This window comes from Indicator indicator, chromosome 6 (assembly GCF_027791375.1).
Source record: "Indicator indicator isolate 239-I01 chromosome 6, UM_Iind_1.1, whole genome shotgun sequence".
NCBI classification, from domain to species: Eukaryota; Metazoa; Chordata; class Aves; order Piciformes; family Indicatoridae; genus Indicator; species Indicator indicator.
The window spans coordinates 29,673,576-29,817,754 of NC_072015.1; the positions used below are offsets into that span (position 1 = coordinate 29,673,576).

General features: G+C 45.0%; 2 protein-coding genes across 2 annotated transcripts; both read right to left on the reverse strand.

Annotated features, from left to right (window-relative positions):
- Positions 1 to 15,021: 15,021 nt before the first annotated feature.
- Positions 15,022 to 115,632, reverse strand: MTCL1 (microtubule crosslinking factor 1). Its single transcript, XM_054381607.1, has 14 exons — positions 115,420 to 115,632; positions 113,119 to 113,277; positions 62,006 to 62,065; positions 53,982 to 55,304; positions 52,824 to 52,979; positions 44,129 to 44,251; positions 41,173 to 41,403; positions 39,157 to 39,345; positions 34,756 to 34,923; positions 33,880 to 34,134; positions 26,791 to 27,096; positions 22,833 to 22,864; positions 18,878 to 20,438; positions 15,022 to 15,060 (listed from the first exon to the last, which is right to left on the reverse strand). The coding sequence occupies exons 1-14, from the start codon at positions 115,615 to 115,617 to the stop codon at positions 15,022 to 15,024; spliced, it is 4,800 nt and encodes a 1,599-aa protein (XP_054237582.1). The 5' UTR covers positions 115,618 to 115,632.
- An 11,290-nt stretch (positions 115,633 to 126,922) lies between these two features.
- LOC128967468 (microtubule cross-linking factor 1-like) lies at positions 126,923 to 127,942 on the reverse strand. The gene has a single exon (XM_054381608.1). It carries the CDS (start codon positions 127,940 to 127,942, stop codon positions 126,923 to 126,925), a length of 1,020 nt encoding a protein of 339 aa, XP_054237583.1.
- Positions 127,943 to 144,179: the final 16,237 nt, after the last annotated feature.

Consider the following 144,179-nt stretch of genomic DNA (forward strand, 5'->3'; position numbering starts at 1 on the left):
ATATAGATAATAAATAGATGGATAGATAGATATATAAAAGGATCAATAGATAATGGATATATAAATGGATAAATAAACAGATACATAGATGTATGGATAGCTATCTATCTATCTAGATAAATAGAAAGATAGATTCATATATAAATAAACTGATAAATTTATAGATGGAAAGATGCATCTTATCTGTCTTTCTTTAGGATATTCTTTAGAACATGCACATCTAGTTGCATTCTCCTCTGTGACTCTAGCAGCTCTTTAGAAGTGGTTTAGAAATACATCCTTAGCTGACATGCTTCTAGGAAGATTTAATGCCCACTCTGCTGCCCAGTGGGTTTTATTTTTGCACAGCAACCCTGAAGGTGCAGCCTCTAGGCAGCTGGCAAGGAACTTCCTGCACATAATACATTCTTCTCTGGTCAGATGATTGTTTCTAGGCTGTAATTAGTGTGTCTGCACTGCAGCATGCACCAAGCTTCATCAGTTTTTCTGTCAGCGTTGTCTGCTGCCCTGACTAGAATCATTGCAGGCCTGACCTCATGGATGTTGAGGTTAAAAATGTCACTCTGCTTCTTCAGCTTGTCCATTCTCTGCTGGAAGAGGCTTCAGAAACTGCAGATTTTTCATCTGGATATTTATGGAGGGTCCTGGGTCTCATGATAAGAAGCATTTCCACATATCCAACACTTGCTGCTATGTAGGTCACAGTAAATTTACTTAACTTGCTAAGTAGCTCAAATGATGATTTAATTTTGGTGTAGGGTGGTGTGTTTTCTTTTCTATTCAGGTCAGGAGTAGCCTCAGGTAACAGTGGGCTAGTTCCTGACTCTGCTCCCTATCCTGGGTTCGTTTGAATTTTGGAGTTGCTTCTGCCTAACCTGAAGAACCAGCACTGGAGGGATTATCTGTATTGTCCTTGCAGTGATTTCAGGGTAGCTCACTCCACTAGGAGAAACCAGAAACCCTGGTAGGGGGACTGGCTGAATAAACCTGTTCTAGATCTGGGAGCTGCTGGTGGTTGAGCAGTGGGACAGAGTCTGCACCAGATGGAGGTCCTCTTGGTTCTTTGTTGAGGATCAATGTGAGTTTGCATGGGGAGGTTTAGATTGGATATTGGGAAAAATTTCTTTCCTGAAAGAGTGGTCAAGCATTGGAACAAGCTGTCCATGGAAAGGGAGGAGTCACCATCCCTGGAGGAATTCAAAGGATGTGTAGACATGGCACTTTGGCTCATGGTTTAATGGCCATGGTGATGTTAGCTTGATGGTTGGACTTGATCTTAGAGATGTTCCAAAAGAAACAATTCTATGATTCTATGAATCAGGAGGGCTGCTGGTCACATAAACCAGACCTGGTGACAAGTTTCTCAGGAAGATTCTTGTAAGCAGGAAAATGTTTCTACTGAATTATTTAGCTCTGTGCTAGGAAGAGGCAGTAACTATCTGCTGAGTAGAAGAAACCTGTCTACATGAGGAATTGTTATGCCAGAGTGCTGCAGTTTTAGAACAAACACTTTTGCCCCACTTCTCAATGTGAAAAAGATTACAAAAGATTCAGGGAGGAGTGTCCCACCATTTCTCCTCTGGTGGATATCACTGTGCTTTTCAGGATGCTTGGCAGGTCAGTCTATCCTGCTGAGGATTCAGGGGCTTGTTGGAAAAACACAACACAGAACAGCTCCATCTTCTCAGAGTTTCCTTGTCAGTCAAGCATGAATTGATTTTGAGAGACAATGTCAGTATTACAGACAGGCAAGGTCTGTAACTTTGTGTGATCTCCCATGCAGTAGCACTACTCAAAGTTTGCTACAGCTCTGAGGCTGCTCCCTGGGAAGTTAGAATCAGGCCTGTGATTTACCAAACACAATTCAGGATGCTGGTTTCCAGGGGGCAACTCTGCTTTTCCTGCCTTCTTATTGCTGTTTTCCTCCCACCTATTTCACTATGCTTTTACATCATTAAAAATTACATTTAATATTTTTTTTCCTTTTTAATATGACTGCACTAATTCCTAATTGTAAAACATTTATGATGTTCTTTTTAATATGACCACACCAATTCCTATTTGTAAAACATTTAGGATGTTCTTTTTAATATGACCACACCAATTCCTATTTGTAAAACATTTAGGATGTTCTTTTTAATATGACCACACCAATTCCTATTTGTAAATCACTTAGGATGTTCTTTTTAACATGACCACACCAATTCCTATTTGTAAAACATTTAGGATGCCTGCACAATATATTCAACTTGCATTTTGTGTGCTCACAGTGAAGCTGTGGTGGTGTCAGAAGTGTCACAGACTGGAGGCATCACGAATAATTTGGGAAGCCAGGCCCTTTTTTTTCTTGTCTAAGATGTGATTTCCATGACAAACCACAGTGACATTGTACTAAAGAAAAGACCTTCTCAAAAGTCTTTGGTTTTGTCATGGAAATAGCTGTGACAAAATCATGGCCTCTATTGTTCTTCCTCTCATTCATATATGCAAAATGGATCTTTTTTTTTTCTCCTGTCCTGCCAATGCAGCTTGCTGAAAAATCAAATGAGGAACAACACAACACACATCTCTTCTCAGACAACACCAGAAATTAAGGACATATTTTAAAGACAGACAGACCGAAGCTGTAGTCAGAGGCTTGTGATAGAAGTTCCCAAAGTGTCTTAGGTAAGCCTCTTCCTTGGGCAGAAAATCGATGAGATTCATGCTGTTAATTGCCAAGTGTTAGTAGCAAAAATATATGGACCACTCTTATGTAATGTGGAAGGTTTTTCAGCACCTTAAAATTGTGCCTTGTTGTCTGCTACTGCAGGGTTTAATATTTTGGAGCCAAGTTGTTTCCAGCCATCTTGGAATCATAGAATCAGAACTGTTTTAGTTGGAAAAGACCTCTAAGATCATTGAGTCCAGCTGTTGACCATTAAGCCATGTCCTGAAGAGCCATGTCTACATGCTTTTTGAACACCCCCAGGGATGGAGACTCCACCTTCTCCCTGGGCTGCCTGTTCCAGTGCCTGACTACTCTTTCAGTACAGAAATTTTTCCGAATGTCCAAACTAAACCTCCCTTGATACAGCTTGAGGCCATTTCTTCTCATCCCGTTGCTTCTCACATGGGAGAAGAGACCAACACCCACCTCGCTGCAACCTTCTTTCAGGTATTTGTAAAGAACAACAAGGTCTCCCCTCAGTAACCTCTGCTCCAGTGCTGACTAAAGAAACAACTCCACTTCTCTCAGTCACTCCTCACAAAACTTGCTGAGAAAGAGCTGCCTACTGAGCAATGGGGTGAGCCTGCCCACTTGCACTCCCTTCCTTCTTCTGCAGCCTAAGCCAGAGGGATTATGAGGAAAAAGTGAACATGAGGAAAAACCTCTTTACTGTGAAGGTAACAGAGCACTGGAGCAGGCTGCCCGAGAAGTTGCAGAGTCTCCTTCTCTGGAGACTGTCAAAACCTCCTTGGATGTTCTCTCATAAGGAGAAATTTCTTTCCTGAAGGATGCTGGACCTCTGGAGCAGGCTGCCCAGAGAGATTATGGAGTCTCCTTCTTTGGAGAGATTCCAAACCTGCTTGGACAGTGCAATCCTGGGCAACCTGCTGTGGGTGACCCCGCTTTAACAGGAGGGTTGGACTGGGTGATCTCCAGAGATCCCTTCCAATGCCTACCCTTCAGTGATTCTGTGATCAGGCGATTACAGTGGAGAGAAGCAGAAGGAGCATGAAGAGCATATCTCAGGCTGTGATGTTTTTCTGTATAAACCTATTCTGAAGTCTTACCTTAGTAGGGACTAAAAAAAAAATCCAAATAAGTTATATGTGTATATATATATATATATATATATATATATATATATATATATATTTATGGATTGAAAAGGACCAAAAAAACCCCAATTACTATTGTTGACATTTAATAAGATTCTTCTCACTCAGATACCCATCTACCTGCAGGTGCCAAGTATGCTGGCTTCTAATTTTTTTTCTGTGACCTTCTCTCCTCAGATCTCAGTCCATCACCCTGGGCAAGACTAACCCAGGCATGTGGGTGCTCTGTCCACAACAGAAGAGTGTTTCTGCCACCTACCTCCTGACCTCCTGCAGCTTAAACCTTGATGGTTGCCAAACCAGGCTTCTGTAGAGCTGCTTTGATTCTGTGCAGCCCCAACCCCACCTTTGCCTCCAAACTCTTACTCCATGGGGAGCATTGCCTTTCTTCAGGCCACCTCCAGGATAAGAGATTGCACCACCTTTGCTGAGCAGCCTGCTGAGCCCTCTCTCACCTGCAAAATCCTGCCCAGACCACCAAGTACTGTTAGGATGTCTCACTTTTTTCTTTTCAGAGAATGCTGAGACTGACCTCCTGAAGGTGTTTTTATGCCCAAACAAGAATGAATAATGAGAGAAGAAGTCCTAAATCTTCTCTGCAAGGAATAAACATGGTATTTATCAGCAACAGATGCTATTTTGTTTTATTCTAGGAGTACTTACAGCAGGGCACGAATCTCTCTCACCCAAACCTGAAGGCAGAATGTCTCATACTCCTGCAAAATGGATAAGATGATAAACAGGGAAGGGAAGCAGACTTTGCTTGAAGCCTTTAAGTCTCTGCAGAAAGCAGGCTGGGCTACGTGGAGAGTGAAGACACTAGCTGTTATTTCATATGAAAATTTTATGTACTCAGCAGCTTCACAATACTCCAGCAGGTTGCAGTGATTTACATAAAAAGAAGTCAAAACAAGGGAACAGAGAGAGAGCAAGAGATGTGGTACCTCCAAAGACAACATGGAGGAGCTTGATGGCTCCAGGGACTCAGGGAAGGAAAAGAAGGGGGAAGATGCTCACCTTGGGGGTACTCTGTGGGCACAGAGATTTCTTTTGCACAGAGTGGGACATGAAGGAAAGGGGGTGGTGGGGAAGGATGGTCCATAGAATCACAGAATGGTTTTGTTTGGAGGAGATCTTTAAGATCATCAAGTCCAACTGTTAATCCAGCGCTGCCAGGTCACCTCTAAACCATTTTCCTCAGCACCACATCTGCATGGCTTTTAAACCCCTCCATGGAGGGTGACTTCACCACTTCCCTGGGCAGCCTGTTCCAGGATTGAAAACCCTTTTTGGGTTCCTCGTGTCCAATCTAAACCTCCTCTGGTGCAACTTGAGGCCATTTCCATTTGTCCTGTTGCTTGTTCCTTGGGAGAAGAGACCAACTCCCATCTCACACCAACATCCTTTCAGGGACTTGTAGAGCATGAGAAGGCCTCCCCTCAGCCTCTTTTTCTGTAGCCTCAACAAGCCCAGTTCCCTTAGCTGCTCCTCACCAGACCTGTTCTCCAGACCCTTCACCAGCTTCGTTGCTTTTCTCTGGATGTGCTCTAGCACTTCAATGGCTTTATTGTAGTGAGGGTTCCAAAACTGAAGGCACTGTTCAAGGTGTGGCTTTACCAGTGCCAAGTACAGGGGGACAAGCCCTGCCCTAGTCCTGCTGGCCACACTGTTGGTAATAGAAGCCCTGCCTTTGTCCAGGCACTGAGGTGCAATAGTGATGTGGTATTGCCATGTTGTATTTTGAGCCTATCCTTGTGGCCCTGTGTAGGAGAGTTCAGAGGTTGCAGACCATCACCAGTGGCATGTATCCATGTCTGCCTGGTGTGGAGAAGAGTGGGCAGCACTGGGGTTGACTGTCTGCAGAGAGGCATGAGATACAGCAGGATAAAGGGTGCCCAGATGGACATTGCAGTGTTATGGCAAGAGGAATACCCCAACACCTTGTGGTGCTGCAACCCCCCCCACCCCAAAGCTGTCTGGACTGGTAGAGATGTCACAAATAGCAGACTTGGTTCTGATCCCAGCTGCACTGCAGAACAAGCTGATACCTCAAGCCCACAAACCCCTGGGTGAAATCCAATGATCTATCTCAACCTGGTTAGGCAAAGCTGTGAGAGAGGCATCCTTATCCCCTTTTACACTAATTTATGTGGCAATCTGCGAGGCTTCTCCTGCCCTGATTATTCATGAGGCAATAACTCAGATACCCCACAGACATTGAGTTGAGCTGCAGACCTTCTAAAAAGGCTTTTCATTTCCTCTTAGAAGCTTTTAAAATAACCTTAGATGGACTGCAGACCATTTATTTTATGATTTATTTAAGTAATTACAGCGCTTGCTGGAATAATGTGGGGGTGGGAGGGAATCCCCCAACTCCAACAGTGTCTATATTGGAAGATAAAAGCCCTGGTGATTCCAAAGAGCCAGCAGAAATGTGATATTTTGAGCTGTTGCTATATTTGCTAATCAGACTAGAAAGGAGCTGATGTTTAATTAATGTGATTCTTTTTAAGGTTGTCTGCAGAATTTCTACCTTGTCCTTCTTGCTATCACTCGCTGCCTCACTTTTGTTTCAGGGACTCCTGCTGTTCCATAAGCACTTTACCTGTCAAGCCACAGGCAGCTGCTTCTCCTCCCAGACCTTCATGTTTCAGGATGGCCAGGAGCTAATCCTGCAGGCTGGTCTAGCTTTGATTTGAAAGGCAAATGGTATTTGCTGGCATCAAAGCTACAAATCAGTCGCCTGAATTCTCTTCTGCATCATTACAGCTGTCACAAGGACCAGAACACCACTTTTTACTTGCTGGTAGACAACATTGCTCATTGAAGTGATATGACAAGATGAAATGGCCTCAAATTGCACCAGGGGAGGTTTAGGCTGGACATTAGGAACAACTTCTTCCCTGAAAGGCTTGTCAAACCCTGGAACAGGCTGCCCAGGGAAGTGGTGGAGTCACTATAAATTAGGCTTTGGATTTTAGAAATGAGGCTTTGGACCTTCAAAATCAGACTTCAGGCCTTGAAAATGGTGCTCTGGTCCCTTAAAAGGAGTCTTTGTATCTTTGAAGTGTAAACCTTGGAGCACAGAAATGAAGCTTTGAGCTCTAACACTAAAGGTTAGGATTCTAAAAATGAAACTGTGGGTCTTAAAAAAAGAACTACAGGTATTAAAACACAGGCTTGCATCTTTAAAATGAGGATTTTGGCCCTAAACCCAAGGAGTTTGGTCCTAAAAATGATGGGCCTTATGCTAAAAATGTAACCCTGAAAATGGGACTTTGCAAACTAAAACTGAGCCTTTGGACCCTAAAAATGAGGCTTTAGAAGTGAAAACTATGACTTTGGAATAAAAAAAGTAAGGCTTTGGACACTATAAATTAGACACCTAGGTATGGTGCTGAGGGACATGGTTTAGTGGTGACCTGGGTTGATGGTTGGGCTTGATCCAACCAAAAGGATTCTATGGTTCTATGATTTTATGATGCCTTTGCAACTTCAACTTACTTCATCTAGCAGAAAGAGCTTTTAAGAAGGCAACAACCCCTCTCCTTGTTTCTGAAAAGCTGCTCCTGGTAAGTGAGATTTTGAAACCAAATAGTAATCTTTCAGATGGGGCTTAAGTCTTCTTCAACAATAGCAACCCTTCTTTGACCCTCTAAACACTTCTTGCACGTGGTTCTCCTTTGCACTCCCAAAGTGAAATTCTGGCAACAGTTCAGCAGTCTCGCTTGCAACAAGAGGACATTCAAGCAAAATGTGTGGCCACCATGGGGACTTACAGAATCATGAAATCACAGAACATTAGAGGCTGGAAGGGACCTCCGGAGATCATCGAGTCCAACCCCCCTGCCAAAGCAGGATCACCTAGGGCAGGCCACACAGGAATGCATCCAGGTTGGCTTTGAGTGTGTCCAGAGAAGGAGACTCTGCAACCTCCCTGGGCAGCCTGTTCCAGTGCTCCGTCACCCTCACTGTAAAGAAGTTTCTCTTCATGCTGAGACGAAACCTTCTATGTTCAAGTTTGCATCCATTGTTCCTTATTACTGTGCACCACTGAAAAGATATTGCCTCCTTATAGACATTGATCAGATCCCCTCTCAGTCTTCTCTGCTCAAGAATAAACAGCCCCATGTCTCTCAGTCTCTCTTCATAGGGGAGATGCTCAAGTCCCCTAATCATCCTTGTGGCTCTCTGTTGGACTCTCTGAGCCCAAAACTGGATGAAGTATTCTAGATGTGGTCTCACCAGGGCAGAACAGAGGGGAAGAAGAACCTCCTTAGAACTGTGTTCAGTCTTGAGGAGGGTCAACTTCACACTCAAAAAAATGCTATTGGTGAGAATTTGAGACAGCTGGGAAGGAAATTGCCACTACTATTGCTGCTTGGGACTGTAGCACCTTGTTTTGGCTGGAGCACCAGACAGCCATTAGGCAATAGTAGTTTTCTGTCACTGCCTCTCTGGGTAAGTGAAGGTTTCCATAATGATGTCCAACAGGTGGACTTTGTGACACTGGGTTAATAGAATCATAGAATCATTGTGTTTGAAAGAGATCTTTAAGATCATGAAGTCCAACTGTTAGCCCAGTACTGCTGGGTCACTGCTAAACCATGTCCCTCAGGACCTCATCTACAGCCACAGTACTAACTGATATGGGAGAACTCAGACCTCAGCTGGCTGTTATTTGGGAGCTAGGGAGTGTGCTCTCATTCCACAGCTGGGTTAAGCTTCCTAGAAAGCCAGTGACGATGCAGCAGGATGGGATGTGAGGGACTTACCGCTTGAAAGAGATAACCAGGAAGGTTTCTAGGGATCCCAGATGGTGCTCTTTAACAAATGAGCCTCAGCAAAGGAAATTGAACAGGAATCAGCCAGTTCAACAATGGGATAACTAGTCAGAGCAGTTCTGGGCCTCCCAGAGAAAGCATGTGGCCAAACAGATGGTCTCAGTCAAAGTAGCTCCAGAGGCTTCCACCTCTTGGAAGCGTGTGAATTCTCAGCTGCATTTGCTCCTCAGTGTCAGCCACCAGTTTAACAACCCCCCTGGGTTTATTGGTGTCTGTGTGTAACGCAGATGAAACACAAGCTTGGATTAACACGGGGCAGGTCATATTTTTGATATCACACTTTGCCAACCGGTTTCCACTCCCATGAAGGACTGAAAGCAATAAGCCATACGGCCTCGGAGGAAACGAGAAGATGAGTCCCACCAACCATGTGAGCTTCACAGAGTTCTGTGAGGGAATTTAGAAACCTTCCCATGGCCTCATCCAGGGCTCACAGGAGTCAGCATAGTATTTGGTTTTGCCATGATTTTTGTCATATAAAGAAGCATTCTTAGAATTATAGATTAGTTTTGGTTGGAAAAGACCTTTAAGATCGGGGAGTCCAAACAGTCTGGTGCAAAACTACGTCCCTCAGCAGCACATCTCTGCCTCTTTTAAATATCTCTTCTTCCTTTATGAATAAAGGCAGAGTTTGGGGGCTTTCCTCTTCACTAGTTAAACAAACTAAAGATGAATGAATTAAAGATGGGAGCTGGTCTCTTCTCACATGTAACAAGTGACAGGACAAGAGGAAATGGCCTCATGTTGTGCCAAGGGAGGTTCAGGCTGGATATTTGGAAAAAATTCTTCACAGAAAGGGTTATCAAGCATTGGAACAGGCTGCTCAGAGAGGTGTCGGAGTCACCAGTGCTGGAAGGATTTAAAAGACACGTGGATGTGGTGCTTAGGGATGTGGTTTAGCAGTAGGAGCTTAGCAGTAGTGATTGTGAGCTCTAGGCTAGCAGTTGAACTACATGAGAGCAAACCCCCCAAAACCTGGAACTCAAAATCAGCAACCAGAACAGGAAGCCTCCCATGTCACACTCTGGACTTAAGCCCCAGGATACTTTGCAGCCAGCACTTTCATTTTGAAGCTGGCATGAGCCAGGATAGTTTTGAATAAACTCAACCTATGACATCTCAGAGGTCTCTTCCAACCTCAACAGTCCTCTGATTCTGTGATTCCATGAACCTAGGAAGCACCATCATAAACCAGCCACCACAAAGCACTCAAGCAGTTTGTAAATACTGAGGTGTTTTCTGCTTTTTTTTTTTTTAATTTCCATTTCACATGGTCTCCAACAGACTCTGCAACAAGACCAGTTACAATTTAGTACACCCACAGATCTCCAGGGGTTTCCCAATAGGAAGGAAGGTGTTGGTAAACACTGTACATAGCCAGTTGAATTGCTAATAATTTAAAAACTCTTTTTTTTTTTTCTAAATTTTTTTTTGTTTTGGTTGTTGTTTTTTTAATAGTCGATGCAAGAATACCAACAATAAAAGTACACTACAGGTAAATTCACAACAATATTACAGTGGAACAGGTTGACTCACATTGATGTGATGGTACAGTAGCAGTTATGTACATGCACTAAAGTGCGAGGACCCAGAGGCATGCAAGTCAAGTATCGTAGGTGTATTTTACAGCTAACTCCGTAAGACTTTCTGAGGCATTCTTTCATCTCTCTCCTTTTTTCCCCCATTTTCTTCATTTTTAATATATTTTTACACGTTTTCTTTTGTTTTACCTGTATTCCCCTCCATCTCAATCCATACCAGTCTAGTGAACTAGCTTAAATGGCTTTCTTCACTACTGAAAAGGTCTCGCTTCACACGGCTGAAGCATCTTGAAGAACCTTGCTTTTAAAAACTCATAACACTGACATTAAACCAGAGTAAAATTAACTTAAGACCCTAGTTTTACATGAAATAATAATAAAAAAGGATGCCCCCCCCCCAAAAAAAACCCCCAACAACAACAACAAAACAAATCCAACCCCCAAACTCAAAATGTAACAGTGCAAATATAACCAAAAGGCAGTCAGCATTTGGAGAGAGCACGAGCATGTACCCAAATTCCCTTAAAACTTCATTTACAGTTTTATTTTAAACCTTGTTTTAGATCATTTGTACCTTTTATTTTTTCCTTTTTTTTTCAGTTTTCTTTACCTTTTTTTTTTTCAATTTTTTTTTTTGTTAATATACTGTATGTAGAAAAGATGGAGACAAAAATAGTTTTCTCAGCTATGAAAAAAAAAATTAAGTTGTTACAGGCACATTAACTGTTTCATTCTAGAAACACCTCTTGTTTCCCAGGTCGGACATTCAGCAGCTGCATCTGAGAACATTCTTGGACCTCTCTGAGCGGACCTCTCTCCTGGGTGGCAGAGACAGCTGGCGGGCGACCTGGCTGAGGCGAGCCATAGCCCTGCTGCTCCTCTACAGATTTAGGCTGGCTCACCTCCCTGGCTGGGGGTCTCTGCCCATGGCTCCTTGTTTCCACTCTCCTCCAAGGACGTCAGGTCTCCGGTGGACTGCGACTGTGAGGCAGTAGGGGAATGTGAAGCCCATCGTGACGGTGGGCGACGGTTCGCTGGTCTCTCTGGCCGGGAGAAGCAGGGTTGGAGGGATGGGGCTAGTGCAGAACAAGGTAGTTCCTTGGCAGCCAAGAAAGCAAAACAGTGGTTAGTGACTTGCATTAGAAGCTGTTTGGGTGCACAAAGAGTTAAAAAGGAATAAATTCAAGCTAAAGCTAAGCCTGGAGAAGAGGAGGCTCTGGCGAGACATTATGGTGGCCTTCCAGTATTTAAAGGGGCATATAAGAAAAATGGAGACAATCTTTTGAGCAGGGCTTGTTGTGACAGGACAACAGCTGATGGGTTTAAACTAAAAGAGGGATCTTTAGGCTAGAAATTAGGAAGAAATTTTTGACACTGAAGGTGAAACACTGGTCCAGAGAGGTGGTGGATGCCCCATCCCTGGAACCATTCCAGGTCAGGTTGGATGGGGCTCTGAGCAACCTGATCTAGTTGAAGATGTCCCTGCTGACTGCAGTGTGGACAGACTAGATGACCTTTAAAGGTCCCTTCCAATCCAAACTATTCTATGATTCTATATGTCATGTCATGAGACAAAAGCAACAGACAAGGTAGCCCTGTGGAAGTGGTGGTGATGAATGAATACTGCTGAGGGGTATTTTTATACAGCCTAGTATAGTCCAATTTGATCCTCCAAGGTTCACAACCCTGAAATAAAAGCTTGATTGTATCTTAAATCAACTCCAAGTAGCACCAGACCTGCTGATGAGGACAGCATGATTGCTGGTGTTGTAAAGGCCAGTATCTAGACCAGGAGTAATGCTTAGATCAACCAAGTTTTGACAGCAAGAACAAGACAGCGAGAACACGAGTGTCTTTGTGCTCCAGGTATCTGCATGTATGTCCATGATTTATGGTACAGGTAATGAGGGAATGAAAGTAAAAGGTCTGGGATGTGCAGGAATCGCTGATAAACTTCCAGCTGATAATTCTCCTTGTGCTCAAAAAAGAAGAGCTATGAAGCACATTTGCATGACAGTTCAGGAAAATACACTATTCATCACAGTAAGTGAAAAAAAAAAAAGAAAAAAAGAAAGCCAGGTTTGGCATTTGCAAGTGGGGTGATAGTCAACCACTGACTCATTGTCTTCTTCAGAGCCCAAACTGACATGAAGGAAAAAAATCTCAGCAGCAGAATAATGACTACAGGACTAGTTGTGATCTCCAGCTGGATAGAAGATAGGCTTACCTACAGCTTTCATTCTCTGGACCATCTCTCCTCACTGCCAGCTGCTGAAGCCTGACTTACAGGATTCAGTGGTACTGTACATTAAAGATGACATTCAAAGAAATGGGAAAAATCCTGGAATTTTATTCCTCCACCAACTTCCTGCTGTTCAGTCTTGCTTAGCCTGCCCTTGTAATTAGAAACAACCTGCAGTTGTGATTTCTCACCCTGGCACCACATTGGTAATTGTTTCTAATATTGATGGACTTTGCCCATAGCCCAGCTGGGCTTTGCCATCTTGCTTCAAACACTCCTTACATTGAGATGAGTGATTTTAGGAGCAAGTTGGTCTTGTAGTACCAAAGCCAAACTTCTGAATTTCACTGCAGGCTCTGGAATTTAGAAAAGGAAACCAGGGGAGTTTGTCAACCTAGAGGAATGTGCAGGTGGGAGAGGAGAAGAGAATGCAATAGAAAGTGGTCTCAAAATCATAATGCAAACTGGTGATAAAATGAAGAGATAGACCAGAAGTGACACAACACAAAGGAAAAGCTCTGGCACAGACAAATTGAGGCAGCAGCAGGATGATACCATAGGAAGGAAAGGATTCAGCACACCATTTCACATGGAGAAGGAGGAATGCGACTAGGGATGGAGGAGATTGGAGTGGGTAACATGATGTGATTGGCAGTGAACAAAGAAGGTGATGTGCCACTTCTCCGTGGCAGTGGGAGGACCAACGGTGAATGTTACATGACAATTTGGATGACACAGAGCTGAGGTAGGGGCAATGGAGCTTGTGGAGGTGTGTGTTTTGGAAAGAGTTCATTGTCAGACTTGAAGAAGCCTCTGTGATGGGTGAATGTTGATGCCTTTGGGATCAACAAGCCATCACAGAAGCTGGAGTCTCCTCCTCTGGAGACTTTCAAAACTTGCCTGGATGTGTTACTGTGCACCTTGGAGCACCTGTGTTAGCAAGGGGGTTGGACTAGATGATCTCCAGAGGTCCCTTACAACCCCTGCCATTCTCTGATTCTCCTCTGATTCTGTGATTCTATGCTCAGGGAGGCTGTGGAGCCTGGGCCAGCCACCACTGCCTTTCTGCATCTTCAGCCCCAGCCCCATCTCTGCACCAGAAACTTCACAGCAACAACCCTCTTTAAAACACCAGTAAGGCTGAAATATAAAGTGGTGCTAACGAAGATTGACTCTGTGTCCTTACTTCACCTCCTGCCTGAGGCAACATATGGTCTGTGAAAGCTGCCACTCGACTCAAATTTGGTAATGGAAATCCATGTGACCAGCAGCGCTCACAGGCAGAGCAGCATGGTGAATTAGAGGCTCTGAGATGAGATTTGTGGGGCTTGTCTTAGCCTCTTTCCAAACAGCAGCTTAAAATGATATCTCCATAGCCCTGCTTGCTTCTGGCTGCTTTATCTGAGTTTCATAGCAGTAAATGAGAGGCAGCATGGTGATAACTAAATTTATTTCCACTGCTGCCTCCCAGTTCAAAAGCCTCTCTCCAGCATGCCTGCAGATGTTGGTCAGCTTCTACTGCACGACAGGGTTAAGCTCATCTTATCTGGGCTGTACACATGGCCAGCACAACACAAGGCTGTGCTGGTGGGGGATGATGCTCCCGGGCCAACAAGTGCCTGGTATAGTATCTTATAATGTGCTGGCTGCTTATGCCATGGACATGGTTTAGTGGACATGGTGAGTATTGGGTTGATGGTTAGATTTGATGATCTTAGAGGTCTTTTCCAACCTTAAGGATTCTATGATTCTGTGATCTGCAGTGTGGCTTACCACATGTAGCTGTTGCAGATAGAAATGTCTTTGAAAAAAAAAATCCGCTGGATAATTTAGTTTGGGGGTTGCTTGGAAGTGTGGGTGGAGAGGCAGCACTTCTTAGCCCAGACATTGAAAATGGGAAAAATTATTTCAGCTTCAATTTCAGGCTATTTCCTAAGCTAGGCTGTCAGCCATCATGGCTATGCCTATGTTAAAAAAAAAATCAATCAGTTTCTTGGCTCTGAGGTGGAGTGGATGATCACAACTCACATCTGCACTTCCCTCCATCCATGATCAAAACTGGGCTGGGAACAGCTTCATGAGCAAAAGTGGTCATCAGATATGGGCTGGTGATGGACCCCTTCCCAGCCCTCTCCATGGCCAGAGGGAATGTACCCTTTGGGCAGCTTGAAGCCCTGTGTAATGCCATGTATTTGTCAAAAAAAAAAAAAAAAAGTATTTATTATAAATCTGGATCCCTCCCCAGGATTTTTGCTTTTACTTTTATGCTGGGCTTACATTTTCTCAGTTTGGTAAAGTTTAACAAAATACCCCAACAGCATCAAGCTGGACCGAAGTGTGACCTCTCCATTGCCTGTGCTTGCTGCAGGAGATGGCAGATGGGCTCCTATCCTGAGGGCTTCCTGAATGTCACATAGAAAGAACCCCACAGGGATGCTGGGTGTGTATTGATACCTCTGGAGCTGTGGACATTTAGATCCCTTCGTTAACCCACAGGTGCAAACACGATTGCTTTCAGAAAGCTCTGGAAACAAGGTAGAAAGGACTTACAGCAGTGAGGCAGGCAGGGTTAGAGTCCCCAGGGGGTAGTTAATAAGACAGTTTGGTTCTGGACAGAACAGACAGAAAAGAAAAAGAAAGCAAGTAGGTTGGAAAAAAATGGTTTAATCATTTTTTTTTTTTAAGTGAAGATTTTCATGTCTCAGGAAGGAGTCTCCAGAGGTTATTACCCATTCAGATCATGTTACCACTAATAGTCAGGGAAACTAATAGTCACAAAGAAAAGATAAGCCACCAGCAGGAAAAGATATAGAAAGGAAGGAAGCAAACAAAACCAACCTTTTAGAACCCTAACACAGTCTCAGCAGTGGACATAGCATTAAACAAACCAAACATTTCTACTCAGGTGAGAAATCATCTCTCATCCTTTGCCTACCTTGAGTAGAGCTAGGGATAAACCTTGTTACTGTGAAAGAGGAATAAAGCTGCATTTCCTCCCCCCGCCCCCCCCTCTTTGATTTCAAGAGAGAATTTCTGCTTTGGAAATCATTAACAACTGGAAAGGTGACCAATATTTTGTGTTGCTTATGTTGCTCAGGTATGATGAAAGCCCTTTGCCCAACCCTTCTTCCATGTTCTCATTTAGCACTGATGCTGGATGGGAGATTCAGACTAAAGTCTGGAGAAGAGAAGGCTCCAGGGAGGCCTTATGGTGGGCTTTCAGTACTTAAAGTGGGAAAAGATGGGGACAGTCTTTTTAGCAGAGCCTGTTGTGACAGAACATGAGTTTGAGATTAGAGGGAGATTTAGACTAGATAGAAGGAAGAAGCTTTTTACAATGAGGGTGATAAAACACTTGAGCAGGTTGCCCAGAGAGGTATAGGATGCCTCATCCATGGAACCATTCCAGGCCAGGTTGGACTGGGCTCTGAGCAACTTGATCTAGTTGGAGATGTCCCTGCTCAGTGCAGAGGGTAGTGGACTAGGTGACCTTTAGAGATCCCTTCTATCCCAAATAATTCTATGATTTTATGATTCTATAAAAGACCTTTAATTCTGACAGCCCCATCCCTTCTTCTTAACATTCCCTCTCTGATGCTGAACTGTTCAGGACCATCTGCCCTCTCCTCCATGGATCATTTTGGGATAGTCCATACATACTGCTGTCTCCAGAAATGAGCCTGATCACTAGCCCAGGTCTGTCGTGCAACCTCTATGATTTACTCCCTTGCTAGTCATAGAAGAGAAACGTTCCTGCAGCTCTTATGTTAGCTAGATACTGCTAATCTGCATTTTTAATAGGAATAGTTATAAATCCCATGATAAGCAAGTAAGATAGTGGCTCAATGAATTAGCACTTAGTAGGCTACACTTGAATTTGCTTGTAAGCAGCTCTGGGCAAGTTAGAAATCATGAAGTTATTAGTACTCTGTATGCAAATACACTCCACCCCTCCATGCATATGTATGTAAATATGTGTGTGTGTGTATATATATGTATGAACTAGACTTAATATCTGCAGCAGGAACATGAAAGAAACTGTGTAACTAACCCACTCAAAACCTCCAGTGAAATGAAAGCCACCAAGAGGTGCTTCATGCGAGTCTACAAGTCATTAATCCACTGTGCCATGGGCGCAGAAGCAAGAAGGCTTTTGGTGGTAAGAAGGTCACTTGTCCTGGCCAGAAAGCAACAGGTGAAGAGGAAGCAGAACAGGGAACTGCAGAAGGGTGGCAGGGGCAGCCTCAAGCACAAGCTGTTTCCTCCAAGATCATCACCACTGAACTGCTGTGTCTGGCTTTGTACCAAGTGTGCTAAGTGTGTGGCCAGTGTAAGCCATAAACAACCCAGGGCACCTACAGAGTCTCAGCTTAGTGGTGGTTTTGTTTTCAGCAGCCAACCCACGCTCCATGAAGCACATCTTGTAGAGCATCACCTCACCTAGGAAAAGCTAAGCTCATTGTGTGAACAGCCACAACCTCCTTTTTCGATGCATATGATGGGACCACCCAAAGATCATAATGACCACAACAGTCATAACAACTGAGTAAAAGCTGCAAGGGAAAAACAAATCTTAACTCAACTTAACTTAAGCTCAGAACTCAAAAAACTAGGCAAAAAAAGTAGTGAGATTTTGCAAAGAGGAGCAATTTTCTGCCAGGATGGTGGTCAATGAGTTTTTGCTAAACAGCATTGACCCAAATCTCTCCATGCATCAAACTCAGGGCCCAACACTAGCTGATTTTGCCAACAGCAATTTGTGGTGATGTGGGATGCCACCCAGTGATGTGAGATGGCACCCCTTTGCTGCTACTTGAAATCTGCTGAGGCACTTAAAAGAAGCCACCACCTTCATATCATCATTTAAAAGATGCAGGGGGAAATCAAGAGTTTCCAGGGATGCCCTGAAGGCAAAGCTGAGTGGAAACGTGTGAGAGTACAACACACTTTCTAGTAAGGACTGATAGGACATCCCCAGCATTTCAACCTAAGGACAGAATACAAGGATAGCTACAAAAAGCCAAATAAATGAGGATGTTTCCCACTTTCATCCACTCTGAGTTTTGTGCACAAAGACCATTTTCATTCTCTGTTATTTAGAATGTCCAGGTAGTTTCTTTGTCACATGTACAAACTTCTCTACTTATATCTATTCAGACTGCACAGACCAAATACATCCTCAACTTTGCATCCTCTGAGGTAAAAAAAATCATGTCCTCTGAGCAGCACCTACAAAAGAGGAACTGATTGTCCACTGAGAACCACCCACTAGAGCAAGGCAAACTGCAGACCAAAAGTCTCAGCTCTTGGGTCCCCACAATTCCTTCAAGCCAAAAGTTGAGTTAGAAAATGGGGGTTGAACCATCTCTTGAGGATATCTGAGGCAGAAGTGGTAAAAGTCAGCCCAGTGAGACCAAGGTGGGATAGCTTGAGGCAAGGAGGAGCTGCTGCCCTGTGGCCTGGACCCACCAAAACATCAGGATGCTAAAGGGGCAGCATGGGGAGGAGAGGATGATGTGCTCCAACCCCTGCCATGGGGAGCAGCACTGACCAGCAACACTGGGCATAATTCAGCTCGGCATAATTCATAATAATATTGCTGGCCATAATTCAGCTTCTCCAGGCCTCCTTGGGGCAGCTCTCTCACGTGCACAAGGGTTCAGCAGAAACAGGAAGCTGAGGCCATGGTAACTGGAAGCTTCTGTCCATCATCACACCCTCTTGTTTGTTGAGTGCTCTAGCACATTACTGTACCAAATATTTGCTGAGACAGTTGATGATTGCTGACAGCAAAATATCAATAATGAGATCTTGAACCCCAGGAACTTACCCCAGCTGACTATGTTTCTTTCCTTATTCTTATTTTTGTGAGGCAGCAACACTCAGCACAAATTATTACTCCATGTAATCACATTCACAGACCTGAGCCAAACTTAACCAGATGCATCCAGAAAAGTCATCCTGGAGACCCTGAAATGTTGCTTCAGGGTATTGTAGAGACTACTTTTCACATAAACTTGTTCACACCCATGTCTACCTTTCCATCCGCCACAAAAGAGAGATTTACTCAACCGTGAAGTCCCTACAGCACGTGTAACATGTGGTGTGTTTTGTGACAGAAAGCCCTCATCCCAGTCATTCAGGGGACAACCATTTTTGTCCTGTAAAGGCATCTTTATCCTGTGAAGGATAAAGCTCTTCTGATGCTTTCAAGCCTGATAAGCCGTCAGGATAGAAACTCAATCCTTTAATGATTTCTTCAGTGACTAATCCAGTCCTTTCATGACTGGGACTCGCTGGTGGTGCCATGACAGGACTAGGATAGCCATTGGAAATACTCAGTAGGGCTGCTAGAGACCTCGAAATGCATTTGTTCAAAGAAGGGTGCATTTAGCTACGGGAGGAAGAACAAGCAAATTCGTTACCTCTATGGACCCTGGATCTACTTTGACAGTTTCTCCTGTGCTGTTGTCATTGCTAAGATTTGGTGGGCTGTGTGAAGGTAGCCTTCTCTCTTCCTTTAAGGCATGCTCCAAAAGTTTCTTATTCAAGATCCTGGCAGCATTTTCTGTGAGCGTGTACCCTGGAGGAGCAGATAAGTCCTGCCTGATACTTGTCACCTCAGTCCCGTCTTCCTTTTGTGCCTCTGTCCCCAGCCGGAGAGGACTGGGTGACCTGCCACGGGCATTTGGGCACGGCTCCTGCAACGAGCTCAGTTCTGCTCTGGGTTCTGCTGACCTGGACCGGCTGCTAGACCTGGGGCATTTTTGGAAGGTGTCGTGAAAGATGGGGCTATGGTCGATGATGTTGAACAAACTGGAGAGGCCATCGTTGATGGTGGTGTGGACAGGGCTCTCCCTTGTGGTGGTTGACCTAGCCCAAGCAGACTCACTGAATCCTTTCTGAGGTGTGCCAGGCAAGGTCCGGTTATTGGGCTGGTCTGGTTTGGGAAGGGCTTTTCTTTGCAGCTTTGGAGAGCCGTATTTGGGAGAGCAGCATGTGCGTTCAAACTTAGCCTGGACTTTTTCGATGACGGGAGTCACTTGCCTGCTTCTTATGCTTCTGGATGGTGACGAGACAGGCGTGGACCCCCCCTTTGGAGTCAGACACTTGTGTGGACTGCTGGTGATACTGCGCAGGGTTTCGGTCTGCAGGCCGACGCTGATGGTCTGGGTGGTCTGCGTCCCTGTCGTCCTCATCCCGTTGGTTTGACAGGCGGTGTCCTTGAACTGAGGTTCTGCTGAGCTCGAGTTGGAGCGGATGGCGTTACGGACAGAGAAAGCCACCTCCTTCATATCATCACTCATGTTTTTGGACATCTCCAAGCTGTGCAAGGGGGAGGCGAAACCTACAGTAGTGCAAAGAGGACGCTCGATGGGATGAAGACCCCCCTCCAGAAAATCCTTGTGATGTTTGGCCAGGTCACACGACCATCTCCCAAACACATCTGAGGAAGCACCTTTCGTCTCAGCGATGTTCCCCATGGCTTTGGTCACAGAGAAGAGGAAATCCGGCTCGGCCTGGTGCTTCCCTTCGCTGCCAGCTATCACTGAGTTATCAAACCTACGCACAACCGGGGGGCTGTGGAAGACCCGAACTCCCATTTTCTCAGTTACGCTGTGACTCCTTGTCGGCTGCTTCTGGCAGTGCTCCGGGCTGGTCATGGTGTTAGTTGTCATGGTGACACTGGTGGTGAGGTACCATGATGATGCCTGAAAGGGATCTGAAGGAGGATCATTCCCAGCTTTCCCCATTTCTGTCCTTTCTGCCCAGCCTTCTGCAGGCTTCTCAGTGGCCCCACCATGGTTCCTAGCATTACTGTAATCCCAGTTTTTGTTGAATTCCTCAATGTATTTCAGGTCATCAGGAGACAGGGGAGGGGTTATGTCATCTTTGCTGTTGGATAAAGGCAAGTTTTTTTCTGGTAGAAATGGAGAAATATCCATCAGGCGCTGAAATTCCGACATGGAAGAGACAGACATTGCCCTGGAGAGGGGAACACAAATTAGTTACTACATGGGCTCAGAAACTCTTATTTTCAGCAGCAAACTAACTCAGGAAACCCAACTTTCAGTACCTGCTTATATACAAAACCACTTCAGTCCTCCCTTTGGTTAAAGTTCCCTTTTGCTACAGAATCATACAATACCAGGTTTGAAGGGACCTCAAGGATCATCTGGTCCAACCCTTCTTGGGACTAACCTTTAAAGCAGCTGTGCAATGTCAGCATTCCTGATGTGTCATTAAAAGCACCAAGTGATTTATTGATGGCTGTTCATTTACTGCTCTCATATGGATTACTGCTTGGAAAATGCCTGAAATATGGAGTGGTAGGATGCCTTTCAGAAATACATCATTCACAGAAAATGAGTGCTTGTGACGAGCCAAGCAGGATTCTTGGCCTTCCTGTATTTTACTCGTTGGTGCAAATGATGGGCATCCACCTGAGTTGTTCTGCTGCTTCATTTTAAGTAGAAATCAAACAAAAAAAAGAAGCTTTCTGAATGAGACTACTCAAACATGCCTGTGTTTAGTCATCAGGGGAGACCTTCTCGCTCTACAACCACCTGAAAGGAGGCTGTAGAAAGGCGGGTGTTGGCCTCTCCTTCTAAGTGATAGTACAAGAGAAAATAGGCTCAAGTTGCACCAGAGGAGACTTAAGTTGGACATTAGGAACAATTTCATCCTTGAAAGGGTTCTCAAGGCCTGGAACAGGCTGCTCAGGGCAGTGGTAGAGTCCCCATCCTTGGAGGGATTTAAAAGCCATGTAGATGTGGTGCCGAGGGACATAGTTTAGTGGTGGACTCGGCAGTCCTGGATTAACAGTTGGACTCGATGACCTTAAAGGTCTTTTCCTTCCAAAAAAAATTGTATGATTATCAAGGTTGGTTCAATAAGGAAACTCAGGGTGGGCAAGGGTTCAGCAGGGAATGGGTTTTATATATCAGTGATCTGGAGGATACAGGAGAATCACAGAATCAATAAGGTTGGAAAAGACCTCAAGGATCATCAGGTCCAACCTGTCACCCAAGACCTCATGACTACTAAACCATGGCACCAAGTGCCACATCCAATCCCCTCTTGAACACCTCCAGGGATGGTGACTCCACCACCTCCCTGGGCAGCACATTCCAACGTCTAACACCTCTCTCTGTGAAGAACTTTCTCCTCACCTCCAGCCTAAACCTCCCCTGGTGCAGCTTGAGACTGTGTCCTCTTGTTCTGGTGCTGGTTGCCTGGGAGAAGAGACCAAGCCCCTTCTGGCTACAACCTCCCTTCAGGTAGTTGTAGGCAGCAATGAAGTCACCCCTGAGCATCCTCTTCTCCAGGCTAACCAATCCCAGCTGCTTCAGCCTCTCCTCGCAGGGTTTGTGTTCGAGGCCTCTCACCAGCCTCACTGCCCTTCTCTGGACATGTTCAAGAGTCTCAATGTCCTTCTTAAATTGAGGGGCCCAGAACTGGACACAGTACTCGAGGTCCAGCCATCACATGGTGAGTTTTCAATCAAGGCCACCAGCTGCAGTTAGGGTGCATCTGTATCAGGGAGTTCAAGTGACATTAGGAGTGTGGCTTTGAAGTGAGGCTCCTATTCAAATGCTCTGGTTTGCTTCAAGGAACAATCCTAAAGAGCATGGGCTGAATTCCTTTGGGACAGAAGCAAGCTGGAAGACACTCTCCAAAAGCAGAATTTATACACTTGAGGCTTAGGTGGATAGTCAACCCATGGGGTCATACCAGAACTAACCCAGAGCAAAATATTCTGGCATGCAGGGGCATGTTTAGATGTAATGTTTAGTGACATGGTTTACAGGATCACAGGATGTTAGGGTTTAGAAGGGAACCTCTGGAGATCTTAGAGTCAAACCCCACTGCCAGAGCAGGACCATAGAATCTAGTGCAGGTCACACAGCAACATATCCAGACAGGTCTTGAAAGTCTCCAGAGAAGGAGACTCCACAAATTCTCTGCGAAGCCTGTTTGGTGGTGGACTTGGCAGTGTGGGGTTAACAGCTGGACTCGATGATCTTAAAGTCTTTTCCAACCCAAATGATGAGTCTATGATTCTATGTCAGGTCTTCAGCACCAGGTGTTTTCCTCCACATATTGGTGTCTACAGGTCTGAAATACTTGGTAAAGTAGGTACAGCCTTCTGTATAAGCTGCAGCTTCATGCACTTGCATAAGGTTTCATCTTTGTGCACCACAGCTGAATGTGGCCCATGTCCATCAGAGCACAACAGAAGCATACTGAGACAAAATAATCGCTGGATAAATCCATTAATCTGGTTCATAGGCATTTTAGGAGGAACCAGGGCTATGCTGCGGGTCTGTGGCTTGGGCTCCAGAGATCTCTAGAACTTTCCCTGTAAGTTTTACTCACCTTTGAAGGTTTCCTTTGTGTGTCTCTTCCTCCTGAAGAAAAAGAGAAACAAACAGGGTAAGTTATCTCTAAGCATGTTGGTGGCATTAGCGGGGGGTCATATTGCCATTCACTTCTCGTTAGCTGCTCATTAGTGTGTTTATCTCTAAAAAGGGGCTGATTCTCCCTCTGAAGGAATCTGAATTCCTTTGTACACAGGCAGCAGAACAGACAATCCCACATGGACAACAACTGCACAGGGAAAGCCCCTGTGTGAAATCTACAACAGCTCCGAGCTTTCATAGTCCTGTGCAATCACAACTGGAAGCTGCAGATGGACTTTTTCCATATGTTTTCCTGTGTGTACAATATCTTGGTTTGGATCATATAGCTGTGAGTAAATCTGTTCTGTGGAGCTAATCTGCTTTATGCCAGAGACCTGGCTGTGCTGAAATAAGAAATAGAATCATAAAATCAAGGAATTGTTTTGGTTAGAAGAGACCTTCAGGGTGACTGAATTCAACCGTTAACCCAGCCTTGCCAAGAGCCCCACTAAACCATGTCCCTCAGCACCATATCTACACACCTAAATCCCTCCAGGGATGGGGACTCCACCAGTTCCCCGGACAGCCTGTTCCAGGCCTTGACAACCCTTCAGGAAAGTGTCTAATCTAATGTCTAATCCCAGTGTCTAATCTAAACCTCCCCTGGGACAACTTTGAGGCTATTTCCTCTTGACCCATCACTTTTTCCTTGGGAGAAGAGACCAGTCCCCACCTCATTACAACCTCCTTTCAAGCAGTTGTAGAGAGTGAGAAGGTCCTTTGACATAAGATTGAATTATGAGTTCTCTAGGAACCAGCAAATGCCCCAGCTGAAGCTCATTAACCTAGCTATATTATATCTGTGTGTAGATCACTACTTGTTTCATGAGGACAATACCTACAGCTTGCTAACAGCATTAAGATGTTGTTATAGTGATTATTTCCCTCTGACAATTCCCATAATGAGTTGTTTTCTTAATAGATACTTCTGAAGCAATTGCTCTACAGTTATTTTTTCAACTGTTTGCTTCTATTTCTAATAAATTTTAGGGAATGCAAAATCTAATCAGGAAAATAAAGAGTATTGGTAGCTATTAATTTTATTTGGCCTCAAGAACTCAAGGACATGACTAACACAGAAGTGGATTTCCAGTTGTGACTATTTAAAAGGAGTACCTCTTAACTCACAAATACCTTTCTGGTATTTATCCAGAGTCAGAGTTAAAATGTGGAGTAAATTGACCCTCCTTGCTTTCACTCTGTTGGCTTCAGTGGAGTTACTGCCAAGAAAATCTGATCTAACTGAATGGAGCATGAGGTTGAAGCTTGGATTCTAGATCCTTTGTTGCCCTTCATTGGAGGTGCTAGAGTGTCCAAAGAATTGCAATGAAGATGGTGAGTCATCTTCTGAGGAGCCACTGAGGGAACTGGAGCTGCTTAGTCTGGAGAATAGGAGACTGGGGGGAGGAGACCTTCTCTCTCTCTGCAACTACCTGAAAGGAAGTTGGAATCAGATGGGGGTTGGTCTCTTCTCCCTAGTAACAAGCAACAGGACAAGAGGAAACAGCTTCAGACTGCACCAGGGGAGGTTTAATTTGGACATTAGGAAAAATTTATTCCCCAAAAGGTTCATCAAGCCCTGGAAGAGGCTTCCCAGGGCAGTGGTGGATTCCCCATCCCTGGAGGGATTTAAAAGCTGTGTAGATGCGGTGCTGAGGGACATGGTTTAGCAGTGGACTTGGCAGTGCTGGGTTAATAGTCGGACTGGATGATCTCAGAGGTCTTTTCCAACAAAAAGAATTCCATAATTCTATGATTCCATGATTAACTTCTACTGCTGTTAGTACCACAAAGAAAATGCAGTGGAGAGGAACTGTCAGCAGGCTGCAGCTGTCTCTGTGCATCCTCAGATCAGTTATTCATTAAACTCCAATCAGTTCTGCTTCAGCAAACCCTCTGTGGGGAAATGGCTCTGCCAAGGTTTCACTAAATCATGCTTTGAAGGAAAGAAGCTATCAAATACCACCAAGGACCAAATTTTGCTGCCAACACACTTGTTGATGGTGGCAATATCTGAAAATCAGGAAAGGGAAGAGATACTTCCTTTCTGAAATATCAGGTTGAGCTTGAAGGGAAGACAACATGAATCAAAATTAAACACAAAACACAGAACCTGTCACTGGTACTAACATTCCTCATTGAGCACTTGGACCTGTATAGAATAAAAGTTAAGAAATAATAAAGATGGGATCCTGAGTGACAGCCATACAGTTGTGGAAAGAAAACTGGAACACAGGTATCTTAACATGTAAGGATGCTCACATTTCTTCCCCCTCTTAATCTTTTTTTCTCTTCTTCTCAAAGAACTTGATTTCCCAATCCTTTAGGTGAGTAACAATATTGTACAATCTCCAAGAGATGTTTGGGTCAAACTTTCACAAGCACTCATGCTCCAGTCAAGTCTTAACCTGGTCCTGTAAGAAGCTTGAGATCCAACATGTTGACAAACTTTTCTTCCTTAGGGGTCAGACTCTCAAGCCTGAGTACATATATACATTTTCTGGAGAAAAGAAGGATGAAGGGAGAACTTCTGACTCTACAACTACCTGAAAGGAGGTTGGAGTGAAGTGGGGGTGATGGAATCAGAGAATCATAGGATGGTAGGGGTTGGAAGGGACCTCTGAATATCAGAGTCCAATCCCCCTGCACCAAATGAGGATCACCTAGAGCAGGTCACACAGGAATGCATCCAGACAGGTCTTGAAAATCTCTAGAAAAAGAGACTCCACACCCTCTCTGGGCAGCCTGTTCCAGTGCTTCACCACCCTTACAGTAAAGAAGTTTCTTCTGATGTTGAGGTGACCCTTCCTGTGTTCCTGTTTGTATCCCTTGCCCCTTGTCCTATCACAGGATACCGTCTCTTCTCCATATAACAAGTTACAGGACGAGATGAAATGGCATCAAGTTGTACCAGGGAAGGTTTACATATTGGATATTAGATTTGGATATTAGAAGAAGCTTTTTCACTGAAAGGGTTCTTAAGCCCTGGAACAGACTCCTCAGGGAGGTGGTTGAAAAGATACAGAGATGTAGTGCTGAAGGACATGGTTTAGCACCAGACTTGGTAAAGGTAGATAGTGGTTGGACCTGATGATCTTAAAGTTTTTTTCCAACTGAAACGATTCCATGATTCTATGATCTTTTACTGGGAAGCTCCTGCTTCCCTATTTGCTATTATGTGTATACTCAGTCAATACCTACCTGCCCAGAGCACAAGCTGGATGTCTAACCCATGTGCAGAAGTCTGCAGTGGTGCAGATTTTAGCAGGACACAGCCTAGATTCACTGTGGCCCAACAGCATCTCTCAGTACTGCTTTTTACATCTTCAAGGTGTGATCTCAGGGGAGATACTTTGCTGATGAAGAGTAACTTGGGGTTTTTAACAACTCATCTCACTCATGCTTATCTATTTAAAAGGCAACAACAATGAAACAACCTTAAGTGCCTGCTCACTGCAGGAGGCTTGGACTAGGTGACCCTTCCAACACAAACCATTCCATGATTCTTTGAAGTGCCTCTCTACAGCACTTACAGTTTTATTAACAAAATGCAGCCCATCTTTCCTCACATACACATCTGGAAGAGATTGAAGACCTTCTAAACCAGTATGTTGTGCCAAACATAGCTGTCACCCATAACAAGAATGATACCACAAGCTGAGGTAATCTTTGGGACTTTTAGGCTGGCTCCCAGTTTCTCAGGTGATTGACACTGGTCTAAGCAGCTCATAACAAGGAAAGAAATCTGGTCCACACCAAATTCACTCAAAACAGTGCTTGTGACCCAATATCTCACTTCCTGCAGCGGGGATGTTGCACCAGATCTGACACAGGAGACAACACAACGGCTCGATAAAAGGCAGAAGAGCTCATACTTCCATTAATCCGGTCAGGAATTTCTCGCGCTCGGGCTGCCGGGACCGGTGCTCGTCAGACTCATCAGGGGAATCGAGAGACAGTGACTCCAGAAAGAGGTTCTCTGTGGCACTGCACCGGTCGCTCTCCTTCAGCTTGGACAGTGACCTGTCATCAAACTGAATGGTGTCTGAATCAGAGTAGGATCTCGAGCCCATCGGACGAGGCACGTGGAGGTTCCCCTGGGCTGTGAATGCACGATGGTTGTTCTCCTTCTGGTCACACAGAAAACCGCCTCCTCTCCGTGGGCTCACTTCTTTCTGGAGCTGGAGACAAGGAAAAATAAAAGGAACAGGAGTTATGGGTGTAGTGTGTAGCATTCTGCAAAACTCATCCTTCCCCAGGAGCCAGGCACCACGAGATCACCACCTGGCTCCAGGGATGTCAGCTTTGCTCTACTGGCCCTTCCTCAAAAGGGGGATGTCTTGAGAACTTTGATGCTATTACTTGTGGGGTTTTGAGTGATAGGACTCTGGAATAGGCTGCCCAGTGAGGTTGTGGATGCTTCCTCCCTGGAGGTTTTCAAGGCTGGGTTGGATGAGGCTTTGACCAGCAGAGTCTGGTTGAGAGGTGTCCTTGCCCATGGCAGGGGCATTGGAACTAGATGATCTCTAAGGTCCCTTTCAACCTAAGCCATTCTATAAATCTATATCTATAATTAAATATTTATACCTATACCTATAATCTAAAATTATAGAGGATACATCAGAGCTATTAACTTTACACAGTGCAAATGCTGGGTGAAAAGAAAGTGAACCTTTAGTGAAAGTATCCACCTTAAAATCAGATGATGTGATCAACTTCTCCTTTTAGTTGTAAATACAAAGGGATAGGTGAAGTATTTTGGGCCCCTCACTCCAAGTAGGATGTTGAGATGCTAGGGCATACGCAGAGAAGGGCAACAAAGCTGAGGAAGGGTCCAGAGCACAGGTCTTGTGAGGAGCATCTGAGGGAACTGGGATTGTTTAGCCTGGAGAAAAGGAGGCTCAGGGGAGACCTTCTGGCTCTCTACAACACCCTGAAATGAGGTCGTAGTGAGGTGGGTGCTGGTCTCTCCTCCCTAGTAACTAGGGATAAGATGAGTAGAAATGGCGTCAGGTTGCACCAGGGAAGGTTTAGGTTGGATATTAGGAAAAAATTCTTCACTGAAATAGTGGTCAGGCATTGGAAGAGGCTGCCCAGGGAGGTGGTGGAGTCACCATCCCTGCAAGTGTTCAAAAATCTTGTAGACTTGGCGGTTTAGGACACTTAGAGGACATGGTTGTGTTGGGTGTTGGGTCGATGTTTGGACTTGATAATCTTAGAGGTCTTTTCCAACCTTAATGAATCTATGACTCTAAGTAAGTTGATATTTTTGAAATGAATGACAGCAGGAATCTGAGGAACGACTCTGATGTGTTATTGGAGCAGGGTGCTATGATTAGTGACAGTCACCTGCAAATGCAAGACCCTGAACACTGAGAACCTACAGAATGTATTATTTTAAGCTTCCAGCACCTTGGGAAAATAAATAGATGGTTTATTACCTAATGGAGAACAAAGCTTTCTAGGTCCCAAGTGATGAAATTTGCAGAGGGAAATAAGGGAGAGTTTTGTTTGATTGAAGTCTGACAAGAAGGGACCAGATCTTGATGGTACACCAAAAATCAGAAAACTGCAGCAGAGAGGGTTCAGCAGTGTTCACAACTGGGAGCTGATAGGAGAAGATGAGGGAAAGATTGGTGCAAAGAGTAATGGAGAACAATTCTGGTGTTCCTAAGGAGTGACAAACTAAAGTCTTGCCTGTGGTTTGACTTGATCTTAAAGGTCTTTTCCAACCAAAATGATTCCATGATTCTGTGATTAAAAGGAGATAATTTCAGGTATCCCACAAAGGTAGGGACTGGAAGATATATTTCAAGAGATCCTAGAGTCCATTCTCCAATATAGGAAGGACATGGACCTGATGGAGAGGGTCCAGAGGAGGGCCACGAGAATGATCAGGGGGTTGCAGCTGCTACGAGGACAGACTGAGGGAGCTGGGGTTGTTCAGCCTGGAGAAGAGGAGGCTCTGGGGAGACCTAAAGGCAGCCTGCCAGTATCTGAAGGGGGCCTACAAGAAGGATGGAGAGAGACTGTTTACAAACGCCTGTGGGGATAGGACAAGTGGCAATGGCTCCAAACTAGAAAACAGTAGATTTAGATTGGATATCAGGGACAAGTTGTTTACTATGAGGGTGGTGGAATACTGGAACAGGTTGCCTGGGGAGGTGGTTGGGGCCCCATCCCTGGAGATATTTAAAGTGAGGCTTGACAGGGCTTTGGGCAACCTGATCTAGTTGAGGATGCCCCTGCTGACTGCAGAGGGGGTTGGACTAGATGACCTTTGGAGGTCCCTTCCAACCCAGACCATTCTATGAATCTATAATTCTATGATTCTATATGAGCAAGATCCAAAGCAAGGAAAAATGGTTATTACAATTTCTCTGTCTACATAGTTCCCATTGCAAGCCTTTCCATGATGATGATCTGGGAACCTTTATGAGAAATCAGTACAGATACTGCCTCACTCTCTGGCCCTCAGAGGTGACAGGAGAATTAAAATGGGGAAATACCAGCCTTGACTTTTCAAGAGCTACTAATGATTTGGAATCCTAAAGTGTTTACACCTGTAAAGACACAATTTTTCATACAGGTGATTTTTGTGGGTTTAAATATTTTGTTGTTGTTGTATTTGTGGGTTTAATTATTTGGAGGTGTGGGGTTAAATATTCAGGATTTTTTTTTTGGTGGATTTAAATATTTGGAGGGCTTTTTTTGGGTTTAAATATATAGGTTTTTTTTCATGGATTTAACTATTTGGAGGGGTAAGGTTGTGCGTTAAATAATTTGGGTTTTTTTTGTGGATTTATAGTTATTTGAGTTTGCTTTGTTTTTTTTTTTTTGGTGGGTTTAAATACTTGTTGTTTGTTTATTTATTTATTTGGTGGCTTTAATTATTTGTTTTAAATATTTGCCAGCACTCTTCATGCACAATTAGCTGTAGGAGCAGAGCAGAGGGAGATTCTCTAAGGGAAAACAAAGTGACAGTGTACTTAAAAGGGAAAAAATAAAAAAGCAACTTTGAGCTCTGAGAAAAGTAGGTCAACATTTTTTTTTCATGTGAGAGCAGTATTCCCATACCCAGAGAAAAAGTATTTTATATATTTTATACATTGTTGGGACCTTCCCCCTTCCCATATGTGTATTATTCAGGAGCTGTGTGAAAGCAGACAGGCGAAAAACATGAGCATGAAATTTGGCACACGTGCTCCTGCTATCTCTTAGACTCTGTGTTTCAAACATACACACTGGAGTAGTCTCCTCATCCTCTACATATTGCCATACATGGAATACACACAGAAAAGCCCTGGGGAGAAGGACTTTGGAGATAAACTAATTGCTTCCATATAAAGCAGAGCACGACTGCAGTCCAAGAGGATATTCAGCTAAAAGCCTGCAAATATTTGGAAGCTTCCCATCACCCAGGAAAATGTTTAATTGTAAGCAAAGATGCAGTTATGAAGCTTTGCCGGCAAGTAGCCACGATTTCAAATGCTACTTCTGGTCATCCTTGAAAAGGAGGCTGAGAGTAGACCTTCTCATTTTCTACAACTCCCTGAAAGGAGGTTGGAGTGAGGTTGGGGTTGGTCTCTTCTGTCAAGTAACAAGTGATAGGATGAGAGGAAATGGCCTCCAGTTGCACTAAGGGATATTTAAATTGGATGTTAAGGGGAAATTACTTCACTGAAAGCGTTCTCAAATACTGAAGCAGACTCCCCAGGGGACTGGTTGAATCCCAATCCCAGGAGGTGTTTAAAAGAGGCAGAGATGTGATGCTGAGGGATATGTCTTAGCGCCAGCCTTGGCAGAGTCAGTTAATGGTTGGACTCAATGATCTGAAAGGTCTTCTCCAATGAAAATGAATCTATGATTCTATGATCTAGTCCTCTGAAATGAGCTTGATATAATATTTTTTATTTCCCCCATCTCTTGCTAATTCTAAGTACAACTCTGTTGTACAGCAAATACTTAGTCGAAACATAGAGCTCTCAGAGTAGTAACAGAGGAAATCAGCTCTAGGACTAGTTAAGAGCTATTTTGTTGGCCCTCCCAAGATGACACTAAGAGATTATGTTAAGTTTAATGAGAATTGAAGGCTAGGTGACATTAACAGGAATTTCTCTGTTGCTTCCTTCAATGTGCCCCATTCCCAGGGAATAGAAAAATGCAGTTTTGAACCAGGTTAAGTCCCTGGAGCTATTCAGGATACACTGAGGAGATTGATATTAAAACATACAGTTCACAGGTCCAGCAGCATAAACATCCAAAGAGATATCAATGACCCCATGTGTCCACATCCTTTCTATACTGGGACATGTCCTGAAGGTTATTTAATTCCCATCATGCATCAAGAATCCACAGAATGCAGTTTGGCCACTGAAACTCAACAGGTTGAAACCAGCGCAGTCAAGCTATAGAGAACTCAGCAGCTTGTCCTACTGAACTCTGGAAACCAGGTAATTTGGGTGAAGCCTTCCTACCTCACAGGTGTTGGTGTTTTCCCTTAGTAGATGTGTGTGATGGTTTGAAACTGTCTTTTTTATTTTTCCTTGCAAAGTCAGAACAGAGAAAGTGAAAGACTGTAAATAAGTCACTATTGGGTGTAAGAAAGCAAAATAACGATTGTTCTAAACACTTCCATTGGATAGATAGAAATGTTTAAGAACTATTACCCAAAACAAAGTAGGCACTCTGCACATTCTGCGTTCGGCAGTGGGGGCAGTTGCTGGGCTGTCTGGTTGCTGTTTTCTTCTTCTCTTCTGGCTGAAGATAACACGTACTGACCTTGGCAGCTAAGTTAACAACTTTCTGCTCTAACTAACTCTGCTTTCTGTCCAAGGGGGCCTAGGGGGAAGCTCCTGGGAGAGGGAGGCCCCTTTGGGAAGGGTCCCCTTGGGGGGAAGCAAAGGGAGATTGGTTGTGCTTTTCTGTTGATTGTATATATTTGTAAATGTTGTGAATTTTGTATATTTGTACATACTCATTGCATTTCATCGTAGATTGTAGATTCTGCTTGTAAATACAGCTTTCATTTGCTTCCAGACTGGGCTAGCCTGGTTATTGTCGGTGGGGGGGGAATTTCAGCTCACACTGACACAATGTGCAATTGGACTGCAACAAGCTACATGAAGCAAACACAACCCCCCTCAGATAAATGGGAAATTAAAAAAAAATCAGACTAACCTTTTTTGATGTTTTTAAATTTAGGAGCTCAAAAATAACCTCTTGTGGTCTGGAAAACTTTCATATCAGTCACTGTCCACTCAGACCTCCACTATTAGCCGGGATTTTAGACCTATCTGTAGAGCACAGGATTTTCCCAAGTGCTTCTCTGTGGGTTTAACAGCCATGGCTCAAACTGAGGTTTAGTCTTGCACTCATCATATTTATAGCCTGGTGTCTTTCCTTTAGCTTGTTGTTGCACATGAGACACAAACAAAGAAACCTTTCCAGAAAGTAGTCATGAGGCTGGGAGATCTTACTATGGCCTTTCAATACTTTGAGGGTGCATAAAGATGGGGACAATCTTTTTGAGCGTGGCCTGTTGTGACAGGAGAAGGGGTGATGGCTTTAAAATGAAAGATTCAGATGAGAGAGAAGGAAGAAATTTTTTACACTGAAGGTGGTGAGACACTGGCCCAGGTTGCCCAGAGAGCTGGTAGAAACTGCAGTACTGGAAACATTCCAAACCAGGCTTGGCTGTAAGCAACCTGATGTAGTTGAAGCTGTCCCTGCTTACTGAAGAAGGGGCTGGACTAGATGACTTTTAAACGTCCATTCCAATCCAACCATGCCATAATTCTAAGTTTCACCAGGCTGTCATCAACTTAACCTGTGAAGCCACTTGTGCTTCATTCAAGTGCAGTGCTTCCTAGAAGAGCACACACAAATCTGGTGCCCTTCCATCTCTGATATCCTAAGGACAGAAAGTGTTCAGTTAACTGAAGAGCCACAATTTGTTATTCTCACTTTTCCAGGAACCCATGACTCAGAGATGAACAATAAAAATGGAATATTAACTCTCCCTCATTAAACTTTTTATTTTCTCTGTGGCTTCCAGCTGGATAATAAATTCATTAGGCATAATTTGTCTCCAAGACTAAGCAGATGAAAGTATGAATAGGCATGAAAAACAAGGCATGCAGTTACCAGATTTGCAAATGATAGCAGAGACATGGACAAAATGCAGGTGACAAAGGTCAGTAGTGTCTTCTGAATGTTTATTATTGATAGCTGCTTATTTGTTTACAGTCAGAGCTCTGCATGGTGAAGCATTGGAACAGGCTGTCCAGGGAAATGGTGGAGTCACTGTCCCTGGTGGTGTTCGAAAAATGTGTAGACATGGCACTTTGGGACATGGTTTAATGGCCATGGTGGTGTTGGGTTAATGGTTGGACTCCATGATCTTAGAGGTCTATTCCAACCAAAGTGATTCTATTTTCAATATTAACCCCCAGGTTCCTTTGCTAGAGAAAAAGAATCCAGTTGAGACTGAGCAGTCAGAGCAGCTGCATCTTTATGGCTGATTCACAGATGAAGAGACTTTTGGCAGGAAGCTGTATGTCAAACCTTGAATAACCCTGCGTGTGGGATTGAGTGCTTCAGCACAAAGAGGTGCACAAAAGCTTTCAAACAGAAGGAATCGATATGACTCTGTCTGCCCAGGGTAATTGAATCGAGGCAGGAAATGGCCTTTAACCTGGAGCTGATTTCTCATAAGTGGTCTTTTATAGGGCTTATGAGCATTTTCCTTTTACTCCCTTGTGCATGCAAATTGTTTTGGAGCATGAGAAACATTGATGCAGCCAAGGAAGCAAAATTGTTCCTGTGCTGCCTCTTAGTACAGTTTCTTGACTTTGGTCTGAGTGTACTAATTGTGTGATACCTCATATGTGCTGCCAGTCACTGCTTATCCCAAGGTGACTCCTTATCCCAAGGTGACTCCCTGTCCCAAGGTGACTCCTTACCTGCTCTATCCGCCTGAGCAGCTCCTTCTTCTGTCGCTCCCATTCTCGCCGGTCTCTGTCAAGCCTGTCCAGGAGCTCCACCTTCTCCCGGTTCCAGTTCTTCTCATTGTGCTGGATTTGCCAGCGAAGGTCCATCACTACACTATGACTCTCAGCCAGAAGTTTCTTGTGCTCCTCTCTCTCCCTTTTAAAGGCTCCCTTTGCATCAGAAGCGAGGCCTGTTTCTCCTGAGGTGTTCTCACTCTTTCCTTCTAGCTGGAATTGAAATAAAATATTACAAGGCCATTAAACATTCTATGATTCTAAGATCAAGATGTCATTAAATGGCTTGAGTTGGAAGGGACCTTAAAGATCATCTAGTTCCAATCCCCCTGCCATGGGCAGGGACAGCTCCTGTTAGGACCAGGTTGCTCAAAATGCCAATATATACAGACACCCACATGTCCCATTACTGCAGCTGATACCAAGCCAACTCTTTGGAGAAAATACAGCAAGAAGAGGTTCATTTCCTTTGTCCTCACCTATGTTATACAGTACCGATTCCATGAGCACTCATGCTGGAATCCAAGAGGCAACTCAAGGGGCAAAGCTTCAGTCAAACTTCACGGGGGGCTTTCAGGCATCAGGGTAAAATCATAGAATCATACGATTGTCAGGGTTGGAAGGGACCTCAAGGATCATCTAATTCCAGCCCCCCTGCCACAGGCAGGGACACCTCACACTAGATCAGGTTGCTCAGAGCCACATCCATCCTGACCTTAAAAACTTCCAGGGATGGGGCTTCTACCACCTCCCAAGCCTTAGGCTGTCTTTGGCTCCCTGTTTCACTAAGCACCTCAGCCATTCTTTACTGGTGTTGGTTGTGGAGGACATTACCTGCTGGAGGTGACACTTCAGCTCAGTCAGTTCCACCTCCCAGGCTGCCCTGTGCAGGGCGTACTGCTGCTGGAGGCCATGGCGCTCGCGCTCCTCCTCCCGCAGCTCCGAGCGGAACTCATCCAGCAAAGCCTTCAGAGCATTCAGCAGCTTCCGATTCTCACTTGCCTGTCACAACAAAGCAAAAGATGTTGACATTGGATGGCTTCAGCCTCCACTTTCATTTTTTAGGAGGCAAAATGTGCTGCAAGCCCACTGCATGCAACAGAAACTGTCTGGCCTAACTTTTGCATGAGAACGCTAAGAACAGCAATGCCTTCTCTGTCTGCTGCTGCCCAGGGAAGCGGTAAAGGCACCATCCTTGGAGGTATTCAGAGAAGAGTCCAAAGAAAGGGAATGAAGCTGGTGAGAGGTCTAGAGCACATGTCCTATAAGGAGTGGCTGAGAGACCTGGGGTTGTGTAGTTTGGAGAAAAAGGAGGTTGAGAGGAGAGCTGCTCACTGTCCACAGCTCCCTGAATGGAGGTTGTAGCAAGGTGGGGGTCAGTCTCTTCTCCCAGGTAACAAGCAACAGGATGAGAGGAAATGGCCTCAAATTGCACCAGGGGAGGTTTAGGTTGGACATTATGAACAATTTCTTTGCTGCAAGTGTTGTCAAGCCCTGGAAGAAGCTGTACACAACAATTTAAATAATTTTCACAGTATCCCAGCGTGGTGGGGGTCGGAAGGGAGCTCTGGTGATCACCCAGTCCAACCCCCCCCTTTTAAATCAGGGTCACCCACAGCAGGTTGCCCAGGAGCACGATATCCAAGTGGGTTAACAATCTTGTCAGAGAAGGAGACACCGCAACCTCTCTGGGCAGCCTGCTCCAGGGCTCCAGTACCCTCACAGGAGAGAATTTTTTCCTCATGTTCAGATGAAACTCCCTGTGATCTAGTACGTGCTCATTGCCCTTGTCCTGTCACTGGGCACGACTGACAAGGGTCTGGTCTCATGCTCTTGTTCCCTGCCCTTTAGCTATTGATCAGTACTGAGAAGATCCCCTCTCAGTCTTCTCCTACCTTAACACCTCCATGTTTCTCAGCCTTTCCTCATCAGAAAGATTCTCCAGTCCCATCATCATCTTTGCAGCCCCCCCTGCACTCTCTCCAATAGGTCCTTCTCTCTTGAACTGGGGATCCCAGAACTGGACACAGTACTCCAAATGTGACTTCACTAGAGCAGAACAGAGGGGGAGGAGAACCTCTCTCGACTTGTTGGCCACACACTATTCAATGCACTGCAAACCACCATTGGCCTTCCTGGCTGTGAGGGCACATTGCTGGGTCATGGTAAACTTGTTGCTCACCAGCACTCCCAGGTCCTTCTCTGCAGAGCTGCTTTCCTGCAGGTAAACACCACACCTGTACTGGTGCAGGGGGTTATTCCCACCCAGATGCAAGATCCTACGGTTGTCCTGTGCATACATTTGATAGCTTTAGAGTCCTGTAGAGTGATGGACTAGTACAGAGAGGAGCCAAAAGAGTTTCACCACAGGTTTGTAGCCTACTGGGATGAGGGCATGCCTAATTTCTAGAGGCTCTACATCAATGTCACTGTTATGAGTCAAGTACCCCAGGTGTCCCTTGGGCTTGATGGGATTTTAATTCTGTTGCCTACATAAATGCAATTTTGGTTACACACTTTTAATTTCCTGCTGGGCTCTAGAGACTTGCCAGTTCTTTGAATGATACTTTCTGTAGTGTGCCCCAGCAACCAGCTAAGGGACAACACCATGAAGAGAAAGAACAGGATGGCCAGGGAAGTGGTGGAGTCACCATCCCTGGAGGTGTTTGAAAAACTTGTAGACATGGAACTTTGGGACATGGTTTACTGGGCACAATAGTGTTGGGTTGATGGATGGACTTGATGATCAGAGGGCTGAAGCACCTCCCCTATGGGGATGGGCTGAGAAAGTTGAGGTTGTGCAGCCTGGAGAAGAGAAGGCTCCAGGGAGGTCTTCCTGTGGCCTTGCAGTACCTGAAGGGGGCCTACAAGACAGTTGGGGGAGGGATTTTTAACAAGAGATTGTAGCGATAGGATGAGGGAGAATGGCTTAAACTGGAAGAGGGGAAATTTAGACTGGATATTAGGAAGAAAGTCTTTGCAGTGAGGGTGGTGAGACACAGGAACAGATTGCCCAGACAAGTTTGGATGCCCATGGAATTGTTCAAAGCCAGGCTGGATGGTGCCTTGAGCAACCTGGTCTAGTGGAAAGTGTCCCTGCCCATGGCAACAGGGGTTGGACGTATATAATCCTCAAGGTCTCTTCCAACCCAAACCATTCAATGATTCATTCTATGCTCTTAGAGGTCTTTTCCAATCTTAATGATTCTATGACCCTTCTCAGAGTCTCCATCTATTCTGCCTCTCATCAATTAACATTCTTTCTCCCCTTTCCCCTCTGCTGTGCCTCCATCCCTCCACACACTGGCCACATGAAATTCCCAGACAAGTGAGATGTGTACTTTGCACCCAGCCAATGCCTCCAATCACAGCACAAAATTAAATGCAGCTTGTTGAAATGAAGGCCTCAGGGTTTATCTTTTTTTCTCAAAACAATTCCACTTTCCAGGCAGGGTGAGGAAGCCAGCAGCAGGCTGAAAATACAAGCCATTAAATATTAACATGAAATGTTAAAAATAAATGTGGGTTACTTCAAGTTACCGTAAGCCCTTTCTTTTTTTCTGACCTACTTATCTCAGCCACTCCTAGACTATCACAAAATTTCCTTCCTAATGTGAAACAAGTGCTAATGCATTTCATCTTGAGCTTGCCAGACAGAACCAGCAACTCAGGGCTCTCTGGGGCAGGTGTAAACCTTGGAGACTTCCAGATTCATCACTCATCCCAAATTCCCCAGAAAAGCACCTTTTTTCCCGCCCCCCCATCTGTGGCTTTAGGGAAGCTGCAGAAGGGACCTTAAAGATCATCTAGGTCCAACCTCCCTTGCCATGAGCAGGGACACCTTCCTCTAGACCAGGTTGCTCTTGTAAAAAGTTCCTCCCCATCCTTCTTGTAGGCCCTCTTCTGGTACTGGAAAGCCACCATAAGGTCTCCCTGGAGCCTTCTCCTGTGCAGTCTGAACAACCCCAACTCTTGCAGCCAGTCCCCACAGGGGAGGTGCTCCAGCCCTTTGATCATCTTTGTGGCCCCCCTCTGGACTTGCTTCAATAGTTTGATGTCCTTCTTGTGCTGGGGGCACCAGAACTGGACACAGTACTCCAGGTGAGGTCTCACAAGAGCAGAGTAGAGGGGAGAATCATGTGCCTCATCCTGCTGGTCACACTTCTTTTGATGCATTCCAGAACATGGTTGGCCTTCTGGGCTGCAAGAGCACATTGCCAGCTCTTGTTGAGTATTTTGTCAACTGACACCCCCAAGCCCTTCTCCTCAAGACTGCTCTCGAGCTGCTCCTCGCCCAGCCTGTATTTGTGCTTGGGGTTGATCTTGCACTTGGCCTTATTGAACTTCGTGAAGTTGTCATGGGCCCACGTTTCATTCCTGTCCAAGTGCCTCTGGATAGATTCGTTCCCTCTAGCGTGTCAACCACACCACACAGCTTGGTGTCATCTGCAGATTGCTGAGGGTGCCTCAATCCCACTGTCCATATCACTGCAAAAGATGTAAACCAACAATGGTCCCAGTACAGACCCATGAGGGACCCCACTTGGCACTGGTCTCCGTTTTGACATCGAGCTGTTGACTGCAACTCTGAGTGCAGCCATCCTGTCAGAAAGCCGAAGTCTGTCCCCTTTGAATGTTTGCTGTTATTATTATTAGGATTGCTGGCATTTAACTGCAGAAAGGAAAAACCTGGCATACGTGCCATTGCTCTGAGATACACAGGCAGGGCACAGGAGGTGTCACAGGGAAAAGTCAGCATGATTTGCTTTTAGGCATTAGAAAACAAGCCCAGTGACAGGAAGGAACTTTCCATTGTTTTCCCACCATCTCCAAGGAAAGATTAAATATATGTGCTAGTTTCTTAAATTATTGAAAGGAAATAAACCCACCTCTTCTTGCTAAAAGCTTGACAGGAGAAGACAATAGATGTGCTCAGGCAAGAGGAGCATGTTAATTCTGCAAACCATCACATACTGATAGATGTTTCTGGGCAAACAGCCACAGGAGGAAATGGGATTTTTCACTGATAGCATCTGCCAGCAGGAGAACAGCAATCACGTGGCTCCTGATTAAATATAAATCTAATGGATGAAGCCCACTGTAATTGCTGTGAGGCCAGAAGTGTTTTTACAAGTACGATTCTAGGTGATTTACCATGGCAGCAGCAGAAAATGAACTCCCTTGGAAACCCCCTGCCCTGGTTTCCACTCCCATGATGTACAACTGGTGTAGTACCTGCTTCTGCTGCTGCAGTAACTCTGCAGTCTGCAGCGGTGGTCCATGATCAGTGCTCTCCATGGTGGGACGCTGAGAGAAGTCTGCCAGTGGAAACACAACATCCTCTTCCTCCTCGTCTTGCTCTGCATCATCTGCCTTCTGCTCAGACTGAACACCAAAGTCTGGGAGGGCCTCGGGGTGCTCGGTCTGAAACGGAAGAGGTGGGACACATCAACACTCTGAGGAGACAGAAATCTACTGAAGGGCTAAGGAGAAGGGACTATTTATCTTCCCCTGAACCTCCATGGTGGGACACACTGACTTCTAATCTGTAGGCTGCAGGAAACAATCTTTGGGTGATGCATGACACATTGCATCTGTGAGCACAACACTGTGGAGGCCTGCACAGTGAGAGATCATGCAGCTGGGAAGATGGGCATCACATAGCATGATGGAGGTAATCCATCATTCCTTAATGAAAAACTACACAAGACACTGGTGTATTGTCTGATGAAGAGATGGAGGTCAGGAGGTATCCAAACCTATCACTTTGTTCTCTGATACATAAGCAAAACACACGACTCCGACAATGGCTGGAGGAGGATTGCTTCTACATTAACCAGTCAAAAAATCCAGACAGTGACAAAAATGAAAGCTATTTTGCTATTAGAAGATGAGCTGGTTTAGATAGAGGCAAATTAGTCCTAGAAGCAAATTATTTCCAAATAGCTACTCATCTCTTGTTTCTGGTTTTCATTACCACCACAGATGAAGGCAAAGATTTTCATCCCTCCTTTATCTAAGAATACAAAGCATTGAAATATTTAACTACAGCATACTCCTGCTAGACCTGAAAGGTTACTTGTGCTGCCAAATGCAGCAAACACTGAAAAAATACTGGGCAAGTAAGGATCAGGAATTACTGATCAGGAGAAATTAGAGAGAAATTAGGAGAAAAATTATTTAGTTGTCTTAGCAAATAGCTTCAGAATCACATGAAGGTGCAAAATAAATCTGTTTATTCTCAAGGATTTAGTATAAAATGTCAGAGTGGACAAAGACTTAAGTAAGATTTCCATAGCAAACGATAATCCTGGGTGTGCAACTCAATATGATGTAGCAGCACCTTTCTTTACCAGTGCAAGTTAGCTGGCAATCATACCCCTGCTGACATGTGTCCTCTTGGGGATTCCAGGTTGTTCTGTACTCCTAAAATCCCTGGTTTAATTTAGTTGCTACTTGGAAAATTACTGTGCTGACTACCAGCAGTGATAGACGTTTGCATGGAGAAGTGGAACAAAAAAGGAATGATTCACTCTAAGTTCCCACAAGAAGCTGCAAAATTCTGTCAACATGCAAGTAGAGCTTCCTTCCATCTGTATTGCTGAAGGAACGCACTCTGCACACCGTGAGAAACACAACAGCTCCCAACCCATCTAAATAGATTTGACTCCAGCAGCACAGGAGTTTCCACCTCAACATGAGGAGGAACTTCTTCACTGTGAGGGTCACAGAATGCTGGAACAGGCTCTCCAGAGAGGTTGTGAAGTCTCCTTCCCTGGAGACTTTCAAGACCCATCTGGATGCATTCCTGTGTGACCTGTGACAGATTCTATGGTCCTGCTCTGACAGGGGCATTGGACTCTAAGATCTCCTGAGGTCCCTTCCAACCCACAACATCCCAAGCATTCTAATGGACTTTTTGTTTTCCTTTCCAAAAATTATTCAGAAATCATATATTTAAGGCCTGATTAAATTTTAATTTATTGTAAGAGAGTTTTTCAGGACCAGATGTTTGCAGAGGGTAAGGGTTTAGATGGGAAATTGGGTACTCTCTAACATATCACACTGAACGTTCTTTAGCACAAGCCCACTAGACCAAAGGCTTCATACTGAACTTGAGTCTCCTTTTCATCTATGTGCAATTATCAAGTTGCTGCTGCTACATCATATTTAAAGTCTACGCTTCAAGAAGGGACATCCCAGCACCATACCACTTGCAATCTCATTGGGTAAAGAAAGTGGGACAGTTACCTCTAGTATGTCCTCCCCTTCCTCCTCCATTCGCTTGCCTTGCCGCCAGTGTTTCAGCAGCCACTTCAGTTTGACATACAGGAGAAAGGTGTCCTGCTTGAAATGCCTGAGTTCTTGCTGCAGCAGGCTTTTCTCCTGGCTCCAGGTCTTTTCCTCCAGTTTGTTCTGCAAAGTCAAACTCTGCACTTCCAAGTCTTTCCTCCGCAGGGTCTGCAAATGCTCCTCCTCCAGCTTTAACGAAATGACAGACACCATGTCAATGGAGTGGTGTCCTGGGTCGGTGTCTCCAGGACTTTGTGCTTTGTTGGGTTAGACAAACTAAAATCTGTAATTTGTTATCAGTAGTGAGCAGCTAGTGAGTTTGGCTCAGTAAGTCCCTCAGCAGATTTGGCTGTTGAAACGAAGAGGACAGCAGCAGATAAGCTCTGGTCAGATAACCATATCCAAGTAAACTGTTGGACATCTACTTTAAAAGTGTGTGAGACCTCTTCTGCTCCTTAAATGTTTCATGCCACACATATTCTCCTCCCTCTCTTGATTGTACCTCTGCAGTGTGTTCCCAGCACAGCCTCTACCCTACACTGCTGCACATATCACACCTGCTAAAGGTATTTGCAGCCGTTCTTACAAGCCAGGACCACAGCTGCCTTTCAGTCAACCTGGAATATTGCCCTTGCCTCTTATATGATCCTCAGACTCTTTCTTTCCACTGTGGCTACATCCCCCTCTGCTTCTAGAAGGGCAATGCTTCTGAACAAACCACATCCAGCATCTCAAATACAACTACTGGTCCTTCACTTCTCACACTTGGCACTTGGAGGCATCTGAATTACTTACAGTAAACAGTTCCTCACTCTGATGTGACCAGATCAGGGGCACACACAGGAACTGTAATCAACACTCAGCATGTCTCAAGTTCAGCACTAGAAGCATGAAGAAAAGCTCATTCTTTGGAGCACACCTATAATTACATCTGTTTCAACACAAGGCCATCTGAACCATTTATTCTTTAAATATGACTTCTCTTTCTGTCGGTCCCAATCAAACCACGGCACGACCAACAGCACTTGTACAAGTTAGCTGTACAACATCTCATATTGGATGAGATAGTCTTCCCACTTCAAGCAAGCTGTGGTTTACATTGCTCAAGAAAAGGCAGATGGAAAATGAGCCCAAAGCCACTTCTTACAGGTGTTTCTACTATTTTCCACCCTTGCACTTTGCTGACCAGCTCCATAGATGATGAAATCTATGAAGGCCACCACACACTGATGACCACAACAATTTAAACTGTACCAACGTACCCTGCAACAAACAACATTCACAAAGGAATGAAGAATACTTTCAGAGATGATTCTTCAGGACATCCTCTAGCAATTACTACCGCTATGAAACAAAAGCTTGAATTGCATAGCAACATCCAGATGCTTCTGACACAGGCTACTGGTCCAGACTGGATGGTTCACTAATGACTTTCCTTCCCTTTAAATGACATGCTCTGGAATAATGCAAATTTTCAGCATTATGTTACTATGCCTTAAAAAAAAAAAAATCACAATTAAATTAAAATTATTTATAGTAGTTGAGTTTAAAATGCAGCTTCAAAGTAATCTGGAAAAAAATCAACTATAATGGCTCCAAACTCATACATGCAACCCCTAAGAAGAGATGTGGAAATGGTACACTGCTGGCACACTTTGATTTGATGTCATTAAACTTTGATTTGATATCATTAACAGGGGGGGGGGGGAGGGGGAGGAGAGGGGTATTTGAAATTTCATTTTTATGGGAAGAAACAAATAAATTTTGTGTTGATTCAGTTCTGCCACCAAACAAAGTTATGGTTCAATACAGCAAAGATCTGAGTCACTTCCACCAGAAATCCTGGAAGGTGATGAAAAAGGAATATCAACAGGATGGGCATAATCTGGAAAAAATGAAGAATCCAGAAGATGCTTTTATTCTTCTGTCCCTGCTGACTGCCAACAGGGATAGGCAACTTTGGTTTTCCTGCATATTTAATTGGATTTACAAGCTCTTATGATCTAAGTCGCTGTGGTCACAAATTCTTGCAGAAGACCCTGGTGGAGGCAGCTTCATAGAGTATTTTGGTGGGTTTTTTTACAATGGAAAGCTATTGCAAAAAAAAAAAAAACACAACTTTGAGGGGCAAGCAGAGCTTCCAAAAAGTCTTCATGGATTAGGTGACTAGGAAGAAAATCAATTTAGTGCTTGCCTTCAAAAGCCTCCATGAGAAAGCTCCTGTGGAGATCAACTGGAAATTAAAGCTACTTATGAAAAAAATGGGGAGATACTAGTTGGGCATAATGAGATTAGGTGGCACAAGGGAAAATGCTTTACACTGTGCAGCATTATACTGAATGAAGTAAATTTACAAAGGAATCTTGAGTTTAGAAACAAACAGCCTGCAGAAATTAACCACAGGTATTTTTTTGTTTTTACTCTAGGAGCTAGAGATCACAAAAGATCTCTGCTGCAGACTTCAAAAGATTCATCACTTATGAATTAGAGGGTTGGAAGCACGTGCTATTGAGACATAAAACAGTCCTGATTTGTATTTTGGTTGCAACTCCTCTGACTTCAGAGAAGTATTGGATTTATTCTGGGCTAGAAGGGGCCAGACTTAGGCACAGAGACAAACTGTGCTCCCAGAGATCTACCTCATTGAGAGCTGAAGGGGCTGATGCAGTATTTCACATCTCCACCTTGACTTCCCCTGCACAGAGGAGGACAAGACCTGTCTACACCAAGCAGAGAAGCCAGATTCAAGGTGACAGAATAGGCTTGAGTTTACTTTTCCCCACCTTCCAGATTCTTCATTTACTCAGATGAGGCCAAATGAGCACATCCATGAGTGCCCATGGTCCTGAGAACCAAGGTCCATGCCACACATCATGGACACACATCTCTCCCAGGAGGTGGGTTTTGTATTTACCTGGATGATCCTCTCTGTAAACTTTTCTTGCTCCTCTCGGTGAAGTCTCGTCTCCTGCTCAAGCTGAGCCTGAAGCTCCTGTATCGATATATTCTGTACAGGTAAAACATGGGAATCCCTGAGCTGATCAGCAGGACAAAGGGATAGGTTTAGCAGAAAACGTGTCCCCATGGCGTTAAAAAATCAAGGACAAAAAGCAAAGGACTGCAGGACAGACATCTGCATGACTCATGGTTAACAACAGTTCAAACCAAAGCACAGTGTGCAAACAAAAACACTAGTGTCCTGAAACACAGAATGTCTCCAAGGATGGGGCCTCCAAGTGTGTAGGAATTGCTTTCTTCTGAAAACTGATGTTGGGATGCTGATGTTACATGTTGGATATTCCCTTCAGGTCTCCTCTGCTCTGGGTTTGCACTTGAGTAGCTGAGACAGCGCAACGCCAGTGATGTTTGCTCCAGTTTACAGGAGCACATGGTGGTGCTTTTACAACCATCAAAGCTATGAAATGTTAACATCTCTGCAGAAGATGCATCTAATGAATATTGAACCAAATTATTCATGTGCCACACTTCTGATTAGACAGTTAATGGGATAAGGTTCATTAAACCAACTGAGCATCTGAGTCTCTTTCTTCAGATACAGGACAGCTCTCTGCACAAGTCAACTTTGTTCTGTGATTCCTGCTCAAAATAAGTACACCACAAATGTCATGGTGATAAGCTTTGTGAACCTGAGATCTGACCAAGATGCTTAAGTATCTCCTCTTTCAGGTCCAATACTGTTTTAATCCTCATAGTTTCCATTTTGTGTGCTTATTAAGTTTGGCATTCACTTTACTTCTGAAAGCTGCTTAATTAAAAAAAAAGCAGACCCAAGGACATTATTTATACTATGCTAATTAGTCTTGTGGTGCTTATATTCTTGACCAAAAGTTTCCATGCCATTTGTTTTGTGTCTTTCACTGATTTGCCTATCCAAAGGTCATGCTTGGACAGATGCTGTCCTCTTCATGTGTGTGACCACAGAAACCACTACAGCACCAACTCTGCTTCCCAGAGTAAACACCCTTTTAAAGAAGGGATCACCTCAGGCTTTGAAGTCTAATCCCAAATTCTCTGCTGGCTGAAGTCCAGTGAACTTCAATCTCTGCAGCTGCAATGATGCAATGCTGGCTGTGGGACCACTCCTGGGGGCTGAGTTGCTACTTCCTCTCCAACATCAACCCTGGCACTCATCTCCTCTTTCTGGGCACTCCTCCTGCTTCCTGTGAGCCAGACCAGCTGCTGCTGCTATTCAAGCTGTGGCAGCCCTTCCTGGGAGACTTTTGGTTATTCAAAACTTATTTGTCACTGGAATAGACTCTCTCCTTGTCCTCCAGGGAAGAAGGAGATAAAGCAGATGCAAGTATCCCCAAAACCTCCTTATGTTCAGATGGAGTTTCCTGTGTTCTGGTTTATTGCCCATTGCCCCTGTCCTGCTGCTGGGCACTGCTGAAAAGGGTCGGATCCCATGTTATTGACCCCTACCCCTTAGATATTGATCAGCATTGAGAAGATGCCCTCTCAGTCTGCTCTTCTCCAGGCTAAACATCCCCAGGTCTTTTAGCCTTTCCTCCTCACAGAGACGCTACAGTCCTCCCCTCATCATCTTTGCAGCCTCTATTGGACTCTCTCTCTTGGAGAGTCCACAACTGGACAAAATACTCCAAACGTGGCCTCACTAGGGCAGGGAAGAAGGAGAGGAGAATCTCCCTTGATCTGCTTGGCCCCAGTCTTCTTCATGAACCCCTGGACACCACTGGCCTTCTTGGCCACAGCTCTTATGCCATTGTCACATTGCTGGCTCACAGTGAACATACTGTCTTCCAGGACTCCCAGGCTTCTCCACAGAGCTGCTTTCCAGTAGCTCACCTGTACTGGTGCATGAGGTTATTCCTTCTCAGGTGCAGGACCTTACACTTGCCCTTGAACTCCATGAGGTTCCTATCCACTCAACTCTCCAGTCTGTCTGGGTCTTAATAAAGATCCTTTTTCACTTGATTCACTTATTGACTTGTGCACATTTGTTCTGTACCAGAGGAGAAGACACTTCCAGCCCTCTGAGAGATACACAGAAAGTGACCAGGAGAACATTATCTGCCTTATCGATTTCATCTTAAGCTTTAATGTGTCTGCAGGCATTCAGTATTGCACAAGGCCAAAATCCAGCCTCACAAATAAATTTGGAAACGGATTGCAATGGGATTTGCTAGTTTTATACAAACACTTGTAAAAGATAATTTTAATTTTCTTATCAACTGAAGGAAAAATTTGATCATAAATTTTATCATAAATTTCTGCATCATTTCATTCTGATCAAGCTTCTTTAGGAACAGGGCAAATAAGAACCAATGTACCTTGTTAATTCAGGTGTAATTAACAATAACAGCAAAGGTATGGTTTTTTCTTCTTATGAATTCAAAATAGGCCAAAATCATGCAAAGTTGATCTGATGAAAACAGATACAACATGGCAACATGGGCACTGATCTTAACTCTCCCTACAGTCGCGATTATATATTTAAACAGAAATATTGTTGGACTTCAGAGGTGTTAAAAAACGTGTAGACATGGCAGTTTGGGATATGGTTTAATGCCCATGGTGGTGTTAGGACAATGGTTGGATTCAATGATCTTAGAGGTCTTTTCCAACCAAAACGATTCTATGATTCTTAGAATTCCTGAAAAACTGAAGTCTGGATCAGAGCAGCCAAAGTAACCAGGAAGGTAAGGTTTGAATTTTTCACTATTCATTTCTCTTTTGTGTTTCCCATTGAGCAAGGATTTGCTAAGAGATCAATTTTTTTTCTGCTCCAGACTAGTATTAATTGTACTAATATACCTAGTTAGGTATATATGGACAACACGATAAGCCTGCAAAATCAGGACAAGGAAATGATTAACTCATTCAATTTTTTTTTATCAACCTGTAGCCCATGTACACCCAATTTGGGTGCTGGGATTATGTGACAACTGTTGGAATTAGGAAGAGATTAAATACATGATGAAGGCGGAAAGACTATTACATGCACATTAGACAGTGCAAATCTTTTGCCTCTTTAAGGCTGATAGATTTTTATAATCAGTAAATTTGTGTTGAAAAGCAGTTAATGCATGAATGCATTTTTTCCCTTCCAGTGCAACCTGGGGTCTCTTTGTGGTCAATAATTTCATATAATGTCCTTTCTGCCAGACACACAGGGATCTGTACTGCTCACATTAAAGGAGATAAGGCTGCTTAAGTGCCTAATAGATTGCTGCTGAACGTCTGGGTTGTGAATGAAGGGTAGGTAGAAATGTATCATGTGGTATCTGTATATGTAGTACCTGATGCTCTACTGATGGATGTTTCTGTGTCTACATTTAGGGGAATATACAGGCATCTATATATTTATGGGTGGAAATCATGTCCCTATCATCTACTCAGCACGATGTACTTTGTGGCACCACTGTTTTGCTTTGGTAAGACAACACTACTACAAAATGGACACAGAAACTGATAACCTCTGAACTTCCATTCTTTGTTCCCTTTGTCCTCATTAAGTGACGTGCTACACAAGGAAGGGAAAACACCCCGACCCTGGTGGCCACTGCACAACACACCAACACCACAGGAGCAGACACAAACTCACTAACACAAGACACAAACACAATGTATTGGCAACTATGAGCTTGAGCTACTCCATCACAATGCCACAGAAACACTTCATCCACAGCTCGCCACCGACTGACAGTTTCCCATGTATCCCAATTATCACATTTCCAGATCTACTTCCACTCCCATCCTCCTGGAGAGGCAGTGCCAAATCCTTCTGCCAAGTCCTTTTCTCTCACCTGTGATCACTCCAGAACAAGCTAATCCATGCCGTTGTCTTTACCTCAAGAGGATGTGCAGAGAAAAGTCATCCATGCTTTGGGGGCTTCACCACCACTCTCTCACTGCTCTTTCTGCCCCTCTCAGCTTTACTTGTTACTTTCCTGCTCACCCCATCCCACATTTCTGCCATGACTTGTTTCCACATGAGTGCCATGCACCTCAAGGTATGGCTGGGTTCTCCTTCTCTGTTTTCTCCATTTTACCATAGCTAGTGACAACCTCATTTTGCCTGCAAACTCCATTGGTTTATAGGCAACAACTGTGAACATCAAAATTCATTAAAATATTTCTTTTAGACATTTTTTTTCTTCCAGAAGGCATGGAGCAAAATAAGGCCTGAAGAGGCAGGGGAGAAAGATGCTCTCCAGCATTGGTGTGTAAATCCAGGAAGCCAAATGATGACCATTTTATGCTGTTCACCTAATATTTAACACTCCTCATTACACCTATGTTGCAATGCTCTGAAGTGTGGACCTTGCATTTGACCACACAGTCCTACTTTTTCACAGATGATGGCTGACCATCCCATGCATACAATCAACCAGACCAGACACAAACTTCCAGTGCCTTTTTTCAGTATTTTTTTTTCATGCAATATCCATTTAACTGGATTCTCAGAAGCTGCTTCTGAAGATGTACTCTTCTCCTCACCCCTTAAAAATAAATGACATCCACTCCACTTGCTGGTGCCCAACAGGCAGTTTTGTGGTTATTTGTCTGTGGTTATAAGAATAGTCTCTGATTTGGGGAAAAAGCAGAACACACTGCTCTGAGTCTTTACAAATCCATCTCATTGTATGGCTAATACACAAAGTCTCACTGAGTTCAGTTAGGACTCCTGGGATATCCAGATTTACATCATAAAGGGTCTTTGAAGCCATTATATTGTCAACCTTTATGGAATCTTGCATAGCAAGGAAGAATACAATTCATCAAAGTAAATTATTCCTGCAGTCCCTAATCTTGGTGGGAAGGAATACGGGCAGCACTAGTCTGTCTGTCTTCTTCCCACAGTTTCAGACTGGAGGAATGGAGGACACTAAAGAGATACAACTTTCTATGTGGTCCCCATTTGATGGTTTGGCTTGGGCTTATCACTTTTCAGGAGAAATTAAAAAAATCACCGTGTATAAAACATTTGCTGTTTTCTTTCTGGGTAAACAAAACCTTAAATCAGGAGAAAAGAGAAAAGGGTGTGTAAATTTTCAGCATATGGCTTGGAGCTGTTGGATCATGAATAGGAAAACTGCACAGAAGGAACAGAGACACTTCCAAACCCAGCTAAAACCAGAACACTCAAAATAGAGACCAAAATTCTCCTTGTGTATCCATACAGAAGTTTTGCTTCAAAGCAGTAATAAAGTGACTTACCTAACTTGGACATCACTGTGTCTGGTTGGTCCACACTTAACCCAGAATAATAGAGATGTTTGATATTTTTCATGGGCATCATGAGTAAGGGAAATGAATAAAGAGATTGAAAATGGCCCAGAAGAAATTCATCTCCAGCATGATCTCTATCAGCTTTAATACTAAGCCTTGTGAAAAACTTCTAAGCTGTGCTCTCACCTTCTCTACCCTATCTGCATTTGTTTTAATTCTCTAGTGGCAATTGTTCCTTTAAAGTGAGTTTGCTTCTTTGGGTATTTTTCCATAACTTGGGAGTATCAGAGATTTTGTGGCATTTTTCTAACACAAACCCAAGTGTTGCTAAGTCTTTAAAAGTTGGGTATGAAAACAACCCAAAACTGAAATGCAGTGATGAGTGTGACATATTCTTACTCAGGTAAGGGTAGAACTGATGCCTTCTGAAGGAACACCCAGAGCTGGGAGATACAGTTCCATTTTAGAGCATCAGGTATCAAACAGTGCAACAAACTATATTTAAAAGAGTGATTTTTCTTTCTTCTCCAGAATGCTTTCTTTTTTCTAAATAAACAAGAGAAGAGAGCTTAAGGAAGCTGGCTTTTGTTTATGGACATTCCATTGGGAATAAGGCTAAAACTCACCAGATGAAAAATGATTTACCATTTTTCCCACTGGTTCCCATTTGTTGCCATAGTAATCTTTCGATTTGTGCCGTTTGCTCCATGAAACATTTGTGTTACCTTTTTTAGTTCCTCCCTGTATTTTAGGGCAATTCTCACTTGTTTCCTCACTTTTTCTTTAGATTTCCCCCTCCCACCATAACCCAGCTCTGCTCGGATCATGAATAATGGATCCAACATCCACCCCGATGGGCTCCATCCTCCTCCAACAGCAGCTGAATGGCTTGTTTCAGCAAGAAAACAAAGCCCTGCTCTGAAGGCAATTTCAAGACATAATTTCCTTAGGTCTGTGACTCGAATCCACCTCTTTAATATGCAAATACGTTCCAATAACACTGTTGCACTAACAACTGCAGTGTGAAGCTCCAAACAAAGGCAGATGTTTACAGTTAAGGCTACAGGGTAGTCCTAAGCAAAAGTCAGTCTGCATTTATTGTGTTTAATCAAACAAATTAGGCTCCCATGATGCTCATTTTTAAAACCAGGGGAGAAAGAAAATGGTTAAATGGGAGCTGCTCAGCATTGCTTGAAAAAAAAATCATTTAAAATTCAGCTTGGAAAAAATGAATCTAGAAAAATGCCTTTTCTTGCTTAAAAAGAAAACATTTGCTTTGCTGAAATGTCTTATTCTCATGCTCAAAGTCCATACACAGCAAGAAGATCATTACTCAGTGCTATCCACTTTTTCAGTTCATCAGTTAAAGCAGATAACAGCTTAGGTGCAGCCATCTCTGTTGTGAGCATTGAAAGATTGGAGGCTCCATCTCAAATCTCTGTGGTAATAAAAAAATATCCCTTTGGCATTTGAGCAATTTTTTTTTTCCAACTCATTCATCTGACACCAAAAACGATGGGTTTTGCTAGCACAGTGTATGAAGTGAAAAACTAAAGGACTAAAAATACAAAATTATTTGGAGGAGTCTTCTGCTTCTCTTGGGTTTGACTATTATAGACTATGAGATTTCAAGTGACTGACCACCCAGGGCAAAGTTTTAGCATAAAGCTGTGTAATGTTCTTTGTTGCTTAATTACACCTGACTGAAACCATCATCTTAGTCTTCAACAATTTTCTCCAGTTAGGTCAATTCAGCTCCAGCCTTGCTCATATTTTGAGCACACTTTGACCTAAGCTGGCTATTCTCTACCAATCCCTCTTACAATTATTGGCTTGTTCCTTGTCAGGCTATGGTGGGAAAACTACCCAGCCTCTGTTTAAACACAGTTTGCTGTACACATCAGCCCATCCTGGGAGAGCACAAAACAGATGTTGTGCCAAAATGACCCAAATCCCTAATCTTAACAAAAGGCTCACATACACAGGGCTTAATATACTAATGAGGTTGATCTAAGATAAGGAGGGACTGGAAAAGATGACACAATTTAAACAGAAATATTGTAAACATTTCTGACCTAAGGAAGAAATTTTTGATACTGAGGATAGTGAAACACTGGTCCAGGTTGACCAAAGAGGTGGTAGAAGCCTCATCCCTGGAAACATTCCAGGTCAGGCTGTTCGGGGTTCTGGGTAACCTGGTCTAGTTGGAGATGTCCCTGGTGACTGCAAGGTCCCTTCCAATCCAAAACATTCTAGCAACTATTGAACAATACAACTACACAAGGGACCATGCTGAGGAATAAATTTTCTCTGTCTCATGGCTCCATTTCACAGCTGAGGAAGAAAGACTTCATCTTTCAGTGAGAAACTTAAGGTGTTTTGTGTTTACCAGATATCCTTCCTGAGGTTTACTATCACAGGTAAAAGTGAAAAGTTGAAGGAGAAGCTGTTGAACAAATTAATGCACTGTCAGGATCAACTCAACCAAACAAATCCAAATCAGCGAAGAGTTACCTGTGTTAAGATGAAGTCCACTCTCCCCTTGATATTCATTACAGCATGGTGCTACTTGGCTAACAGCTGCCCTGAAGCTTTTCATTCGTACCTTGCTTTCTAGTGTTTTAGAAGCAAAAACATATTAAAACTCTTCCCTCACTAACACTACAGATTCAAGGTGGATTTGGCTTCCCAGTGGCCAGCAGAAAAGTTTTTCAATGCTCCAAGGCCACCTTTCTGGAGAGGCATTTGAATTTTTTTTCTTCAGGACCAGTTGTAGTGTCTGGACAACCTATGTTCACAAGAAAGCAGCTAAGGAGATGTTCACTGAGGCATATACGGCCTCTGCATGGATGGAGATTGAAATAAAAATGGATTGATGTTTTTTACAATGGATAAGTACTCAACAACCCAAACAAGGGAGAATTCTGCTTTAAATAAGTCTTTTTGGGAGGATGCAGGGTGCTGTGTTCCCTGCTGAGAAACACCCTGCACACCAGCATCAAACTCTCTCTGTACAGATTACTGCCAGGCAAAAGGCAAAGTGATCTCTGTCCATAGACCTTCCAGATTGAAAACATCCAAAAAGATGAAATCTGAAAGTATGATCTCACAAGAGGGATTACAACCTCTTCCAAAGATCTTTGATTACCCAACTGTAGCAGATCCCTGAGCCATATTTTCTCATTTTGCCAAGCTACTGGGAGCAGGGTGATGAGCCCAAAGTTGGGACCAATTTGCTTCTCTGAAACTGCAAGGGGGGAAAAGAGGTCAACCATGAATTTCACAAGAGGGGCGTTGCGTTTGGTCCAATTTACTCCCCCAACCCCTGGCTCCTGTTACTCATCTCCTGGCTAAGGCAGCAGGAGGTAGTGAGTAAGGTGGGCTGCTGTGCTGACCTCTAGACTGAAACAGCCCTTGTCTCCTGGCCTGTAGAGTTTAATGTCTCCATCAGCTCTGCGGTGTGGGTCGGTGGTGGCTCGCTGGTGGTGAATCTCTCGCTCCTCTCCACGATCTTGTTTGAGCTGCCACGCCATCTGATCCCTCAGTTTGGACTGTTAGGTGCATGGGCGGTTTACAACGAAAAAAACAAAAGGACAGGAGGGAATAAAGAAAACCAAAATGGGTAAGGTAGACGACTGAAAAAACTACAAGACAAAGAAAAGCGTGAACAGAAAAACCAACTTAAATACAGTGGCATAAGAAAGTGAAGAGAACAAAACCAAAATGAGAATGAGCAAAATGATGGGCTGAAACATCTGAAAAGCAAAAAAGAGAAAAAGAGAGGAAAAAAGAATGCAAACACTGGTTATGAGGCGCATGCAATGAGGATGCATGAGTCAAACCAACAGCAAGCATACAAGTCATGAAGGATACGGGGGACACAAGGCTCTTCCTTCCTTACTTGTGCTGTGCAGAAAAGCCATATCCAGTGTGGCAGTGGTGGCAGTTTAGACATGCGCCCATGGGCAAGGCTTTAGGCAAGGCAGTCCTTCGTTGGCTACAGAGCTTCTCACTCGCTGCTCGCTTAGGGGAGTGAGCTGTAAGCAGGCTTTTCAAAACACATCACTTAGAAAACTGCATTCGGTTGGGTTCTTTTGGCAAGGCTTTTGAGAACACGCCTGACCCTTTGATGAGAGAGCATAATAAAGACCTCTTCACATTTCTTAGCAAGGCTGCTGATTGACATTCATCAGAATTTCTATATTTTGGGGTTTGTTTTAATCAATCTCCTCTTTCACAGGGAAACACTGCTGTTACAGACTAAAAAAGGAAGACAGATCTCTATAGCACCAGTGGATTAGCCTTTTTTTTTTTTTTTTGCCACGAGGAACCACCTCTGAATCAAAGAAGTTGTGCAAACAATTAAAAGAAAAAAAAAACCCAACACAACCAAAATCACAAAACCTATAAAGTGTTTAACGTTACATATTTTAATACATTGCGGGTCTGAAATCATAACAAAGCAGCTGGGAGGAAAATCAGCTCTAGGGTAGCAATGCCAGAAAGAAGGAGAAACGATAAATAGAAAGGAGGTAAACAAGGGGCTGACCTACCTGGAAATCGGTGATTAAATCCTTCCCCAGGTTACCAATGGGAGAGTCTCGGGACATGGATGTCATTGTGGATAGAAAACTGGAAGACTCCGTGAGATGTGGAAGAGGGGAAAGGTCCTCCATCTGCTCCTTAAGGCCCTCTCCGATATGCTCAACCTTCTCCAAGAAGGTCTGTAGCTCCTTCCGGAAAGCTTTCATCCTGGTGTTGACCGTGTCCAGAAGCTCGGGTTCATATTTGTCTTCTCTTTCTTCACCACTTCTGAAGTCTTGCTGGGCGGATGGGCTGCTGGTTACACGCACCTTGGCATCATAAATCAAGCTGTCCGTGTCGGTGATAAGGCGCTCCACGGTCCTTTCGAGCCGTTCCGCCTCGCGTTTGATATTAATCAGTGACTCGGTGTCCTCTTTCACTCTGATGAGCTCAGCAGAGCACAGGTCGCTGACTTCTGAAGGTTTCCCACTCCCGAAACCTGATGTCTTCTCATAAACATCTTCAGAGTCACTCTCCCCGCCGATGGGTCCCTCTCTCTTTGGCTGAGGCGGACGACCCTCTTCGCTGTCACTCTCCTTCTTCCCAGCATCGCTGTCAGCATCGCTGTCTCTGGGGCTGGAAGTGCGCAGGCCCAGGTGAGAGGCGAGATCATAACGTTGGACATTGGACATCAGGACCCTGTTCTCATACTGGAGCTTCATCACTTTCCCACTCAGCTCATTGATTTGCAACCTGGCTGACTTCAGCTCCTCTTGTAAGGTCCCACCACACTTGGACGCCGTCTCATCCAACCAGCCTGGCTCCTGGCCCGGCTCGAACTTGAATTTGTTCAGCTCGTTGGTTAGCTGCTTGTTGTGATCCTCAATTTCGGAGATCGACCTCCTCAGTAGCTCTGCTTCCTCTTCCACAAACTGCAGGTGCCGGCGCAGCTCCGTGGCTGACTCCACGGAGTCACCGTAGGGTGAGGTAGGAATGCTTGAAATGTGGTCCCTGCTGAGACACTCTTTTTCATACTGGCACCTCATATCCTCCATCTCAGCTTTAATCCCTCTGTTCTCCACCTCCAGTTCCACTATTTTTCTGCCCAGTATGTTGGCTTCTTCCTCCACCAGCTTCAAACGAAGCTTCAGCTCAGCCTCCCTGGTGCTGGGCGGTCCCCCTGCCTCCCCAGTAGGCAGGGGACTGTCCACATCTCCATAGATGGACTTGTACTTCTGGAGCTCCTGCTCCAGTTCGTCCTTCTCCCTCCCCAGTTTGGCCATCTTCTTACGCATCAGCGCTGCCTCCTCTTTGGCAAACTGGAGCTGGCACTTCAAATCAGCGCTGTCCTCCTGCCAGGAATAACCACCCCCACCAAAAAAAGAGAGATTAAATTACAACAGAAGCACAATCAGTAGCTTAACTCACAAACTCTCCACCCCCCTACCCTCTGTTAAGTACACAAACAAGACACAGCTGCACAAACCACACGGCTCATTTTATGGCTTGGTTCTGGTTAAATTGGCAAAGCAGATTGACCAGAGTTAAAGAGGAGGATAAAACAAAAAAATCAATTGCGCCTGTGCAAGTGTTCAGTGATGCAAGAGTGCCAGCACAATGCTCAGTTTCTCTCAAAACCCAAGCAAATTTGGTGGAAAATAATGACTCAGGTGAAAAGGCTCTGTGAATTTGTTGGCACTTTCTGTTCTGTTGATGTTTAAAGATACTTTTGCTCCCTTTTAGCATCACAAAACAAAGCCTACTCTGATGGATTTGCTCATCCTAAATCTAAGACTCCTTCAGCTAGAAAGAACCAAAAAAAAAAAAAAAAAGTGTGTTAAACTGCATGGTTGCCTTGCAGAGTGAAAACTTTGATTACTATTATTAATTAATGGGTGTCTAATGTGCTTTCAGAATAGGATGCACACCGTTATCTCTGCTTCTGTATGGACCAGATTGTGACCACCCTTTCTGATACAAACAACTGTTTACAATGGAGATTGGTGAAAACATGGGAAAAAGGGAAGAAAAAAATAAAAAATCATTAAACCATGATCACATCCAAATCCACCCTGCTTGAAGCCTATGCTTTTCAGGGAGCACCAGGGTATTGAATGAGACTTTTGATTTTTTTTTGTGTGTGCATTGGGCACTTTTGAGTGCTGCAGCTCAACTCAAAGGGAAACTCCAGCGTGCATTGTGCTGAAGTAAGACACAAGGTTAAGTAAATTCTAAAGCCGATGAGCAATTTCTTTGCATGAATCACTTTCATGGATTGTCATGGAGATCCGAGCACTTAGCCTGGTAAGAGACACATTTATCAGCATTAGCAGCACAATGGAAGGCAGGCTTTGAAAGATGATCTTTTGAGACAGCAGATTTTATCATTGTTGGGAGGCTGTGTGGACATATGTGCAATTATCTATGGAAACTTCGTTTCAGTCTCTGAACCACTGTTATCTTTCATGAGCATTATTTTGTTTCAATTCCTAATAATGGCAACCCAATCCAGAAGAAAACATAACTGACTTTTCTTCTGCACCCAGAGCAGGCTATTAAAAAAACCCAACATCCAAAGCATTTAAAAACTAATTACAGAATCATAGAATTGTTAGGGTTGGAAGGGACCTCAAGGATCATCTAGTTCCAACCCCCCTGCCATGGGCAGGGACACCTTCCACTAGAGCAGGTTGCTCAAGGTACCATCCAACCTGGCTTTGAACACTTCCAGGGTGGGGGCATCCACAACTTGTCTGGGCAATCTGTTCCTGTGTCTTATCACCCTCATGGTGAAGAATTTCTTCCTAACATACAATCTGAATCTACCTTCTCCTAATTTTGCTCCATTTCCCCCTAGTCCTATCACTACCAGACATCCTAAGAAGTCCCTCACCAGCTTTTCTGTAGTCCCCCTTAAGATACTGGAAGGCCACAAGAAGGTCTCCTAGGAGCCTTCTCTTCTCCAGACTGAACAGGAACAACTCTCTCAATCTGTCTTCATAGGAGAGGAGCTCCATCCCTCTTATCATCCTTGTGGCCCTTCTTTGTACACACTCCAGCACATCCAGATCCTTCTTGTAATAGGGGCTCCAGAACTGGATGCAGTACTCCAGGTGGGGTCTCACCAGAGTGGAGTAGAGGGGGAGAATCACCTCCTTCAACCTGCTGGCCACACTTCTCTTGATGCAGGCCAGGATGTGATTTGCTTTCCAGGCTGCAAGTGCACACTGGTGGCTCATGTTGAGCTTCTCATCCACCAGCACCCCCAAGTCCTTTTCTTCAAGGCTGCTCTCAAGCCAGTCACTGCCCAGGTTATATCGGTGCCAGGGATTGCCCTGACCCAGATGAAAGACCTTGCAGCAATCCGAGATTATTTAATTCCTGAAGCACAAATCCTTGCACATTGTGTCTTTTTCTTTACTCAAATGAATTTTGTCCCTTTCTATGTTGACAGGTACTAATTATGTCTTAATTTCAGCAATTAATAACTAAAGAGACACAAAAGTAATTGGTTGCATCCTTCTGAACTCAGCTTTCCTACTGATCGTGCTTAGCGCAGGTAGGGATTGGGGTGAACAAATTGGGACTTTAAAATACTTAATAGTAAAAAAATTATCTCAAATAACATGATAGAAGTAAATAATAGTCAAGGTTTCTGCTAATATGTGGGTTTCAGCCATAACCAAGAGTAAAACACAGCTTGATCAGTTGACTGATCAAAACTTCAGTCATCCTGTTTCTAGCACCAGAGATGTGAGTTTTCTACGAATGCAACTAATTGATTAGAAGCAGAGCCTCTAGAAGATGGCCCTTTTCCCCTCTTTATCATCTCCTCACATACACCCCCCTCTTTTTCACACCTATATTTGCAAATTGTTTTTCTCTTTGGGACTGCAAAGATGAAAACCTGGCAGAACTCCATCCAGCCTCCACTGGAGCCACTCTGAATTTTGGTTGATTTGGCAGGATAAAGTTGTACGATGAAAGCAAGATCTTTGGTCAGGGCTGCACAATACATTCCCTCTGGTTTTCCTGTCACTGAGAATCAGTTTATCCCCACAGCTTTTAGGGAAATACAAAGATTACAAGGAAAGCTACAGCCAAACCAGTAAGGCATGTCACCAGTGGGGTCACTGCTCCAGTTTATTTATTTGTTAATAGCTTGGAAATAATCACATCTGACATTTGTCTTATTCTACCTTTCTAATCCAGCATTTTTCCCAGTGCTTCTTGTACCTACCTGACTGCTGGCAGCTGGATGGATAACCATAGGGAAGGACCAGCCCCCCTCCTGACTGGGAGCACTGGGGGGTGGCTCTAATATTGGGGTCTGAGGTGGCGCCAGTCTGACACCCACTGCCATCAAATAATATAAACAAGAGTCACCAAGTCCCACTTGGAACAACATTTTGAAGCTTTTGAAGAAAAGGGAAAGGCTTTGATGGCTTTGGGGTTAGGGCCCCAGTGTTTTTGCTGGGCATCATTGCATGACTCAACGAGTCTGTGGAGTTAGTGTGCTGTTAGAGCAGGACAAAACCACCCTCAACTCCTCTTAACGGCACGACTTTATTGCTAGGTTTTGTCTCTAGGTTTTTCTTTGTTACACAAACACAAGCCTCACACAAAACAACAGAGGTGACGGATGTTAATCTCACCTCCTAAACACACAGCCCGTCTGGAAAGGTGAGCAAGCTCTAGATCTTTCCTGTTCCTCTATCAGGGAACATGACTACTGAAAATCCCATTCCTCAGACAGCTTTTTTTTTTTTTTTTCCCCACAGGAAAAGAATGGTCAGGAGAGATTTTTCAGCCAGATCTAAGCATGCCAGAAGGGTAAGACTCCAACCTTCATGCATCTGTCCCTCTGAAACTTTGTGTTCAGAAATATCAGTGATTTCTTGATCAGTTGAAACCAAGTTGAAACAACAAGAGGGTGAGGTACCCACACAGTCAAAGGGAGTTTTGACATATAAAACAATATAAGGAGAGGCTAAATCACACCAAAGTCAACAACAGTTTGCTATTCATCACAAGTGAAAAAAGAAGGGAAAAAAAAAACAATCAAAAAAAGGTTGCACAATTTTGGAGGAATAAGAGGCTTGAATGCCAGGGACTGAAAGTTGGGCTATGGTACAGCCTGGCTCTATTTCACATCTAGGATGTGCTTTCCTACAAGGTGCAGGTGGAACAGATGGTATAGAAAGAAAGAAGGAACAGCACTGCAAAAATGTTCCACCACTGACAGTGCTAGTCACGGACTTTAAGAGATCATTAGGGATAAATGGGAACTAATGATTACCGAGGGTGATTATTTGCATGCAATAGCATTGCAGCTCTGCAGGGCACTTCAGGGGAATGTTAGTGGGGAGTTAAAAAAAAATGCAGAAAGAAAAACCCCAGATCCCTCCCTGCAGAACCTCAGGTCTAATTCAGACAAACGCAGAACGAGGAGATAAACGAAATGAAACTTAAAAGAAAGGAAGGAACTTAAAATTCATTATGTAATATTCAACGACGTGATGAGAATGAAGAGCTGATCAAAAATTCCCCCAAAAGATGATATTTCTTTTCTGGCAAGAAGACACAAAGCTAGATAGAGACCAACGCCATCTCCTCTACCGCCACCACCACCGGCTGAAGGGCACGGCCAGGCAGAAGATGGGTAAAGCAGCTTTGGGGTTGCAAGTCTGACGAGAGGGCAGGACGACCAGCACCCAAGCATCTGGCACTCCTACCTTGCGCTGAAGAACCACTTTTCTTTGTGGTTTGCCTGGTGCCTGGTATTTCCCCAGAGGCTCCGTTTTGCAATTCTGCTGAACAAAAACTTTTTTTCTTCAGTGCTGCGAGAGGTGGGTAAGTGCTGCTACGAGTTCTGCTGTTACACCACTTGAAGACAATCAATTTCACAAGGTACTACTTACTCGGTGGGCCCTGCGGTGTGTGTGATGTCCCAGATAATTTGCATGATGAGCTCTCAGGAAGTAAAAATGGCAATTTTGCCATTTGCTATATGTACCTGTGAGTATCTGAGTCTGTAGTTGCTTTTCACTCACAATATATAGAATCATAGAATGGTAGGGGTTGAAAGGGACCTCTGGAGAGCATTTAGTCCAACCCCTCTGCTACTGCAGGTACGTTTCTAGTTTGCACAGTATCACATCTAGGTAGGTCTGGAATCTCTCCAGAGATTCTTCTCTGGAGAGCCTGCTCCAGTGCTCCACCAACCTCAAAGCAAAGAATTTTCTCCTTAAATTCAAGTGAAACCTCCTGTCTTCTAGTTTGTATTCACTGCCCCTTGTCCTATCACTGAGGACCACTGAGAAGAGCCCATCCCCATCCCCATGGCTCCACCCTTCAGATATTGATCAGCACTGAGAAGATCTCCTCTCAGTCTGCTCTTCTCTAAGCTAAACAGCCCCAGGTCTCTCAGCCTTTCCTCCTCAAGAGGTGTTCCCAGCCCTTCAGCATCTTTGCAGCCTCTGCTGGACTCCCTCCAGTAGTTCCCTGTTCTTCTTGAACTGAGAAGCCCACAACAGGACACAGTACTTCAGGTGCAGCTTCACCACAGAAGAGTAGAGGGGGAAAAGAATGTCCCTCAACCTACCAGCCACATAATGGGCATCTAAACTTGTTTTAGGTATTTAGGTATCCCTGAAGAGCAGTGTTTTTAGCCTCCTGGGCTGTGTCCTCACCCACCCATTTGGACCATGCCCCAGGGCTTGATTATTTTTTTCACCAGGTCAGGCACTTGCTGTGGTATGCTCTGATCTCAACCAGAGCATCCTCCTGAATGGATATCTGGCTTTGGAGACTCTACTTTCGGATGTGCTGGACCACGTCAGTCTAGGAGTCTGTGTCTCAAACCTTTCTAGCCTAAAAAATTGCTGAAGAAAACAGATTGGGCAGTTTGCACAGTGCTGTTGCAACAGTTTTCATTTTCAAGTCCAAATCCTTTGCTTGCAGGAGTTACAATGTGTGCACAGCATAAAGCCTTCCCTTCCCCTGGGAAAATTTCAGGGATCACTTCAAGTAGCGCAGAGCTGACCCATGGTTACTCAATTAATATTCTTAAGTTCTTTTTAAGGCTTTCCAAGGCAGAACAGAGCTGATCTTAATGCCTGGATTTGGGCAGAGGAAGTAAGCACAAGAAATCCATTCCCTCTGCACTGCTCTGTATTTCCAGGAATGAGGAAAGAAAGGATAGTGCCACACACAAACTTCAGCTGACAGCCCTCTGATCATTTTTGTGGCCCTCTTCTGGACCTGCTCCAACCATTTATTATGGTCATTATTGCAAATCAGTGAATTTTAAGACTCCATTGTCTCAAAGACAACCTGTAGGTCTGAGCTGTGTACAGAGAGCTTGCTGAGGGGGCAGCAGGGGAGGCTCAACCCTTCTCTAACGAAGACATCATGTCACACTTGGCTCCTGTCTCTGGAAGGTGAAACACTATCCCCATCTCCCCAGCTATAAACAGCAACCACACGGGTGCTGGGAAAAAGCTTTAACTCCTACAGTCAACACAAAAAGCAGAGGAAACCTGGCTGACCACTTCCCTGAGGAGGATCAGCCTACGGAATTCCAGTAAAACCAGCATCCAAAAGGAGAGTGAGTGGGCAGCTTAGGCTCTATGTCGTGTCTCAGCTTGGAGGAGCAGAAGTTCATGAGGGATCAAACCCTGGTCTGTGACACGAGAGCTCAAGAGGTGTGGCTGCAGCGTGCAAACCGCATTGCCTGCCAAGATGCTCATTAGCACAAAATCTTTGGCACCATGTATAAATTTAGTTAGTCCCCAAGATGTGATCCAATTACTTTGTGAAGCAAGGTGATTTTTCTCTCTGTCTAGAAAATCCACAGCCTGAATCTACAGATAGAGAAGCTGCATGGTTTAGAGATCATAAGCGTGTCCTCAATTGCTTCTACATTATCTCTAGGAGGTCTCGGTAGATTAAGGCCTAATTGCACTCTCGTTAATGTGCCTGATGGCCCTGTCAGAAGCCAGAAAAAGAAATTTGGAGTTTTATCATGTCATTTTGACCATGAAAACCATACCTGGGTAAATGTCTTTTTTTCTTTGTGTATCTCTCTGCTACCTCTTCTCTTCAGGGAACTCTGCAAGAGAAGCAACATCGAGTTATTGATAAGCTGAACACGAAGCCTGCAAGTTTGGCAGGCTCATTGCTATCACAGTAATTTAGGAGAAAGCAAGGATATCCTCCTGAGCAGCTGGGGATTTAATTTTTCATGATAATTAGTAAAAACCCAAGACAATCAGTGAATTCTCTAATGTACAAAATTTCTCACAAATAAAAAAAAAAGAGAGAATAAGAAAGTATAAAATTAGTTAAAAGTTCACTGAGGGGAAAGCAAACACCTTCCTTTCTCTCCTCTGGACCACCAATTTTTTTTTGGCAAAACTTTCTTTCTGCATAGGGCAATGATTTAGGTTTGATTAATCCAGGGCAGAAGTCCAAGAATGTTATTCAGTGGATGTAAAACACATTGTGGGAAACCCAGAGGAAAGCAGCTCCCCAAAAAGCCAGGGAAGGACATGCATGTTTGAGCTATGCGGAGTAAGATTACACAGAGCACAAGGCCTATGAGGAGCAGCTGAGGGAATTGGGATTGTTTAACCTGTTGAAAGGGAGGCTGAGGGGAGACCTTCTCAACAACCCTGGAAGGAGGTTGGAGTGAGGTGGAGGTCAGTGTCTTCTCCCTAGTAAGAAGCAATAGGACAAGAGCCTCAAGTTGTACCAGGGGAGGTTTAGGTTGGACGTGAGGAACAATTTATTTCCCAAAAGGGTTGTCAACCCCTAGAACAGGCTGCTCAGGGCAGAGGGGAATCACCATCCCTGGAGGGATTTCAAAGCTGTTTAGATGTGGTGCTGAGGGACATGTTTACTGGTGGACTTGACAGTGACAGGTTAACGGTTGGACTTGGTGAGAATCTTAAAGGTCTCTTCCAACCAAAACAATTCTACGATTATTGGTAAATCCATGATAGCAAACACAACTTTATATCCTTTGCACAACCTTTATAAGCAGGTTTTTTAAAGACATGGAAATGATATCATCACTACTGCTTGGTTTTCAGAAGCCTGTCAGTAACTAAATGGAAAAGCAGAATTTTCCTGAGAAGTGGGAGGTGGAGCACCATAAAGGCGTTACTGCTGTTTGCACTGTCTTGTGTCTCAGGACCAAGTTCAAACTGGTGTGACCTGGGTCCATTTAGAAAAGGTATAAATTTGATTTTTGCAGGTTGAAGTAGCAGAGGGGAATGATAGATATGAGGGGGGAAAAAGTGGGAAGCTTGAATCTGCAGGCATTTGAATTCAAAGTTAGATGTTTTGCTCTGTTTGTGGCTGGAGGCCAGAGGCTGACACTCCCCAGCAATCATCCTGACGTTGTGGCCTCTTTCGTTTACTGCCTCTGTTTGTATTTGCTCTGCAGGGGACAATTTCCAGCTGAGGCAAAGCCTGGGCTGTCATGGACTTGCCCACAGCATACCTTCCCTCTGGCTCATGCAATAGAGTAGTGTGCTGGGACCAGCACTGGCTTCTGTGTTCAGAATCATGGAATGACAGCATGGTGGGGGTTGGAAAGGACTTCTGGAGATCACCTAGTCCAACCCCCCTGTTAAAGCAGGGTCACCCACAGCAGATGGCCCAGGATTGCAATGTCCAGGCAGGTCTGGAATCTCTCCAAAGAAGGAGACACCACAACCTCTCTGGACAGCCTGCTCCAGGGCTTAGGTACCCTCATAGGGAAGTTTTTCCTTGCGTTTAGATGGAACTTACTTGTGATCCAGTTTGTGTCCACTGCCCCTTGCCTCATCACTGGGCACCACTGAAAAGAGTCTGTTCCTATCCTCTTGTCCCACACCATTTGGATATTGATCAGCATTGAGAAGATCCCTCTCAGACTGCTCTTCTCCAGGCTAAACAGCCCTAGGTCTCTCAACCTTTTGTCCTCACAGAGACGCTCCACTCCCCTCAGCATCTTTGTAGCCACCATTGGACTCTCTCCAGTAGTTCCCTGTCTCTTGGACTGGGGAGCCCAGAACTGGACCCAGTACTCCAGACACGGCCCAACTAGGGCCAGGTAGGTAGGGAGAAGAACCTCCCTTGACCTGCTGGCCACATTCCCTCCCAGTCTCATTAACCAATGCTGTAAAACATGAGTCCAGTGAAGAGGAAATGAAGAGAGGGAGATGCATCCTGTTACATAGCTAAATCCAGCCTCATGCCCAAACATCAGCTGGCAGAAAACACAATAATGAGCTGGGGGACAAGCCCACACACCTCATTCAAACCCCAGCTGCAAGCTTTCTGTGGCCCTGTGGTTTGTGATTGAAGCTATGCAGCTACTGCTAACGATAATTATTGCACACGAAGACAAACCTCTCCTTCTGCTCTTTGCTAGCCTCACTTCAGTAGTTAAAACCCATTCATGTGCTGCACCATATGCCCAAGACACACTGCAGTTCATTTTTGCTAATCTGCTCTCTGCTTTAATCCACTGACTCTAACTAATGAAGCTGAGTAAGAAAAATGTTGGTCTTTTTTTTTCCCCCCTTGGATACTGATTGAATGAAAAAAGACTTTAAGTGCTAAAAACACCATATGAGAACTTGTTACATGAGCTTAGCCAGGATAAACACTTTTCTCCCTTTTTTGTTTTAAGTGTGGTGTTATTGTAGAAGAAGGTATGGAACTGAGTCAACAATCGGTAGCATTATGCCCTGACACACAAGATGGGTCACTGTGACAGAACCACAGACTGGTGGGGATTGGAAGGGACCCCTGGAGATCATCCAGTCCAACCCCTCTGCTAAAGCAGTGTCACCCACAGCAGGTTGCTTAGGATCACAATGTCCAGGTGGGTTTGGAATCTCTCCAGAGGAGACTCCACAACCTCTCTGTGCAGCCTAGTCCACTATGGCTCAAGTGATATGGCCCTGAGAGAGCCCTGGCTCTCACACTGACTGCTTTTCCTTATGATGTCAAGCAAAACTATGGTCTGGGCAAGAAGAGGTTGTGTGCTTAATGCATTTAATTTAGAAGTCCTTAGAGTCAGGGATGAGTCTGCCAAACTCTGCAGAGGCCTCAATGCATGACTGTAGCAAACAGCTTCCAATCAAGCTAGGAATTAAGAACTTTGTGCCAGCTCTTAAAAACCTCTTGGCAAAAGGTTACAGAATCAGAGCATGGTGGGGGTTGGAAGGGCCCTCTAGAGATTATCCAGCCCAACTCCCCCTGCTAAAGCAGGGCCACCCATAGCAGGTTGCCCGGGATCACAATGTCCAGGTGGGTTTGGAATCACTTCCTAGGAGACTCCACAAGCTCTCTGGCTCCAGCACTCTCACATGAAAGAAGTTTTTCCTTATGTTTAGGTAGAATTTCCTGTGCCCTAGTTTGTGCCTGTTGTCTATCACTGGGCACCACGGAAAATATACTGGAGCTCAGGTGGATGTCACACTTAGACACACCCAGCTTGAGAAGACAGAAGATATGCACACACGGGCTATGGGTGCAAGAGAAAGTAATGAAGCCTTTGCTCTGTTGTACAGGATAACACTTGGAAAATAGGGGGAACAATTAAATTTAGGTAGGAGACATGCATGACAGGCTGACAACGAGGCAGGCAGTGATCTAGCTTTGGAAGATGCAAGCTCTACTCCTCCTCACTGAGAAAATGGGTTTCACAGATCCAGACTAACAAGTTTGTAAGGTATTGCCCCAGATGGAGCCTTGCTTTAAGCAGTTTCACACTGTCCTGTTTGGATATGTGTAAGGAGATCCTTCTGATCAGTGCTCAGCTGGGAGATTGCTTCGGATTTCCATAAGGTAGAGACTAAACCTTAGGCTGAGTCTGTGCTCAGTGTAGGAAAACGAATGAGATATGTACCTCTGGGGGCTTCCAGTGGATTACAGGGAGAAACTTCCCTCCCACGTATCAGTGGAGGACTAGAAACACAGGCATGGCAACAAGAGACTGCCTGGCCAAAACTTCCTGAGCCCTACACAACGGTATGGAAAGATCTTGTGAACCTCATGAGGTTCAGCAAGGGCAAGTGCAATGTCCTGTGTATGGATAAGAGCAACCCCTGGTGTCAACATAGGCTGGGTGATGAAGGGATGGAGAACAGCCTTGTGGGGAAGGATCTGCAGGTGCTGGTGAGTGAAAAGCTGGACATGAGCCATCAACGTGCACTCACAGCCTGGAACCAGCTATGTCCTGGGCTGCATCTCCAGCAGTATGGATAGCAGGTGGAGGGAGGGGATTCTGCTGCTCTGCTGAGACTCCACCTGCAGTGCTGGGTCCAGCTCTGGAATCCTCAGCACAGGAGAGACAGGGACCTGTTGGAGTGAGTCTAGAGGAGGCCACAAAAATCATCCAAGGGTTGGAAGCCCTCTGCTGTGAGGCCAGGCTGAGAGTTGGGGTTGTTCAGCTTCGAGAAGAGAAGGCTCCAAGGGAGACCTTATTGTGACCTTTCAGGGATTAAAGAGAGCCCACAAGAAAGACAAGGACAATCTTTTTAGTAGGACCTGTTATGACAGGACAAGGGGTGATGGTTTGAAGATGGAGATTTAGGCTAGGGACAGGGAAGACATTTTTTACCTTGAGAGTGGTGAAACCCTGGCCCATGTTGCCCAGAGAGGTGGTAGATGCCCCATCCCTGGAATATTCCAGGTCAGGTTGACCAGGGCTCTGAGCAACCTGCTTTAGCTGCAGATGTCCCTGCTCAGTGCAGGGGGGGTGGATTTGGTAAGCTTTAAAGGTTGCTTGCAACCCAAACCATCCTATGATCTTCATTTCACCACTGTGGGACCCAATGAAACACCAGCCAGTAGAGCTGATATTTCAGTTGGACTATGTGCAGAGGCTGATGGTGCAAGAAGAAGTAGGTGGAAAATGCTACAGGCTTAAATGATTTGAAATGTAAAGTGATGCAATAAAGGCGCATTTCTCTTTGATGTACAGGAGATCAACATCAGAAGCTGATAGGAGTTAACGCTAGAAGGAACATTTCTATACTAGTTTTTATACTCGAGAGACCAACCAGGGTTGGCTGTCTACCAAAACACCTTTCAGTGATGGTTAAAGATTTTGTTAGTCGTTTAGTTGACATAGTCTCTTAGAAAAGAGGACATTTTCTACCTTGTCTTTAGTTTAGAGTGAGACAAATTGCTCTTTTACCTCTTCCAAAGGGTGCAAAAGAAAAATGCTCAGGCAAAGGATTGGATAGGATTAGAAAGTTTAAATGGAAATGCTATTCAGAACTATATAAAACAGCACAAAGCATATAAAATACACAGAATCCATACTCTGGGTTGAACACAAAAGCTCATTTAGCCAAAGCTTCACACAAACCTCCTTTAAACCAGGTCAACAAACCCAATCCTTCATGCCCCACCCCAAGCCTCTCTACCCTCCATACGACACCATTGTGACACAGCAAAAATTCAGCTTGGCAGCCTTGGAGAGTGGGAGGGAAAAAAAGAGCAGAACAAGCAGAAATGATTGGTTTATATGGATGCAGGACTTACTGGAGGTAAAGTCCACCTCCTGAACTTCTCTAGCCTCTGGATGTCTTCAACTTTGTGGTTTCTTAAAGATACCCAGCCTCAAACTACCATATACCTTCACAGTTGCACTGCAGTTTGATTGCCACCACATCTCTCAGGTACCAAAGAGAACTAATATGTGGGGGTAATAAATTACTCAGTGCTTAAAGCTCTTCCCAAAAGACTATGGGATGTAGTAACAGCAGGAAGAGACAAAATTATTTTTCGACTATTTTTGGACTTGATGAGCTTAAAAGTCTTTTCCAACTGAAACAATTTCTATGATTTTCACTCTCCTAGGACCCTAGCACAGAGAGGAAGAGATGATTTGTGTCTTTTAGTTACAATGGTCCAAGGAGAGTCCTGCAAACTGAGCAAGTGAGAGCAAGACTATGCAGGTGGGGAAGAGCAAGCAGGAGCCAACACATTGAAATCAGAGACACAGAAATAACGTTCAAGAGCAATCATACATGTAAGACATTATTATGCCCCAAGTTTTCACCCTGAGGTAAGTTGAGCTTAGAGCTGGGAACAGACAGCGGTTGAGAAGGATTTGGAAAATAAGCAGGAAAGAACCAAGAACCCCTAGGAGCTGCCATCATGTCACTCTATTCACTGCTATTAAGAGGAGCAAGTTGTTTTGGGTGCAGTCTGGCACCTGCAGGCAAGTGTGGGCTTGCTATCAGCTGTGCATCAAACTGAACCTGCAAAATCAAGTCGTCAGCTATTGAAGTGACAATGTCTGCAGCCTGAAAACAGGGAGGCTTGGAAAGACCAGCCCTGAAGGCAGTTTCTGTCACTGTGATGTGTGAGGAATTATGCATGAGCATCACTGGGGCTGATGAGCTGTATAAATAATGCTCTGTGCCCATCGATGGCTTGCTACCGATCACTTTGAAATGGATAATCACCATCTGCATTTGCATTCATTAGAAAACACTGCCTGAGAGACATCTGGCAGTGCTCTAAACATGTATGCATGAGTGACCAAATCCACAAGCTCTAAGTACAGCAGTAGGTGAAGAATCACAGAAGAATCAAGTGCAACCAGTACCTAACTCACCAGTACCTAACTCACTACTACACTGCCTGAGCTTTGCAAAGAAAAATTAAAGAGACAGTTTCAAACCATCACACTTCAGCACTACATCTAGATGGCTTTTAAATACATCCGGGGATGGTGTTCAACCACTTCTCTGGGCAGTCTGTTCCAGTCTTTGAGAACCCTTTCAGTATAGAAGTTTTTCCTAATGTCCAACCTAAACCTCCACTGGCATATCTTGATGCCATTTCCTCTAATCCTATCAGTTGTGACTTGTGAGAAGAGACCACCACCCACCTCGCTACAATCTCCTTTCAGGTAGTTGTAGAGAGTGATAAGGTTCCCCCTCAGCCTCCTTTTCCTGTGTCTGCAAGGCTAACAACTTCAGAGCTGCACTTTGGCATTTCATTAAGAGAGAACTATGTGACGTTGAGCTCCCACATGTTCAAGAATGAATAAAACATCCAGAGAGGCATCAAGAAGAGTTTGATCAGCAGGTCAGTGGAGGTTCTCCCCCTCTACCCTAGTCAGGTCATATATGGAACGCTGTGTCCAATTTTGAGGTCCCCAGTTCAAGAAAGACAAGAAAGTACTGGAAAGAGTCCAGCAGAGGCTACAAAGATGCTGAGAGGACTGGAGTATCTCTGTGAGGAGGAAAGGCTGAGAGACCTGGGACTGTTTAGCCTGGAAACGAGCAGCCTGAGAGAGGATCTTCTCAAAGATGATCAATAGCTGAAGGTTAGGGGGCAAGAGGATGGAGCCAGACTCTTTTCAGGAGCGTCCAGTGACAGGACAAGGGGCAACAGGCCCAAACTGGAACCCAGGAGGTTCCATCTGAACATGATAAGCACTGGACCAGGCTGCCTGGAGATTGTGGAGTCTCCTTCTCCAGAGATACATCAAACCCACGTGGATGTAATTCTGGGAAACCTGCTGTGGGTGACCCTGCTTTAGCAGGGGGTTGGACTAGATGATCTCCAGAAGTCCCTTCCAACCTTTGCCATTCTGTGAGGCATAATCTCTGCTCTACGGTATGTGACTTGAGATCTTGCCAACAGACCAACTCTTTCATAGTGATTACTCTCCAAGAAACTCCAGTGGCTTAAATGAAGGTAATTCAGCTTGGCATGAATGTGAATCAGAAGAAAACCAGATCCACTTTGTAACAGATGGTCAGAAAGTGGATTTATCCTCAAGTGATGTAAACCAGTGTTAGTTAACTGCATCGCTAATCACTGCTCAGGAATGCCTCACTGCAAGTGTTTTCCAGGCACTGTGCCAGTGGATGTCAGATCCACCATGGACCTCCATGAGCTGCGTGAAGACAGCTGTCTCACCGTGGTTTTCACCATGGGCTACAGCATAATCTCTTTTCCAGCACATGAAGCACCTCCTCCCCCCTCCTTCTTTACTGATTTTGGTGTCTGCAAAGTTGTTTCTTTCACATACTCTCACTTCTCTCTCCAGAGACAGGATTTTTTTTGTCCTATTAATAAGTTATATCAGAGGTGCTACCACCATTGCTGATGGGCTTGGCCTTCACCAGCAGTGGTTCTGTCTTGGAGCTGGCTGGCACTGGGGTCCATCAGACATGAGGCAAGCTTCCAACAGCTTCTCACAGAAGCTACCATCCCTGCTACCAGGATCTTGCCATGAAAACCCAAAAGAGCATAGGGAGATTATGGCAGAGGACAAAAAAGCAAAACATCTCTGTGCTTCTCCTCTGGCAAACCCCCTCTATGCTAATCCATCTCCACTGGCCACAGCAGGCAGTTTCCCTCTCAACTTTTGGCAGCTTTGGACTTGACAGACCCCGTCAAGACGGAGCATCATGTCTTTATCTCACTGCTTCAGTGCTACCCCTGCTTGCCCAGTCTGGTAGACAAAAAACCCTTTGTGCAGAGCTCTGTCACTCTGCAACCGCTTGGATGGACCCGATGATCTTAAAGGTCTTTTCCACCTGAAATGACTCTATGATTCTATGACACTAATGAATGCACTCTTTGAACAACGCAGCACTGAGAGAATATGATCTTTCCTCAGGAGGGGCACAAGTGTCTCTGAATCCCAAGTATCCAACAGAAGTTTTGTTTTGCTGCCCTCCCACGCTTGTATATTGAACTGGAGAACAGCAGAAGATGTTCTTTACTATGAGTGTGGTGGAACACCAGAACAGGATACCCAGGGAGGCAGTGGAGGTCCCATCCCAAGGTCGAGCTTGATGGGGCTCTGAGCAACCTGATCTAGTTGGACATGTCTCTGCTTACTGCTGGGGGTTTGGCCTAGATGACCATCAAAGGTCCCTTTTAACCCTAACCATTCTATGACTCCATGATCATTCTCGATTCTATGATCCTCTTACAACCGAAGGTAGAGCGGTAGCTTTCTCCATGCAGACTCTTGTACATATTCTACAGGATGGTTAATGGAACTGGAGAACACAATGAACTTCTAATTGCTTTTCAGTTGTTGTAGGCCCTTGAAAAAGATATCTGAGAGAGCCCTGATAAAGCTGGGTTTGACGCAGACGATCTCTATCTGCACTCATTCCCATATGCGTTTCGTTTACTGGAACCCTCTGAACACCACGATATCCATCACTCACATGACCTAGGCAGAGAAAGCCATGTCTGAAATATCATAAGCATTATGGTTCAGGATAAAAGCCATCCCTTGAGGAACAACAAAAAAAAAACCCAACATCAACCCAGCAAAGCACACTAGCTTTCAGCACCAGCTTCAATTTCCCTAACACTGCAGTATTCTATTGTGCTGAGCTTATGAATAGGGGCTTTGGAGGAGCCTCTGTAGCCTCTTACTACTAACAGGCGGCTGTGGTTGTCTCTCACGGCTTCCCAGTGCCCTTCACATGCAGACTGACACTGCTGTGACATTAGCTGGCTTGCTGTTTGCAAATAATTTGGTGTGACAGGTCTGGGAGTGTGCTGGGGGAGGGAAACAGCAGGGTTGCACCTGCTGTCTGAAGCACTGGAAGGTGAGATGGCAGCTTGCAGGTGGATGGGAGATAGCTGGGCTGGCTCAGCTCACAACACATCATTTCATTTAGTGTGTGTTGCGTCCAGCTCTGGAGTCCTCAGCACAGGATAGACATGGACCTGTTGAATGAGGTCCAGAGGAGGGAACATAAATGGTTAGAGGACTGGAACCTCTCTGCTGGGAGGACACACTGAGAAAGTTGGGGCTGTTCACCCTGGAGAACAAAAGGCTGCAGGGAGACATTATTGTGGCCTTTTGGTACTTAAAGGGGCCTTGAAAAAATAGGGAGACAATCTGGCCTGTTGTGACAGGACAAGGATTGATGGTTTTAAACTAAAAGTGGGGAGATTTAGACTAGAGAGATGGAAGAATTTTTACGCTGAGGGTGGTGAAACAGTGGCCCAGGTTGCCCAGAGAGGTGGTAGATGCCCCGTCCCCTGGAAATACTCCCAGTCAGGTTGTCTGGGGCTCTGAGCAACCAGGTGTAGTGGCAGATGTCCCTGCTGACTGCAGGAGGGTTGGATTAGATGACCTTTACAGGTCCTGTCTAACCCAAATAATCCTGACTCTTTGATTCTATGACAGATATTGGGATCACCAGCTATGTAGTCTTGCTTTCTCAATGCTCTTGGAGGCACAGCACAAACAGGCTCTATCTCTACAGTTGGAGAGCAGGTATCTATCCCTGTGCATATCCTGCCTTCTTAGTCTTCTGAAATAAAACCAAACCCACCAGTTATGCCTGTCATGGATCTCCTGTGCTACAGGAAATGCCATGCTGCGTGTACATTGATCAGCAGCAGATGCTCTCATACTGCCTTCCTTCTGGAATGTACACTCCAAGTTCCCTCCCTGAGCTCTACCTGGCCTGCAGTCCAATTTCCTAAAGCCAGTCCTGGTCAGCTGCTTCATGACATGACAGCAGTACATTTCCTGCAGTCCCTCAGAAACTATTTGGGATTTAAAGGATTCATTTGGGGAGAAGAGGGGAGAGGAGTTCACCTCTGTTTACAGGCAGTCTACATTTAGTCTTGGGTGATGCCAACCAGCATGATGTGGATGGGGGATGGCATAGCAGGTATGTTGGGGGATGTCTCCAAGGGTTTTCTTTCTCTAGCAGTTGTCTAATTTGCTCAGGTTGATGCAGTAAGTGTCATCATGACAGCAAAAAAAAAAAAAAAAAAGGCTTAAAAACATCTTGCAAGTCATTTTGTCTTCTCCAAGAGATTTGCAATGCTTGTTTTGTTCAGAGGTGGAGAAGAGAGCCCCAGTTGGTGCACCCTCTCAGTGCTGGACATCATTTCTCTCTTGGCATGCTGAAGCTTGGACTGGGGTATAGGCACCAGGCTGGAGATCTTTGAGAGGAGATCTTATCAAGGCTGATCAATATCTAAAGGGCAGGGATCAAGAGGATGGAGCTAGACTCTATTCAGTGGTCCCTAATAACAAGACAATGGGCAGTGGGCACAAACTAGAACACAAGAAGTTCCATCTGAACAGGAGGAAAACCATCTTTCCTTTGAGGATGAACAAGAACTGGACCAGGCTGCCTAGAGAGGTTGTGGAGTCTCCACTGGAGAGTTTCAAAACCACCAGGGCATGATCCTGGGCAAACTTCTCTGGGTAGCCCTGCTTTAGTTTGGACTAGATGATCTTCCAACCCTCATCACTCTCTGATTCTGTCATTCTGCTGGGTGGCTGAGGATGAGTAGTATTCCTGTTGGCAAGCAGGTTCAGGACAGGTCTGTTTCTGTGTGTCTGTAGTGCCCAGCAGATTTTTCACGGGCTGTCTGCTCCAGTCTAACACTAATGAGGTAATTAGAGGGCTCAGGCAGTGTCAGCAGAGCACATACCACTTGGATTAGGCTTGGCTCTTTCCAAAACGGCTGCAAATGAAAAGTCAGGTCAGGAGGTTACCGCAGCAATTTACAGCACTGGGACAGGGAGAAAACACACAGCTCTGCACTCTCTGTCCTGTCCAAGGCATGGGTGTGAAAAAAAAAAATCTTATAGAATAATAATTGTTTTTTTAAAGAGTATTTTTGGAAGTCTTCTTACAGATAAGATATTCAGAGCTCTGCAATATCTCAACATCTGCGTTAATAAATCAACAGCCACAGGATTATTGGTTTGTTGTTTGTTGTTGCTTTTTCACATTGGGGATGGAAAGAATTTTCCTTGAGCAGAAAACAGTAAGTACAAGCATATTCAATCTCCCCTGGATTAGAGCAACTTGCTGTTTCTATCAAGTACTAAATGAAATTCTAAAGAAGCAGAGAGATTAAAGGCCAACTGCAACCATCCTGATCAAACGTGTCCCAGATAGTCTTTGTAACCCTCCATTGCCTGTCTATTATTTCATAAATTTAAGGACACTGCACTCTCAGAAAAGAAAAAAAAAAGGGATTTATAAAAATAGAGCAAGAAGGCAACAAGGGTGAACCTCAGATAGAACCTCATCTATGTACTTCACACAGATGCTTACCTGTGGCACACTTTCCTACATGCAGGTGAACGGGTCACCCCCAAGACATGCCTGTTCAGCAAAACCATAGTTCAAGACCAAATAAAGTTAATTCTGCTGCAATGAGCAAGACCATCAATCAGAGGAATGAAATTCAAGCAAGAATATAGCACTTGTAATTAAGAAATGGTGAAGCCTGGGCCAGGGTAGGCACAAGTGATGAGAAGGTGACACAGCTCCTGCTTGTTGAGTTGTAGCAAATGATCCTCCAGGAACAGCGTGTGACATCCACCCTCTCTCCCAGTACATTCTGTGGGGCAGGAGTTACCCTTATGGGAGAAAAAGTTCTAGGTTGCCTACAAGCCCAAGTGCAGATGGAAATGGCATGGCCAGGAGGGAAAGAAATTGTTAGGTGGGAGTCTAACTGCAAAAGCTGTGTTTTCATAGTAAAAGCAGCTGGTGAAGACGTGTGAACAGCCCTGTCCATAGCAAATGAAAAAAGATGTGATGGGCAGGGACAATCCCCAGTGTTAACACAGGCTGGGGGATGAAGGGCTGGAGAGCAGCTCTGTGGAGAAGGGTGGTGGTGGGTGAAAAGACATGAGCTGGCGACATGTGCCCACAGCCCAGAAGACAACTGTGTCCTGGACTGCAGCAGGTGGAGGGAGGGGGATTCTGCTGCTCGCTCTGCTGTGCTGAGACCTCACCTGCAGTGCTGGGTCCAGCTCTGGAGGCCTCAGCACAGGAGAGACACAGACCTGTTGGAGCAGTGCCAGAGGAGGCAACACCAATGATGCAAGGGCTGGAACCCCTCTGCAATGAGGACAGGTTGAGAAACTTGGGGTTATTCATCCTGGAGAAGAGAAGGCTCTAGGGGGGACCTTATTGCAGCTTTTAGTAAGATAAGAAAGTTGAGGACAATACTTTTAGCAGGGGCTGTTTGACAGGACAAAGGTTGATAGTTTCAAACTAAAAGAGGGAGATTCAGGGTAGACAGAAGGCAGACGTTTTTTCCCAGTGAGGGTGGCGAGTGACTGTCCCAGTTCGCCCAGAGAGGTGGCAGAAGTCCCATCCCTGGAAATATTCTGGATCAGGTGGGACAGGACTCTGAGCAACCTGGTATAGTTGCAGATGTCCCTGCTGACTGCAGATGAGCTGGACTAGACCACCTTTAAATGTCCAACTGCAGCCATTCTATGACTGTATGATTCTAAGGCTGTCCTGCAATTGGGACCACCAGCTAAGTAGCAAGTGGTTTTGCTTTATCAATGCCCTGGGTGGCACAGAATGAACAGGCTCTATCTCTGCAGGTGGAGACTTTTGGAAGAAATTGTTTACAATGAGGGTGGGGAAACACTGGCACAGTTTGTTGTACTTTTCTATACTTGCTGTAAAGTATCTGTTTGTTGACCAAGTGGCATAATCTCACTCCAGCTCTCTGGATCATGCTGCTGCACATCCAATCCCAAATACAGAGTGAAACATGCAGAAGGTGAGCAGCACATGTTGACTTTACAAGTCTCTGAAAGCAGATGCCAGTCTGTGTGTCATTGGTTGTAGCCATGCCCAAACTACATAAATTACAGGGAAGAGCTCCTGATCCCATGTGCTCAGCTTGTTGATATTGCTGCTCACTAAAAGAGGTGTCTGAAGATGATTCAAGAATCAGCTTCTGAAAAATCATCTTGAGACAGTAACTCCAAAGTCCTTCTAACCTCTGGATCCTTTTCATGCTGAAGTGCATCAGACCAGGAACATCCTCTTGTGCTTTGTATTTGATTTGCCTACTCCAAAGAACCTCTTCATATGTGGAAAGCTTTGCAAAGCACTCATGAAGAGCAAAGCAGAAATGCTGGGTACTGCAGGTTGGGAAAACATAACAGGGGAAGTACCTTTTTATTATATTTCTTGACCAAAAAGCAAAGGAGGCACTTTTTCTTGGACTATAAACCAGCATATTAAGTACAAGGATTCAGCCATATATAAATGGCTGAACACCAGATACCACTGTGGAACATCATTTGGTGTCAAAATCACATCAATCTCTGCTTTAAAAAAAAAAAAAAAATCACATTTTCATAAACTTCGGGAACAGCTGGAGGCCTCAGGCAAGGTAAGGCTCTCATTGTTCTCTCTGAAATGGAGGTTTGTAGGAAACTGGACAGCATACAAGGGAGAGGGACCTAATAGTCACTAATCCATGCCCACTGTTGTTCTGCTATGAGTAAAAGGCAGGCAGCAGGGACACATGATGAAAGGACATGATCAGATCATGTCCTGATGGCATACCAAGCCTGAAGGCAAGAATACAACTCTAGGATTATTTCATAGAATCACAGAATTGTTTTGGTTGGAACAGACCTCTAGGATCATTGAGTCCAACCACTGACTTAACACCACCATGGCCATTTAACCATGTCCTGAAGTGCCATGTCTACACATTTCTGAACACCTCCAGGGACGGTCACTCCACCACTTCCCTGGGCAGCCTGTTCCAGTGTCTGACTGCTCTTTCAGTAAAGAAATTCTTCCTAATATCTAATCTAAATCTCCTCTGGCACAACTTGAGTTCATTTCCTCTCATTTAATCACTTGATACTAGGGAGAAACGACCAACATCCACCTCCCTCCCATGTCCTTTCAGGTAGGTGTAGAGAGCAAAGCCTAAAGAAACAGCAAGTGCAGATTTCTGAAGGGATTTGATAAACCTTCACCTCTTTTCCCTGATCATCTGGCTAAATATTCATTCTCTACCACTGGTCAAGGCAAAAGCTACCCAAAAGGTGCTATTCTCCTGACAATAACAAAATGAAAACAATAATTTATATTGGGAAAGACTTTTAAGATCAAGTCCATCTGTTAACCCAGCACTGCCAGGTCCATCACTAAACCATCTCCCTCAGAACCACATCTACCTGGCTTTTAAGCCCCTCCAGAGATGGGGGCTACACTGGAAGATGAGCTTTTGAGCTGAAACATGGCAACTAACAGCAGAATAGACTTTATCCCAGCCTGGGTGCCTATGATTAATGGCTATGAATAGTATGTATGCATTAGAGTGAATAATGATGGTCCAGTGGAAGGACTGCCAGAGACCTGTAATTTTTTTTAGATCATTATTTCTCAGATGACAGAAACTATTACAATGACGAAATTCACACAGTTCTCATTTTTCTAATTAAAACACAAAAACTGTTTCTTTCCACCACTTAATTCACTGCTCACTCTTTCTTTCTGCATCCTCAGTCCCTTGGAAAAAGCACTTCCTTATGGGTAAGCTGTTTTTTTATCTGAGGGCCCACCTCATCTCACAGGGCTCTGTAGGGTCAGTGCTTAAAATAAAAGCACAAAGACCTGGCTTGGGGATTCCCACAGCAGAAGAAATGTTTTGTTTTAAATCCTTGTGGTGCTAAAGCAGGTGTGTCATGGTGGCTCCCTCGGCCCACACTCTGCCTATTGACCGACAAAGGAATGAAACTGCTTCAGGGAGGTGGTAGAAGCCCCATCCCTGGGTGTTTTTAAGGCTAGGCTGGATGTGGCTCTGGTAACCTGATCTAGTGTGAGGTGTTCCTGCCCATGGCAGGGGGGTTGGACCCAGATGATCCTCGAGGTCCCTTCCACCTTTGACAATTCTGTGATTCTGGGACTCACCTTCCAGTATGGCTGCTGACGAGCAGCGAAAATTTAATGTGATCACAGAATTTATGGAGGATCTCGATGAAATATACATTTCTAGTCTGTTAGAAATCTCACTGTGACCTTCTTTTGCTTCTTTGAGAATATGGAAGTCCCTAGACCCCATGAGGGTGCTGGAGCACTGGACCAGGCTGCCCAGACCAGGCTGCCTGGAGTGGTTGTAGATTCTCCTTCTCTGGAGAGTTTCCAAAGTCATCTGGACATTCTGATCCTGTACATCCTGCTGTGGGTGACCCTGCTTTAGCAAGGGTATTGGGCTAGATGATCTCCAGAGATCCCTTCCAACCCCCATCATTTTGTATCCTGTAAAGGCCCAGGTCTCCCTCTCATCATACTGATTCTCCCCCACCTTTTGCAAATGTTTGCCTCTAAATACAAAGCAGAAGATGCAGTGACTTTGCCCTTACAACTGAAGGAACCTCACACAGGCACAATGAGACTTTGTTTTCTTTTTTTTCAGAGAACCTCATGGTGTGCATTTGGCACAAGTTAGTACACACAGTGCATGTCAGAGAGGTTGGACCCTACACTGCATATGGGTGAGTGGGAAGTGAAAGCCCTCAGAGATGAAAGACCCTTGAAAAAGAAAGGAAAAGGGAAAAAGGAAAAAAGGAAAAAAGGAGAAAAGGAAAAGGAAAAGGAAAAGGAAAAGGAAAAGGAAAAGGAAAAGGAAAAGGAAAAGGAAAAGGAAAAGGAAAAGGAAAAGGAAAAGGAAAAGGAAAAGGAAAAGGAAAAGGAAAAGGAAAAGGAAAAGAAGAAGAAGAAGGAAAAGAAAAAGAAAGTGGAAAAGGAAATGAAAAAGCTAAATGAAAAAAAAAAAAGCAGGAAAAATTTTGCAGACTACAGAAACAGCCTGAAAAAAATAAACTAAAAAAAAAATCAACTGTTCAACTCTTGCATATTTACAAATTCACTAAAGGGACCTGATGTTATACTACTTGCTTCACCAGTGTCACCACTAGAAAAGCTCTTCTTGGCTACCCTAAATGCCCTGAACAACACCTAATTTCCTCATCTGATTTTGTTATTTTCTCTTTATTTTGCATACAGCTGAAGTGTGAATTTCTAACGTGCTTTCATTTACATGGCAAAACTGGAGAGAGCTGTTTGTGCCCCAGAAGGAGACAAATAAACTTGATGTCAAAGTAGACCTAGAGCTAAGTGAAATAAAACTCTTATTGAGATAATTACTTTTAATGACTTACAACCGAAACTCATTTGGATGAATCTTCTTCAGACTTTGCTCATTCATTTCCCTAACTGTCAGTGTGACATTGGCAGGTTTTAGGCAAATGTTCTACCTTTAAAACAAAAACTGAAGGAAAACTTGTTGTAATTTTAAATTCTGAGAGGCACAAATCATCATTTTTTTTAATTAAAAGGAATACACTTAGCTGAAAACTTCTCCCATTTTCCAGACTAAAAAACTGTTCACACTTTAGGAACAGCAAATGACTGATTCTGACTGGTGCTTAAAGAAGATCCTTCTTGGTTTTGACCTCATTTTTTTGCCACTGGGCTCCTGGACGGTATCGTGTACCCTCTGGATTGTTTGTTGCTATGATTCCAGCAGTGCCTTGCAGATACTGCAAGATGAACTAAGCAGGCTCTGAAGTTTCTTCCAAATGATTCAGCAGGGTTTCTCTTTAAAAACACCATTCAGCACTGCTGAGGTGTAAACTCTTTTCTACCTCCAAATAGACAAAAATAGTATAAGAAGTACAACAACAAAAAAACTCAACCCCCAATTTGAATAACCAATTTTACAGCTGCAGAGAAAAGTGACTCTGTAGTGTTTGCAGCTATTCAGGCTTCACAGTTGTGCTGCATGTACTGGTGTGAGTGGTTCATTATTAGTCATGTGAGGCACCCCTCTGACCTCACTTCAGCACCACCAGCGGAATCACAGCCTCTGTTATAGGCAAGCCCAATATTTCTGCACACTTGTCAGATGTCACACGGCTCCCCTGAATGACATGCTCCCCTCTGGCCCTGCTTTTCTTCTCTTTAGGGGCCTCTTTCTTTCCTCTGACCTCTAACTTTTATGTGGCTTTTCACAGTAGGTGTGAGTTTAACCCGTGAGCCTCTCCTCCAGCTCACACATGAGGCTGTGCAGTTCTCATAAGGAACACTGGATGCATTCATCAAGACCTCAAGTTGAAATATTCAGTCACACAATAAACCTGTGATGGCAGGATGCTCGCTGGGCAATGCTGAAGAGATAAGCCCAGGCTGAGAGCTGAGGGAATGGAAGAGGCTTTTAAAACTTTGCAATTACTGTCTACAAAGTGCCTGCTGAAAATAGTCCAGGCTACCAGCTGATCATACTTGGAGTCATAGAATCATAGAACTATTGAACCATGGAATGTTTTGGATTGGGAAGGAGCTTTAAAGGTCCCCTAGTCCAACCCCTTTGCAGTCAGAGGGGACATCTGCAACTAAAGCAGGTTGCTCAGAGCCCTGTTCAACTTGACCTGGAATGGTTCTGGGGATGGGGCTTCTACCACGTCTCTGGGCAACATGGGACAGTGTCTCACCACCCTCACTGGAAAAAAACTTCCTTTTCTGTAGTCTGAATCTCCCCTCTTTTAGTTTCAAACCATCACTGCTTATCCTGTCACAACAGACCCTGCTAAAAATATCATCCCCATCTTTCTTACTGGCCCCTTTAATTACTGAAAAGTCACAAGAAGGTCTCTCAGGAGCCTTTTGTTTTCTAGGATGAACAACTCCAGCTCTCCCAACTTGTCCTCACAGCAGAGGGCTTCCAACCCTCCCATCATTGTTGTGGCCTCCTCTAGCCCTGCTCCAACAGGTCCATGTCTCTCCTGTGCTGAGGACTCCAGAGCTGAACCCAGCACTGCAGGTGGGGTCTCCGCAGAGCAGAGCAGAATCCCCTCCCTTCACCTGCAGCCCGTATTGCTTCAGATGCAGCCCAGGACATGGTTGGTTCTGGACTGTGGGCACACATTACCAGCTCATTGCCAGATTTTCAGCCACCAGTACCCCCAAATCCTTCTCCACAGGGCTGCTCTCCATCCCTTCATCCACAGCCTGGATTGGTATCAGGGATTGCCTTGCCTCAGGTGCAGGATCTTGCACTTGGCCTCGTTGAACCTTATGCGGTTCACAAAGGCCCAGCTCTTGAGCTTGTCCAGGTCCCTGTGGATGTCATCCTGTCCCTCAGGCATGTCAACCACCCCACTTAACCTGGTGTCATCTGCACGCTTTGTAAGGGTGCACTCAGTCCTATTGTGTATGTCACTGAGGAAGACAACAGCACTAGTCCCAGTATGGAGCCCTGAGGTACACCACATGTCACTGAAGCTTCAATTAGATGTGTTAAAAAGCAGTTATGAGAAGCTTTCCTCTAAACCAGCTGCTCTTCTTCCCCCATTTTCCTGGAAAGACAATTCTCCACAGAAGTCAGGGAATTCTGATTTTTCTAATAATAATGCTTTAATAATAATAATAATGCTTTAGTAATAATAATAATGCTTTAATATCAAAATCATTGGAGACTGGAAGCAACATCAAATGTGGGAGGGAGTGATGTTCTCAGTGCTGCCATTGCATTAACACATTCCCAGTGCAGAGTAGCACTTCTGGATCTGTTTCACAGCAAGAAACTAGGTGGGAATAATCTGCAGCAGCAGAATTTTCCCTTTGACTGGATTTTAACAATGAAGGCAAATGCATTGAGGCTTTCATAGCCCAAATGTTTCCTTTCAGATCTTCTGGTTCAAAAGCCTTTTTCTTTTCCCTTCATGAAAAGAGAACCTAAACACCAACCAGTCCTTTTCTCCATCAATATGTTGGGTATGATGGTGCAATAATGTTTTAAATGGGTTATAGTTTTTTAACATTGTCCTTGGCTCACACATTTTAACATGGCTATGTCAGACTTACTTCAAATGAAAACAGAAAAACCTCAACATGGAAAACCCGTCAAGTCTTGAGGTGTATTTTTAGGGTAACCTGTCAGAGGGCTGCTCCCAGATTTTCAGCTGGTATTTTCGGGCTGGTACTGTCAGCTCTTCAGAAATGTTTTAATTTTACTTCCTTATGATCCTACTCTCGCTTTTTCTATCTGTCAGCACATCACCACAGAGGGATTAGCTGAGATTTCAGCCTCCACTGAAGCCTCTTTGTCCTCACCCACAGGAGGAATTAGCTGCATGCTGCAGCACCCCAAACAAAAAGGGATAACTATTAACAAAGTAACTTGATGCCCACTCTGCCAAGGCAAATTTCCCCAAACCAAGAGTTTTAAGCCTCTTTACTCTTGGATGCTTGTGGATCTTTGCCCACAGTTGTAAGAAGTCGCTAAATGAAAAAAAATAAATATTGATTTTTCTCTTCTTCCCCTCAACTGGATATTTAGGATGCAAACAACCCCTAAAATATGTAGACTTTCTTGCAGAGCCTTGAAGAGGCTGTACAGTCAGCAGAGTTTGAAAGTTCAGCTGCAAAGGTCAAGCCGACACATAGAAAAAGGAAGAGAAATGTCCTGAGACTACCCCTACACTTTGGAGCAGAACAAGCAGATTAGTCTGCAAGAGAGGTCACAGGCAGATTATCCTGCAAGAGGAAACAGCCCCAGGTTGCACCAGGGGAGGTTTAAGTTGGACATTAGGACCAATTTATTTCCCAAAAGGGTTGTCAAGCCTTGGAACAGGTTGCCCAGGGAAGTGGTGGAGTCCACATCCCTGGAGGGAATGAAAAGACATGTTGATGTGGTGCTGAGGGACAGGGTTTAATGGTGGATTTGTTGCTGGGTTAAAAGTTGGATTTGATGGTCTCTTAAAGGTCTCTTCCAACTAAAAACAATTCTTATGATTTCAATTTCTCTACACCTCTATTTCTACCCCACACAGACAGCAACTGAAACAGCAGATACAAGCAAGGATGTTGAGCTCTAATTCAACATCAATTTTTGTATCTCCTAATTTCTGGACTGTAGTTTGCTCACCTCCCAGGGTTGTTGCAAGGATTAAATCTTCACTAGGATTAACCTTTAAATCTGGATTTTGAAACGATCTGCATATTATAGGTAGAATAACAGGTATTACTAAGGTCACTTGATTTCTTTCCAGGCAACAGAAATTAAAAGACCAGTTGACAGACACTGTGTAATTATCTTACACCATGTTTGGAAAAACTCTATTATCCTGGGATAAAATCAGTGTACAGTTTGGCAGAACTGAAAAAGCAGAGTTCTATACTGTTGTCTTCTTAAATGTGGAGAGGAGAGGAGAGGAGAGGAGAGGAGAGGAGAGGAGAGGAGAGGAGAGGAGAGGAGAGGAGAGGAGAGGAGAGGAGAGGAGAGGAGAGGAGAGGAGAGGAGAGGAGAGAGGAGAGGAGGAGGAGAGGACCTGAAAACACCAGGCTGGAGGCTAAGGACACCCCTCCAAAAGGGTCATTCTCTTCATCTGGAAATGGATGAGTAGGGAAGCTCAGGAAAAAAAAAGTCTGTGGTCTAGAAATCTACATTAGGGAAGATCCCAAGAAGAGATGAGTTGTAACAAAAGCAACAACAGAGACTTCTGTAAGTGGCACGAGCAGCATGGCAGCAGTGAGGGCTTTCTGACAGTAAACACTTAAATCAGATTTATACTCGGAAGTAGCCCTCTGACCAGCAATTCATGAGGATACTCTAAAGTCTGCCCCAGCTGCTCCTGCTGTAGTCCATGACTAAATTCACTCTTCCATGTCCAACCAGTTCTTCCCAGCCCCTTCTGGAAAAGCAAGACAGCATGTTACTCAGTCCCAACATTTGTTAGGGAAATGATCAGCCCCTGCTCTCTGCAAATGTTTGTCATCTCCACATCACAGGAATAGCAAAACACTCTTCCCTCTTATCTGCGGACCAATGTCTGACATCAGTCCCACGCTGGTCTGGGCCCTCAAAGCTCTTTCTGGATTCTCAGGGGTTTTCCTTGTCAGAGATGATTGATTAATGCCCACCCACCTAACAGAAGGACGCCAGCACACTGAATATTGTGCAACCATAGGGTTCTATTTAAAGTTCCTGAAGACCAGCAACAGACACTGATCTACCAAACAGGGGGGCTGCTCAGCTATGGAATAAAGGAAAAGCAGGAGAGGGCATTTCAGGAGCCTACTGCTAATGAGTGAACCATCTGTCTGCCTTCTTTGTGAAAACTGGCTATTTGTTCTGAGGGTTCCTTTTCCCCAAACAGGTTTTCCATTGATGACCTTATTATTTTGAAGTAAGGTAATCTAATTTTAATGCTAGAACTTACCAGATTTGAGGGTTTTAAAGCAATAAAAATAACTGTAAGCTATCACAGCAAATGGAAGAATAAAAAATGTACTGTGCCCATGAGACAGAAAAGGTGCAAGCCAGCCAAGCTGTGAAGTCCCACCATGAACAAGCCTCGCTTGGTGATAATTACACTCATTATTAAGAAAGAAATCCATGGCCACAGCTGTGAAATGAGTGACCAATACAGAGTTCTTCAGATGGGATCATTCTTCCATCACAAATGAAAAGAAAAGAAGATGCTGAATACAAATCAGTAAGAACAAAGGAAAGCTTCACTGTTGGCAAAAACTTATCACAGATACATGAACTGGGATGGACTCTCCTGGCCTGCCTTGTCTGATTTATGTCTCTCAGAGGAATGGGTCCATATCCCGACAGCAGAGTGTCCTTGAATGCCTGGAAATGCAAACATCATTCTAGCAGAAACGTAAGAAGAGGATACAGAGACTAATCAAGTCATCCATTCATCCTCTGGTACCACATCTCTGCTGCACACACTACCACCTGCTTCAGAGAAACAGGTAAGAAGCCTGATGGTTATTTCACACAGATACTTTGCCCAGCCAGGAAGTCTTCTCCTCACTCTCACCAACTATAAACTAGTTTCAGACCTCAAATATGAAGTTTTGTGGCCATTTAGGACTTCCTTTCGATTTTTTGGTGCCTGTTTTCAATCAGAGCCACTATAATCCTAGATCTGAGCAGACAGGCAACGCCTGGGCTCTTCTAGCCAACAAGAACACACTAAAACATAAAACCCAGAGTATTCTGGATTCTGAAAGGAGGTCTGAGTACATGTGAGTGGTTATTTTTGGATCCACATTCCATTTGATCTGTTGTCTCAAATCAGCAAGCATGGACCAACTCAGGCCTCAGAAGTAAAGTCAGAGGAGGCTGTTTGGATGGGAAGGTAGAACTCGATAGTATCTCTGCAACCACTTCCTGATGTTCATTTTAATCTCAGCTGAGCCTGTATTTCTGTGTGTGTGGTTTTAGGCCAGGCAGTAAATGAAGAACACTGCATTTGGACTCGCACTTGGATTTGGTGAGGTCAGCATTTACCCCAAATGAGCACATTGCTAAGGAGCTTGGTCAGCAGCAGCATCTTCTGATGCTTAAACTGAAGTTGTTTGCCAGAACTTCGGGAGGGAAAGGAGAGATTTACAGAAAAAGGACTGACAGATCCTGCTGCCATGAAAGTCTCACAGGAACATGCAGCTCATAACTACCTATGGATTCTCCTTCTTCAACCTGATACCTTCCCCATCAGCTTTTAAGGTGTCTGTGGTGTGCAATGAGAACAAGCATAATGACCCTTGAGCTACTGTCTACCTTCTTGAGGAAATGGCCTCAAGTTACACCAGAGGAAGTTTAGGTTGGATATTAGAAGAAGTTCTTGACTGAAGTTGTTCTCAAACACTGGAACAGGCTTCCCAGGGAGGTAGTTGAATCCCCATCCCTGGAGGTGTTTACAAGATGCAGAGATGTGGTGCTGAGGGACATTGTTTAGCACCAGACTTGGTAGTTAGATAATGGGATGCAAACCAGCCCTCAGGAGTCAACAGCAGCACTAAACAACACAAAAATGTGCAAATCACGGTGGTATAAGAGCTACATCTCTTTCAATAATCTGCATTTAGTGAGTGCAGTCCCACACAGCAGGAAGCTGGCTCAGACTCCTGTATGAAGAGGAAGAAGTTGGTCACCTTTGGTTTGTATAGTGTGCTAAACAGGGTGCTAAAAGTCAACAGTAACCAAATTTTTTTCTTTAATTAAGCAGAAGACATCCAAACTGCTAAGAACAACCAAAACAGCACAAGCTTCTCTTCCAAGCTTAAGTGACTTTTGCTTATCTAGTTTATCCCAAGCACACTGAGTCTCTAAAAGCATTGTAGACAACTGCTCCAGGAAAAGCTGCTTGACTGAGAGGGGACTTCATAACCCATCCTGCTTGCATTCATCTGTTCCTCATTACTCCAACTCAATTCTAAGCCTGAAGAGTTCTGGAAAAATGTTCTTCCTACACAGACTTTTTTTCCCCCACCATCATCATTATCTCTCTAAGTACTGAAAATGCAGCTGAAGGCATCAACAGCTGCTGCACTGGAAGCTAGAAACACAGCACTTCTGCAGCAGCGATGCTGGAATAACCGGAGCATCGTGCTACACGTTTTCCAAAAGGAGGAATTCCAAGAGCCAACTGATTTTCCTGTTCCTCTAAGAAAAGCAAGCACAGTGGGGGCATGCGTTCATCAAATGACAGGACACATGTTCCTGGTTTTGCAATATAGTAGAAGAGCAAAAAGGCCAAAAGCCACCACAATAACCCCACAGTATGTCTTGAAAGCTCTGTTCTATGTTGTTCCTTCTGGGAACAGTTGAGACTTCACCTGGAGTACTGTGTCCAGCTCTGGAGTCCTCAGTACAGGAAAGACATGCACCTGTTGGAGAGGGTCAAAATGATCTGAGGGCTGAAACACCTCTGCTCTGAGGACAGGGTGAGAGAGTTTGGGTTGATGCATCTGGAGAACCTTATGGCAGCATTTCAGAACTTAGAATACTATAAGAAAGATGGGGACAGTCTGTTTAGCAGGGCCTTGTGACAAGGGGTGATGGTTTAAACTAAAAGAGAGGAGATTCAGACTAGATGCAAGGAAGAATTTTTTTTACACAGGGTAGTGAAACACTGGCCTGTGTTGCCCGGAGAGGTGGAAGGAGCCCCATCCGTAGCAACATTCCAGGTCAGGTTGTCTGGGGCTCTGAGCAGCCTGCTCTAGTTGCAGATGTCCCTGCTGACTGCAGGGGAGTTGATGACCTTTAAAGGTCCTTTCCAACTCAAAACATTCTATGATTCCATGAAATTCACAACTTGGTAAACCCCTGTCTCAGGAAGCAAAGAGGCTTCTGGAGGCACGTGAGAGTCTACAGCAGTGAGGAGCATCTAATGCTTTTACATTCAAGTGAGTGTCTTCTGCACATAAGGAAAGGCACCATCATGACTCTTTATATTGTTACTCAACAAAACACACCTTCTGCTTCTATAAACACTGTACATGCCTCTGATCTGGATTTGTTTGTTTCTGCTCTTTTGGCATAAGGGCCTCCTTGAGTTAGACATGTTTTGGAAACAGCTCAACATGTTATTCAAACCACATCTGCTGATCTCCACATATTGGATACACACAACTTTCTGGAAAAGGGCTGGAACAATTTCTACCAGAATGTAAAAACCAACTGAATCAAATACAAATCCACAGAATCACAAACTGGTAGGGGTTAAAGCGACCTCTGGAGATCATCTAGTCCTGCCCCTCTCCTAAAGCAGGGTCACCCACAGAAGGCTGCCAAGGATCACAGTGTCCAGGTGGGTTCAGAATCTCTCCACAACCTCTCTGAGCAGCTGGCTCCAGAGCTCCAGCACCCTCATAGGAAACAAGTTTTTCCTCATGTTCAGATGGAACCTCCTGTGTTCTGCTTCATATCTGTTGCCCCTTGTCCTGTCACTGTGCACCAATAAAAAGAGTCTGGCCCCAACCTCCTGACCCCCACCCTTTAGATATTGATCAGCATTGTAGAAGACCCCCTCTCAGTCTGCTCTTCCCCAGGCTGAACAGCCCACGTCTCTCAGGCTTTCCTCCTCAAAGATTCCTCCTCCTCCTCCTCAGTTACTGAAATCTCTCCAGTAGTTCCCTGTCTCTCTTGAACCGGGGAGCCCACAGCTGGAGCCAGTACTCCAGATGTGGCCTGACTAGGGCAAAATAGAGGGGCAGAAGAACCTCCTTCAACCTGCTGGTCACACTCTTCTGAATGCCCCAAAGAAGGAACCAGCTATTTTTCCAGATCTCATTGGGCAGGAGGCCAGCATGAAACTTCTTTGTTTACAGAGGTAAGTTATCATCACTAAATTCAAAAAGTGAGTCTGTTACAGGGAGAACAGTGCTGCAGCTGTGATCCTGGAGAACACTGCAAGAGACAGACTGCAAACATTGCTGCCTTTTCACAGTTGGCAATGTAGTCTCCTGACTCACACAGATGTGGGAGACCTGCCCACAGTCCGAGTCTACGCAGGAGCTTTGAGTAAGACTTTTTGATGATCTTTCTTAGTGTGCACCTGTAAACAACTCAGTCTTTGTGACATAAATTTTCCTCTGCATTATATTTACACTCCACTGCATCTCAGAAAACATTAAAGGGTTGATCACTGCTCCAATTTCAGCCATACTACAACCAGTGGTTTAGAAAATTATCCATTAGCTGTTAAAGCAGAAACTGCATGCCTCAGTTTTAAAGTGAAGAGTCTTTATGACCTGTCTTCTGCCTTTTCTGGGAAGTATTTGGGATATTTTGGGGCTATATAAAGTGATAATAATATCCCTTTGCAGTGAAACCTAATAAAGACTGGGGGATGAGGTGATAGAAAGCAGCAATGCAGAAAAGGACTTGAGGGGTGCTGATGGTTGAGATCTGGACACGAGCAGGCAGTGTGAGCTTGCAGCCCAGAAGGCCAATCACATCCTGGGCTGCATCAAAAGATGCATTGCCAGCAGATCCAGAGAGGTGATGCTGCCACTTTACTCTGCTCTGGTGAGACCTCACCTGGAGTACTGTGTACAGGTCTGGAGCCCTCAACACAAGAAGGACGTGGACCTGATGGAGTGGGTCTAGAGTAGGGTCACAAAAATGATCAGGGGGTTGGAGCAGCTCTGCTATGAGGACAAGCTGAGGGAGCTGGGGTTGTTCATCCTGGAGAAGAGAAGGCTCCAGGGAAACCACATAACAAATTTCCAGTACCGGAAGGGGGCCTACGAGAAGGATGGAGACAGACTGTTTACAGACTGCAGTGATAGGATGAGGGGTAATGGCTTCAAACTAGAGAAGAGTAGTTTTAGATTGGATGTTAGGAACATGTTCTTTACTATGAGGGTAGAGGAACATTGGAACAGGTTGCCCAGGCAGGTGGTTGTGGCCCCATCCCTGGAGGTGAGGCTCGACAGGGCTCTGGCCAGCCTGATCTAGTTGAGGATGCCCCTGATGACTGCAGAGGGTGTTGGACTAGATGACCTTTGGAGGTCCATTCCACATATTCTACCTTGCCCAGATCTTGATTACCCCCCCCTTTCTACTTTTAAAGAGGTTTCACTTTAACTCATACTTCCACAGGAACAAATGGCTTGGAGTTGAAATCTCTTCATTCTTTGCTTTCACCCCTCCCTGATGAAGAAAACCATCATGGAAAAAATGCAAACATTGGACTCCTTGCCACAGATCAGTACCAGAAAAATGTGAAAGCATTAACTTTTTTGTATAATACTCCTTTTGTCTGCTACATACATTAACATTTACCATGGAAAATGTTGAAGACCTCCCACCTCCAGTTCTTCAAGAATTTCTTGTTTAAGCATCCACTGCATACTGTAACAGATCTGCTGGAATATACATCTCTGCATCTCTGGATGAATACTCTGTGTGTTTGTGAAAGTCTAAGGGATGGGCATGCCAGAAAGAGAAGTTTTTCAACAGCTGCAGACAGTAGTCACCGGAGTTTCTGTAGGCATCTATACAGATCTCAGCACTCAAATAGAGAAGACCATGCATGGTTTCTCTGCACAGAGATAGAATAGCTACCAGTGGATCAAAAGAGCCTTGGTGTTGGTCAGCAACTGCTATTCTGCTATTTCATATTCTGGAATATTAGCTCAAAGGAATAGCCTCCAAAGAAGTTCAAACCTTCAATTCTTCTGCCTCTTTCAGCTTTTCAGTAACATCCTCCCCACATTACCTTTTCCATCTACCACTTGAATTCCCTCTGAACACAAAGAATACGAGTCAGAAGAAGAAATATGAAGCATACCAAATTTCCAAAGAAGAACAAAACTGAGTCTCACCACTAACCAGCCACCAGTGATTTACCCTCATTGTCTAACTCAATTCAAAGAGAGGAGTGTTCAAACAAACACCTAAGTCCTTCTCGGGTAGCTTTCAGCTCCCACATCCTCCATGACACTGCCTACTCTTTCACATCTGCAAGGATTTCTAAATCAATCCTACCCCCAAAGAGAGACAAAACACTATTTCAAGACTGTCCCTGTTTCCAAGTTCCCAGCTAGTGTAGAGAAAAGAGGTTCCTGCCTGGGCTTGGGGCCATTTTGGGTGCAAACATCACCGTTGTGTGATAGATGAGGGATGAAGGAAGGGGCCTGCTGGTACTGTTGGGCAGGTCACTCCTAATGGAGTAATTCTTCAGGGAGGGTGGCATTAGAAAAAGGACATTTTGGATGCTGTCTTTGCATGGATGGGCACAGGGTGACTCCTCGTTCCCAGGGACTGACCATGCAGCAGCCTTGGCCTCACCAGCACCAACCTACTAAGTGCATGGCCTCAGGCAGACGCCATGCCACCGAGTCTGACTGAGTGACTCCAGCATCCTGCACTCACTTAGAAATGGACAAGTAGGTCACTTGCATCTTCTGCATGCCAGCAGCATGATATAAGTGGCTTTAAACTGAAAAATAGTAGACTCAGAGTAGATAGAGGGGAATTTTTTTACACTGATGGTGGTGAGACACTGGCAGAGATTGCCCAGAGAGGTAGGAGATGCCCCATCCCTGGAAACATTCCAGAGCAGGTTGGGCTGGGCTCTAAGAAACCTGGTCTAGTTGAAGATGTATCTGTTGACTGCAGGGAGGCTGGATTAGATGATGATGAAAGGTCTCTCCCAACCCAAAACATCCTATGATTCTAAGCTAAGGAAAGCCACCACTGGTCACTTCCTCAGGCTGACCCAGGACTTCAGCACAATAATTAATAAAGATGTAACAAAATCCCCAAATCTCCTGGGCTGAATTTTCCAAGCAGTGCTGAGGTGGTATAGGATTAGTTCTTGCCTCCTTTCACTTCTTCAGCTTTGTCAACAACCTGTATTCCCACCACTTGGTCTGTCTAATACCTTCCTTCCCCTTCCCACCCATGTGAGAACGACTCCTATGCCTTGGTCATACTGCTCCTGGTTTCCCTTCTCTACATTTCTGGTAAGTGTAAAGATGGGACCAAGAGATTTTATATAACCTCATGTCTAAAAGATTAAAAACCGTGGAGGACACTTAGTAGCACATTTCAGTGATCAAGGAAAAGGACTTCATGTACCTCTGCATAGAGCTTGACCCCTCGCTAGATCCAGATTCTCCAATCCCAGCACAAAAAGCAGTCCCCACTGGGATGTGGCTCTGCCACAAGTGTCCATCCCTTCATGTCCTGGAGAAAGAGGCTGACCTGAGCCTGGTATTGAGCATCAGCTCCTTTCCTGCATGACCTCAAAGCCCCCCCATGAAGCTGCTGCCCACATCCTCCACAAGTAACTGCAGATAGCTCTTGCAGCTGTTCCTTTCAGATACCTACCCACACAAATCCTGTCTACTCCAACTCTGCTGGGAAGGTACAGAGCAGTCTTAAATCCTATTTTACTACAGTCAGGATTAAGCTTAGACATCCATGATGATAGCCTAAACCTTGCTAAAAAGCCTTGTTAAAGCACCAGCAGAAAACTGGACTATAAGGCTTCCTAGAAATTCTGTGACATTATTTTTCCTTCGTTTGTCTTTGGGAGAAGACATTTAAAAAAAATACTTTGGTTGAACTACTGAGTAGATGTTCATCTAGTAGTTTCCATTTAAAAACCCATCAGGAAGCAGCAAGATGATACAGCCTACTTAAATTTAATTTATTTGTCTAGAGACAAATTAGATAAGCAACTGCATTATTAGGATCTACTATTTTTAATCCAAGTGAGAAGGTAAGCATCACTTGAGAAAAGCCAGCCATGTCTGGAAGCTGTATTGAGAGTAAAAAAACCTAAAAGGGATGCCAAAACACAGGAGAGAAATGGACTTTGGATATTTGAATGAGGGTTTTTAATAGCTCAGATGAAGGAAGAATATGAAACTAGAGTTTCAATTTCAGGCTGATTCAGATGTAATCCCTTCTGTGAGAGATTTTGGGCTGTGAAGCTTCTCAGCTTCAATGAGTACGTTTCTAGCAAGGTTGTGCACATCAGAGAGAGAGACACCTGCATGTTCCCTTTGGGAAAAAAGCTGGGGATGATCATGCTGGTGCCCAAAAGAAGCAGCTGCTGCAGGAAATCCCTTCAAGCTACCCCCAGATAAATCTCCAAATTTGATGTGTGCTTAAATCTTAGCTCCAGTATTGCCTTCATTCCTAAAACTTGTGGTGATGTCTGCACTTGTAGGGCTGGTCTGGTTGCTCACTTCATCCAGATTCATGCCTGGTCTCCCTTGAGTCTCTCAAAATCCTTGCCCTTTGGTGATAAGCACACAGCAGTGAGTTTCACAGACTGGTGACCTGTTTATGCTGTCTGCCCAACAAGTTATTCTGTAATAGCTTGCCTAGGGCAACTCTCTGTGCCAGCATAAAAGTCACTTTGTCTTGGACTGGGGAAGCAAAGCAGCAGAAGCACTTTTTTTTTTTTTCCTGCAGTAAACACCAAGGAGAAACAAGAGCAGCTTAAAGATCATAGAATCATGGAACAGTTTGGGTTTGGAGAGACCTTTAAAGGTCATCCAGTCCAACTCCCCTGCAGTCAGCAGGGACATCTGCAACTAGAGCAGGTTGTTCAGAGCCCAAAACAAACCAATCCAGAATGCTTCCAAGGATGGGGCATCTACTGCCTCTCTGACCAGTCTGGGCCAGGGTCTCACCAAGCCTCACCAGAAAAAACGTCTTCCTCCTCTCTAGTCTAAATCTTCCTCTTCTAGTTTAAAACCATCACCCCTTGCCCTGCCACAACAGGCCCTGCTAAAAAGTCTGCCCCCACCTTTCTTCTAGGCCCTTTTAAGTACTAAAAGGCCACAAAAAAGTCTTCCTGAAGCCTTTTGTTCTCCAGACTAAACAACCCTCTCTCAGCCTGTCCTCACAGCAGGGCACTTCCAGCCCTTGCATCATCTTTGTGGTCTCCTCTGGACCCACTCCAACAGGTCCATGTCTCTCCTGTACTGAGGGCTCCAGAGATGGACCCAGCCCTGCAGGTGGGGTCTCAGCAGAGTGGAGCAGACAGGCAGAATCCCCTCCCTCCACCTGCTGCCCACACTGCTAGGGATCAGCCCAGAACATGGTTGCTTCTGAGCTATGAGCACACATTGCTGCCTCATGCTCAGCTTTTCAGCCACCTAATTCCTTCTCCACAGGGCTGCTCTCCATGCCTTCATCCCCCAGCCTGGAATGACACTGGGGATTGCTCTAACCCAGGTGCAGTGCCTTTGCACTTGGTCTTACTGAACCTCATGAGGTTCACACAGGTCTCAAGTCTGTCCAGGCCCCTCTGAATGGCATCCTATCCCTCAGGCATGTCTCTCTCTTCTTGCTCTCTACAACTGTCTGAAAGGAGGATGGAGTGTGGTGGGAGTCAGACTCTTCTACCTACTAACAAGAGACAGGACAAGAGGAAATGGCCTCAATTTGTACCAGAGAAGATTGAGGTTGTATATTAGAAGAAACTTTTTCACTGAAAGGGTTCTCAAACACGGGAACAGGCTGCCTAGGGAGATGGCTGAATCCCCATTCCTGGAGGTGTTTAAAAGATGCAAAGACGTGGTGTTGAGGGATGTGGTTTAGGACCAGACTTGGTAGAGGTAGAGAATGGTCAGACTCAATGTTCTCAAAGGTGTTCTCCAACCAAAACAACTCTGTAATTTTAAATTACAGTGAGGGTCTTAGATTCAGAACATTTTGATAGTCCCAAATACATTACCAAATGTCACTAAGCACTCTGAAATCTATTTGAATTTTTTATGTGTGAAGGAGCTACTTAGAGTTTAAGTGGCTAAAATTCTGTTTAAGGGCACTAGAAATTCTTCTGTATGCCACAGCCCTGAACATTCCTGCTTTGTTCCTCAATGCCTGTTTTCTTTGCAGTAGCTGCAATAGTAACCGATAGCAGATTAGATTTATATTGAGCATGCTCTTTCTTCTTTATTATTTTTTTTTCCTTGCTACTGTTTAAATCCCCCTGGAACTCAGTGGAGACAATCCTTGAGCTTGACAGTACTAATCTGCCTGGTGCAGATGGAGCTCCCTGGATGTGGCTATTCCCTACCACACCCAGCTATGAAAACAAGGCATGGAGCTCTGTTTATGCCATCTCTGGGAATGCTGTAAGCATCATGAGATCATCACAGGAAATTCACATCATTAGAAAAAAAAAGAATAAAAAAAAAAAAGAGCAGGGAATGAATAACACAAGCAGATAAATGCTTCCAGGCAAATAAATTTCATAGCAAAAAATCCAAACCAAAACAAAAAAAAGGGGGAAGATGACTTTCAACCTCTGCTGCACCAAAGGAAAAATGCCAACTGCAAATTAAAACCAGAGTGTTAGGGAAGAAATTCTGTCTGCCCTCTGATAGCTGTCTGTGCCAGCTGAAAGTGAATTTATGGCATAATTGAAATGACATTCCCTTTTTGCTACTCACTTGCTTCTGCTGAGCATCATTATGCTGATGCCTTTTATCATATTCTACATCTGAAAGAGCTGTTCTGTTTCCACAATTCCACTTTTTGCACCATCAGGCTCTAAAACTTTGAGCATTCCAATCTTCTTCTCCCTTTCTCCTATAAGGACAGATTGAGAAAGTTGGAGTTGGTCATCCTGGAGAAGAGAAGGCTCCAGGGAAACCTTACTGAGGCCTTTCAGTAATGAAAGGAGCTGGTAAGAAAGATGGGGACAATCTTTTTAGCAAGGCCTGTTGCTATAGCACATGAGTTGATAGTTTTAAACTAAAAGAGGAAAGATTTAGACTAGATGGAAGAAATTTTTTATGGTGAGGATGGTGAGACATTGGCCCAGGTTGCCCAGAGAGGTGGTAGGTGCCTCATACATGGAATAATTCCAGGTCAGGCTGTTTGGGGCTCTGTGCAACCTGCTCTGGTTGCAGATGTCCCTTCTGACTGCAGGGGAGTTGGACTAGATGACCTTTCAAGGTCCCTTCCAACCAAAAGTATTCTACAGTTTTAAAACTCTGCAGACAACTGTGAGGCAAAGCACAAAGAATGTGTACAATGCCAGAAGGCCAGGAAATCTTCAGAGAATTAAGGCATGCTTTCACTGCCACAGGGAAATTTCATCCAGTGTCACTTCATCTACCAAATGCCCCAAACCCACCAAAGAGCAGAAGCATCAGGAGCTGCCCCAGGCAAACCAGGCCACTGTTCTGTAAGGGGAATGTTTATACATGTAGATCCTCCCAATGCTGGGCAAAGAAAGGAAAGGAGGTGGATGCTAACCCATTCCTCCTGGCACACACATGAATTAGCATCCGCTATGGAAGGCAGAAGCTGGTGACTTGGCTGGGGCCCTCAGATGTGTCATCATCAGGAGAGGCTATCTCCGCTCATAGCTAGAACAGTCAGGCTATGCCAAGGAATACAGTCTGTTCAGCAGAAGAGGTTTGTGCTCTTGCTGATGACCAAACCTCATCCCATGCTGAGATTTCAGGACCAGGAAACAAAAAGTACACTAAACAGCTTTATTCTGAAGGTCTGCTTGAGCAAACAGCAAGCTCCAGAAGCTGCTTTACATAACGTCTCCAAGAACAGAAATCATAGAATCATAGAAGGGTCCAGATCAGAAGGGACCTCCGAAGGTCATCCAGTCTGACCTCCCTGCCAGCAGCAGGGACATCCCCAATTAGATCAGGTTGCCTAGAGCATTGTTGAGCCTCACCTTGAATATCTCCAGGGAAGGGGCCTCAAACACCTTCCTGGGCAACCCGTTCCAGTATTCCTCTAGCCTCATAGTAAAGAACTTGTTCCTAACACCCAATCTAAATCTGCTCTTCTCCAGCACATTGTTCCTCACCCTGTCACTGCAGGCCCTTGCAAACAAACTCTCCCCATCCTTCTTGGAGGCCCCCTTCAGGTACTGCAAGGCTGCTATTAGGTCTCCCGTGAGCCTTCTCTTCTCCAGGCTGAACACCCCCAGCTCCCTCAGCCTGTCCTTGTAGCAGAGGTGTTCCAACCCCCTGATCATTTTCGTGGCCCTCCTCTGGACCCGCTCCATCAGGTCCATGTCCTTCCTATATTGATGGCTCCAGACCTGTACACAGTCCTCCAGGCACCATGCTCAGCCTCACTTACTCCAGATTTTAGTTCATTACCTGTTGCCACAGCCCTGAATTAACAGCCTGGAGCAGACAAAATGGTACCACAGATGGGGAAAAGGGACTGTGTAGTTGCTGGATCCCACATCATGTGGGCAGGAGTAGGCACTCCACCAGAAGACACTAAAAGGCAAGTCTTTAAATCCAGCTATTTGGAATATCCACAACTGCAAGACACTGAAACCTTAATACTGCATTTGGCTGTAACCAAATTACTTTGTGCTTGCTTGCTCTTGGACATCAGACCAAAATAATGTGTGATCTGATGCATTTGGATTAGTCTGAAAGATTCATTAGGTCTGCAAGAATAATCAGCAGTTTGAGACAGAAAAAAAAATTCTTCTCCTTGGGCAGTCTGTCTCTGCAGATTGTCACTGTTACCTTGGAAGGCTTGGCTTGTCTCACTGCATAGCGAGCTCCTCTTTAAAAACTGCAAAGAGACAGCAGAGCTTTGACACCTTCAGGGACCCAGTTTCCCTACCTCCAGTCCCTTGCAGATACCTAAGTACAGTCACCAGGTTACAATCAAAGAATTGTTTGGCTTGGAAGAGATATTTAAAATCGAGTCCAACTGTTAATCCAGCACTGCCAAGTCCACCACTAAACCATGTCCTTCATCACCACATCTCCCTGTCTTTTAAATCCTTCCAGGAATAGTGACTTTACCACTTCCCTGGGCAAGCTATTCTGGGGCTTAACCACTCTTTCAGTGAAGAAATATTTTCTCATGTCCAACCTAAATCCACCCTGGTGCAACTTGATCAGTTTCCTCTTGTCCTTGATACTTGGGAGAAGACACCAACACCCATCTGGCTCCAACCTCCTTTCATGGAGTTGTAGAGTGAGAAGGTCTCCCCCCAGCCTGTTTTTCTCCAGGCTAAAAAACCCCAGTTCCCTCAGCAGCTCCTCACAAGATTTGTGCTCTAGGCCCTTCACCAGCTTCATTGCCCTTCTCTGGACCTGTTTCAGCACATCAGTGTCCTTTCCCTAGTGAGGAGCCCAAAACCGAACTCAGTATTCAAGGTGTGGCCTCACCACAGAGGGGCAATCACTTCCCTCCTCCTCCTCACCATGCTATTCCTGATACAAGCCAGGATGCTGCTGGCCTCCTTGGCCACCTGGGCACATGCTGGCTCACATTCAGATGACTATTGACCAACACCCCCAGGTTCTTTTCCACCAGGCAGTTTCCAGCCACTCTTTGCCAAGTCTGGAGCATTGCATGTGGTTGTTGTGAACCAAGTTGCTGGACCCAGCCCTTGGCCTTTTTTGAACCTCATCCCGCTGGCCTCAGTCCATCAATCCAGGTCTCTCTGTAAAACCTGCCTACCCTCAAGGATATCAACACTCCCTTCCAACTTGTTTTCATCTGCAGACTTACTGAGGTTGCCCTCAATCCCCTCATCCAGATCACTGATGAAGATACTAAAGAGAATTGGCCCTGGTGCTGAGCCCTGGGGAATACCACTTGTGACTGGCCAGCATCCAGATTTAATTCAATTTGACACATATATCTTTCCATATTTCAAAATCCTCATGAACTGAATGTTAAAGACCTAAAAAGCTGAACAATGGACTGATTTTTTTCCCTCCTTGGGCAGTGATGTGATATTTCACTTTGCATTTCTTCACCACATCACTCCCCAAGGCTGCCTCCGTAACACACATTCAGTCATGGATAAAAGAACAAACGACTAGGTCTGCAATTAAAGAAAAAAAAATAGGCAAAAAGCCAAAGAACTACTACACCATGAGCTTAAAAATAAAAGAACTGCAGGCAGCTATGATCATTCTGACAGCTGCTCACTGCTGGCCAGATTTTCCATCTCCCATCAAAGAGGAAGTTGTCATTGCTCTGCATGCTATGGAGGTCTGACTGCCCGGCTATGATAGCTAAGAGTGCTGTCAAAAAAAAAAACAAACTAAATGCACACTCACTAATGATTTCATTAATGCAAATCTTTCCTTGGAAAATAATAGTCTGTGTTTTAATGGAGAAAAAAGACAGTCAATAAATCCTCAATGATGCCTCATCTCTTTTCTACTAGCAGTTACACAGGGTAAAAACAATTCTTCTTGCGACTGCCAGCCTGCCAATCTGGTTTAAAGTTTTCAGTTCTTCATGAAGGTTTTCAGAAGGACAACAAAAATGTTATTGGTAATCACAGAATCACAGAATGGTAGAGGTTGGAAGAGACCTCTGGTGATCAACTAGCTTAACCTCTCTGCCAGAGCAGCTTTGCCTAGAGCAGATTGCACAGGATGGCATCTCCAGAGATGGAGACTCAACCACCTCTCTGAGCAGCCTGTTCCAGTGCTCTGCCACTCTCAAAGTAAAGAAGTTTCTCCTCATATTTAGATGTTCAGGTTTGTGCCCACTACCTCTTCTCCAGGCTAAACAGCCCCAAGTCATTCAGCCTTCCTTTATAAGAGAGATTCTAGTCCCCTAATGGCTCTGTTTGAAAAGTCTTGATTATGAGTAAACAACTATGAGCACTTGCAACAGAATAGTCCCTAAAAAGAAAAAACAAAGCTCAACCAGAAGTATTCCAAAGTTTATTCTTCCTCTGCCCCCCCATCACAAGTCTCCAGGGGTTTACTGCCACATCCTCCTCCCCCAGCAGTTCCCACTTTTGAGACAGGATTAAAATAAACCCTTGGTGGTGGGTGATTTATTTGAACTATTTCCTCTTCTGATGGTCCAAACGGAAATCTCATCTTCTCCTTTTTCTCCTTTCTCAGTAATACTCAACTCCAGGACCTCAGAGCAAGAGCTCAAGTGACCAAGCGAGGAACAGAATCAGCTGCAGACCAGGAAAGGGATGAAAAGACAGCTTCAATTTTAAAGGCCAGATTGTAATATGATAAGAATGACAACCTTTGCATTCCGATTAGTGCTCCCATCGCCTTCAATTATGTCAGCTGAAAACGGGGAGGAAAGGTGGCAGGATCCAATCAACACCTACATTTAAAACCAGTTAACAAACTGTCAGGTTTGGTTGTAGAAATGCCTCTATTAGTAAGCAGGCTGAGTGAATCCTGGAGAGCACTGTCAATCTTTATATGCTAAGAATTACATGCTGGTGGGTTTAGGAAACTGAAGATGATGTATGGAAAGACTGTTTTTCCCTCTCTTGGTCTGTGCTCATTATGAAAAATCCTGTAGCAACATTACAGAGGTATTTCTAACAGATTCTCTGGAGAACTATTGACCTTCTGTAGATCAGTACATGTTACATTCTGGATGCTTGTGGAGTATCACTTGTGGATACTTGTCGGGTATGACATCCACAGCCTTTGCTCTTGCTTCTGGCCAATCTCTTTTTGGTGGTGTGCAAAGTAAGACAAGGAACAACAGGTACAAGCTTGAACATGGAAGATTTCACCCCAACATGAGGAGAAACTCCTTTACTGTGAGGGTGATGGAGCACCAGAACAGGCTGCCCAGGGAGGTTGTGGAGTCTCCTTCTTTGGACACATTCGAAACCCACCTGGATGCATTCCTGTGTGGCCTGCCCTAGGTGATCCTGCTTTGGCAGGGGGGGTTGGACTCAATGATCTCTGGAAGTCCCTTCCAACCTCTAATGTTCTGTGATTCTAAGGAAAGCACCCATGAAGACATGAAGGATGTGTCCATGCCAGCAATGCTCGTCCCTACAAGGCTTCTCTTCATAGAATCAAGGAATGGTTTAAAGGTCATCTAGTCCAATCCCCCTGCACTGAGCAGGGACATCTGCAACTACCAGCAGGTTGCTCAGAGCTTTGTCCAACTTGACCTGCAATGTTTCCAGGGCTGGGGCATCTACCATCTCTCTGGGCAACTTGGGCCAGTATCTCACCACCCTCAGTGGAAAAAAAACTTCTTGTTCTCTCTAGTTTAAATCTCCCTCTTTCAGTTTAAACCCTTCATTCCTTGTCCAGTCACCAGAGGCCCTGCTAAAAAGGCTGTTCCCATCTTTCTTATAGGGAGATCTTATTGTGACCTTTCACTACTTAAAGCAGGCCTAGAAGAAAGATGGGGACAATCTTTTTAGCAGGGCCTGTTGTGATAGGAAAAGGGGTGATAGTTTTAAACAAAAAGAAGGGAGATTTAGACTAGATAGCAGGAAGCAACTGTTTGCAATGAGGATGGTGAGACACTGGCCCAGGTTGCCCAGAAGATGGTAGAAGCCCCATCCCTGGAATCATTCCAGGTCAGGTTGGATTGGGCTCTGAGCAGCCTGATCTAGTTGAAGATGTTCTTGCTGACTGCAAGGGGGTTAGACTAGCTGACCTTTAAAGGTCTCTTCCAGCCCAGCCTTTCTGTGACTCTATGAAGGATCACTGTTGAAAACTGAACAGAAAGACGAACAAACAATCCTCAATTATTTATTTGATAGAAAAATGCATTATATATGATGAAAACCATTAAAGAGAAGAGCAGCTTAAAGACTTTCAGATTTCAGTCTCCTGTTTAATCATTTCAGCTCTGATGTATTGACACTCTGGAACTCAGGGCTGGGAATTTATCCTGAACCCTGCACAGAGTGATAGTGAGGAGAGCTGCCTTCACCAATCTCTGCACAAGACCCAGTTTCTCCTGGCACAGCTGACTGCAGCAAGAGCATGCTGAAGAAGAGGTTGGACTGTAACTATTTTGGAGCAATCCCTGAGAAAGAGGCCTTAAATAGACCAATATGTACATCTGGCAATCTCAGATGGATCATTGTGCTCCTTCTGCCCACGTACACATTATGGTGATGTCCCTAAATATCAACACAATTTACTCTCCTCAGCTCCACTGGAGCAAGACCTAAAATTTTCACATTCAGGTAAGAAAATCTTGCAATTCTTGTATTCATTTGGGTTCAAGCTTTCATCTTGGAACAAAATACACAGTAGAAAGAAAAGGAAACACAGAACTCAGAGGTAAGGTACCATTAGAGGCTGATAGCATCAGAAATGAACCACCATTATGGGTACTCAAAGAAACTTCAGGCTCTCTCACAACAAGGCACAAACACATACCCAAATCAGGCAAAGATTTCAATGTGCCTCCTCCCACAGAACAGACTCTGTCTCCTTCCCAGGAATTTCTCAGCAGGCTGAGTATAGGAATAGGGTGGAAAACCATGCTAGCTTTGCAGTGAGCTCTCTGGTGATATAACAGCTGGCAAAACCCATGGGGATCCATGGGGTGTGGGGATCACTCCTATAGGGATGAGAAAGGGGCTGAAGTCCTGCACATGCCAACAACTCTGGCATAAATTGGGTTGGTGAGATGGGTGAAAACATTCCCATCTGTAGCACAAAGGAAAGAGGTTATTTACAGAAAGCAGGAAAATGTGATGATTAGAGGTTGCGTGAAGACTCCTGATTGCTCAGTTCTAGCTGAGCTTCCCTTAGCAGGGGAGTTGGACTAGATGATCTTCATGGGTCCCTTCCAACACCTACCATTCTGTGATTCTGTGATTCAGTTCCACACCTTTGCCACTTAAAGCCTTTTCCTGACCTACTTCCAACAACAACTCCATTTTGGCATTCCAAGAGAACTTCTTGACAGATCCAGGTGACATGTGATGCACCACCAGGCTGTGCTGCCTGACAGTAAGGCTTTGAGCAGCAGAGCCAGGCTTACCAGCATGGTGCCAGGTGTAGGGATGGGAGAAAGCACAATGCTGAAACATGTGGCAACACAAAACTTGCCAAGATGGTCAGAACTGTCCCTTTCCTTCATCCTCTGACAGCTCAAGAAGTGTGATGTCAATAATTTGTAAGTTACCTGTGCAATAAGCTACCTTCCCCTTTTAAAATAGAGCTAGAGAAGCAAGCCTCAATAATTAATTTGAGAAGAGAAATAATCAACCCATTCAAAGGAGGACAAAAATCAATAGCTCTGATTTTTTTTCACCTGCCTAAGCATTTCTGGGCAGTGCCATCTTTGGAGGTACCAGTACCCTGATGTGATGCATATTCCTACATGGAGCATCATCCCAACAAAACAAAACAACAAAATCAAACCAAACCAAACCAAAACACTTGCAACCCAGGAAATTCAGTAAGAAACTCCACATCTCACCATGCTCCTCTTTCTTACCCTGACAGACTGCCTCTTCCTCTTTTCCACCCTGCTCCCCAGAGCTCCAGATGCTGGGGATGACATTACCAGCGATGTGAGATGACAACATTTGGTGTCTGCTCACTGGGAGCCAGCCAAAGCGTGGCAGGAAAGCTGAGCCCCACAGGACTGGCGGCACCAGCCTTGCACTGACTGCCAAATGAAAGGTCCTTCTTCACAGGTTCATAGCCCTCTTTTCCCTTCAGCTGGAGCTCCCTAACAGACTCGAAGCCAGATCCATTTTAGGAGCTGTATTGGCTCCCCCAAGTCCGGGGAGGGAAAGCTCTGATATTTTTCAGACATTTTATAGGCATCTCTGAAAGGGGAATGCTCTGATATCAAGGGGTAGGGCTGGCTGGCCACCAGATGGGTGACACATGCTTTTTATGAACCACTCTGCCTTCCCAGAGTGGACTAGGCAGCAGATGGGAATTGGATTCAGGAGCTGGATTCTGGAACATGTGGATTGGAATCAAAGACAGAACAGAGTTCTTGGATACCAGCCATTGAAGAAGAGGCTTGACCCTGGTGATCCCTCAGCTTTATATTAAGTATGACATCCATGGGATGGAATCCCTCACTGGTCAGTTGAGGGTCATCTTTCCTGTTCACTCCCCTCCCTGCAGGTGTCTCCTCTGACTTCCTATTCCCCAAGGTGGGGCAGAAGATGTGGCAGTGCCCTTGGTCTGCACAGGAGCAAGTCGAAGCCAGAGCCTTTCTGCAGCCCAGCCCCTGGCACTCTCCACCAGTGCTCTCACTGCTAGAAGCAGCCCCTGGCTGTGCAAACCCTCCCTGAACTTCAGAAAGCAGAAACCGAGCTTAGAAGTCCAAATACTGAACAGAATTAGTTCTGGTCTAGCTCAAACCAGGAGTGCTGGGTACCCATCTCTCCCACAAACACCATGTGACACTTCCATATGAACAGTTGCCAGGTGGTGAATACTTGAATTTCACCAGAGAGAGGAAAGATGAGGAATATTCCCAATTAACTTCAGTGTACACTTGACTGTGGATATTTCAGCTTTTAATCCAAGCTTCTGCTCACAGAAGAGCAGCATGCTGCCAAAATTTGCTTGCCCTGGCACAAAGTCTTGCCCACATCTTGGCAAGGAAAGCAAAGGGTACTGTCTCCATCGAGGACTTCTGCCCCAATTGAAATGTGACTTAGAACATAAACAGCATGCCCTAATTCCTCCCCACCCCCTCCCTCTACCCCCAACAACACTTGAAGGATTTGCTGCCAATTTTTAACAGGGTTTTGCTGAAGAAAACTTTTAATGATGGTGTGGATAGGTTAAGGGAAGGCATGAAAAATAAGCCTGGATTTTTCCCCAGGAGAGTTTTATACAGATGTCACAGAGGCTACAGTTTGTTTGCACTGTCACTGCCGAAGCCCATGTGACCAACAGCAGGGTTATTTCTGGCAACTGCGTGGAGGATGGGAAGACTGATAGACAACTTGAGCTTCATGGAGGTTATCTCCATGCCAGCCTCTGTTATTGAAAGAGCAATAGCCTTTTAGCTACTGAAAGGGTTCTGATACACAGTAAGAAAAATACACAACTAAGGGAGCATTTCAATTCACAGAATCACAGAATCCAAACATGGTAGAAGTTGGAAGGGGCTACTGGGAATCACCTAGCCAAGCTTCCCTGCTAAAGCAGGGTCACCACAGCAGGTTGCCCCACAATCACAATGTCCAGGTAGGTTTGGAATCTCTCCAGAGGAGAATCCACAACCTCTCTGGGAAGCCTGTTCCAGGGCTCCAGCACCCTCACAGAAAAGAAGTTCTTCATTTTGTTTAGGTGGAATTTTCTGTGTTCTAGTTTGTGCTCACTGTCCTATCACTGGGCACCACTGAAAAGGGTCTGGCTCCATCCACTTGCCCCCACCCTTTAGTTATTGATCAGCACTGAGAAGATATCCTCTCAGTCTGCTCTTTTCCAGGCTAAACAGCCCCAGGTCTCTCAGCCTTTTGTCCTCACAGAGATGCCTCAGTCTCCTCAGCACCATCATAGCCTCTGTTGGACTCTCTTCAGGAGTTCCTTGTCCCTCTTGAACCGGGGAGCCCAGAACTGGGGCTCCAGAAAAATACTCTAGATGTGGCCTCACTAGGGCAGAGGACAGAGGGAGGAGAACCTGCCTTGACCTGGTGTCCACAGCCTCCTTAATGCACCACAGGATGTCATTGGCCTTCTTGGCCACAAGAGCACATTGCTGGTTTATGGTGAACTTGTTTTCCACTAAGACTCCCTGGTCCTCCTTTGTGGAGGTGCTTTCCAGCAGATCAGCCCCTCACCTGTACTGGTGCAGGGAACTATTCCTCTCTAGGTGCTGGACCCTACACTTGCTTTATAACTAACTGGTACCTAGACAATCATGCAGCTAGGGGAGGTCGTTGTTCCTGCCGCAAAGACCATCACTTAAGCAAGATTTCTCCATATAGAAAGCTTAGTATTGAGGAGTGAGGCCATGAAGGAAGTGACTTCAGAGGAAGCCCATGCCTGGGATAAGAGGCTCAGTTCAGGCTGAGCAATAGAATGTTAAAAAACTCTGGATCTGAGCAGCAGAGTCTCTGTTACTTTCTCTTAAAACCCATCCCATCAAACATTGTAACAGGACCTGGAAGCAGTGCCAGATGATTGCTGGCAAGGATGGATTTGCTCCATCAGGTCCTTGTCCTTCTTGTGTTGAGGGCACCAGAGCTGGACACAATACTCCAGGAACATTTTGGAGGGTTTAGGGGTTGGACTAGATGATCTCTAAAGATTCCTTCCAACCCAAAGCATTCTATGATTCTATAGTTTTGATTTAAGGCAGATCCATTTCCACACCTTCCCTCCACCCTCTTTGTTGGTCTCCACACTGAGCAGACCACTTCACTGTCAATACAGCTCCTGAAATGGCATAATGAAATCATTCACTGTGGTTTAGGTACCAATTCATTATTTATCAGAAGGAAAAAAAGCTACTGGAGACAAAATGGTGCTGCAGTAAAGCTTTCATGCAGTTAATGGTTTTAGTCATGATTATTGCACGAGACTTCCTGACTTGTAATTGTCACAAGCAACAACTTCTAAGTAGGGTTGCAGACCCAACATGGACATCTCACTTAGCCCTTTAAATGTTATTTGAATCTATAGCTTGTAAGTCTTCTCTTTGCTTTGTTTCTCAGCAAATTCACATAATTTAAGCTCTTCGGTAACTAAGAGAAGTCATATATTACAAAACAATCAAATGCTTTTCACAGCATAGCCCTCTTTCAGCCCAGTAAATTCCATTTGAGAAAAGGCTGAAGAACATCATCTGCCACCTTAACTACCATGTAGGAAGTCCTAACTCATGTACGCATGGGCAATATTTTCTACAAACATGTGGTTTCACCAAGAATAATTCCTTCACCACTTGTGTATTGCTTTACTCTATATCTATGCATTTGTATCAGAGAGAAAAGAGGGAAAAGTGATTTCCAATCATGCTTCACACCCACTGCATGTATTATGCTCCATTTTACATAATCCCAGCATGGTGGGTGCTGGAAGATTGCACCTCTGGGGATCAACTAGTCCAAACCCCCTGCTAAAGCAGGGTCACACATAGCAGATTGCCCAGAATCACAATGTCCAGTTGGGTGTGGAATCTCTCTAGAAAAGGAGACTCCACAAGCTCTCTGGGCATCCTGTTCAGGGCTCCAGCATCTTCACAGCAAATAGGTCTTTCCACATGGTCAGATGGAAACTCCTGGGTTCCAGTTTGTGTCTGTTGTCCCTTGGCCTATTACTGGGCACCACTGAAAAGAGTCTGGCCCCCCACCCTTTAGATATTGATCAGCATTAGTAAGATCCCCATTTCAGTCTGCTCTTCAACAGGCTAATTTGCCCCAGTTGTCTCAGCCTTTCCTCCTCACAAAGATGCTCCATTGTTATAGCCCCTGCTTGATTCTTTCCAGTAGTTCCTTGTCTCTCCTGAACTTGGGGAAGCCCAGAACTGGACCCAGTACTCCAGATGTGGCCTCACTAAAAGAAGTAGAAGAGCTTCCCTCAACCTGCTGGCCACACACTTTTTAATGTACCCCAGGAGACCACTGGCCTCCTTGGTCACAAGAGCACGTTGCTGGCTCACATTCAACTCGTCCAGCAGGACGTCCTGGTCCTTCTTTGTGGAGCTGCTTTCTCATGAAATCCCATTTATGTACTGGTTTTCATCTCAGTCTGTAGCCTAGAGAGATGTGTTGGAGACATTACTAACACCCAGTGGACTTGCACTTGTCTCTTCTCATGCTGAAATGAATGCAAACACAATTGCATGTCTTCCTCCTCTGCCTTTCTTTGTGCAAACACCACTGAACGTGAGATGCAGCCATGGTTCTCCAGCAACTGGAAGAGATTTCCCGAGTGGAGAACTGCACTCATGCCTCTAACAGTCCCAATGATCCAGAGGGTTTGAAGCACAAATAATTGCAACTGAAGTTAGGAACTGCCCAAGAAAACTTCAGTGTCACAGGGGAAGTTGTTGCTACGTCGAAGAACCTTGGAGAGAGAAAGCAACGCCTCTGGCTCATCCCCCTGCAGTCCTTCTGCTTTCAGTGGCTCTATAAAGGGAGACTTGTCACCTGCTGGGTGCAGCCCTTCCACACACAATAATGCCCCTTTCTTCCCAGTTACACAATCCTCATTCATTTCTTGCTAAACCATTTCAGAGCACTCACATCAAATCTTCCAGCAGCTGCTATCCCCGACCTTAATCCTCCCCTCTCTTTGTCCATCTGGGCAGGGCCACCATTCCCCAGCAGTGTCCCTGCTGCCATGGTCCTGCCTCTTTCTCGTCTCTGGCTCACTACGCCAAACCCAGACAAAGAATACGAAAATATATGTTTAGAAGCTGCAGGCTGGAGCAGGTCCAGAGAAGGCCACAACAATCATGTGAGGGCTGTGAGGACAGGCTCAGAGAGTTGGGGTTGTTCATCCTGGAAAAGAGAAGTCTCCAGACAGACCTTGTGGACTTCCACTTCTTAAAGGGGGCCTATAAACAAGATGGGAACAATCTTTTTAGCAGGACCTCTTGTGGCAGGACAAGGGGTGATGGTTTTGAACTAAAAGAGGTTAGATTCAGACTGGAGAGAAGGAATGAATTTTTTTCCACCAAGGGTAGTGAAACACTGGCACAGGTTGCCCAAGGACAGAAACCCCATCCCTGGAACCATTCCAGGTCAAGTTGGACAGGGCTGTGAGCAACCTGATCTAATTGAAGATATCCCTGCTTACTGTGGAGAGGTTTTACTAAAAGACCCTTAAAGATCACTTCCAAACCAAATCATTCTATGACAAAGGCGCTCAACACTTGCCAAGCCATGATTTTGTAGTTGTTTCAACTCACACTAATGACAGATCATCTAGTTGTGAAGCATCTTTGCTGAGAAAATATAAGAAAGATGTTCCCTAAAGATACCCTGGTGGCTCCAAGGAAATGCCATTTGAGATGGGTAGGATGTTGGGTTAAAGGTGTTTTGATCTTAAAGAAAATCCACTTGCTGCCATCAAACCTTTGAGAAAAGATCTGGGTGGTAGATGCTCAGGAGATAAGTAGTAAAGGTTTGGCATTGTTGTAAGCAAAGGAAACAGGGAAAGACTTTTCTGAATGCTGTTGGTTCACCAAATTAAATAATATATATCAGTGCTTTTCATGAGCTGAATTAGGATATCAGGAAGGGGAAAATTACAGTTGCAGGGATGTTGCTGAACTAATCTGCTAGTAATGGCACAATTTTTTCTCTCCTAGCAGCCTATTGACTCAAATGGTGACATTAATAACCTAGACAACAAGAGGCAAAAAAAGCAAATAAGGCTTGGCAGCGATATGTGTACTTAGCAAATTTGTGAGCATGCATTGTCTCTGCCTCTTAATCTGTATGGAAGCAGCAGCTTTGGTAAGTCACCAAAAATCCTAGCAAATTCCTAGAAGGGCCAGTTCTTAGAGACATCATAGTTTTGCAAGGGTATGTGACAAAGAAGTGTTCACAGCAGTAGGAAAACTCTGAAGCTCTGATGGAGAACGCCACAAAAAATAGGCAGTAGGGAAAAAAAAAGAGAAAAAAAGAAAAAGTAGGTGAATTCAGCTGTGGAAAAAAAATAGTGATGCTCAATGCTGCAGCAGCTGAACTGAAGGAGAAAGAACTTGGTATGGTCAGTACAGTTAATAAAATATTAGAGAGAAAACATTACCACCTGGTGAAATAAGTATCACAGAATCCCAGCATGGTAGGGACTCAAAAGGACTTCTAGAGATCACCTTAGTCCAACCCTCCTCCTAAAGCAGTGTCAACCACAGCAGGTTGCCTAAGATCTCAATGTCTAGGTAGGTTTGGAATCTCTCCAGAGAAGGAGACTCCACAACCTCTCAGGGAAGCCTCCTTCAAGTGCTTGGTCACTCTCAAAGTGAGGGAGTTTTTTTCCACGTGTTCAGATGAAACTTTCTGGGTTCCAGTTTGTGCCTTGTCCTGTCGCTGGGCACCACTAAAAAGGGTCAGGCCCCATCCACTTGCAGCCCACCCTTTAGATATTGATCAGCACTGATAAGATCCACTCTCAGTCTGCTCTTCTCCAGGTTGAACAACCCCAGGTGTCTCAGCCTTTCCTTCTCACACAGATGCTCCAGTCTCCTCAGCATCCATGTAGCCTCCACTGGATTCTCTCCATAACTTATTCTTGATCTGGGGAGCCTAGAGATGGAATCAGCAATCCAGATGTGGCCTCACTAAAAGAGGCAGGAGAACTTCCCTCAACCTGCTGGCCACAGACTTTTTAATGCACCCCAAGAGACCATTGGCCTCCTTGATCACAAGAGCACATTGCTGGCTCCAAAAGAATCAGTGGAAGTATCTCAGGCAAAAATAGTGGGGTGATGAACCTGCACAGTAATAAACAAGTCAAATAGTGAAAAAAAAAAAGAGAGAGAGAGAAAAAAAAAGAGAAAGAAGTATTATGGGAAAGAAAAGCACTATATTACCTTTAGGCTAAGAGGACTGAACGTCAGGGTTCTGATGAAGTTGTTCAGAGAAGAATGGTGTCTAACTGGAAGAATTGGATAAAATCCACAAGCATTGGTTAAAAATCCTTACCAATGCATTTCTTAGCTCAAAACACAGCTACAGGAAATGTTCCCAAAAGCTGGAGGGTTGAAGCATGTTTATGAAAAAGGGGGGGGGGAAGGGAAAGAGGTGGCATCATCACAAAAACCTTTAAGTGATTCAGCAATGATCTGAGAGCTCCTTATTGAAACAATCAGTGAAAACCAGAGTGTTTTGGTGATGGGGAGTATCTGGGAGATACCAGAACAAAAAAGAGAGTCTAGATGTGGTTTTGATAGTTTATGCAAAAGCTTCTGAAATCATGACAGCATCAGCACAGGAAAAACATGAAGAGGTTGGAGCTGGTCCAGAGGAGGCCACAAAATGATCTGAGGGCTGGAGCATTTCTATTGTGAGGACAGGCTGAGAGAATTGGGGTTGTTCAGCCTGGAGCAGGCTCCAGGGAGACTTTATTGTGATCTTTCAGTACTTAAGTGAGACTGGGGACAATCTTCTCAGCAGGGTCTGTTGTGAGCCGACAAGGGGTTATGGTTTTAAACTAAAAGAGGGAGATTTAGACTAGAGAGAAGGAAGATATTTTTACTCTGAGGGTGGTGAGAGACTGGCCCAAGTTGCCCAGAGAGGTGGTAGATGCCCCATTCCTGAAACTACTCCAGGTTCAGATTGGATGGGCTTCTGAGCAACCTGATCTATTTGCAGATGTCCCTGTTCACTTTAAAAGCCCCTTTCAAAACACTTTCTATGTGTGACTATGATTCATGTCGTGAAGCAGGAATCCAGAAGCATCTGGGCCTGAGGAGGGAAATACATGGGCTATGACACAGTAGTAGATGAGGAGATAAGAACATTGTGAAGTAGAAGGCAAGTGACTTCTCGTCACTCTTCCTCTCTGTTTTAACTTTACTTTTATTTGCAAAGCTGAAACACATCGAGCAATGATATTCAGTGACAAAAAAACCGAGAGCCTATCTCACACCTACTTAATACAACAACATCAAACATCAAATTAAATGAGCAGGAGGAGACCAAAATTAATTTCCCAGTTAAAAGTGCAATTATTTTTTTTTTTAAGGAAATTAGAATTTAATTTAGACACAGCAACTCTGTATGTATTTCACACCAGAAAATTCCTGTTGAAAGTATCACAGGAGATGGAAATAGGTGAAAGAATACATAACAGCACTGGTGAATGCTAGGAATTCATCCAAAGATTATGATTTTAAAAGGAAGGTGGCTTTAAGAAAGGAGTCCTAAAGACATTTCAGCATTCAAAATACATTAAAGGTAATCAACACAGATGCCATCCACTGCAGGGACCCCGGGGAATTGTATGGCAAGAGAAAGCAGAATACAGCACTGAATTAAGCAATAAACATGAATGTGGATGTGAGAAAACCTTGTTGTTGATCAGATGATGGAGGAAAAGGGCTGAGAATAGCCCAGGATATTACAGAACACGAGCATATGGTGACAGTGAGCTACTTCAGAGAGCTACCACTGCCTAACTGGGTCTCGGGCAACGCTCCAGGACCGGATGGGAAAGACGTTCCTTCTAAGTGTCAACCTTCAGATAGACAGGATGCACAGAGTGGATTGGGAGAAAGCTACATGGCCTTTGGGTCACTTGTCTCCTGATATCTAGAGAACTAGTTTTCCCACTGGCATGCCCATAATGCATTCCTTGAGAGCTATGTGTGCATTGAATGTTCCTAAAGAGGAACTGCTTCTGGTAGTTATCTGAACACCTCTTGAGGCAAGAATATTTTTTATTTTACTATTTTTTTTTCAGCAATGTCAACAGTGTTGCAAACAGACTTATCTGGTGTGTATGGCACTGGGTTTCTGCAACTTTTGGCTCATCTGTCCTTGTGTGACCTGCCAAAGACAAATCTTCATCTTATCATCTACTGTGATCTTATGAAATTCTGACTCCCAGAGAAAACGCCACTCATGCTATGGAAAAGCAGATTACCTCTACTACTGCTACCACAACTTCTTGTGTTACATCTTACACTCTGCTGTGCCTCCAGATCAGCATTCCACCCGTCATCTCCCCCTTTTTCCCTAGCTCCCTTCCAGCCTTTGCCTCTTATGGGGTAAAGTCTGCTTCCAAAATGAGGGTTTGTTATGACTTGCAACACAACAGAGACAGGAGAGTCAGTTGTGCTTCCCTGCTCTGTGAGGCTGCAGCAACCTAAGAAACACAGAAACATTTAGGTGGAAAAAGACCTTTAAGATCACTGAGTCCAACTATTAACAACCCAGCATTGCCAGGTCACCACTAAACCATGTCCCTCAGCACTACATCTACACAACTTTCAAATAACTTCAGGGATGTGGAGTACATCACTTCCCTGGGTAGCTTGTTCCAAGGCTTGACAACCACCCCTCTTGGGGAAGAAACAACCCTTTGGGGGAAGAAACAACCCTTTTGGGGAAGCAGGCTAAATTCAGCCTGGTTAGGGTTAGCACTTCTGGACCAGTTTCTTTCTCAATGCTCACCCACTGTTTGGCTTCTCAAACTGTTTAATCTCAAAGACCATCAAGCAGTATCTAGTGGACATGGGTGTTAATTAACATCAAGCAATACATTTGGCACTGTGGATGACATGCTATTTTTGTATGGTATATAGGCTGCAGACCTGAAACATGGTACCACGTCCATCAAGCACAACATTAACAAATAGCACTCAGCAGGACAACAGCTAAAACATCATGTAGACTTTATCTTTTGTGTCAGGCTCCTACGTTATCTAAGTAACACTGATACTGATCATCTCTTAGGTATAAAATGCTCCAAAAGTCTTGCACTGGACTCTTCATAACCCAAAAGCACAGAGGAATTAAATAGGGCTTGTCCTTATAAAACTGAGTCAGGCTTTGTACCAGTTGACTTGCAAGCAATGTTTGAGAGATTAAAATAACACATAATTGCAGCAGCTCTCTAAATCTGACTAGGGCTCAGAGGATAAATGCCTTACCTCATTATGTTTAAATGCTCTATCTCACTCAATCTGGTTTAAAACAGAGCAGAGCCTGCAAGCTGCCAATCTGCTGTACTGGTAAGAGAACAGAAATCCTGCTGCAGCTCGGGATGTGCAGTGAGCAAAGAGCAGTGCTCACTGCTTGGATTTTACTGTCCCCTGCTCCTCAGCTTGCTCGCTTCCAAGGATCTGAATCACATCACCTAGTGTGACCATGTGTCAGCTCCAGTTGAAACGATCCCTCTCCTCAACAGCATTGCTGCACCTGAGGTACAATGTTATTTATACATTGCAAAGCACATTCCTGCTGCCTCACTCATGCTGGTGGCTCCCACTGTCCCCACTGAGCAGCACCAGCCACAGCGGCGGCTTGCCTATCTGAAGAGCCCTCTCAGACAAGTCACGCACACCTCATTTGACTCTCAAGTAGGGGGAAGTCCTGGTCTGTGGAGAGACACAGCTAGCTGGAGTCAAATCAAAGGTAGTTTTGCTCCAGTAGAAAGACAGACTTTGAGGAGCCAGTTTGAAATGGGACAGAAGCCCTGTGAGAAGCCCTGGACACAAGCCCCAGTATTGTTCCACTGCCTGCCTCTATTGTTTCTAAATTACCAACTCGTTTGGGACACACAACAAAGGCGAGGAGACCTCTTGGGCAACTGTGCAAGCAATATCAGCAGGCATTTCATGTAGGAGTTAGTCCAAGATGCTTGTGTATCAAATTGCCCCTCTCCCCCAGCAATACTGCTCAGCATGGCTTTCCTGATGATTGCTTACCTCTTTTAACTTGTCCAGCTCATTTTGCAGCGTCTGCTTGGATACTTCCACCTCGATGATTTGCTGCCGCAGGACTTCGTTTTCATCTTCTGCTTTAACACGCTTCTCCTCCACACTCTCCAGCTCATGGTGCAGTCTGACAGAAACATCTTTGGCTACCTGATGAGAAGGGCACAAATGCATGAAGAGGATCTATGAGAAGAAACAGCTACAGAATTATCTCCTAGAGCAGGAAGCATATTACAACCCCAGACAGCCAAGAGATTTTTAATTCAATTATAAGACTGTTGATGAAATACTCCAAGCCTTCCAAGTACCAAAACGAATATTAATTTCTAATAAAGAAATCCAAGATGAAAATCTATTTGATTACCTGTCTCCAGCTCTCTCTACATAATGCTAAGACGATGTCAAGAACAGCAGGAGGAAATGGTAATGCTTGGACTTGGTGATCTTAAAGATCTTTTCCAAACACAGTGGTTCTGTGAGTTTATGAAACAAGTAGATACCAAACCCACACATCAAAGCCCCAGCATATCACATCCATAAAACAAAAGATGAGGAATTGTCTTGCAAAGTTGACAGGTTATCGATCAAAGCCACATCCATACAGCAGTCTCATCCTCTGAAATCTGCTGCTCTAGCAGCAATCACAACAGGGCAAGAGTGATATGAAAGCACAGAAATAGATGTTAGCTTAGGTTGCCTGAGTCCATCCTAACAAGAAAAAACTGCTACTCCAAACCCATTTGGAAAGGTGATTCATCAGGCAAAAAATATGAATTGCTGAATTACAGAAAGTCAGCAAAAACAAAGCAAACAAACACTTCAATATCTCTTTCACTTGAATCTATGTACCAGATTTTTACTGAGAACAGTACCATTTCCAGTATGATAAGATCGTCATTTGTATGTGGAAAAGGATTTGGGGGTGCTGATGGATGAGAAGCTGGACATGAGCTAACACTGTGCACTTGCAGCCCAGAAGGCCAATCACATCCTGGGCTGCATCAAAAGGTGCGTTGCCAGCAGATCCAGAGAGGTGATTCTGCCACTTTACTCTGGTCTGGTGATACCTCACCTGGAATACTGTGTACAGGTCTGGAGTCCTCAATATAGGAAGGACATGGACGTGATGGGGAGGGTCCAGAGGAGGGACACAAAAATGATCAGGGGTTTGAGAACCTCTGCTACAAGGACAGGCTGAGGCAGCTGGGATTGTTCAGCTTGGAGAAGAGGAGGTTCACAGGAGACCTAATAGCAGCCTGGAACAGGTTGCCCAGGAAGGTGGTTGCGGCTCCTTCCCCAGAGATATTCAAGGCGAGGCTCAACAAGGCTCTGGGCAACCTGATCTAGTTGAGGATATTCCTGCTGACTGTGGGGAGGTCAGACTGGATGACCTTTGGAGGTCCCTTCCAGCCTGGACCACTCTATGATTCTGTTCTGTCATAAAAGAGAAAATTAGGTCTGACATTTCAGAGTTTAATGACTCAATGCATCACTGTCACGTTCACACTGGGAACCAATCATTCCAGTTTCAGAAAGTTTTTTGTTTGGTTGGTTTTGGTTTTAGGTTTTTTTGTTTGTTTGTTTGGGGTTTTGGGGGGTTTTGTTTGTTTTAGTATAAAATGCTTCAGGATTCTACTGATAAGTAGAATTACAGAACGTATTTTCAAAACAGCTACCAGACAGCAATATTAGGAGAGACCTACAGCTAGATAAGCATCGTGCCTATACAAGGCTTAGCTTTGACAGAACTGTTTCTGAGAAATATGAAAACTGTTTCAGTATGCGTGCAGTTTTTTACAGGAATTTGGGTGTTTTATGGGACTAGCATTTTCATCCTCTATCTGAAATACTAGAGCAGTCTGTTCCCATTATGAGTAACTCCTTAGGCACTACAAAATGCCACTTTGACTAGGTTTTTTGGCATAAGCAAGAAGAGAAAAGGAAGGAAACAGGATGAATTGGGGAAAGTATATCAGATTTTGCCTATAGTTTTGCAGAGCTAAGGTTTTCAGTAAACCAAATAAAACAAACCTCTTTAAATCTTTCCAACGCACAAATGTAACTTGACTGCATCTCTTTCATTGTGAATCCAAGCACATGTTTTTTTTTACTCACTAAACACATCTTTTTATGATGATAAGCTGCATATTTGCTCTCCACTGCCGAGGAAGGAAATTGCTCCTGACGTTTGGAGAACTACTGCCTGCTTCATGTGTCACCCTCCCTCCCATTTGCAGGCAGCCAAATCCCCGTCTGCTCTCGTTCACTGTGAATATTGAATCCCTCACCCACCTTTAAATCTTGTTCCAGGCTCCTAATGAGCTCTCCATCCACGTGGCCTGTTTGTGCAACTTTCAAGCTCTTCTGTTCCGCTTTCCTGAGACGATATTGCAGAATGCGGCAGTTCTTGTTTGCCCGGTCCAGTTCTCGCCGCAGCTCCTGCAGCTGGTAAACATCTTCTTCTAAATAGCTGTCACGCATTTCTTCCATCTCAGCCCGAAGTTCATCCAGCTCATCCTGTGAGAAGGGAAAAAAGTGCTCCATCATAACTCCAAATCTCACCCGTGGGAGCAAAATAGGAAACATGCTCCTCAGGATACGGCGATAATTAAAGGAACCAGATTGCAACGTGCAGCTCCAGAAGCATAAGCAAGCAGCATAAGTTGTATCCCAACATTGACTAATTACACTGAACTAAACTAATGAACCCCTGTTACATGTCTTACAATTGCTTTAATAATTCAAACCAGACCAGATGCTTGTCTGCCTCCTGAAACTAAGAACACCTTCATTTTACCATCTCCAACATGGTCCTGTTGGATCAAGTCCAAAGGAAGTTACAAAGATGATGTGAGGGCTGGAACCACAGAATCACAGAATCGTTCAGGTGGGAAACAACCCTTGGGATCATCAAGTCCAACCATTAACCCTATTTTCCAGAGTTTACTTACTAAAAAGGCCTTGAACCCCTCTACTGCAAGGCCAGGCTGAGAAAGTTGGGCTTGTTCAGCCTGGAGAAGAGAAGGCTCCAGGGAGACTTTCTGGTAGCCTTTCAGTAGTTAAAGGAATTGTTAAGAAAGATAAGAACAGACTTTCAAGCAGGGCCTGTTGTGACAGGAAAAGGGGTGATGGTTTTAAACTAAAACAGGGAGATTTAGACTAAAGAGAAGGAAGAAATGTTTTATGCTGAGGGATGTGAGACCCTGGCCCAGATTGCCCAGAGAGGTGATAGATGCCGAGTTGCTGGAAAAGTCAAGCTCAGGTTGGACAGGACTGTGAGCAGCCTGGTCTGGTTGAAGATGCCCCTGCTCAAAGAATGATTCTAACTAAAATCAGAAGTTTGTAAGACTTTGCCACTCTCTGAACCAATTGTTTGTTTTATTTAGACTACAGTATACCTACTGGACCAAGTATCTCAGCATCACTGGGTAATGAGCTTTTCCAATGACCAATACTTCCTAAAAATGAAACTGACCCTTGAAAACATTAATGAATCTTTATGCCAAATCCCAAACAGCTCCATATGAAAATGCTGTCCCAACAAAGCCTACCACCCTTCACGTGCTTAATGACAGATGGGTTGGGTGTGGGGGAAACTGGATTTCTATTGCGTGCAGACACATTGTGATAAGACAACACAGGGACAAAAGAGAACCTGTGCTTGTGGGAATAACCTGGTCATTCATCTCTGGGCATCATGAACTGTCCCAAATCCACATTACACATGCTCTTCAAAGTCAGATTTAAAGATTTACAGCTGAACAGGATAAGCTCTATGATTCCCATTTGTTTAATCTGTACATGACTGAAGTTCCAGAGCTAAAACTCTCATGAAGGTCTCCCAGGCACAGGTGTGCAAGACATTAAACTACTACATTAGAGGAAAACGATGACTCTACTTTAAACAAAGCTGGGGGGTGGGGAAAATGAAGCAAATGGGCCAGGAGGAGAGTATTTGAAATGCCCCATTCATTTTGGAATTGTTTTCTTTTAAATTGCATTTGATATGCATAGCTTTAAAAACATTCAAGGAGAACTTGCACCAGGGCTAGCTGCACTCATTCCAGACCTTCAAAGGACTCTTGAAATACCAAGGATGGCTGGAGACTATTTTACACTTAGATCAAGTGGAGAAGACACTGCTATGCAGTTGGCTCCCTTGACAAATTCCACCTTCAGGATGGACTATCCATGTTCAGTCCCTCCAGGAACATGTCTGCCTACATCCTTCTGGTAGTCCTCTCAACCATTCCCCCTTCCCATGGCATAACTGGATGGATGGTTATAGGGTTTTTTCCCTGTATTCATCTTGTTCCATTGAAGCTTTAGTTACAGATGAAGGACAAATCTTGTCTTTGAGCACAGTCCAGACCAGAGGAAGACACGTTGAATTTTTTTAGCCTTGTTCCCATAGTTATGTTAGAATTCATAATGTATAGAATGGTGTGGGTTGGAATAGATAAAAGATTATAGAATCGTAGAATGGTCTGGGTTGGAAGGGACCTCCAAAGGTCATCTAGTCCAACCCCCTCTGCAGTCAGCAGGGGTATCCTCAACTAGATCAGGTTGTCCACAGCCCTGTCTAGCCTCACCTCGAATATCACCAGGGAAGGGGCCTCAAGCACCTCCCTTGTCAACCTGTTCCAGTGTTCCACCAGTTAGGAATGGTAAAGAACACATTCCTAACATCCAATCTAAATCTACTCTTCCCTAGTTTGAAGCCATTGCCCCTCATCCTGTCACTCCATGCCTTTGTAAACAGTCTCTCTCCACCCCTCTTCTAGGCCCCCTTCAGGTAATTCTGACCTCTTTGCCATGGGAAGAACATCTTCTGTAAATCATATAATTGTTTTGATTGGAGGAGACCTTTAAGATCATCAAGTCCAACCATTAACCTTGCCTGCAAATCCAACTGCCAAGCACCAGGTTGCTCAAAGTAAAAACTATAGTGTTCCCTCTACCAAAAACCCCCTCCACATATAAAACACCCAGTATTTACACAGCTACATTTTAAGTTCAGTTAGTTGAAGCAGCATAAATCAAATTTTGGATAAGCATAAGGCTTGTTATTTCAATTAACTTTTTAATCTCTTCAGAATGCTAATAGCAGGTTAATAATTGGGTTGTAAATGGAGATTTTTGAAGCATGGATCCACACTAAAGGAAAACATCTGTCATCATGAAATGAATGGGATCTGGTTTACAATCTGCTGTTTATATTTAAGAACTAAGTGATGGGGGGTTGTGTATTAAAAGGAATTTTAATGTTATTGATGATCTCCCTATTACAGGAAGGATATAGACACATACTGGAGTGTGTCCAGAGAAGACCCACGAGGATGATCAAAGGGCTGGAGCACCTCTCCTATGGAGACAGATTGATAGAGTTGGGGTTGTTCAGTCTGGAGAAGAGAAAGCTCCGAGGAGACCTTATTATGGCCTTCCAGTATTTTAAGGAGGCCTACAAGAAAGCTGGGCAGGGACTTTTTAGGATGTCAGGTAGTGATAGGACTAGGGGGAATGGAGCAAAACTGGAAGTGGGTAGATTCAAATTGGACGTTAGGAAGAAGTTGTTCACCATGAGGGTGGTGAGACACTGGAACAGGTTGCCCAGGGAGGTGGTAGAAGCCCCATCCCTGGAGGTTTTTAAGGCTGGACGTGCCTCGGAGAAACCTCATCGAGCGTGAGGTGTCCCTGCCCATGGCGAGGGGCTGGAACTAGATGATCCTTGAGGTCCCTTCCAACCCTGACAGTTCTGTGATCTCACACTTCCTTATCTGTATCAGGGTTTGGAATTAGTCAATCTAGGTGGCTTCTAAATACAAAGAATCCACAATATTTGACTTCAAAGTATTTATTGCAACCAAATTTGAAAGAGACACTCCTTTTAACAACCCAATCTCCAAACCACTCATCAAAACCAAATATTCCCAAATATGGGAGGTCTCCCACAGCCTTCAGAGTCAATCTGAGAGATATGAATCCAATCAAAGCATCTTTCCTCCCACCAAAAAAACACTGTATTTCAGGAGATACATGTCTTTTACTTCTAGGAAAACTGAAGGTCTCTCAACTTCCCTTAACAGCAGATCTCTGACTGCAAGTCTGTGATTTATTTTGTTATGCTTGTCTGTGCTTTTGGTTATAAACACACAATTTGCTCTTCTGTAGTGCAATTTTTTTCAGATAAACGGAAAATTTAAGCTACAGTCAAGGAACCTGTACTTTAAAACCTTGCACAGATCTCCTCTCAGACATTTCTTCTTTTTGACTGAACTCAGTTTCTTTTCCACACTTAATTTTTGTCTACTCCCCAAACTTTCCTCTAGAAATCAGACCCTCTTGCATTTAGGAATACAGCGTCTATTGGATGAACTTCAAAGCACAGCAGTGTACATCCAAACAATGAAGGCATGAACAATTTTGGCCATCTAAGGAGGAGAAAACCTCCACCATACATTCTGCTCGATTACTGCAGTGCTTGGGGCTTGGATCTACAGAGTCTGTCCAGGCCGGAAAGGAAAAACCCAACTGGGACAGATTAAGTCTTTTTGACAAGAGGTGTTGGGTTTCCTACCATGGACTTTAACGTTGTAAAACCTAAGGAAGAAATCAGAATAGGCACTGAAGAGTAATTAAACAAGCAAGAAAGTGGCCATCCCTCATCTAAAAAAATGGAGAGTCTGCTTCTTTCCTTAAACAGGGAGGACCTGTTCCAGCATCCCAAAGTGGCAATTAAAAGGTGAAGTGTCAGCCTAAGAAGCTTCACTTTGCTGCAGGGGATGAGAGTTTCCTCTGGATCCCTTTTAATTTCATGGTAATTACATTATTACCTTCAGCCAGAACAGCACCAGGCAGAGCCCTGGAAGAAGGAATGTTGTTTAGAAAATAGCTAAACTGCTTCTCTTTCCAGATGTCACCTTGGTCATCAGGAAGAACAAATGGAAGCCATTTAGGGTTTAATAGGGATAACGCAAGTCAGATTCATGGGGTGATTGCATGAACATAAGGACACACTTAAATCCCTGCTCCATTTGCAGGATTCTTCTAGACTTCAGTGCAAAAGCAACAGGATTCACCATTTCCCCTTCAGTCTGGTGAATTGGTTGGAATGGGAAAGTCTATTTCCAGCTTACATTGCTGCCTAGCCCAAACGTATATTAATGGGGTCATTTCACATCTGTACTGTGCAAATTGAAGACTTGCCTGTCAGTAGAGATGCCATCGTGTCATTAATACCTTCACTGCTGTCATGCCTGTTTGTATTGATTTCATTTATAATGAAGTATAATTAAGGGTAAATTATAGGAATGTGCCTTTGTTTAGGATTCTTTAGGAAGAAAAAAAGAAAAAGAGAGGGAGAAAAGGAGTCAGGTCATGCAGCTATTACACTAAGCAACCCATACTCATATGAGTCATTCCCACTGAAGCAACCAGGAATACTTGTACAACTGTGTCTACCTGGCCAGTCTGGTTGAGATCCCTAATGAGGTTTGAAAGTAAATTTTCCAACCACCTTCACCGACTGCACAGTCATTCAGCCCACAGAGCACACAAGAACTGGAATCCTTCTGAAATAAACTAGAGACCTATGCTCCAAGGGTGCATCATAATGTGCTCCATGACTCTTGAGTCCTCTGGACAATTTTAATGGATGGGGATGTTTTGTTCAAGGGGCCAGATTAAACACAGCCCAGAGTAAGACCTTTAAACTGCAGAAAGACAGAGGTATGGGCATCAGCCTGGCTGATCTACCCTGACTAAGATGATAATTACTAGCTAATACAGAGAAAAACCACTTAAGTTAAGAGGGTGAATAGAGGATAAAAACTGGAACCCAACCAGAAGTTAAAAAAAAAAAAATTGGAAATTGCCATTAGGGAAAAATTACATGCAGAAAATCACATGTAAGATGTATGAATAGTGAATTCCTTACTGTTATGGATATTAGCAAGCTGAAAATCTTCAGGCTCCAGTGAATTAGAACACATCAGTGTCCAGAAGTTGTATAGTAGCTTAGAAACATCTGCAAACTAGGAAGACAAAAACATTCCAGCCCAATAAACTGAAAATCACAGAATCCCAGCATGGTGGGGGTTGGAAGGTGGCACCTCTGGAGATCATTTAGTCCAACCCCTCTGCTACAGCAGGATCACCCACAGCAGGTTGCCCAGGACTGCAATGTCCAGGTGGGTTTGGAATTTCTTCAGAGAAGGAGACTTCACAACCTCTCTGGGCAGCCTGCTCCAGGGCTCCAGCACCCTCATAGGAGAGAAGCTTTTCCTCATGTTCAGATGGAACTCCCTGTGTTCTAGTTTGTGCTCATTGCCCTTGTCCTCTTGCTGGGCAGCACTGAGTAGAGTCTTGCCCCATCCTCTTGACCCCCACTCTTGAAATATTGATCACCAATGAGTGATTCCTACTCAGTCTGCTCTTCTCCAGGCTAAACAGCCCCAGATCCCTAGGTCTCTCCCCATCAGAGAGATGCTCCACTCTGCTCAGCGTCTTTGTTGCCTCCACTGGACTCTCTCCAGTAGTTCTTTGTCTTCCTTGAATTGCAGAGCCCAGAACTGGACCCAAGACTCCAGACGTGGCCTCATTAGGGCAGAGGAGAGGAGAGGGAAAACCTCCCTTGACATGCTGGCCACACTGTTCTTAATGCACCCAATGCAAATGAAGGATGAAATTCAATTTATATTAAAAAATCTAAGTGCTTATTAATTTAGCCAAAAGTCCCATTTATCTGTTATGCCAACTATCTTCTAAATAGCTTATTTAATAAGCATCAAACCAAATGAGAGGAGAGTGAGGAAGAGAGGGGAGAGGTGGAAATAACAGTGGGTAGTTGCTGTTACACTGACAAATCCTGAACTTTTAAAAAGTCCTTGATAAATCCAAGATCCATGAGATGTGATTTGACATAACCTCTGGGTTTTGTATTGAAAACTGTCTGTATGTAGGAGATGCTGCTTCTCAGGAATAAACACATCCCTCATATCACTTCACAGGAGAGATGCAGTAGGGATAAATGTGCTCTCAAAGACTTTGACTGGGGATAAGGCACTACTCACTATTTTGGCCTCTTGTAAAATATGTTAATGAACCCAAAGTCCACCCTAAATTTACTGGTTTGCTCTCAAACCAAACTACAAGTTGTGTGCTGATCTGATGTTGTTTGCAGCTTTGAGCACCAAAACAAGATCACTGAAAAAAAAAAAAATCACAGGACTGTGAGAACCTGTTGACTTCAGGGCTGGTTAAAGTTTGTAGGATCCAAGAGTGAGAGCAGCATCTGGCAGCTTTTCTGCCTCATTCAAGCATTAGCCCCAGTATTGTTCCAACACATTTCTTCAGCTAGGGTGGTTGAAGCCATTCAGTCATCCACGTTCATAACGGGTTGCCCAGCGAGGTTACCACCTCCATGCCTTGTCCCTGGAACAATTCCAAGTCAGGTATGACAGGTCTTTGAGAAACCTTATCTAGTTGCAGATGTCCCTGATGGGGGTTGGACTAGATGACCTTTAAAGGTGCCTTCTAACCCAAACCATTCCATGATTGTATGATCTGACTGGCACAACAGTCACCTATGTAGGGCCACCAAAAAAACCTAGTACCTGGTGCATTGTACAGCTAATCCCCTTCAGGCAGCAGAGCAGTTGACAGGGACACAGCTGAGGCTCAGGAGGCACATGGCCTCACTATTCTTTCCCCCACTTGACAGCTGACCATCCCTCCAGCCATATGGGCCTTGTGCCTCAGGCAGGGTTATCACCTCTGTTGTCTGCAGTCACCAAGTGAGAAAAGCAGCATGTCAAGCAGAGATGGGGGATCAGCTTTGCTTGGCTAACCCCAGTAGCCCCCACTAAACAGAATAAAATTCTGTTTTTTTGCTCTACAAAATCCTTTTTTGCTCTACAAAAACCCTTTGACGTACACAATTCCCTGCAGGTTAAGAAAAGACACAGGGGAATTAATCCTCATGAGTTCATCTCAGTCCTGTGGACCTAGGATCTACAGTTACAAGGACACGAAGATCTGCAGTTTCAGGGGAGTGGAGAAACACAGTGTGACCTTAGGGTATGGCAGGGTGATTTCAATCACAAGTGAACATCCTTTAGATGTATCAGAGAAGAATAAGGAGCCTGGAGTGGTTCCTCACTCAATTTATCTCCAGCATATGTCACAGATAAAAATTAATATAGAAAGAATAAAGAAAAAAAATCATAATAAACAAGATGATCATCTAATAAATCAAAGATGGTTGAGAATATATTTTCATGCTAGCCCACACCCTAGCAGCATTTCTGGTCTGTTGACCACCTCTTTGTGTTGGCCACTGCTGTAGCCAAAGTCTTAGCTAGGCTAAAATCACAGTCCCTGGAGATCTGGCTAACAGGATATGAATCACGGAATTGTTAAGATTGGAAAATACCACCAAGATGATCTAAGATCACCAAATCTAGCTGTCAACCCAACACCACCACGCCCACCAAATCATGTCCTGATGTGCCACATGTACACGCTTTCTGAACACCTCCAGAAATGGTGACCCCACCACTTCCCTGGGCAGCTTGTTCCAATGCCTGATCAATTCTGAGATGTTTGCAGTGCCAACAACCTGCTCTGCAAAGGCTTCCATAGAGCATTCTGGAAGACTTTCTAGCACTTCTTGAGTAGGAGTAGAAATAAAAACAAAAAATTGTGTTTGGTTTGGCTTTTTTTTCTGGTAGCTCTTTCATCTCAAGTAATCCTTAGCATCAATCCTTAGTATGAGCATGTACATATATTCACACTCTAGGTTCTATAATCTGTGTCCCAGACACATTAAATATACATGAAAGATTCATACAATGCTGGGTTGGAAGGGGCCTCAAGGATCATCTAGTCCAGCCTTTCAGGGTAAGAACACAGTTTACATGAGATGGCCCAGCACTCTGTCAAGCTGGCTCTTGAAACTGCCTAATGTAGGGGAATCCACCATGTCCCTAGGGAGTTTATTCCATAGATCTTCCTGTGTGAACAATAAATATCCCTGAAGCAGACTTTAAAACGATGCACATTTTCTGTTGCACTCCAGCTGCGGGAGGAAAAAAGGAGTGAAAACTATGAAATTGGGCATACGGCCACGCTCAGGAAATTAACAGTTTCTGCTGGGATTTATCTCATCATTCATCTACATACAGCTGACAGCTTCCCTGTTGTCCCTTAGCCTCCTCCAGTTAAAGGAGAAACACAGCTCGCTCCAACCCCAACCAAGAGAACTGCGTTGTAGACCAACCTGTTAGCAGGGGGGTTGGACTAGATGATCTCCAGAGGTCACTTCCAACCCCCCCCATTCTGGGATTCTGTGAAATAACAGGAGGAACAAATCCATGAGTCAACAACTTGGGCAAAACAGTGGTTTTAATGTGCAGAAGAGTTTTATAGATTCCCCTAGGAAAGCAGAATGAAGTTTGGGATTTGTCTGACAGCTCTGCTTCCAATGGGCTGTTTCAAATCATTTTGAGAGAGCACCAGAATTGCTAAGACTTTATGCACTGAGTGGTAGCCAAGGAGAGAAGGCCAGAATAGGTGACAGTGTGAGCTCATGGCTTTCCAGGCACCAGGACATGGCCACTGGAAGTGGACACATGGCCCAAAGAAACCAGTCTGGATTATCTTGCTAGTCTCAGAAATGTAGCCTGAAAGAGTCCTTGTCCAAATCAAAGAAAAGTTGGGACACAATTGCTGTAGATGAAGATATCAAGGTGAAACGTCTGAAGACACTGTTGAAGTGACAAGTTTCAAATTATATAAGAAGGGTGAGAAGTTTGAAATTTTGTGAAAGAAAGTTTTTTACCTAGGACTTGCCAATGTCAACCAGGTCCTCTGATCAGGTGGGGCACCCTAACAGTGGAGAGTGCTGGATAATTCAAACTATTTTTCAGTTTCCTACAGTTGAAAAACACTTTCAAGGAGGTTTAGCATATTCTTCATAATGGGTTAAAGTTTAAGGATTACAATAGTGCAAACCTTAGTGCAAGGAGATGCTCCTGGGCTTTTGACCTCCCAGACTTCTGATAGCGATGCCAATTAACTGACTCCTAAAGCAATTCCCCTTACCAGCTCTACTTCTATTACACCTTCTCTTGTTTCTGGACTTTTAAATTGAACAGAAGCTTCTGAGAAAGGTTCTCTCATCATTTTATAGACCATTACTTCTCACTTACGCACTCTGAAGTCCTCCATCCAACGAGCACTATAAAAGCTTCTCTATGCGCCAATAATTTTTATTGGTCTGGTTCTCTATTATCCTTTTCTAGATGACCAGCGGTGCCCACAGGACTGCAGGTATACCCACTGGTCTGTGTAACAGCTACAGAACTATAAAACATTCTAACGTTTTCTTTGTCACTCTCTGTTCAGCTCCCATTGGAACATGAAATCATTTTTGCCTGCAGTTTTAGGCTGAGCAGAGATTTTCATTGCTCCGTCTCTCATGACGCTCCTGAGTGAACACAACACATTTAAACCCTAGAAAAGTCCACACTCCATCCTTCCCCTCTCCTGAAATGCTTCAGATTTTCAACACCTGAGATTTATTTCCCACCCCCTGCCTTCATTTTCCATTCATTAGGTCTGTTAAGGATGTGATTCAGTTCTGTCTGGGTTTTGGTAGGCATGACTTAAGATAAAAAAAAAGACAAAAAACCAAAAAGACACCACAACCCTTAATGTCACCTGAAAATTTTGCTGTATCATTGCTCATCCCTTTTCCCAGTTCATTAAGCAGCACCAGACCAAGCTAAGGACCTTGCAGCTAACCTTTTGCTGTGCTGAACATCCTTTCTTGTCCTTTAGCCAAAACTCCTTATAACAAGCCTAGTCAATATCTTCACCACATTTCTGTCCCAAGGTTATACCCAACTCCAGTCCTCACCGGAGCAAAACTCCCACGGATTTCCATCCTCATTATTCTGCTTGACAACTGGGTGTTTCCATAATCAGGGAACAAAACTGTCCTCACCCAGCAACAGAGTCAACCGGGACAGTAGCTGCAGTTACATGATTACCTCAGTTTCTCTTATTTATAGATCTTTACAGCCTCTTTGCTGTGCCAAAAAGATCAGATTGTAAGTGCAAGTCCAACTAAAGGTTCCCACAGGTCAACCCAGCTCACAGCATGCCTGGATTTAGCTCTTCCATGTCCTTCTCTGAGGATGAACATACTTTTTCTACCCGCACAATGATGCAACAACACTTTTTAATCGTCACTGTAGTTACCTTGTTAACACCTCACCACCAGTGGTTTTCTTTCCAGCGATAAAGTAAAAACCAGACAACATCCCACTCTTATCCTTTCCACATCAAACGAGGAAAACAGTTTCTTTGCCTTTACTTCAAAGGTGACACGGAGGAAAACAGTTCCTGGAAAGCAAGGTCTTGCTAACCAGGAGCTTTAGCACGAGTTGAGGTTTGCTGAGCTACCACCACCCCAACCAAACATCACATTGTCACAGTACATGTTGCACCAGACTTAGGTTCACCCACAAACCTGATCACAGGGAGCCGTGACCTCAAGCTTAAATCCCTTATCTGCCCTTAAGCCGTGCCCCACCCCCGCTTTGCAGGGGAACGCCGCTGGCCTCTCCCTGTCCCGTTTGGGGGTGAAATTGGGCATTTGCCCTTTTTCAGGGGAGCGGGACTGGCCCCATTTGGGGATGAAATTGGGCATTTTCTCTTTGTGGGGGAGTACGGCTGGCCTCTGCCTGTCCCATTTAGGGTGAAACTGGGTATTTTTTCTGGGGGAGGAGGTTTATCCCGGGACTGTCCCACCCTCAGCACGGACCCTAGGGGGGTAGGAGGGGACTGTGCTGCTCCCGCTGCATCCCCCCTTTCCTTCCCCGGGCCAAGGCTGCTCTTCGCTGGTGATGCTCACCTTGAGGTACTCATTCTCCGAGCGCAGCTCCTCCACCTCCCGCTGCAGTTCCTCCGGGGCTGCCGCCGGTGCCGGTTCCCCGCGGCTCGATGCTCTCCCCCAACCCGGGGCCACGGGCAGTGGATCCCCGCGGGGGCCGGGAACCGGCGCAGCCCCACGCCCGGTGCCGGTGCGTGTTGGCTCAGAGGCGGGTTGTGCGGCAGACGCCTCCCGTTCGCGGTCGCTGGAGCCGGTAGCGGACTCGGCGTCGCTGCTGGCTGCCGGGGCCAGGCGCTGCTCGTCGGAAAGCGGCTCGGAGGGGCAGTCAGACAGGTCGGAGCTGCTGTCCGTGTGGCCCACGCGGGCCAGAGCCGCCGCCGCATGGCCGCTGCCCGCTGCCGCCGCCGAGACCCGCTTCCCCTTCTTACCCTTACCGGGCGGCGGAGCCCCTTCGCTACCGGGCTGCCTTCCCCCACCGCGACCACTGGGGCCCAGCTCCGGACCGCGGGCCGCCCGCTTAGCGCAGGGGGAGGCCTTGGCACCCGCCCTGCCCACGACGGTGCCAGCGGCGGCGGCGGCCTTGCCCCCCGGGGCGGTGGGGCGGCGGGAGAGGCGGCCCGGTGCTACCAGGAGCCCCGCGGTCGGCGGGTGGGCTCCCGGATGCGGTGACGGAGGAGGCCGGCTGGAGAGGCCGGGGGATTTGGGGGGTGCGGGTGGCGGTTTGGCGGCGGTGGCGGCGGCGGAGCGGGTGTGGAGGTCCTTGAGGAAGGGTCTGGCGGGCGAAGGGGCGCGGTGCAGCCGCTTCTTCTCGGCGTGCGGGTGGTGGTGGCCGGGTGAAGGAGAAGAAGGATGTCGCAGAGCATCGCCGGGTCCCGGACCGGGACCGGGGTTGTGTCCAGGTCCGTTCAGAGCCTCCATGGAGCGGACGGGGGGCGGCGGGGCGGCAGCGGTGGCCGCAGGGGTGCTGCAGCAGCAGCAGGACGGGCAGCCTCCTCCAGCCTCCCCGCTCGCTCTCTCATCACTTCTGCTTCTCCCAGACACAGCCCTCACACTTTTCTTTCTCGAGCCCCCTCTTCCTGCCCCCACACCACCACCTCCTCCTCCTCCTCCTCCTCCTTCTTCTTCTCCTCCTCCTCCTCCTCGCCGCTTTCTCTCGAGCACTGATTTGTTTCAATAAAACGAGCCCAAATCCCCCGGTGGCAGCCTCCACCTCCTCCACCTCCTTCTCCTCCTTCTTCTCCTCCTCCCTTTTCTCCTTCCCCTCCCGCTCCCCTCTCCGCCTGCCTCAGCTTGATGCAGCTCAAGTTGTGATGCAGCCCAAAATAAAAACCTCCTTTTTTCCCCCCTCAACCTCAGGCAAAGATTGCCTTGCAACCCTCCACCGCCCCCCTCCTCCTCTCTGCTCTACTCAACCACCCGGCACCGCTAACCCATGGCTGCCCCCTGCTCCAGTCCCCGGCCCCGTCCGCCGCCGCCTCCGACCGGCTCCTGAAATAGCCCCGCGGCTGCCGGGGCCGCTCCGGTGCCCGCCCGTGCGCAGGATCCGCCCTTTCTGACAAGCAGCCAGGCTCCGCCGGCTCCGCTCCCTGCGAACTACTTTCCCCGCACGCTTTATTCCAAGGGCGGCTCTACCAGCTGCTTCACACAATCACAGCATCACAGCCTGGCTTGAGTTGGAAGGGACCCCAAAGGTTATCTAATTTCAACCCCCTTGCCATGGGCAGGGACACCTCCTCCTAAAGCAGGTTGCTCAAGGCTCCATCCAACCTGGTTTTGAACACTTCAAGGCTTGGAGCCTCCACAACTTCCCTGGCAACCTGTTTCAGTGCCTCATCACCCTCACGGGGAGGAATTTCTTCCTAATGTCTAATCTCAATCCAGCTTCTTCCAGTTTGAAGCCATTATTCTTCATCCTGTCATTCCATGCCTTTGAGAAAAATCCCTCTCCAGCTTTCCTGTAGCCTCCTTCAAATATTGGGAGGCAGCTCTTAGGTCTCCCTAGTGCTTTCTCTTCTCTGGGCTGAACAACTCCGACTCTTCCAGCCTGTCCTCACAGCAGAGGTCCTTCAGCCCTCTGATCATCTTTGTGGTCTACTCTGGACCCACTCAAACAAGTCCATGTCTCTCCTGCACTGAGGACTCCAGTAGTGGATTCCAGTAGAAAGTCTCATTCTGGGAAGAAATTTTCATTTCCTGGCTGTGAGCTGTGTAGCATTGCCCTTGTTTTGTTGTTTCATTTTTATTTCTGAGCTCAGGCTTCATGAAAATCCTCTCTCCAGAGACCAGCAGCACAGAAACAACGAGCCGCCACGTTATCTCTTTGCTCAAAGCAGACACAGAGGCAGCAGGGGTGAGGGAATCAGCAAGTTCTTGGCTGTGGCTGAACTCCAAGAGGCACGGATCCATCCTTTGGGAGCTAAGGGGAGTATGGAATTACAGCTCTTGCCGTTTGCAAAGCACCCGGAGAGTGAATGACAAGGGAGGAGAGGTTGAAGCGTGGGAAAGAGGCACAGCCTAATGGGTAGAGAGCAGAGCAGCAACCAGGATGTTTCTGGCTCCTCCACCAGGCACCTTGGTCAAGCTGCAGTGGGTCCCTTATCTGTCACACCAACGTGGTAAAGCTCATGAAATCTTTGGGAGTCTTATGTAATCTCCATGGGGAAGGGTAGCTACAGGGTTTGTTTTTTCATTTGGGGGGAGGGGGGAAGGGCGGGGCAGCACAAAAAGGTCCAGGAAATGCTGAAGCTTGAGGGCACCAGGCACCAGCAATATAGGGTGGCAACAATCAGCCACTAGTTCTGGAAGTCCCAGTCAGGTCTGAATGATGTGGGGCACCTTAAACAGCCTGCCTGGGGTAGAGTTGGGACCATGCTGTTATCCTGGGACTGCTTGTCCCAGTAGACATGGGGAAAATGGATTTATCCTACTAGGCAGCAACAGTGATGCTGTTGTAGAAGGATGCAACAGATCATCCTTACTTTGCAAAGGCTGCAGAAGTGGCAAAAATAATATTCAAACCAGAGCTGTATGTATAGGTCTCCAAGAACCAGGAGCAGCTCCTTGGCACCACACTAGGCAGTGCCAGCCTGGAAAGCACAGGAATGTGTGGCTCCAGCTCCCCAGGGCTACCCTGGGCTGGGGACAGGAGGAAAAAGCCAAAGTCCCTCCTCAAACCCCTCCTCCATCCTCAACTGGTGGGATAGACCTCCCCATCCTGGTATGGTCCTCCCCTGAGTGGGGAGAAGGTGAGAGACACTCATCCCAGGAGTTGCTGTTGTTGGGTGGAACAAGAGAAGAGAATGTTCTGGGGAGACCTCACTGTGGCTTTTCACTGCATAAAGGGGGCCTAAAAGAACGATGGGGGCAATCATTTTAGCAGGGCCTGTTATGACACGGCAAGGGGTGATGGTTTTACACTAAAAGGGGGAGATTTAGACTAGAGAGAAGGAAGAAATTGTTTACAGTGAGGGTGGTGAAAAACTTGCCCAGGCTGCTTAGAGAGGTGGTAAAAGCCACATCCCTGGAACTATTTCAGTTAAGTTGGATGGGGCTTTGAGCAAGTTGGTGTAGTTGCAGATGTCTCTGCTGACTTCAGGGGGGTTGGGCTACGTGACCTTTAAAGGTCCCTTCCAACCCAAACCATTCTACTATTCCATGACAAATACAGCTCCTGTTGCACCCATTGGCATCATTGGGTCCCTCATCCTCTGAGGAAATGAAAGCACAGATCTCAGAGGTGTGATCCCCCTAGATTTCCCTTCATATACAACACCAGCAATATATGTGATTGGGTGAGATGAGCCAGTCTATGGGAGCAATGTAAAGTGGCTCAGGTAGTCTTTGGTGGGTAAGAATGACTTATACCATATAAAGTATTGTTACAATTTAGTAACAGCATTTTTTATGTCAGGCCATCACACATTTACTATCTGGAAAGCAGCTCTGTAGAGGGGGACACAGGAGTGCTGATGGACAAATTCCCCATGAGTGAGCACTCTGCTTTTGTGGCCAAGAAAACCAATAGTCTCCTGGGGTGCATTAGTAGAGCGTGACCAACAGGTCGAGGGAGGGTCTCTTCCCCCTCTGCTCTGCTCTACTGGGCCATATCTGGAGTCCTGTGCCCAGTTCTGGGCTCCCCAGATCAAGAGAGGGGGACTGCTGAAAAGAGTATAGCAGAGACTATGAAGATGCTGAAGGGACTGGAGCATCTATGTGAGGAAGAAAGGCTGAGAGACCTAGGGCTGTTTAGCCTGGAGAAGATTGAGAGGCAATCTTATCAATGCTTATCAATAGGTAAAGGCTGGAGATCAAGAGCATGGGGCCAGACTCTTCAGTGGTGCCCACAAGGAGCAACAGGCACAAATAGGAACCCAGGTGGTTCTATTTGAACAAGAAAAAGTTCTTTCCTGTGAGGGTGACAGAGTACTGGAGCAGGCTGCCCAGAGAGGTTGTGGAGTCTCCTTCTCTGGAAAGATTCTAAACTTACCTGGACACAATCCGGTGCAACCTGCTTTAGGAGGGGTGTTGGACTAGATGATTTCCAGAAGTCCCTTCCAACATGTATCAATCTGTGATTCTGTCATTATCAGGATTTCCTACCACACTGTGCTCTCAGATGGTGTTTTCTTTGGCAATACACTGCTGGTCAGTTCCAGCAATCCTCCTTTTCCAGAAGTCTGGAAAGAGGTGACAGTTGCTGTATTTCATCCTGAGAAAGAGTAATTATTACGGAAATATTAAAAACGTTGCCCCAGATGTGAGATATCAGAAAGTTTGTTTTGTTCCACTGTATTGCCACTTTCATTTGGTTTTGGTTAGAACTTCTAAGAACTGATGGGAATTCCATCTTCACTTACTAGATTTCCAATGAGTTTTATGCCTGTGATGAAAGGGGAACTGCTCTGTAGTAATTTATGAGCCCCCTGTTTTGACTTTGTCCCACGAACAGAACGGTTCAATTCAAAAGGAAAATGAAAGGAAAAAGCATGGCCCAAGATAAGCCACTTTTCTACAAACAATAGCAGAGAGACAGTGCCAGGCTTCTTTGCACTGGAGGGGAAAGGAATTAGGGAGGTGGAAAACAGGAGCATGTTCACAAAAGGCTGGGAATTATCTGGGAGAATTAATCTGAAACACTTGGGTGCCTGACAAAGTCCAGTTTCCTGCGGGTGCCTTGTAAATTTTACATTGCAAATACACAAATATTTTTTCCCCATTTTATGGTGTGGTTGGATTTTTTGTTGGTTGGGTTTTCTTTTTTTTTTTTTTCACTAAATGTTTTGTTCCTAAATGCTTTATTTTTATGAAGCCCACTTATACTGCTGTGTATCACTGGCCACAAGCTCCTAAAGAGGACCAAAACTCAACTTGCCCTTTAAGGATTCTATATTTCAAGAGGTAGATGCACAGAACACAAGGACACATGTCCAAGGTATCTTCTCTGTGATCTTTCTTCTCTGAGGTCACTCTGCCACCTCATGGGCCTTTAATTATTCTGAGGCTCTATTTATCCAGGGCAGGTTGAGGCAGAAAAGACCTCTAAGATAATCAAGTCCAACCGTAAGCCCAACACCACCATGCAGATTAAGCCACATTCCACAGTGCCGTGTCTACACAGTTTTTGAACACCTCCAGGGATGGTGACTCCAGCACCTCCCTGGGCAGCCTGTTCCAATGCCTGACCACTCTTTCAGTAAAGAAGATTTTCCTGATATCTAAATGAAATATCCCTGAACCTCACATACAGTGAAGTTTGCTACCCCTTGCGTTCAGAGGCAGTGCCAGTTGAAGCAGGCACCTTAATGAAGTGATTTACTGACATCCATGCTCAGGCTGTGGCACTGAAAGCACGCCGCAGCAAGCCACGTTAGTCTGATGAGATGGATGCTCAGTTACACCGAGATCCCTTTATGTCGTGCTGGCAGCATGAAGTGTTTGATGACAAAGAAATGCAGCCCCAGTAACCCTGACCGGGCACGTGCCTGCCTGGGTGCAGCTGGCAGATGGGTGTGGTATGGGACCAGCTGTAGTCTTTTGGCTGTGTTCCTCCCCTGTCATCTACAACGCCATTTGGAGATCCCTCTGAGAGTGGTGTAAATAGGCGTGGTGTCAATGAGACTAAGACCCTAATATGAAATGAGAGTAAGACCCTAATATGCCAGCTAAGCACATGCCACAGAAATCTCTTCTGGGCTAGGCAAATGCCCAGCCAGCATCACTGCTATCACATTTCTCATTTATTTATATCAAACCATTTTTTCCTTCTCTTAAAACTCCCTCCTGATGGTTCTCATAGGAATATGCAGTCACAGCCTGTCACGCCCACCTTCATTCTCCTCTCCCTTTCTTTTTTTTATTTGCTTGTAATGTCCAATTGTTTTCCCCTAGCATAAATTACTCCTACACCTCCCTGGTGCTGGAGCAGTTTCTGAACAGGCTTGTGCAGCTCTTAACATAATAGGAGGGCTGGGTGTTGGTTGAATAATACAAATAATCAGACATAACCCTTTGACAACCCATTTACTTTGGCAGTGCTGGTAGCCTTTGTGTGATTAACGCAGACATTTGATAACTGAGCTGTATTTACACAAATGATATGAAAAGTAGATGCTAAGCCCAATGACTTAGATTAGCTATCATGCATCTTACACAGCGTAAGGCACAGTCTTTGGCAGTGCAGGGCTGCCAACATTCTCTTTCAGGGCTGAAGCATGAGGGAGTTTACAATTACTTAGAGATGTGAAGAGGCTCAGTCTAAACATGAATTTGTCCCCAAGCCAGCCCAGCTTACAGTAGCCTAAGCCTAAGCTGTTATTTTCTCCTGTTTCAAATCCCTATCTGAGATCTGCTCCAATGACACCATTAAGAGCAGCCAACTTAAAATGGACAGGAAAGGAGCATTGATGGTTATGGAGCTAAAATAGCAAATGAAGACACAAATGCATCGATACAGGCCATGTGTAAGGATAAACCAGTATGCATCTATCAAAACTAGTCACAAGTGGTGCTCCTCAGGGCTCAGTACTGGGGCCAGATCTCCTTAATATTATTATCAATGATCTGGACAAGGGGATTGAGGCACCTTCAGTGAGTCTGCAGATGACACTAAGCTGGGACGGAGCGTTGATCTCTATGAGGGTAGGGAGACTCTATTGAGAGACCTGGACAGGATGGATCAATGGGCTAAGGCCAAACTGCATGAGATTCAACAAGGTCAAGTCCTGAACTTGGGTCACAACAACCCCATGAATGCTACAGACTTGAGGAAGAGTGGCTGGAAAGCTGCCCAGCAGAGAAAAAATTGGGAGTGTTGGTTGACAACCAGCTGAAGATAAGCCAGAGTGTGCCAGAGTGGCCAAGGAGGGCAACAGCATCCTGGCCTGTATCAGCAACAGTGTGGTGAGCAGGACCGGGGCAGTGATCATCTCCTGGTACTCAGCACTGGGGAGGCCACACCTTGAATACTGGGTTCGGTTTTGGGTGCTGGAGCAGGTGCGGAGAAGGTCTAGAGAACTGGTCTTATGGGGAGTGGCTGAGGGAACTGGGGTTGTTGAACCTGGAGAAAAGAAGGCTGAGGGGAGACCTTCTTGCTCTCCACACAACTCCCTAAAAGGAGGATGGAGTGTGATGGGGGTCAGTCTCTAACAAGAGACAGGACAAGAGAAAATGGCCTCAGGTTACACCAGGTGAGGTTTAGGTTGGACATTAGAAGAAACTTCTTCACTTGAAACAGTTCTCAAATGCTGGAACAGGCTCCTCAGGGAGGTGGTTGAATCCCATCCTCAAAGGCGTTTGAACGTCGCAGAGAAGTGGCGCTGAGGGACGTGGTCTAGCACCAGACTTGGTAGAGTTAGATAAAAGTTGGACTCAATAGTCTTAAAGCAATTCTATAATTCTATGATTATTCCCCCCTTTATCTGCTGCAGAGGATGAGGTGTAATGTCTGTGTGGCCATGTTGTGCTCTGTGATTACACCATTCCAGAGGAATCCCAGTCAGGGCCAGCAGGCATTACAGTAACATGTTAACAGCAGCAAGGAGGCACAGACAAAGGGGGAACCTTTTCAAGTAGTTAAACCCTATCATTTTTGCAGCCTCTTCCCTCAAGTGGTATCTCTCCTTAAGGGATTCAAAGCCCCAGGCACCTTTTTTAAAGCTTTATTCCTGGACCCAGGAATTTTGTCTACACTGTGACCGCTTCCCCCATACACGTACAAAACCTGGCTATTAAACATCTCAGCTCTTTACTCCAGCTTCTGGGATAGAATCATAGAATGGTTTAGGTTGGAAGGGACCTTTAAGTGTCATCTAGACCAACCTCCCTGCAGTCAGCAGGGACAGCTGAACCAGAGCGTGTTGCTCTGAGCCCCAAAACACTTGACCTGGAATGTTTCCAAGAATGGGACATCTACTACCTCTCTGGGCAACCTGGGCCACAGTCTCACCACCCTCATGGTAAAAAATTTCTTCCTTCTCTCTAGTCTAAATCTTCCTCTCTCAGTTTCAAATCATTACCCCTTGTCCTGGTAAAAAGATTGTCCTCATCTTTCTTACCAGCTCCTTCAAATACTGAAAGGCCACCAGAAGGTCTCCCTGGAACCTTCTCTTCTCCAGGCTGAACAACCCCAACTCTCTCAGCCTGTCCTCACAGCAGAGGGGCTCCAGCCTCTCTGGCTGGCCTCCTCAGGTCTCTCTGCAACAGGTCCATGTGCTGAAGACTGCAGAGCTGGGCCCAGCACTGCACTGGGGTCTCAGCACAGTGAAACAGAGAGGCAGAATCCCCTTTCTTCACCTGCTACCCATGCTGCTGGGGATGCAGCCCACAACACAGTTGGCTTTCGGGCTGTGAGTGTACACTGCTGGCTCATGTCCAGCTTTTCACCCACCAGCTCCCTCAAGTCCTTCTCCACAAAGGATACCACAGTAACAATATCACTGATTGCCATAATTTAATCTGAGAATGGGAATAATTGCATGATTTACTCCCATAACAGACTTGAGCAGCAGTAGAAGAGCTTAGGGAGACTTCAGGAACCTTCATCCAGAACTGTGACTCCCAAAGCCCATCAGCCAACCCCACAGCCTCCTAGCTGTTTGCTATCTTAATTTTGGCCATAAAGCTCCATGGATGAGCAGAGATTTTTTTTCTCGTATGTGTCCATTCCTGCTCAGTGGGACCCAGCAATGGAGCCTCTGAGCATCATGAGATCACCTCTCATGCTTGCTGGTAGGGACTGGGACATAGCAGCAATTGGTTCTGAGGAGAAAACAGTAGCACCTCACCTCTTGCTGAAGGCCTGGTGGCCACATGGAAGGGAGGACTGGCTTCACAGCTTGCAGAGAGTCAAGACCAAACCCTTAAATACCAGGGGCTGATGGGGCTCACTGAGTGCTATCAGTCATTCCTGCTGGTGCTGAGCTTTTGTATTTGTGTGTGAAACCTTCTGGATCATGACTGGGAAGTAAACATGGCTCTTGCACCCTTGCTAGGAAGAGAGCTTGGGCCTCCTTGTGCCAGCAGCAGGTGGTTCCCATGGGTAAATCCCTCCTCTCTTCGCCAAGCATGGACTTAACCCCTCTTCTGGTTGCTCCAGCTTTGCATTAGTCATCCCTGTCCAAACTGAAGTGTGCAATCCTGTTATAGTCAGACATTCCCAAATGTGCACAGTTACTCTTTCAATGTCAAGGAAACACTAGAGTCAGAACTTCAAGTCCTACATGCTTGGTGATACAGAGCAGGGTTTTTTCAGTCTGGTGTCTGCTTGAGAGTCACCAAAGTTCATGCTGAGGCCTGACTTGGTCTGTTACCCACTGGCCTATCTCTGCATAGTACAATCAAATGTAATGCCCAAAGGAAAGAAAACAAGGGGGATCTGTGAAGCTCAGACACCAAGGACCACAGACCACACAGGCAGAGTTACTGCCTGGTTCAGGACTAAACAAGACAAATATGCAGTTTCCAGTATTAATGAATTTGTAATTTTCCTCCTCACAAACTACCTGTGACCTCAATAAACTCTCCCACACACTCTAAAATGTATCATCTGGTCCTCTTGTTGGCACCAGTTCCTGCTCCAGTTTCAAGCCATTGCCCCTTGGTCTGTCACTACAAGCCCTTCTAAACAGTCCTTCCCCAGCCTTCCTGCAGGTCCTCTTCAGGTACTGAAATGCAGCTATAAGGTCTCCCTGGAGCCTTCTCCAGGCTGAACAGCCCCAAATCCCTCAGCTTGTCCTCACAGGAGAGGTGCTCCAGCCCTCTGATCATCTTTGTGTCCCTCCTCTGAACCCACTCCAGCAGGTCCATGTCTTTTGTGTGCTGGGTGTCCCAGAGCTGGCTGGACATAGTACTCTAGGTGAAGTTTCACCAGAGCAGAGCAGAGTGACAGAATCACCTCTCCATCTGCTGGTCATGCTGCTTTTGATGTAGCCCAGGATGGCATTTGCCTTCTGAGCTGAGCTGCAAGTGCCCATTGTTGTCTCATGTTCAGCTTCTCGCCCACCAGTACCCCCAAGTCCTTTTCTTCAGGGCTGCTCGGAATCTCATCATCCCCCAGTCCATACTGGTGTTGAGGATTGCCCTGTCCTGTGTGCAGGACCTTGCACTTTGTTGAAGCTCATGAGATTCTCCTCAGCCCACCTCTCCAGCCTGTCCAGGTCCCTCTGGATGGCATTCTGTCCTTCGGTCTTATCAACCACACCGCTCAGCTTGGTATCATTTTCAAGCTTGCCGATGGTGCACTCAATCTCACTGGCTATAAGATGGGTCATGTACTTGTCACCTGCTGAAGACAGATGCTTTTCACAGTTTCTGGTTGTTGAAATTGATACATATTACTGGATATACTCGTTGTAAGATATAGTTTGATATCAGCTCAACATCAGAAATATGTCCCAGACTTATGAAAACACATTTTAAAAGCCAAGGAGGCAGAATAATAAGATGCCTGTTGGTTGGCAATTTGGATATTCTGCAAGGAAAGTGTCACCTTACACTGATCAAAACATCAGTCTTGGAAGAGTATAAATTATCCATTTCTAATGATACAGCTGGCTGAAGAAAGCTGCAGGGAAAAAAAATCAGATTCTGCACACACACGTACCTCTGATAACTAACCAACATCCCACTACTGCAAACCTTCAACAGGATTAACTTCCCAGATATATCTGTGCCAAATGTAGCAATTAGGGAGTCAGTATTTTTCCACAGTGCTTCATTCCCACTCTATTATTTTCTCCTGGCCCCAGCACCTCTTCAACTATTTCTTTTTTAACCATGATTAAAGAGGCTGTTCCAAGCAGAAACTAAATCCTGAATTTCTCATTCATTCCCACTTCAGATCCTCCTAAGATGCCTTGGGCAGACATGCTGTATTCTTTATTTTGTCTCTTTTCAGTAATTTCAATTAGTCTACCTCCAGTTGATGCTAAACCTTTAGGACCTCTGGCTTTAGTGGCAGTTCCCTTCAAAGCTGTAGCTGGTTTTGATTTAAGCCCGTTTTTTGAGACAGCTGCTCCCTATGTTTTTTTTCCCCCCCGCCTCTGAAAATCCCAGACAATTACTTCTTACAACTACTCTGCCCATGCTGCTTTAGGAGTTGCTTTGTCCTCGGTGCATCTGCTGTTCCCTTAGAGCTCAGGAAAGCTGATTACTGAAGCCTGCTTCCCTGCCTGTGCTTCCACATGGAACTGCCTCTCCAACTCACCCATCCAAATTTGGGGCACGTATCCCGGTGCGACAGCCAAGCTCTGGATTATGCAGCAATTTTGAGGCAAGCCCACAGTCATCTCCTGCAGCAGAGAAGGCTCCACGAGCAGCTGATAAATCAAGAATTTTTAAGGAACATGCAACTTCCACCCATCACTAGTAAGTAACAAAAAAAAAAACCCCGGAAGAAGCAGAAGTTGATGATCAGGAATGAATTACCCTGACACAAGGAGAGGTCTGAGCAGGAAAGATTGATTTCCATACATCAGGATGCTTGGACTGTATGTACAACCTAAACACGATAGGAGCCACCAAAAATGGTATTAATGGTATGTCCAGGGTTCCCTGCTCTTTCAGTAAATAAATAATTGACTTTCATTTGTGAATTGAAATAAATACTCTTAAGTGTAGTTGAAGAAAAAGCTTCTCTTTTTTACATGTGCATAATGATAGAATCACAGAATGGTTTGGGTTGGAAGGGACCTTTAATGATCATCTAGTCCAAAATCCCCTGCAGTCAGCAGGGACATCTGCAACTAGAGCAGGTTCCTCGAAGTCCTGTCCAACATGACCCAGAATGGTTCTGGGGATGGGGTATCTACCACCTCTGTGGGCACCCTCATGATAGAAGATTTCTTCCTTTTATCTGGCCTAAATCTCCCCTCTTTTAGTTAAAACCATTACCCCTTGTCCTGTTACAACAGGTGTTGATAAAAAGTCTGTCCCCAGCTTTCTTCTGGGCCCCCTTTAAGTACTGAAAGGCCACAAGAAGGTCTCTCTAGAGCCTTCTCTTCTCCAGGCTGAACAACTCCAGCTCTCTCAGCCTGTCCTCACAGCAGAGTGGTTCCAGTCCTCACATCATTGTGGTGGCCTCCTCAGGACCTGTTTCAGCAGGTCCATGTCTCTCCTGTGCTGAGGACTCCAGAGCTGGACCCAGCACTGTAAGTGGGGTCTCACCAGGGGCAGAATCCCCTTCATCCACCTGCTGCTGCACTGCTTTGGATGCAGCCCAGGACAGGTTGGCTTCTGGATTGTTAGCACACATTGGTGGCTCATGTCCAGCTTTTCACCCACCAGCACTCCATAATTCTTCTCCACAGGACTGCTCTCCATCCCTTCATCCTCCAGCCTGGATTGACACCAGGGATTGCCCCAACCCAGGGGAAGGACCTTGCACTTGGCCTGTTTGAACCTCCTGAGGTTCACACAGATCCAGTTCTCAAGCTTAACCTGGTCCCTCTTGATGGTCCATAAATCTGCATTGCTACTGCGTGTTTTATCTAATAAGTGATAACAAAAAATGCTGCTATTGTTTGCTGGGATTTCTTTGTCTCAATTAGTGTCCACATTTGAAATGTACATTGTATTAAATGAAGAATAGGATCCAAACAAAAATACCATGTCTACAGTTAAGAATTAAAATCAGAATCATACAATGGGTTGGATTGGAATGGACCTTAAAGGTCATCTAGTCCAACCTCTCTGCCATAGGCAAGGATACCTTCCACTAATCTATAGTTAACTGAAGGCTGCCTCACACTAGAAAGCAAAACCTTCCATAGAATACTATACAATACATTACAGACTTCAGCTTTTCCAAGCAGGATATGCAGGATTAAGGCTACATTTAAATCCAAGCATGATAAAAGGGTAAAAGAACCAAAGAGGCAAAACATGACTACTTCAGAGCCATGTTATATAAGAATTTACATAGAGAAAAATTCAACCCTTGCTTCTATTCTGTAATGGTACTGGTGGGGGGGTTAGGGGGGAGAATGATATTTTAAAACATTAATTCCTTCCCCTCCCCATCCTTATCTAATCTGGTACCATAAATAGTAAAATACTTTAATCCAAACTGTATGGATGTTTTCATCACAGCACAGAGCCCACTTGGTCCTTTTCTCTTTCAGCAAATTTTGGGTTCTCTTTGGTACCAGCTCTCTTCAGAATCTGACCATTGGAACACAGCTTTGCAACACTCTTCAGACCACAGAATTATCTAAGCCTGTCCTCAAGCTTGGGACAGATATTCTCAGTACTGACTCTGTGTGCTGGTTTGAGGCCAGCCAGAACATCTCTTGCCCCGAAAGGGACAAAAGAATGACACATGCAAACGGATTGGAGAGTGATGGAAAAGTTTAAATGGAAAAGCGATTGGTGAAACTACAGAAAAACTACACAGCATAGTGGCAAAGAACATCCTAAAGCATACAGAGTCCCTTACATAGTACCCAGAGGCTTCCTAATCCTTCCCTCCTCCCAAACCCAAACCCTCAGGGCTCTTTCTTCTCCCCTCCCACTGCTAGGCAAGTCTCAGGCTGGACAGGTCTGAGACTGCCACCCCCTCCATTCTCCTCCTGGCATTAGGCCTAGTCAGGCTTAAGAGGCCTGAGATACCCCCCCGGCATTACCCGATAAGAGAGGACATCTCCCATGGGAGCAGAGAGGGAAGAAAGAGGAAGAGGATGACTCTGCAGATGGCTTTATAGGGCGCAGGATTTATGGGTAGAAATACGTCGTGTCCTGTGTCCATCCCTATTGGGCGGGCACCCAGGACACCAGAGGTGTATCTCATGCAGCACTGGCAGGGGGCACCCAGCCCAAACTGCCACACTCTGTTAAAGGCACTTGTGTCTTCAGGCAAAAAATGCTAAGATGCCACTATCCTTTAGGACTGTGGATACTGCCTACATAATATCTGGTTTGTAAATAGTTTAGGATGGAGACCATGGATTATATAAAGCAAAGAGCACAACCAGTGCCCTTATTTAGTAATAACTCATGTTCTCACTTCTTCTGACTGTAGTGCCTGGTGGCAAACAGGGATTTATTCAGGAGAAGATGAGTAGTAGCACAATAACTTCTATTAAAACACACTTCATGGAATAATAGAATGCATTGAGTAGGAAGGACCTCTAAAGGTCATTGAGTCCAACCTCTCTGCAGTGAGCAGGGACATCTGCAACTAGATCAGCTTGCTCAGAGCCCTATCAAACCTGACATCTTCAGCTAGATCAGCCTGGTCAGAGCCCCACTAAGACTGACTTTGAATGTCTCCTACAATGGGGCCTCCAACACCTAACTGGGGAACCTGTTCCAGTTTCCCAACACCATCATAGTCAAGAACTTTTTCCTTAGGTCCAATCTAAATCCACCTTTCTCTAGTTTAAAACCATTGCCCCTTGTCCTAGTGCTGCATGCATTTGTAAACAGTCCCTCCCCAGCTTTCTTTCTATTCACAGAATCAGAATCACAGAAGTGTTTAGGTTGCAAAACACTTTTAAGATCATCAGGTCCACTTGTTAACCTGTCACTGCCAAATCCACCACTAAACCATGTCCTCAGCATCACATCTACATGGCTTTCAAATCTCTCCAGGACTGGGACACCACCACTGCCTTGGGCAGCCAGTTCCAGGGCTAGACAACCCTCTCAGGCAAAAAATTGTTCTTCATGGCCAACCCAAACTTCTGCTTTTCACAACTTGAAAGGCTGTTTCCTCTTGTCATGTCACTTGTTACTTGACACTAAACTACTGCTAACATTTCTGTCAAGGGTTAGGGTTGGACTGGCCACCAGACAAGTGTCAGAGGCTCTCTATGAACCCCTCTCCCTTTCCAAAGGGAAGAAAAAGGGAATTAGGGAGGGAGACTGATGGGCTGGGAAAGAAACTAAACCAGCTGGGATGGAAATAAGAACAATCCAATGAAACAGACAAATAGATACAAACCAATATCCAACCTAAGCCCCGATGGCAATGATGTCACCATTGTCACTACTGATGCTGGGGGCAGGCACTGGGGAATTCTCTGACTGGATCTGCCCTTTCTTTCTATTCCTGCTTACTTGCTATTCCTTTCTTGTTATCCCTGCCTTTCCCATTGGAGATTGCAGACAGCAAAGCAAGCAGCAGCATAACCTCTGTAGTAATCGATATGTGTAAAAAGGCTCCTGGATCCTGACCAGGTTGTTCCATCTTGCACCTCCTTAGGAAGAAATGGTGTGATGGAGACAGCAGAATTATCCACAGGAGGGGACTGCTGCTTCTTTCCCCCTCTCCCAGGGAAAGGCTGCCTTCAAAACTCACGTGCCAGGAATCAATTCAAAGATTGATGGTTCCTGATTCTCGCTACAGTTCACTCTTGTAGCTTTGTTTACTTGGCAGGGTGAGGGAGGGAGGAGGGACCTGGATTAGCCTCGAAACCTCACAACAAAAGGCAGAAAAGCTCTGCCTCAGGCATTTAATAGTCCACATTTCCAGAGAATTACTGAATACACCAGAAAATTTGGCAAAATGGTTATTTGTGGCACTTAAGAAACACCAAAACAAGATGTGAAGCCAAGAAGAGTTTTGTTGTGATCTGGGAACCACTGTCACCCTAAGAGAGAAGCAACCCAAAATGTGCTGGTTTTATCTTCTTTACTTTTAGAAGCATTAAATATTACACTGATAAAAATAACTAGAATCAGCAGGATGGGAGTACTGGGGAAAAAGAAAAGGAGGAAATTCAGGTTTTTGGTCAAGTGAAAAATTATCTTCCCATAGCAGAAGATGTCCCTGCCCATGGCACGGGTGTGGAACCAGATGATCTTTAAGGTCCCTTCCAACCCAAACCAGTCTATGATTCTATGATTTATAGACCTTTACAGCTGAGAGAGTGCTACAGCATTTCCCTGAACATAACACAGGATATTGTGTTTGTTGGTTAGTTTTTACCAGAGGAATAAAACTACCTAGTCTTTTGCTCATGGCATTAGCCAGACATGCAATGGCTGAAAACGCTAATTTGCTTAATTGCATTAGTCCACTCCCCTCCTGTTATGGGAATTCAAGCTTCAATGGCAAATTCAGCCTCCTAATGAGATTACGGCTACGTTCTCAACATGAGGTTGGAAGGTGGCGGTGAGATGGGCAAAGGAGCCACACGTTTCCTTGGTGACTGGTGGAGTGGTTAACCCTGGTGAGAAGGGGTGGAGGGAAGAAGTGGGATGAGTGACAGCACTTCATCCTTTAAACTTCAGCTGAGGGCTGAGCAGAGCGGAGATAGTGCCAAGCAACCACCGTGGGGAAATTACCCTTGTTTTCATCTCTGACTCTTCCAGCTGATGTCAGTGGAAAGGGACAAGACAAAAGAACTTCAAGCTGTGGTAAAGATCATTAAACCAGAAGAGCATAAAGCCATGTACATCATTGTGGCATCCATTAAATATTCATTTCAGGGAAATGCAGACATTTTGCTTTATTATGCTGTTTGATACTATTATTATTGTTTTACCTTTAATCCATTTGGAATAGTTTTATTCTTTTCTTTTTTTTTCTCTTTTTTTTTTTTTTAAGGTCCTTTGTAATGAAGGTGCCTTTTAGTCAGCTCCACCAGCTAATCAGATTGCTTTCTCTTCATTACTCACGTTGAGACTTTAAAGCCTGAAGCCTAAGCTAACTGGAATA

Coding starts and splice junctions, on each gene's coding strand:
- MTCL1 (XM_054381607.1), bottom strand. CDS start 115,617: ATGGAAGAAATGCGTGACAGCTATTTAGAAGAAGATGTTTACCAGCTG. Junction 52,980..53,981: donor ATTTAATCACCGATTTCCAG/GTAGGTCAGCCC, acceptor TGCACCTAACAG/TCCAAACTGAGGGATCAGAT. Junction 20,439..22,832: donor CACAAAGGAAACCTTCAAAG/GTGAGTAAAACT, acceptor TCCCCTCTCCAG/GGCAATGTCTGTCTCTTCCA.
- LOC128967468 (XM_054381608.1), bottom strand. CDS start 127,942: ATGGAGGCTCTGAACGGACCTGGACACAACCCCGGTCCCGGTCCGGGA.